The 141,798-nt window shown below is 42.8% G+C and overlaps 9 protein-coding genes across 18 annotated transcripts in view; 5 read left to right on the plus strand and 4 right to left on the minus strand.

Moving 5' to 3' along the window:
• The first annotated feature begins 960 nt into the window (after positions 1 to 960).
• On the plus strand, positions 961 to 23,277 carry LOC115187830 (glutathione S-transferase kappa 1). Of its 9 annotated transcripts, none has more exons than XM_029746875.1 (26): positions 961 to 1,093; positions 1,245 to 1,277; positions 1,443 to 1,536; positions 1,865 to 1,900; positions 2,014 to 2,061; positions 2,323 to 2,519; positions 2,642 to 2,739; positions 2,837 to 2,915; positions 3,031 to 3,084; positions 3,278 to 3,361; positions 3,454 to 3,554; positions 3,730 to 3,859; positions 3,962 to 4,084; positions 4,247 to 4,318; positions 4,404 to 4,490; positions 4,745 to 4,900; positions 4,990 to 5,076; positions 5,186 to 5,211; positions 19,834 to 19,858; positions 20,239 to 20,310; positions 20,601 to 20,682; positions 20,850 to 20,978; positions 21,468 to 21,613; positions 21,914 to 22,030; positions 22,203 to 22,296; positions 23,174 to 23,277. In XM_029746875.1, the coding sequence occupies exons 6-26, from the start codon at positions 2,469 to 2,471 to the stop codon at positions 23,215 to 23,217; spliced, it is 1,857 nt and encodes a 618-aa protein (XP_029602735.1). In that variant the 5' UTR covers positions 961 to 1,093; positions 1,245 to 1,277; positions 1,443 to 1,536; positions 1,865 to 1,900; positions 2,014 to 2,061; positions 2,323 to 2,468; the 3' UTR covers positions 23,218 to 23,277. The 9 variants fall into 9 exon arrangements, with proteins under 9 accessions (XP_029602735.1, XP_029602741.1, XP_029602742.1 ...); XM_029746881.1 differs by having other exon boundaries at positions 2,329 to 2,519; XM_029746882.1 differs by having other exon boundaries at positions 2,019 to 2,061.
• A 138-nt stretch (positions 23,278 to 23,415) lies between these two features.
• LOC115187929 (tyrosine-protein kinase STYK1) lies at positions 23,416 to 33,861 on the plus strand. Its single transcript, XM_029747002.1, has 10 exons — positions 23,416 to 23,930; positions 28,044 to 28,099; positions 28,220 to 28,405; positions 28,699 to 29,070; positions 29,632 to 29,813; positions 29,937 to 30,017; positions 31,460 to 31,668; positions 31,760 to 31,800; positions 31,974 to 32,070; positions 33,198 to 33,861. The coding sequence occupies exons 2-10, from the start codon at positions 28,045 to 28,047 to the stop codon at positions 33,388 to 33,390; spliced, it is 1,416 nt and encodes a 471-aa protein (XP_029602862.1). The 5' UTR covers positions 23,416 to 23,930; position 28,044; the 3' UTR covers positions 33,391 to 33,861.
• A 3,525-nt stretch (positions 33,862 to 37,386) lies between these two features.
• On the minus strand, positions 37,387 to 46,094 carry LOC115188300 (polyhomeotic-like protein 1). Its single transcript, XM_029747112.1, has 15 exons — positions 45,907 to 46,094; positions 45,181 to 45,302; positions 44,666 to 44,779; positions 43,686 to 43,751; positions 43,425 to 43,568; positions 43,178 to 43,339; positions 42,964 to 43,045; positions 42,119 to 42,828; positions 41,850 to 41,991; positions 41,274 to 41,452; positions 41,071 to 41,137; positions 40,447 to 40,534; positions 40,113 to 40,284; positions 38,720 to 38,960; positions 37,387 to 38,303 (listed from the first exon to the last, which is right to left on the minus strand). The coding sequence occupies exons 2-15, from the start codon at positions 45,295 to 45,297 to the stop codon at positions 38,152 to 38,154; spliced, it is 2,436 nt and encodes an 811-aa protein (XP_029602972.1). The 5' UTR covers positions 45,298 to 45,302; positions 45,907 to 46,094; the 3' UTR covers positions 37,387 to 38,151.
• Positions 46,095 to 52,775: 6,681 nt separating this feature from the next.
• Positions 52,776 to 59,999, minus strand: LOC115188316 (cation-dependent mannose-6-phosphate receptor). Its single transcript, XM_029747116.1, has 7 exons — positions 59,653 to 59,999; positions 58,095 to 58,273; positions 57,560 to 57,726; positions 57,260 to 57,369; positions 56,938 to 57,068; positions 56,199 to 56,325; positions 52,776 to 55,162 (listed from the first exon to the last, which is right to left on the minus strand). Exons 1-7 carry the CDS (start codon positions 59,656 to 59,658, stop codon positions 55,040 to 55,042), a joined length of 843 nt encoding a protein of 280 aa, XP_029602976.1. The 5' UTR covers positions 59,659 to 59,999; the 3' UTR covers positions 52,776 to 55,039.
• A 7,759-nt stretch (positions 60,000 to 67,758) lies between these two features.
• LOC115188328 (rho guanine nucleotide exchange factor 19) lies at positions 67,759 to 83,624 on the plus strand. The gene is made up of 14 exons (XM_029747120.1): positions 67,759 to 69,969; positions 72,703 to 72,745; positions 73,433 to 73,482; positions 78,702 to 79,111; positions 79,308 to 79,468; positions 79,613 to 79,765; positions 79,894 to 80,023; positions 80,285 to 80,359; positions 80,458 to 80,547; positions 80,691 to 80,833; positions 80,994 to 81,137; positions 81,264 to 81,334; positions 81,448 to 81,552; positions 81,759 to 83,624. The coding sequence occupies exons 1-14, from the start codon at positions 67,926 to 67,928 to the stop codon at positions 81,899 to 81,901; spliced, it is 3,762 nt and encodes a 1,253-aa protein (XP_029602980.1). The 5' UTR covers positions 67,759 to 67,925; the 3' UTR covers positions 81,902 to 83,624.
• Positions 83,625 to 84,055: 431 nt separating this feature from the next.
• LOC115188365 (gamma-aminobutyric acid receptor-associated protein-like 1) lies at positions 84,056 to 87,993 on the plus strand. Its single transcript, XM_029747134.1, has 5 exons — positions 84,056 to 84,278; positions 86,406 to 86,495; positions 86,830 to 86,908; positions 87,140 to 87,258; positions 87,525 to 87,993. The coding sequence occupies exons 2-5, from the start codon at positions 86,406 to 86,408 to the stop codon at positions 87,588 to 87,590; spliced, it is 354 nt and encodes a 117-aa protein (XP_029602994.1). The 5' UTR covers positions 84,056 to 84,278; the 3' UTR covers positions 87,591 to 87,993.
• Positions 87,994 to 88,272: 279 nt separating this feature from the next.
• si:dkey-26c10.5 (CD209 antigen-like protein A) lies at positions 88,273 to 96,876 on the plus strand. Of its 2 annotated transcripts, XM_029747121.1 has the most exons (8): positions 88,273 to 88,603; positions 88,814 to 88,915; positions 89,902 to 89,982; positions 94,757 to 94,861; positions 95,029 to 95,196; positions 95,413 to 95,564; positions 95,737 to 95,834; positions 95,964 to 96,876. In XM_029747121.1, the coding sequence occupies exons 1-8, from the start codon at positions 88,525 to 88,527 to the stop codon at positions 96,088 to 96,090; spliced, it is 912 nt and encodes a 303-aa protein (XP_029602981.1). In that variant the 5' UTR covers positions 88,273 to 88,524; the 3' UTR covers positions 96,091 to 96,876. The 2 variants fall into 2 exon arrangements, with proteins under 2 accessions (XP_029602981.1, XP_029602982.1); XM_029747122.1 differs by lacking the exon at positions 89,902 to 89,982.
• A 7,806-nt stretch (positions 96,877 to 104,682) lies between these two features.
• On the minus strand, positions 104,683 to 120,655 carry LOC115188371 (transient receptor potential cation channel subfamily V member 6-like). Its single transcript, XM_029747149.1, has 16 exons — positions 120,565 to 120,655; positions 118,841 to 119,001; positions 112,195 to 112,415; positions 111,941 to 112,081; positions 111,757 to 111,855; positions 107,290 to 107,465; positions 107,046 to 107,198; positions 106,892 to 106,971; positions 106,658 to 106,793; positions 106,461 to 106,547; positions 106,277 to 106,353; positions 106,010 to 106,175; positions 105,801 to 105,867; positions 105,418 to 105,686; positions 105,140 to 105,246; positions 104,683 to 105,010 (listed from the first exon to the last, which is right to left on the minus strand). Exons 2-16 carry the CDS (start codon positions 118,969 to 118,971, stop codon positions 104,734 to 104,736), a joined length of 2,187 nt encoding a protein of 728 aa, XP_029603009.1. The 5' UTR covers positions 118,972 to 119,001; positions 120,565 to 120,655; the 3' UTR covers positions 104,683 to 104,733.
• A 16,194-nt stretch (positions 120,656 to 136,849) lies between these two features.
• Positions 136,850 to 141,798, minus strand: part of LOC115188373 (ephrin type-B receptor 5) — a 4,961-nt gene continuing 12 nt past the window's right edge. Inside the window, exons 1-10 of the mRNA XM_029747164.1 lie at positions 141,696 to 141,798; positions 141,471 to 141,585; positions 141,297 to 141,352; positions 140,620 to 140,736; positions 140,218 to 140,465; positions 139,767 to 139,985; positions 139,460 to 139,609; positions 138,906 to 139,081; positions 138,579 to 138,734; positions 136,850 to 138,460 (exon numbers count right to left, since the gene is read on the minus strand). The exon at positions 141,696 to 141,798 is cut by the window's right edge and continues 12 nt beyond it. Coding sequence (XP_029603024.1) covers positions 138,355 to 138,460; positions 138,579 to 138,734; positions 138,906 to 139,081; positions 139,460 to 139,609; positions 139,767 to 139,985; positions 140,218 to 140,465; positions 140,620 to 140,736; positions 141,297 to 141,352; positions 141,471 to 141,532 — 1,290 coding nt within the window. The 5' untranslated portion in view covers positions 141,533 to 141,585; positions 141,696 to 141,798 and the 3' untranslated portion in view covers positions 136,850 to 138,354. The remainder of the gene's footprint in view (positions 138,461 to 138,578; positions 138,735 to 138,905; positions 139,082 to 139,459; positions 139,610 to 139,766; positions 139,986 to 140,217; positions 140,466 to 140,619; positions 140,737 to 141,296; positions 141,353 to 141,470; positions 141,586 to 141,695) is intronic.

Raw genomic sequence — 141,798 nt, forward strand, 5'->3', positions numbered from 1 at the left:
GTTGACATTGAGTGTGAGGTTTTTTTCCTGACACCACACTCCGAGGGCCCTCACCTCCTCCCTGTAGGCCGTCTCGTCGTTGTTTGTAATCAAGCCTACCACTGTAGTGTCGTCTGCAAACTTGATGATTGAGTTGGAGGCGTGCATGGCCACGCAGTCGTGGGTGAACAGGGAGTACAGGAGAGGGCTGAGAACTTACCCTTTTGGGGCCCCAGTGTTGAGGATCCGCGGAGTGGAGATGTTGTTTCCTACCCTCACCACCTGGGGGCGGCCCGTCAGGAAGTCCAGGACCCAGTTGCACAGGGCGGGGTCGAGACCCAGGGTCTCGAGCTTAATGACGAGTTTGGAGGGTACTATGGTGTTAAATGCTGAGCTGTAATCGATGAACAGTATTCTTACATAGGTATTCCTCTTGTCCAGATGGGTTAGGGCAGTGTGATTGCGATTGCATTGTCTGCGGACGATTCCCCCTTTAGCAGTGTGCCTCAACACCCCCCCCCCTCCACTACCACCCATCCCCATTCCCCTCCTCTCTCCTCTCCTCTCCCGCTGCCTTGCACCTCTCTCAGTATGTGCTGTCAATAATTGATGGTTCTACAGACTCAAAGGGTAACAGGTCCAATCTCTCATGCATTTATTTATTTACCATTCCTATCTTTACACACACCCAGTCAGTGAGACCACTACCAGTGTTTCTGAGAGCATGGTGATGGATACCCAGCGACTCCTCTGTCTCTGTGTCCATACATGTACTGTATGTCAGGGCAGGGCCATGGGGGTTTGTTATCCATCAGTGCCTGTCCCTGCGGCCAAGATGGGGTTAATATTGCTAGTCTGGCTGACAGCAGGATAGAGGGAAGGAAGTAGAGAGATTAAATGAGTGAGAGGCAGGGGGCAGAGAGGAGAGAGAGAGAGAGAGAGAGAGAGAGAGAGGGGGGAGTGATTTAGTTCATCCCTAAGCAGCACTGATTGACTATAGCTAGCACACTGGCACTCACAAGCACTAACACCCACATAGAACGATGGACAGAGACAGCAGAAATGAGAAGTTCTTCTCCAGAAAGAGAAGTTTCACTTTTGGGGCATATGGAGGGTGAGTAACAGCCACAGTATTGAGAACAAATTAAAATGCTTTGGTTCTAGTGTCAGAATCTGAATAAAATCTTGAAATAGTTGTTCATAGAAGTAGTCCTTAATGTCATGTGGCACATTGCCTAAGGAGTTACCACTTTCCCTATTCACAGTGTGGACAGGTTCATATGTGAAAATGAGACTAGGTGAGAAAAACTTAAAAATACCTTTATTTACCTTTATCCACATTAGATGTAGTTTATTTCTCGCTGGTCATTTTACACTGGATTTAGAGCTTGATACACTTGCAGTTGATGAATGGGAAAGGTGATGGGTTACATTGCTATGCTCTGTCATTCCACCTGTTGTAGCAGACCAGAACCTTTAGAACACAGCATTCTGGATATTTTGGACTCCCCTACCAGCGAGACCAAACCGTTACTCTCTGCTGGCAACAACCAGAAGGTAAAAGGACTTAATTGTGATAATGTGTCTTTCATCATATCCTTTTTGCATTTGTTGATCACATCATCACTAATTTAGTCTCCCTGCATTTCCCTGCATCTGTGTTTGTCTAACTGTTTCTCTTTCTCTTCCTGTTTCTCCCTGAACCTCCTTTCTGTCTGTCTGTCTGTCTGTCTGTCTGTCTGTCTGTCTGTCTGTCTGTCTGTCTGTCTGTCTGTCTGTCTGTCTGTCTGTCTGTCTGTCTGTCTGTCTGTCTGTCTGTCTGTCTGTCTGTCTGTCTGTCTGTCTGTCTGTCTGTCTGTCTGTCTGTCTGTGTTTTCCATGTAAGGTGACAGAGCTGTTTGAGATCATTGAGAAGTTGCAGGTGAGTGAACAGCACCATTCCCTCTCTGTTGTGTGTAGTCTCCGTGTGTACAACAGTTCTCTCTCCAGTTAGTCAATCAGTCAGTCACTGTTACCTTCACTCTCCTTCATCAGAGCAGCAGGCTAGATGAACAGCGCTGTGAATTCCCTCTGCCTTTGAGGGTGAGTCTTTCTCCTAAAATATAATGTCAAGATCTGTGTGCACACGTGTGTGTGTTGACATTTGACCTTTCAATATTATCAACGATACAGACATTTTTGTTCCTTAAAACACTGACGTCACAATAGTTGTAACACTCATACCAGCATACATAAAACTCATTATTAGGTATGCAGATGAAATCATCATCCTACGGATACTGCTAGATCTACATTTAATTGGATACACCAGACTTTTTAATTATCATCTTACCCTTTTGAAAGTCTCAGCTTTTGAAGATAGGTCGTGACCTTCCTCTGATCCTGCCTCCAAAGCTGGGTGGTTACTGGATAGACCCCCGCTACAGAAGTTTGCTGAGACCAGTCCGACATCCTTTCATTACGGACTTGACCCAGAGACCTATGACATCATGGAGAGAGACAGCGAGGCCATATACTACCAGGAGTTCTTCCGCTCACGAGTTAGTAGAGTACCGCCCATAGGACTACTCTTTCTCTGTTCCATTTGACGGTAGAGATGGACTATGATCCAAGATGATGAAATACATACATAGGAGCTGTGTGACTTTCTCTCCTATGTCAGTATCATCACTCGTTCACAGCAGTGGACCCCACCCTGGGACCCCTCCTCCTCTCTGTCTGTTTGGAGGAAGAAGAGAAGAGGCTGAGAGTAATACTGAGGTTGTATCAGAAAGAATGGAAATGATTCAGTTAATGTAATGAAACACCCTGGTGAATTCCATGAGCAACAGTTATTACGTCTGTCTTTCCTTTCCAGAATGAGGGAATGCTCTATGCATGGGGTCTTCTCTGTGTCTCTGTTCCCAAACATCCCATCTGCTGTGGAGCTGGCCAAGGTACCATTACTAGTCTCTCCAACAGACAAGTGTATTTTAGATGAACCTTTATTATACTTTTACTGAAAGCATTTACCATCATTGAAAAACAACAAACTGACCATGTCCTTTTCAGATGCTATGCGACAGTGTGACTGTGCACAGATTTGATGTGGTCAGTTACCTCAAGGTACTTATTTTTCACTGTACACATTCCCAAATGCTTTAGGCCTTCATGTTACACAGAATGTACTCTTCAAATGACCTCTAAACACTGAGACAATTTTGATACAAATGTGTGCCCTCTCCTTAACCTTTATCTCTCTCTATCCCTCCCTCTCTTTGCTACTTTCTTTCTTTCTCTCTTCCCCTCTGTCTTTCAGGCACCAGATCTTATAACAGCATTTGATGAACACAGAGTGTCTCCGAATTTCAAGTTTGGTGTCTTGTATCAGAGAGAGGGACAGGTAAATAACTGGAATGCAGGCAGAAGCTTGGAAGCATTAAATAGTAGCGCTAGTCTACAGTACCTCTCATATTTTCTCTGTATCTTTTACAGTTGACAGAGGAGGACATACTCTGTAACAATGAGGAAAGTGAAGAGTTTCAAGAATTCCTCTCTATTTTGGGAGATACAGTCACACTTCAAGGGTTCACTGGGTAATGTACAGTAATCAACATTTTGACATGGCCTTATGGAGAAATTACAGAAATATGACATTGTAACAGGAAGAGATGAATAAGAAGATACCAGCAGCTTACTGTCACTCCCTCTCCCCGACTGCCTCTTCCCTCTTTCTCTCCCCCATTCTCTCTCTCCCTCCCTCTCTTCCAGGTTTCGAGGAGGTTTGGATGTGTGTCACGGCCAGACAGGAAGTGATGCGGTCTTCACTTCCTTCCACAGCAGAGAGATCATGTTCCATGTGTCCACCAAACTGCCCTTCACAGAGGGCGATACACAACAGGTGTAGCCTGAATAACGACACCAAATCATCCTCATCCACGGTCAATCACTTCAACCCAGCTCCAGTGGCTCCCTCTTACCCTCTGCTCATTACTCCTTACAGCTACAGAGGAAGAGACACATAGGCAACGACATCGTTGCTGTTGTTTACCAGGAGGGCCACACCCCTTTTCTGTCTGATGTCATTGGCTCACACTTCCTGCACTGTTTCCTAGTGGTCATGAGGGTGAGGAAGGGAGTGGGGGGGGGGAGGGGGGGGAGGCAGGAGGAGGAGGTGTGTTCCAGGTAAGAAGATAAAACAAAAGCAGAGACACATTGATCTTATCACTGTAGGTATTTTTATTGGAATGGAAAGCCTTTTTCAAACCTGAAAGTGGTCTGTTTGCAGGTGTCAGTCACAGCCAGAGAGGATGTACCTCCCTTTGGTCCCTCCCTCCCTGATCCTCCCATATTCACAGAGGTGAGTAGAATTCACATCTGAACTTGGTGACATGGTAAAAGACCATGATGCATTCTCAGTGTGTCTCTGTTGGCCTATCTTCCAGAGCTCCCTGTTGAGAGAGTTCCTCCTGACCAAGCTTATCAATGCAGAGATCTCCTGTTATAAGGCTGAGAGGTTCAGTAGACTGGAGGTAACCACAGAAGAACAACACTAACACCATTATAAATGTATACAGTAATTCTTGAGGCATTACATGCACACATCCTAAGACTTTCTAGATGCAAATCTGGTATCTTTTTATGTGGAACAGAAACCAAAGAAACAAGTCTTTCCTCTTCTCTAATTCCTCTCTTCTGCTCCCTATTTCTTACTTAACTCCTCTATGCTGCCTCCTTCTCTCCTCCGTCTCTGCCGCCCTCTCTCCTCTCATCCTACCTTTTCAAGCTGCGCACTCGTTCGTCCCTCCTGGAGGGTCTGCAGGCGGAACTGTCCACCCGCTCCCAGTGCATGATCGGAGGTTCGCCTGTGTCCACCCTCTCGACTTCTGAGGGGATGAGGGGTGTAACTGAGGGGAGTGGAGGGTTCATCGAAAACTTTAAGGTGAGGTCAGAAATCCTTGACTTTTCACTCCGGTATGGGGAAAGGGTGGGTTTTGGACTTGGCATCCATATTTCCTGTCTTTGTTGCAGAGAGCCATTAGGGTGCGCAGTAATTCTTTTGACACTCTTGGGGGACCTAGAAAGATGGGCAGGGTGCCGCTCCCACAGAAGCCCAAGGTAACCCATACTGAAGATGGAAGCACTTTCTCTTTTTTCACTGAATATGTTATTGATATGTTTGTGGGAAATACTGACCCCCCCTGTTGGTTTGTGTCTAACTCTCCAGGCTGCTACAGAGAGAGATGGAGAGAGGTAAGACACTACAGAGAACGGACAAATCAGGCAGACGGACGGACGGAGGACGGACAGACAGACGGACAGACAGACAGACAGACAGACAGACAGACAGACAGACAGACAGACAGACAGACAGACAGACAGACAGACAGACAGACAGACAGACAGACAGATGTTGTTTTTTGTCTTTCAGTGAGTTGGCCTACAAGCCCCCTGAACCCAGCTTTCCGCCCACAGACAACCTGGGCTCCACAGAGGTCAAAGACCACTCCAGTCCCCAGGATAATACGTAGACAGACAGAATTATGTGTATATTTTAGTAATAACCGAGTGGATACTTTGTATGTACAGTGCATTCGGAAAGTATTCAGACCCCTTGTTTTCACGTTTTGTTACGTTACAGCCTTATTCTAAAATTGATTATTCTAAAATGGATGAAATAGTTTTTTCCTTCATCAATCTACACACAATACCCCAAAAATAGGTTTTTAGACATTTTTGCAATTTTATAACAAATATAACACTGAAATATCAAACCCTTCACTCAATACTTTGCCTTCAAATCAAATCAAATTGTATTAGTCACATGCGCCGAACAGGTGTAGACCTTACAGTGAAATACTTACTTAGGAGCCGCTAACCAACAAATGCAGTTTAAAAAAATACGGATAAGAATAAGAAATAAAAGTAACAAGTAATTAAAGAGCAGCAGTAAAATAACAATAGCGAGACTATATACATGGGTACAGGGTCAATGTGCGGGGCACCGGTTAGTTGAGGTAATGTACATGAACATGAAGGTAGAGTTATTAAAGTGACTATGCATAGATGATAATAACAGAGAGTAGCAGTGGTGTAAAAGAGGGGGGGGGGGCAATGCAAATAGTCTGGGTAGCAATTTCATTAGCTGTTCAGGAGTCTTATGGCTTGGAGGTAGAAGCTGTTTAGAAGCCTCTTGGACCTAGACTTGGTGCTCCTGCACTGCTTACCATGCGGTAGCAGAGAGAACAGTCTATGGCTAGGGTGGCTGGAGTCATTGACAATTTTTAGGGCCTTCCTGTGACACCGCCTTGTATAGAGGTCCTGAATGGCTGGAAGCTTGGCTCCAGTGATGTACTGGGCCGTTAGCACTACCCTCTGTAGTGCCTTGTGGTCGGAGGCCGAGCAGTTGCCATACCAGGCAGTGATGCAACCAGTCAGGATGCTCTCGATGGATCAGCTGTAGAACCTTTTGAGGATCTGAGGACCCATGCCAAATCTTTTCAGTCTCCTGAGGGGGAATAGTTTTTGTCATGCCCTCTTCACGACTGTCTTGGTGTGCTTGGACCATGTTAGTTTGTTGGTGATGTGGACACAAAGGAACTTGAAGCTCTCAACCTGTTCCACTGCAGCCCCGTCGATGAGAATGGAGGCATGCTCGGTCCTCTTTTTCCTGTAGTCCACAATCATCTCCTTTGTCTTCATCACATTGAGGGAGAGGTTGTTGTCCTGGCACCACACGGCCAAGGCTCTGACCTCCTCCCTACATGCTGTCTCTTTGTTGTCGGTGATCAGGCCTACCACTGTTGTGTCATTGACAAACTTAATGATGGTGTTGGAGTCGTGATTGGCCGTGCAGTCATGAGTGAACAGGGAGTACAGGAGGGGACTGAGCACGCACCCCCGAGGGGCCCCTGTGTCGAGGATCAGCGTGGCGGATGTGTTGTTTTGTTACCTACACTTACCACCTGGGGGCGGCCCGTCAGGAAGTCCAGGATCCAGTTGCAGAGGGAGGTGTTTAGTCCCAGTGTCCTTAGCTTAGTGATGAGCTTTGAGGGCACTATGGTGTTGAACGCTGAGATGTAGTCAATGAATAGCATTCTCACATAGGTGTTCATTTTGTCCAGGTGGGAAAGGGCAGTGTGGAGTGCAATAGAGATTGCATCATCTGTGGATCTGTTGGTGCGGTATGTAAATTGCAGTGGGTTTAGGGTTTTTGGGATGATGGTGTTGATGTGAGCCATGACCAGCCTTTCAAAGCACTTCATTGCTGCAGACGTGAGTGCTACGAGTTGGTAGTCATTTAGGCAGGTTACCTTGGTGTTCTTGGGCACAGGCACTATGGTGGTCTGCTTAAAATATGTTGGTATTACAGACTTGGACAGGGAGAGGTTGAAAATGTCAGTGAAGACACTTTTTTAATTTAATTACATTTATTTATTTCTAAGGGGTGGATCAGCTTAATATTGCGGAGAGATGGTTGCTTCCATCAATGTAATTGTCTGCATCATTTCCAATCCCCCATATATTTTGGGGGTATATATATATATATCCATATACATATATACATATACATACTTTTTTTTAGAATATTCCTTTATTATTCCCCGCAAACCCTACCACCCTTCCCCCAATTGGAATAAACTAATAAACAATAACATGTAGGCTTCTACCTTCAGTTTATACATATTATACACATTTTACAGACACAATCTATTTTACAATAGATATATTTTGTTTGTTTTTAGTCCTTTCTCTATTTCTGATGTCCATCCAGTTTGATTTCTATTTGTAACTGTGCTATTTCAGAAAATTTCTGGACCTATATACATTTTACAGACCCCGTATGTTTTCCATTGGTTATCTTGTTATTAGTCCCACCCTTCAGCTCCATTCAACCCCTCCCATCTATCTCTCAACATCAACCATTTTGGATTTATTTTTGCCATATATTTTTCAACTGTGCTGTGATGCTTGACAAAAGTACTGAACCTTTCTATTCTCTTAGCTTCTACAGATTGTAAATTAAAAATAAACATTTTTGCTAAAATAATTATTATATTATTGATTAATTGACTATGGCTTTTCAAATCACCCAGTATTGCTATCTGCAGCATTAGTTCTAGGCAAATGTTGCAATTCTTCAGCCATTCCTGGACCTATGACCAAAAACGAGCTACATATGGACAATACCAAAATAAATGGTCTTATGACTCTGCCTCATCACAGAAAGACCTTTGGTAATTTAAATATAAAAATTTGAAGTTTTGAATCCGGCATTGTTTTGCGTATCAATTCATAAACCATGTGCCGTGGAATGGGTACATAGAAAATCTTTTCCCAACTATTTTGCAATTTATATGACACAGCTGTCAGTTTTTTGGTCCTTAAATGAAATTGGTATATGTTTTTATTTATCACACTTTTCTTTAACCATTTATGTTCTTTAATACAGGGCCGACATACAAGTTCCTTACTTTTTCCCCCTTCTACTTGCCTCTTCCATTTTTGTGGTAATGCTGCAATAAGTTGGTTGTAATTTTGGGTAGAGCAGACATTTCCATGTGTCTGTGTTAGCTGCATGTGTGACATCACTACACCAGTCCTATTTATAATATCATCCACAAAAATTATACCTCTTTTAAACATTTCTTCGAAAAATATGTTTGTTTTTTTATCAATTAGTATATTTGAGTCTAACCACAATATTTGTTCTATTATTTGTTCTGTCTTTTCAGGTGGATTAAACTGAAATTGCAACCAACTTTATAAGGCTTGTTTAAAAAATAACGATATTTTGGAGATTTTTTCCTTTTCAAACAACCGAAAGTGAGGAGGTGTAATCTGAATAAAGGGGAAAAGGCCATTCTTGAACATAGGATGAGACATTCCTACCAATTTACTAAAGAACCAGTTTGGATTTAAGTATAACTTTTGTATGACTGATGCCTTTAGTGAGGGTCTAATGCTTTACTATTTAATCATTTCTGCCCTCCGAATTCATATTCGTTATATAAATAGGCCCTTTTAATTTTGTCTGGCTTGCCATTCCAAATAAGATTTTGTTCAAATAATTTAAAAAGCAGGTCACTAGTTGTAGGCAAAATCATAAGCAAATAGGTAAACTGTGATATGACTAAAGAGTTAATCAGGGTGATTTTCCCACAAATAGACAGGTATTTTCCTTTCCATGGTAACAAGATCTTATCTATTTTTGCTAACTTTCTATAAAAATGTAATGGAGTGAGATCATTTCTTTTGGGATTTGTATACCGAGTATGTCCACATCTCTGTCAGACCATTTAATTGGTAAACTACACGGTAATGTAAAATTTTCATTTTTTAGTGATCCAATACATAATATAGTTATACACTTATCATAATTTGGTTTTAATCCAGAGAGGATAGCAAAAGTATCTAGATCCTCTATCAGGCTGTGGAGAGATTCTAATTGTGGTTTTAAAAGAAAACATGAATCATCAGCGTACAATAACACCTTAGTTTTTAAGCCACGGATTTCTAATCCCTAAATATTATTGTTTGATCTAATTTTAACAGCTAACATTTTGATGGCAATAATAAATAGATATGCCAATAGTGGACAACCTTGTTTTACTCCTCTAGAAAATTTAAAACTTTCTGAGATGTAGCCATTATTTACTATTTTACACCTAGGGTTACTATACATAACTTTAACCCATTTTATAAGAGATTCCCCAAAATTGAAATATTCGAGGCATTTATATATAAACTCCAGTCTTACTTTATCAAAAGCCTTTTCAAAATCAGCTATGAAAACCAGGCCTGGTGTCCCCAATATTTCATAGTATTCTATTGTTACCAGTACTTGTCTTATATTATCTCCAATGTATCGTCCATGTAAAAAACCTGTCTGATTAGGATGAATAATATCTGACAATACTTTTTTAATTCTATGCGCCAACCATTTTGCTAGGATTTTTGCATCTCAACACTGAAGTGTAAGAGGTCTCCAATTTTTTAAATGGACTGGATCTTTATATATACCACTTGGGTCCTGTTTCAGTAATAATGATATCAGACCTTCTTGTTGCGTGTCTGATAATCTACTATTTATAAAGGAGTGGTTAAAACATGCTAATAATAGTCCTCTGAGTATATCAAAAAAGTTTTGTATACTTCCACTGGTATGCCATCCAGCCCTGGAGTTTTCCCAGCCTTAAAGGCTTTAATTGCATCCAGAAGTTCCTCCTCTGTAATTTGGCCTTCACATGAGTCTTTCTGTACAGATGTTAATTTTACATTATTAGGGAAAAAATCCATATAATCAGTTTCAGTTAGTGGAGATGGAGGAGACTGAAATGAAAACATATTCTTAAAGTACTTTACTTCCTCTTTCAAAATATCATTCGGTGAATCATCCGTGACTCCATCATTTGTAACAAGTTTCAATACATGTTTTTGGGTAGCATTTCTATATTGAAGATTGAAAATGAATTTGGTGCAATTTCCCTATATTCCATCCAGTTCGCTTTAGTTTTATAATATATTACACTGGATCTTTCTTGAATAAGTTCCTCCATTTCTTTTTGTTTTTCCTCTAACTTATTCTGTGCCTCTATGGTACAGTTTTTATTGCTATCTAACTGTACTGTTAGTCCTTTAATTTCCTCCTGTTAATATGGACTCTTTTGATCTAAATTGCTTTTGTTTTATAGATGAATACTGAATTGCATGGCCTCTAAAGGCACATTTTAAAAGTGTCCCATACAATAAGGTGATCTGCTGTACCTATGTTAAGTCGGAAAAAGTCAGTTATAAATTCTTCTGTCCTAGTTCTAAACAATTTATCATCTAGTAGGCTTTAATTACATTTCCAATATCCTTGGCCACGTGGAAATTCTGTAAGAGTAATATATATGTCAATTATGTGATGATCTGACTGCATTCTGTCCCCTATCAACACTTTTTAAACTTTTGGTGCCAGAGAGAATGGCATAAGAAAGTAGTCAAGACGACTAGCTTGATTAAGCCTCCGCCATATATATCTCACTAGGTCAGGGTATTTAAGTCTCCATATATCCACTAATTCCAATATATCCATGACATTCATGATTTCCTTAAGTGCCTGAGGGTGATAGTTTATAGTGTGATTTCCTTTCCGGTCCAGAGAGGTATTTAAGAGCATATTAAAATCTCCCACGGTAATAATAGAGTCTAGTGTTGCTTGTAGAGTTGATCAATTCTTATATGTATTTTCAAAGAAGCTTGGATCATCATTATTTGGACCCTATAGGTTAATAAGCCATATCTGTTTATTGTCCAATAACATATTTAAAATAATCCATCTACCTTGATGATCTGTTTGGACAATTTGCACATTTGGATCAAAATTACTGTTAATTAAAACCATCACCCCTTTTGAATTTCTTTGCCCATGGGAGAAATATATTTCCCCCCCAGTCCCTTTTCCAAAAAACTTAATCTAAAATTGTTGAATGAGTTTCCTGTAAATAATAGATATTATATTCCTTCTCTTTTAGCCAGGTAAATACTGATCGTCTTTTCTTATTATCTGCTAAGCCATTACAGTTGTAACTGGCTGTACTTATTTCACCACTTACCATAATGAGACACAACTTTGGTTGTGGTTTGCAAGCCCTGCCACATCCTACGAGCATCAGAGCCTGTGAAGTACGATTCGATCTTAGTCCTGTATTGATGCTTTGCTTGTTTGATGGTTTGTCGGAGGGCATAGCGGGATTTCTTATAAGCTTCTGGGTTAGAATCCCGCTCCTTGAAAGCGGCGGCTCTAGCCTTTAGCTCAGTGCGGATGTTGCCTGTAATCCATGGCTTCTGGTATGTATGTACAGCCTCAAGTCTTCTTGGGTATGACGCTACAAGCTTGGTGCACCTGTATTTGGGGAGTTTCTCCCATTCTTCTCTGTAGATCCTCTCAAGTTCTGTCAGGTTGGATGGACAGCTTCGCTGCACAGCTATTTTCGGGTCTCTTCAGAGATGTTCGATTGGGTTCAAGTCCTGGCTCTGGCTGGGCAACTCAAAGACATTCAGAGACTTGTCCCGAAGCCACTCCCGCATTGTCTTGGCTGTGTGCTTAGGGTTGTTGTCCTGTTGGAAGGTGTACTTTCACCCCAGTCTTAAGTCCTGAGCGCTCTGGAGCAGGTTTTCATCAAGGATCTCTCTGTACTTTGCTCCGTTCATCTTTCCCTCGATCCTGACTAGTCTCCTCGTACCTGCCCCTAAAAAACATCCCCACAGCATGATGCTGGCACCACCATGCTTCACCGTAGGGAGTGTGCCAGGTTTCCTCCAGATGTGACGCTTGGCATTCAGGCCAAATGGTTCAATCTTGGTTTCATCAGACCAGAGAATCTTGTTTCTTCATGGTCTGAGAATCCTTTATGTGCCTTTTGGCAAACTCCAAGTGGGCTGTCATGTGGTTTTTACTGAGGAGTAGCTTCTATCTGGCCACTCTACCACAAAGGCCTGATTGGTGGAGTGCTGCAGAGATGGTTGTCCTTCTGGAAGGTTCTCCCATCTCCACAGAGGAACTCTGGAGGTCTGTCAGAGTGGCCATCGGGTTCTTGGTCATCTCCATGACCAAAGCCCTTCTCCACTGATTGCTCAGTTTGGCCAGGCGGCCAGCTCTTGGAAGAGTCTTAGTGGTTCCAACTTTACTACTTTGTTACTTTGGAGTATGATATGTAAAGTATGCTAAAATGTTTTTAAAGTTTTTTTTTAGGTGGTTTGACACTTTATTCAGACAGTAATGAAATGAGAAAGGGAGACAGGCAAGTGTTATAAACAGTGGGAAGGTTGTAAGCCGGGATTGATCCCTGTTCTCAGGTGGAAAGTTGTATGAAACATGTGCCAGGAAGTGTTAGCACTACAACAAGGCTCTGCACAGGAAATGTTACTATTAATGGTTGATGGCAGTGGGTAACCAAATCAGAGATTGGAGTCTGCTTGTCCATAGACTACTTTGAAGGTAAGGACACAAACCTTTTATATTTTGTCATTTGGAATCTATCTCTTTAAAATAGGGATGGAAGAAAATCCTCTCCAGGAGGGTTGGCCACCCAGATCTATGTTCACCAAGTGCTGGGTGTTTGAAAATGTTCTTGTACTGCATTTTTGAAGATGACCTGCATTTTTGAAGATGACCCAACCTTCAAGAAAAATCGAATGAAGCTCAATATTCAGGGGGTTTATGTCTACTAGTTGTAGATCAATATTCAGGTGGTTTATGACTACTAGATGAAGATCAATATTCAGGTGGTTTATGACTACTAGTTGAAGATCAATATTCAGGTGGTTTATGACTACTAGATGAAGATCAATATTCAGGTGGTTTATGACTACTAGAGGATCAATATTCAGGTGGTTTATGACTACTAGATGATCAATATTCAGTTGGTTTATGTCTACTAGTTGTAGATCAATATTCAGGTGGTTTATGACTACTAGTTGAAGATCAATATTCAGGTGGTTTATGACTACTAGATGAAGATCAATATTCAGGTGGTTTATGACTACTAGTTGTAGATCAATATTCAGGTGGTTTATGACTACTAGTTGAAGATCAATATTCAGGTGGTTTATGACTACTAGATGATCAATATTCAGGTGGTTTATGACTTCTAGATGATCAATACTCAGGTGGTTTATGACTACTAGATGATCAATATTCAGGTGGTTTATGACTACTAGATGATCAATACTCAGGTGGTTTATGACTACTAGATGAAGATCAATATTCAGGTGGTTTATGACTACTAGTTGTAGATCAATATTCAGGTGGTTTATGACTACTAGATGAAGATCAATATTCAGGTGGTTTATGACTACAAGATGATCAATATTCAGGTGGTTTATGACTTCTAGTTGAAGATCAATATTCAGGTGGTTTATGACTACTAGTTGAAGATCAATATTCAGGTGGTTTATGTCTACTAGTTGTAGATCAATATTCAGGTGGTTTATGACTACTAGTTGAAGATCAATATTCAGGTGGTTTATGACTACTAGTTGAAGATCAATATTCAGGTGGTTTATGTCTACTAGATGAAGATCAATATTCAGGTGGTTTATGACTGCTAGATGATCAATATTCAGGTGGTTTATGACTACTAGATGAAGATCAATATTCAGGTGGTTTATGACTACTAGTTGAAGATCAATATTCAGGTGGTTTATGACTACTAGATGAAGATCAATATTCAGGTGGTTTATGACTACTAGTTGAAGATCAATATTCAGGTGGTTTATGACTACTAGTTGAAGATCAATATTCAGGTGGTTTATGACTACTAGTTGTAGATCAATATTCAGGTGGTTTATGACTACTAGATGAAGATCAATATTCAGGTGGTTTATGACTTCTAGATGATCAATACTCAGGTGGTTTATGACTACTAGATGATCAATATTCAGGTGGTTTATGACTACTAGATGATCAATACTCAGGTGGTTTATGACTACTAGATGAAGATCAATATTCAGGTGGTTTATGACTACTAGTTGTAGATCAATATTCAGGTGGTTTATGACTACTAGATGAAGATCAATATTCAGGTGGTTTATGACTACAAGATGATCAATATTCAGGTGGTTTATGACTTCTAGTTGAAGATCAATATTCAGGTGGTTTATGACTACTAGTTGAAGATCAATATTCAGGTGGTTTATGTCTACTAGTTGTAGATCAATATTCAGGTGGTTTATGACTACTAGTTGAAGATCAATATTCAGGTGGTTTATGACTACTAGTTGAAGATCAATATTCAGGTGGTTTATGTCTACTAGATGAAGATCAATATTCAGGTGGTTTATGACTACTAGATGTAGATCAATATTCAGGTGGTTTATGACTGCTAGATGATCAATATTCAGGTGGTTTATGACTACTAGATGAAGATCAATATTCAGGTGGTTTATGACTACTAGTTGAAGATCAATATTCAGGTGGTTTATGACTACTAGATGAAGATCAATATTCAGGTGGTTTATGACTACTAGTTGAAGATCAATATTCAGGTGGTTTATGACTACTAGTTGAAGATCAATATTCAGGTGGTTTATGACTACTAGTTGTAGATCAATATTCAGGTGGTTTATGACTACTAGATGAAGATCAATATTCAGGTGGTTTATGACTACTAGTTGAAGATCAATATTCAGGTGGTTTATGACTACTAGATGATCAATATTCAGGTGGTTTATGACTGCTCGTTGTAGATCAATATTCAGGTGATTTATGACTACTAGATGATCAATATTCAGGTGGTTTATGACTACTAGATGAAGATCAATATTCAGGTGGTTTATGACTACTAGATGAAAATCAATATTCAGGTGGTTTATGACTACTAGTTGAAGATCAATATTCAGGTGGTTTATGACTACTAGTTGAAGATCAATATTCAGGTGGTTTATGTCTACTAGATGAAGATCAATATTCAGTTGGTTTATGACTACTAGATGTAGATCAATATTCAGGTGGTTTATGACTGCTAGATGATCAATATTCAGGTGGTTTATGACTACTAGATGAAGATCAATATTCAGGTGGTTTATGACTACTAGTTGAAGATCAATATTCAGGTGGTTTATGACTACTAGATGAAGATCAATATTCAGGTGGTTTATGACTACTAGTTGAAGATCAATATTCAGGTGGTTTATGACTACTAGATGATCAATATTCAGGTGGTTTATGACTTCTAGATGATCAATACTCAGGTGGTTTATGACTACTAGATGATCAATATTCAGGTGGTTTATGACTACTAGATGATCAATACTCAGGTGGTTTATGACTACTAGATGAAGATCAATATTCAGGTGGTTTATGACTACTAGTTGTAGATCAATATTCAGGTGGTTTATGACTACTAGATGAAGATCAATATTCAGGTGGTTTATGACTACAAGATGATCAATATTCAGGTGGTTTATGACTTCTAGTTGAAGATCAATATTCAGGTGGTTTATGACTACTAGTTGAAGATCAATATTCAGGTGGTTTATGTCTACTAGTTGTAGATCAATATTCAGGTGGTTTATGACTACTAGTTGAAGATCAATATTCAGGTGGTTTATGACTACTAGTTGAAGATCAATATTCAGGTGGTTTATGTCTACTAGATGAAGATCAATATTCAGGTGGTTTATGACTGCTAGATGATCAATATTCAGGTGGTTTATGACTTCTAGATGAAGATCAATATTCAGGTGGTTTATGACTACTAGTTGAAGATCAATATTCAGGTGGTTTATGACTACTAGATGAAGATCAATATTCAGGTGGTTTATGACTACTAGTTGAAGATCAATATTCAGGTGGTTTATGACTACTAGTTGAAGATCAATATTCAGGTGGTTTATGACTACTAGTTGTAGATCAATACTCAGGTGGTTTATGACTACTAGATGAAGATCAATATTCAGGTGGTTTATGACTACTAGTTGAAGATCAATATTCAGGTGGTTTATGACTACTAGTTGAAGATCAATATTCAGGTGGTTTATGACTACTAGTTGTAGATCAATATTCAGGTGGTTTATGTCTACTAGATGAAGATCAATATTCAGGTGGTTTATGACTACTAGATGTAGATCAATATTCAGGTGGTTTATGACTGCTAGATGATCAATATTCAGGTGGTTTATGACTACTAGATGAAGATCAATATTCAGGTGGTTTATGACTACTAGTTGAAGATCAATATTCAGGTGGTTTATGACTACTAGATGAAGATCAATATTCAGGTGGTTTATGACTACTAGTTGAAGATCAATATTCAGGTGGTTTATGACTACTAGTTGAAGATCAATATTCAGGTGGTTTATGACTACTAGTTGTAGATCAATATTCAGGTGGTTTATGACTACTAGATGAAGATCAATATTCAGGTGGTTTATGACTACTAGTTGAAGATCAATATTCAGGTGGTTTATGACTACTAGATGATCAATATTCAGGTGGTTTATGACTGCTCGTTGTAGATCAATATTCAGGTGATTTATGACTACTAGATGATCAATATTCAGGTGGTTTATGACTACTAGATGAAGATCAATATTTAGGTGGTTTATGACTACTAGATGAAGATCAATATTCAGGTGGTTTATGACTACTAGTTGAAGATCAATATTCAGGTGGTTTATGACTACTAGTTGAAGATCAATATTCAGGTGGTTTATGTCTACTAGATGAAGATCAATATTCAGGTGGTTTATGACTACTAGATGTAGATCAATATTCAGGTGGTTTATGACTGCTAGATGATCAATATTCAGGTGGTTTATGACTACTAGATGAAGATCAATATTCAGGTGGTTTATGACTACTAGTTGAAGATCAATATTCAGGTGGTTTATGACTACTAGATGAAGATCAATATTCAGGTGGTTTATGACTACTAGTTGAAGATCAATATTCAGGTGGTTTATGACTACTAGTTGAAGATCAATATTCAGGTGGTTTATGACTACTAGTTGTAGATCAATATTCAGGTGGTTTATGACTACTAGATGAAGATCAATATTCAGGTGGTTTATGACTACTAGTTGAAGATCAATATTCAGGTGGTTTATGACTACTAGATGATCAATATTCAGGTGGTTTATGACTGCTCGTTGTAGATCAATATTCAGGTGATTTATGACTACTAGATGATCAATATTCAGGTGGTTTATGACTACTAGATGAAGATCAATATTTAGGTGGTTTATGACTACTAGATGAAGATCAATATTCAGGTGGTTTATGACTACTAGTTGTAGATCAATATTCAGGTGGTTTATGACTACTAGTTGAAGATCAATATTCAGGTGATTTATGACTACTAGATGAAGATCAATATTCAGTTGGTTTATGACTACTAGTTGAAGATCAATATTCAGGTGGTTTATGTCTACTAGTTGAAGATCAATATTCAGGTGGTTTATGACTACTAGTTGAAGATCAATATTCAGGTGGTTTATGACTACTAGATGATCAATATTCAGGTGGTTTATGACTACTAGATGATCAATATTCAGGTGGTTTATGACTACTAGATGATCAATACTCAGGTGGTTTATGACTTCTAGTTGAAGATCAATATTCAGGTGGTTTATGACTACTAGATGATCAATATTCAGGTGGTTTATGACTACTAGATGATCAATACTCAGGTGGTTTATGACTTCTAGTTGAAGATCAATATTCAGGTGGTTTATGACTACTAGATGATCAATATTCAGGTGGTTTATGACTACTAGATGATCAATATTCAGGTGGTTTATGACTACTAGATGATCAATACTCAGGTGGTTTATGACTACTAGATGATCAATACTCAGGTGGTTTATGACTACTAGATGATCAATATTCAGGTGGTTTATGACTTCTAGATGATCAATACTCAGGTGGTTTATGACTACTAGATGATCAATATTCAGGTGGTTTATGACTACTAGATGATCAATTCTCAGGTGGTTTATGACTTCTAGTTAAAGATCAATATTCAGGTGGTTTATGACTACTAGATGATCAATATTCAGCAGCCATGGGTGGGCTTGGGAGGGCATAGGCCCACCCACTTGGGAGCCAGGCCCAGTCAATCAGAATGAGTTTTTCAGACAGAAATACTGTCTTCTCCCCAATTTCGTGGTATCCAATTGATAGTTCCAGTCTTGTCGCATCATTGCAACTCCTGTGAGAGGCAAAGGTCGAGAGCCATGCGTCCTCCAAAACACGACCCAACCAAGTTGCAGTGCTTCTTGACACAATGACCGCTTAACCCAGAGCCAGCCACACCAATGTGTCGGAGGAAACACCGTGCACCCGGCGACCGTGTCAGCGTGCATGCGCCCGCCCCGCCACAGAGGTCGCTAGAGCGCGATGGGACAAGTACATCCCAGCCGGCCAAACGCTCCCCTAACCCGGATGATGCTGGGCCAATTGTGCGCCGCCCCATGGGTCTCCCAGTCGCAGACGGCTGCGACAGAGCCTGGAGTCGAACCAGGATCTCTACTGGCATAGCTAGCAACTGCGATAAGTGGATGGATTATCTTGACAAAGGATAAAATGCTCACTAACACAGATCTAAACAAATTTGTGCACAACAGTTTAGAGAAATAAGCTTTTTTTGTTTGAAACATTTCTGCGATCTTTTATTTCAGCTCATGAAACATGGGACCAGCACTTTACATGTTGAGCTTTATATTTTTTGTGGATGGCTGCAAACTATTATTAGGTCAGTGTTTTTGTATCAAAACGAGCAGAGCGGTAGAAGAATGTCTAGTGGTACAGGTACTGTAGGTCGTGACCGGCATCACACTCCAGGGCAGTAGGTGGCAGTGTATGCACATATCAGTTGGTTGCGATTCGCCAATAAAATTTGAAGAAGAAGAATGTATAAAGTAAACAAACACGGTTTTGACTAGAAGGAGTACAGTATATGTCACAATTGACTATAATTTACTTTTCGTAGCAGGTTATTATAATTAACGTAACAGGTTATGATAATTAGTTTAAGGTTAGGCAAAGGATTATAGGATTAGCTATGAAAGTAAAACTACTTTAAATGTATTTTAACACAATATATCCCATCTACCAATGACCCAGAAGCACTGCGCGATAGACTGCACCTAATTCTATCCGCGTTATTTAAAGCGGCCCCAGTTTAGTGTGCTTATTGGTAGTTTACATGTATGCTTGAAATACAAAACGAAAGAACTATGTTAACAGCTTGTTTGACTTTTGCACGGGTAATTTGAATGATCCCTTGGTGCATATGTGCACATTTCTAAACTTGAAAACATTCAGAGTTCAAAGTGCGTTTGATTGTTTTCAATGGTTGAACTTTGACACAGTTTTTTCTTTGACAGACGGACATCTAGCTGGTGGTCAAAGGTAACGTGCACATAATTTACAATGACGTAAGATATACGTTTTAATTTACCCCACAAAATAACGTTATAACTAAGTGTTTGTGGCTACAGAAACGTTTTTACTTGCAGTGCAATGACAACGCTACACGGATGTTACAACTAGATAAATCGTTTGGCTACAGGAACGTTTTTACTTGCAGTGCAATGTCAATGTTACACGGATGTTACAACTAGCTAACTGTATCCACACATTAATGATTAATGATGTCCTGAATTAATCTTTTTTTCGGGGGGGTGTTCGCCTGGTGTTCTATTATTTCATTGTATTCACAAGAATGTCCCTGTATTGATGTCTAATATTGTTATTATTGTTGCAATAATACAAAAAAAAATATCCTTCAGATGGAAAGTTCTAGGAAAGTGATTGAACTGTTTTATGACGTGGTCTCTCCCTACTCATGGCTTGGCTTTGAGGTTAGTGTCTTTAGATCAGGGCTGCCCAACCCTCTTCCTGGAGATCTACCATCCTGTTGGTTTTCAGTCCAACCCTAATTTAACACACCTTATTCTACTAATTAGCTGCTCAACAAGATCTTAAATGGCTGAATCGGTATGCTAAATTAGGGTTGGACTGAAAACCTACAGGACAGTAGATCTCCAGGAAGAGGGATGGGTAGCCCTGCTTTAGATTGTACATTTTTAAATGTCAGAGGTAGAGTTATATGCTTGACTAATCATTGTGCATGCATGTATCGGATCTTTAGGTCATGTGCCGTTACAGAAATGTGTGGAACATTGACCTTAAACTACGTCCTGCATTCTTGGGTGGCATCATGCAAGGGTCAGGTAAGTAGCTAAGATCAACATTACACAAACCAGGCTTCACAATAGGCTATGGATGGATTGTTATGTTTACATTGCACATGTTGTCAGTCAGCCATTTAAAAAGTCATTATGATGAGTCATCTGTATTGTGATGTAAAGTCTGATTGTACTTTTATCCTGTATTCCAGGTAATAAGCCCCCAGGTCTGGTCCCAAACAAGTTCCTGTATATGACCACAGACCTGCACCGTCTAGCCCAGTACTTCCAGGTCCCCATCAGTCCCCCTGCTGACCCCTTTGAGGCCATGTTTGAAAAAGGTGCATCTCCTTTATGTAAATATGCCAGTAGCCTATTTTGCCAAGCTTATGACAACGCTATTGGATATATATTCAGGATACACATGGGTGGGAACAGCATTAATATGCCAGTACTGTTTCTTATATAGAATGTATCTTAAAGCTCAATGAAGGTTTCCTAATATCGATCGAACAGCATCTTTAACTGGTTTAGGGCTCAATGCAGTAGGCCAAGATTTGGTAGCTGGTGCTGACAGGTAACATTCCAGGTAACTCTCCCTGTAACATTCCATTGAGTACTGCTGTTTGTTGGGGACACTCAAGGAGAAAAATGTCTGTGCTGTCAACATGCCTGTTCTATATTATCAATGAGCTTTATTCTTCTGAACCTAATACACTGCTCTGTATGGTCTCTTATCCTTTTTGTGTCTCGCTGTCAAGCAAAATAAACTCCTTGCTGACCTCAGTCACCACATTTTTCTTTTCTAACCATGTATTTGTCTGTCCCAGGCTCGCTGTCTGCCATGCGCTTTGTGGCGGCGGTACAGGAGAGGGAGGTGGGAGGAGATAAGCAGGTAGAGCAGGTGTCCCGGGAGCTGTGGCTGAGGATCTGGAGCCAAGACAAAGACATTACCCAGCCTGCATCACTCTCTGAGGTACCAGGATGTACTCAGTCGCTGTAGCTTCAATTCAAGGCTTCTCTCCATTCATCATCTGTCTAGTGTTATTCACATGTGCCGTTCACATAATATCTGAAAAATGTGCTTTTTTTTTAAAGTGTTAAATAAGTGTTATCTCCCAACACTAATGCAATTGCACTCAAGATCACAATCCTTGAGTGCTGGAGGGCATAATCCTCCAAGAGCATTTTGAGATTGGGTCTGGATAGATAGTGGCGTCATGGATTTGAACATTGCAGGTTGTTTGTTTTTAATGTGATTCATGTTTTTTTCCAGGCAGCCATGAAGGCGGGGCTCTCAGCCAGTGAGGTGGAAGAGCTGCTGAAACTGTCCACCTCTAAGGAAATCAAAGACAAGCTGAAAAGATCCACCCAGGAAGCACTGGACCATAGGGTCAGTGTCTCCTCTTTCTCTCCCAACCAACCCCACCCCATACATTTAGATGGCTGTTAATGACAATAGCAGCCATCAGTGTGGGAGTGGACATCAGTATCAGTACATTCACTAGTATGAGTGCAGTCACTACTTTTGCTATCTCACCTTGTCTCTGTTCTCTCTCTCTCAGGCCTTTGGTTTTCCTCTGGCTGTGTGCCATGTGAATGGAAAGGCGGAGGTGTTCTTTGGCTCTGACCGGTTTGAGCTCATTGCCCACTGCATAGGTGAGCCCACACTTCCTCTGGCGTCATAAGATGTCATGTTCCTGCATAAACTCCCACTTTGGATGCATCAGAATATTCACAAATGGCATATTATAGAATTGACTTTAACCAATATGACTTATCAATGAACCATTATACCAGGGCATGTAATGCTTAAAAACAAATACAATTTGAATGAATTCAATATTTGGCTACAGAAGTGCCATTTCTTACCGATCTCTATAGCTTCTGTCCAAAAACGAATCCTGTGATATTACGTCAACACATACTGGAGGAGTTACTGGCTAGCTACAGTGGCTAGCTTAGCTAACGAACTAGCTACGTCGGTCGCAGGGCGCGCATGACCAGAATGACACATCGACGAACCACCAAAGTCACACCCCAAATTGAGAAAGGGGCGGAGTTCGACCGTTTTATGTCCAAAGTTAACCTTTAAGATAGCAATTACTGTAGGCTATATACTTACAGCAATTTGGCTTTTTACGTCATTTAGCAGACGCTCTTATCCAGAGCGAGTGCATACATTTTAATTTTTTTGAGCTGGTCCCCGTGGGAATGGAACCCACAACCCTGTCGCCATGCTCTACCAACTGCTCTACACGGGACTGCAATCAATACTGTACATCTTATTGTAATACGTCACATGTCATTGTACACATTATGTCATGCACCCCACAAATCTTTTGATAGATAAATCTATCAAAAGCTATGTAATCACACAACTCAAGACAGTTATCATTATTGCGTCCTGGTTGCTAAATATGGTAGATTCTATTGTTTTGAATTTTGGTTCCTATATCATTACTATCATCTCTTTGAGCCCATCAAGATTCACCTCAGTGCAGACCTTATCCAATCATATCCTTCTGTCTTCTAGGAGAGAAGTGGATGGGACCCCAGCCTGCTGCTTCCAAACTGTGACTTGAAACTGGGACTGTCATGTATGGAATTCTTTAAGATTAATAAATACTATAGATATGATTTGAAATGGTCTTTTTTCTAAATCTGACTGAAAATTATTCTTTGAAATAGATGACTGTCTTTTCACTAATCATTTTTACTGCCACAGAAAGAAACCTGACATTTACATGTAAGGACAAGCAAGGCTTTAGGAAGATTGGATGCCAGATAGGGCGAGTGAAAATGCCAGATATGCAAAACAAAGAAGTGGAAGGACCTGTTTCCCCAGACAAAAGAGAGCTGACAAAGGGCTAGCAAACACAATGAGAGTTTGACAGAATAAGGAGGGAAATAACTTCTACAGAGGGAGAGAAAGAAGTCCACTAAACTGGTTTAACATTACGATAGACTCCCTGGATGAGGGAGGAAATGGGGTGAGAAACGGTGGGAGAGAAAGATGGATGTAGTGCAGGTGACAAGGGCGGGGTTGAGACAACACTGAACGTGTGACTTAGACAAACACAGAGCCACACAACAGTAATCCCTGGAGCCTCACAAACCCCCTGAGAGGAGAGAGAATGGGAGAGAAACCACGACACTAACCCTGGACCACACACAACAGGGAAAATGTATGAAATGTGTTGGTTTCTGTGACGGAAAGGGCAAAGGATTATATCACTGGATTGTTAAGGTTTCTTTCTCAAGGTCTGAGGCGCGCACACACACAGGGAGAGGTAAGATGACTACACTGTGTGTTTACTTTGTCTATGTGATTGTTTTATAATTTGTCTGAACTAGATGTTGGTTCCATTACTGTATATACGCAATAGAGAGCAATTGTGTGTTCCTCTGCTGAGTGTGTGTCATTGTGCTTTACCTGGTTGAAAAAATGCAGCCGGACAAGTTAAGTAATCACTGCACTGACATACAGGTGGTTAGGGAGACTTAGTTTCCTTGTGTAACTGGGAGACACATTTTCATAGTTGGCCTGCAGTAAAACGGTAGTAATGTGTTAATGCCAAACCAGGCAGAAGCCCCAAATGCTGTGCCACATAGGTGTACAGATGTGCATTGGTGCTGCAATGTGATGCTTCATAGCAGGTTGTGCCCTTTTGTTGTGAAGCTTGGGCATGTCATTTTGCATTCACAGCTACAATGAGCTGTGTATGTGAGAGTGAAACGGGGAGGGGAAGTTGAGAGAGCAGAATAGAAAGACTTGACAGGACAAAGAGAGAGAATTGGTTTCCTTTAAGTTAGTACAATTGGTTTCCTTTAAGTTAGTAGAATTTCTTAATAAATTGGAGGTGACTGTGTGTGTGTCTATGATAATCACAAGTTGTATTAGTGTCTAGGCACACCTCAGATTGATTGTGAGAATCTCTGAGGTTCCTTGCTGGGTTCCTGCAAGGTGAAACATCTGTCTCGTGTGTCTTTCGGAGGAGGGGTTGGGATTAAACAGAAGTCCAATTTCAGTTGGACTTTGTGTACACCTGACAAATAAAGTGATCTCAATCTTAATTCACATCACACGATCTGATCTAGGTAGTCCACTATAAACAGAGGATCTGAAACTCACTATTACTGGTCATAATGTGAGGATGATGTTGTTCATCATTCATGTGATTCATCCGTTCTTGTGTTTAAGCAGGTTATGTGTGTAAGTGTGACCTTTCCTCATGGGAAAAAAAGAAACAGAAGATGTGTTATGTGAATATTCTTCCCCTAGGCACTGAGCTGTCTGACACTTGTTTTAAACCTGATTGAATGTCGTCTCTTGACATACAGTACCAGTCAAAATTTTGGGCACACCTACTCATTCAAGGGTTTTTCTTTATTTTTACTATTTTCTACTTTAGAGAATAAAAGCGAAGACACCAAACTATGAAATAACACATATGGAATCATGTAGTAACCAAAAAACTGTTAAACAAATCAAAATATATTTTATATTTGAGACTCTTCTAAGTAGCCTCCCTTTGCCTTGATGACAGCTTTGCACATTCTAGGCATTCTCTCAACCAGCTTCATGAGGAATGCTTTTCCAACAGTCTTGTAGGGGTTCCCACATGCTGAGCACTTGTTGGCTGCTTTTCCTTCACTCTGCGCTCCAACTCATCCCAAACCACCTCAATTGGGTTTAGGTTGGGTGATTGTGGAGGCCAGGTTTTCTGATGCAGCACTCCATCACTCTCTTTCTTGGTCAAATAGCCCTTACACAGCCTGGAGGTGTGTTGGGTCATTGTCCTGTTGAAAACCAAATGATAGCCCCTCTAAGCGCAAACCAGAATGGATGATGTATTGCTGCAGAATGCTGTGGTAGCCATGCTGGTTAAGTGTGCCTTGTATTCTAAATAAATCACTGACAGTGTCACCAGCAAAGCACCATCACATCTCCTCCTCCATGCTTCATGGTGGGAACCACACATGCGGAGATCATCCGTTCACCTACTCTGCATCTCACAGAAACACAGCGGTTGGAACCAAAAATCTCAGACCGATTTCCACCGGTCTAATGTCCATTGCTCGCGTTTCTTGGCCCAAGCAAGTCTCTTCTTCTTTTTGGTGTCCTTTAGTAGTGGTTTCTTTGCAGCAATTCAACCATGAAGACCTGATTCACGCAGTCTCCTCTGAATAGTTGATGTTGAGATGTGTCTGTTACATTTATTTGGAGCTACAATCTGAGGTGCAGTTAACTCTAATGAACTTCTCCTCTGCAGCAGAGGTAACTCTGGGTCTTCCTTTCCTGTGGCGGTCCTCATGAGAGACAGTTTCTTCATAGTGCTAGATGGTTTTTGCCGACTGCACTTTTAATTTTAATTTGTAATTTTTTTAATTCACCTTTATTTAACCAGGTAGGCTAGTTGAGAACATGTTCTCATTTGCAACTGCGACCTGGCCAAGATAAAGCAAAGCAGTTCGACACATACAACAACACAGAGTTACACATGAAATAAACAAACATACAATCAATAATACAGTAGAAAAATCTATATACAGCATGCGCAAATGAGGTAGGATAAGAGAGGTAAGGCAATTAATAGGCCATGGTGGCAAAGTAATTACAATATAGCAATTAACCTGTCTGGGCTAGGTGGGACGTCACCGTCCCACTCTATTCAACAGCCAGTGGAACCGTGTGGCGCGAAATACAAAACCTCAAAAATGCAATAATTTCAATTTTTCAAACATATGACTGTTTTACACCATTGAAAGATAAGACTCTCATTAATCTAACCACATTGTCCGATTTCAAAAAGGCTTTACAGCGAAAGCAAAGCATTAGATTATGTTAGGAGAGTACATAGCCACAAATAATCACACAGCCATTTTCAAAGCAAGCATATATGTCACAGAAACCCAAAACACAGCTAAATGAAGCACTAACCTTTGATGATCTTCATCAGATGACACTCCTAGGACATTATGTTATACAATACATGCATGTTTTGTTCAATCAAGTTCATATTTATATCAAAAAACAGCTTTTTACATTGGTGTGTGAACATCACATGTCCAAATACCTCCGTTTTGTTCGTGCGTTTAGGTCACTATACAAAGGGTAACGCGCGAGCGCATATCGAGACAAAACAAATCAAAATGTTCCATTACCGTACTTAGAAGCATGTCAAACGCTGTTTAAAATCAATTTTTATGGTATTTTTCTCGTAAAATAGCGATAATATTCAAAAAAAATAAAAGAAAAAACAGCGTGGTCTCGTGAACGCGCATCTCCAATCTCTTAGTCACCAGGCAGACCACTGACAAACTGAGCTACCATACTCTGCCCAGAGACAGGAGACACCTCAATCCTCTTTCTGAACGCTTTAGAGAGCCAATGGAAGCCTTAGAAAGTGCAACGTAACCCCACAGATACTGTAGTTTCGATAGAGATCCAAAAGAAGAACTACAAATTCGCAGACAGGCCACTTCCTGCTTGGAATTTTCTCAAGTTTTTGCCTGCCATATGAGTTATGTTATACTCACAGACACCATTCAAACAGTTTTAGAAACTTCAGAGTGTTTTCTATCCAAATCTACTAATAATATGCAAATATTTGACTCTGGGCCCGAGTATTAGGCCGTTTACTCTGGGCACGCTTTACATCCGAAATCGAAAATACTGCCCCCTATACCTTGACAGGTTAAACACTGGAATGGTAGGATGTGCAGAAGATGAATGTGCAAGTTGAGATACTGGGGTGCAAAGGAGCAAGATAAATAAATATATACAGTATGGGGATGAGGTAGATTGGATGGGCTTTTTACAGAGGAGCTATGTACAGGTGCAGTGATCTGTGAGCTGCTCTGACAGCTGGTGCTTAAAGCTAGTGAGGGAGGTAGGAGTCTCCAGCTTCAGAGATTTTTGCAGTTCGTTCCAGTCTTTGGCAGCAGAGAACTGGAAGGAGAGGCGGCCAAAGGAAGAATTGGCTTTGGGGGTGACCAGTGAGATATACCTGCTGGAGTGCGTGCTGCTATGGTGACCAGGGAGCTTGAAGAAACTTTCAAAGTTCTTGATCTTTTCTGGATTGACTGACCTTCATGTCTTAAAGTGATGATGGACTGTTGTTCTTGAAGCTGGTTGAGAGAATGCCAAGGGTGTGCAAAGCTGTCATCAAGGCAAAGGGTGGCTACTTTGAAGAATCTCACATATAAAATATATTTTTATTTGTTTAACACTTTTTGTGTTATTTCATATTTTGATGTCTTCACTATTATTCTACAATGTAGAAAATAGTAAAATAAAGAAAACCCCTTGAATGACTAGGTGTCCAAACTTTTGACTGGTACTGTACAATGTAACCTACAAGGCCTCATGTTTTACCCACTTTGCCTTGCTTTGTTGTTAGAATGTCTTCAATGTCAGAAGCAGACTCCCTCTGTAAACCGGGAGACACCATCTGTAGTAAGTGTTACACACCACACACACACACACACACACACACACACACACACACACACACACACACACACACACACACAGTTATCTCTTTTCGTTGTCTTAATGCTCACGTCTGTTCCTCAGATATCAGTGTGTACGAGCAAGAAGTGATCATCGTGCCCATCCTTCTATTGGCTAGCTTCCTGGTCATGCTGGTCTTCATCATCCTGCTACGGTACTGTCCTGAGAAGGTGGACCGTATCCGACCACAGAACACTGTGGCCACGTCCAGATCACAGCGCTCCAGGAGACAACTGCACGGCATTGATGGTGAGTGTGTGTGTATGTGTGTATATTTGTGCTCAAGGATGTGACTTTGAAAGACTGTTTTCATAGTGAAATACTGTAGGTAATTTGAGGTAATGAGTGTGTATGTTTCTATCTATGTCAACAACATAGGCGCTTATTCTATTTGCACAGGCTAGTAATGAACAGAATCAAAGCTGTTATTATAATGTAGCTATCTACTTCTAAACTTCAGGCAATAACCTCTTCCTCTCTCTCTTCTCTCTCTGTCCTCCCCCTCCTTCTCTCTCTATTTATCCTTCTCTCCCACTCCACAGCTCCCCTGGGTATCAACCCCCTGGAACATGAGACTATTGCTCTCGATGCCCCCTCCTACTCTACCTTCTCCCCAACTCACTCCCACCCCTCCTCCAACCGTCTCTCCTTCTCTGTGAGAACTCCCTCTCTCCCCCCTATCCCCCCACCCAAGACCTTTACCCCATCCTCCCCATCCAGACCCCCACCCCAGTCCTTCACACCTTCCTTCACCCCTATGGTCCAGCCCAGGGAGCTGCCTCGCCAGAGGCTGCCAGAGTCCTTCAACCTAGTGGCCTCGCTGCCCGCAGCCTTCTCCCTGCGCTCTGACAAGGCTGTCTCCCTCTACAGGGCCCGCATGGAAAACAGGAACGCTGTGCTCCGAGTGCTCAACGGTGAGAGGAGTGGGAGGAGATGAAAAACAGCTATTACTGAAACAAGCTATTTAATAATGGCTTATAAGCAGTGTATTAGCATACCAAAGTGGTGATATAGTCAGAACTACTTAGGGTTAGGGTTAAAGTTAGGTTTGACATTAGTGTAAAGTTGAATTTTTGGTCAAAGCATGTTACAATATTTTCCAACAGGGTCAAAAAGTGAGGAAACAGCCACTGTAAAGAGCCTTTCCCCTGCCATTGAATGGGGGCACAGCGTCATTAGGCAGTTTCTTCCCTAGTTTCAATAGGTGTGACTGGTGCTTGTGGATTGTTAGACAATCACCACCATAATTACAGCAACTGTTTACTTTGTAAAACTGGTCTGTCTACAACCTGTTTCTCTGACCTCCCTTTCAGAAATGTAATTACCAACTGGTACAGCAAATCTGCTTCAAGGCTTTGAGATACAGACAAAATATGTTCAGCCATAGCAGTTGTTTATCAAAGGCTTTGAAAGGCCGTTTTCGCACAGCATGTTGGCAGGTAATTTAATCTTCCTCTCCTCCTACTCTCCCTCAGACTCTGCGAGCGCCACAGAGAGGCACAACTTCCTGGGCTTTGCTTCCTTCTTGTCCCAGCTGGGGCCACACCCCTTCCTGCCCGAGCTCCTGGGCGTGGTCTCTCTGCGTATGCCCCTAGTTACCGTTGTTGAGGAGCTAGAGAACAGAGATCTGCTCAGCTTCCTGTGGCGGTGCAGACAGGTAGGAACCACATTACCCATGAGACATTGTCTCTACTAGCCCATTATTTATAGTAAAATTAGGAGCTGTTTGTGATAAGGATGTTTTAGGGTATAAATTGATTCTCTTTGTGTGTTATGTCAGGATGGTGTGGGCGGGGACCCTCCATGTGAGATCACAGAGAGACGTATATTTACCATGGCCAAACAGGTAGCTTCTGCTCTGGTGAGTAGACGATGGTAATATGTTGGCTTAATGTGTTTCTGCCACATGTTTCTGCCACAGAAATCAACATGTTTAAACCATGAACCTGCCCCATGTTCAAACCAAACCATGAACATCCCCATCATCAAACCATGAACATGCCCCATGTTCAAACCAAACCATGAACATCCCCATCATCAAACCATGAACATGCCCCATGTTCAAACCAAACCATGAACCTACCCCATGTTCAAACCATCAAACCATGAACATGTCCCATGTTCAAACCATGAACATGTCCCATGTTCAAACCATGAACCTGCCCCATGTTCAAACTATGAACCTGCCCCATGTTCAAACCATGAACATGTCCCATGTTCAAACCATGAACCTGCCCCATGTTCAAACCATGAACATGTCCCATGTTCAAACCATGAACCTGCCCCATGTTCAAACCATGAACATGTCCCATGTTCAAACCATCAAACCATGAACCTGCCCCATGTTCAAACCATAAACCTGTCCCATGTTCAAACCATGAACCTGCCCCATCCTGACCTCCTCATTGTCTACTACTAACATTATCTCTTTACCTTGTTTGCTTTTCCATAATTAGGATCTGAAAGGATCTTGTGCTGTGTCTCAAAAGTCTATAGTGGCTTCCTGTGCTTATGTATTTTCCACAGTGGCTTCCTGTGCTTATGTATTTTCCACAGAGGCATCCTGTGCTTATGTATTTTCCACAGTGGCTTCCTGTGCTTAAGTATTTTCCACAGTGGCTTCCTGTATGTCAGTGTACTGCACCTGTCCTGTGCTTATGTACCATGGTAGGTTTCCTGTATGTCAGTGTACTGCACCTGTCCTGTGTATTATGTACCATGGTAGGATTCCTGTATGTCAGTGTACTGCACCTGTTCTGTGTATTCTGTACCATGGTAGGTTTCCTGTATGTCAGTGTACTCCACCTGTCCTGTGTATTATGTACCATGGTAGGTTTCCTGTATGTCAGTGTACTGCACCTGTCCTGTGTATTATGTACCATGGTAGGTTTCCTGTATGTCAGTGTACTGCACCTGTCCTGTGTATTATGTACCATGGTAGGTTTCCTGAATGTCAGTGTACTGCACCTGTCCTGTGTATTATGTACCATGGTAGGTTTCCTGTATGTCAGTGTCCTGTACCTGTCCTGTGTATTCTGTACCATGGTAGGTTTCCTGTATGTCAGTGTACTGCACCTGTTCTGTGTATTATGTACCATGGTAGGTTTCCTGTATGTCAGTGTACTGCACCTGTCCTGTGTATTCTGTACAGAAGAGGGAAAGGAAACAAGAGGACGAAGTCACTGTGGACTTTAGAGACTAATTGAATGAAAGGGAATAATTTACAAATGCTGAGATATGACACTGTCCCACAGCTTTAACCTCTGACATTTGGCCTCACGTTATCCCCTGTCATCCAATCAGGAGTTCCTCCACAGCCGAGACCTTCTTCATGGCAACGTCCGTGCTCACAGCGTATTGGTCAGCCGGGAGCTGACGGCCAAGCTGTGGGGACTGGGTGGGGTCTACACCAGGAATACCCAGGGAGCTACTCAGACTGAAGTTCCTGGCATGAAGAAATGGCAGGCCCCCGAGCTATTGGCTAGGAGGCCTGCCAATCATAGCAGTGACGTGTGAGTTACCCTACTTAGTCTATGCTGACATTTCAATCAATTTTCAAGATATGTAAAATACACTGATGCATGTTTGTCTTTCTCTCACTAGCTGGTCGTTTGGTATCTTGTTGTTTGAAATGGCGACCTTGGGTGAGTTACATGAAATCTTTTCTTCTCACTTTGAGTGCCCCTTTTGGCCAATGATACACATAACAACCACTCTCATTCATTCTGATATAATCTCTTTCTCTGAGCTACAATCTCTAATTTGTGTCATTAACCTTTCCTTCTCACCCCTCTTTCTCTCTTTCTCCCTCTCTCAGGTGATGCTCCATTTTCAAATATCTCTGTCAACGAGCTTCTACAGTTTCACCAGAGAGGGAAAACACTGAGAAAGCCAGCCAACTGCTCCAACTCACTGTAACTATCCATTATACATCACTATTATTACTGGTTATTGCCAGGAGAGGGAGCTTCCTTAGACTGAGATCAAAGAGATAGATAGAGGACTCTAGTTCCTAAAAGCCTGTTTTAGTATGGGCAGCACCATTGAGGAATTTCACAATTTTGAAGTAGTCAACTGGGTGGGACTTCCTATGGGTTAAGGAAGGGTCAAATAATTCCATCCAGGTGATCAGGAGGGATCGGCCAATGAAATATACTTATGAGCAGGGGTAAGGCGGTACAGCGTCCCTGCAAAATAAATAGTTGGGATACACCGTACCGGTAAAACACAAATGAGCATATCGCAATAATTAAAACAAAATGTAAGAAAAATGTAGGCTCTTCCACCTCTTTTTATCATTACCGAATGTCAGAGGCATGAAAAATTAGCGAACTGACTTGAAAATGGGTGGTATAGCCAAAATGTGATGTGGTTTGATGAGAACACAAAAATTTGGCAAGGCAGAGATGAGTGTCCGACACCGAGACGAGAGCAGACAGCAGTGGACGCATAAGTTCTTGCCTTATGTCATTACACTTAGTGGGGTTTGGTGTAACAGATTCACGTGCCTGGGTAGCCTAGTAAAGGAGCCCTTTGAAGTGATTGTTTGACAATCAGATGAAAACATCATGACTGGTTGTGTTTATGCCACAATAAAAGGTAATACATTGTAAAAGTTAATTGACAAATATTTACGACTAGGCCCACTGAGATCCTATTAAATTAATAGGGATTCTATATGTAAGTAATGATTAAGCACATAAAATGATTTATGCACGCGCTTATAGGAGGTCCCGTACCAGGAAGAAACGAATTCTACTTTCATCTGTGCTTGTGAGCAAACATTCCATAACTGCAGGTGGCAGTAAATCCCAAACCTTGGCTTTATACCTGTTCAAACAACATACACCAGGTGGCAGTGTGCACCCTTTCAGTTTGTTTACCGACACATAGAAGTAGTAGAAGAAGAAAATTGACTAGTTCATGCCCATGCTCTCACAGACACCATAATGGGACAGACAGATACAATGTTCTCTATCCTCTGACTTTATGACTGAGATATACCTCTATTCCCCCTTAACCACGCCCACCCTTCTCACAGGTACTCCATCATCAAGGCCTGCTGCCAATGGAAGGAGCAGGATCGCGCCACATTGGCTGAGGTCGACCGCAAGCTCCAGTCAGGAGAGAAGAGTGCCAACGACAAAGTCCTCAAGGTGCCTGAGCCAATCAACATCGAGCAGTACCTGCAAGAGGCTGGATATGGGGAGTCCAACAGCTACACTGTTTTCTGAGTGGCGGCTGTGCCGGCCAACGAAATGCACTATGCTGAGGGACGACGGTGGATGTTTATATATGTATGCCTCCATTCATTCCAGAAAGATATTCACTTCTTTCTGCCCTTTTTCAGTCCCCTTCATGGGGGACTGAATGTCTTTGTACCATAGACTTAAGATAGGTATAGTTGAACAGACACAATCGTTGAGTCAACTTCAGTTTGTAGTTGATTGTGTATACCAGTAGAGGCTGCTGAGGGGAGGACGGCTCATAATAATGGACAGAATGTAGTGAATGGAATGCTATCAATTTCATGTGTTTGATACCATTCCATTCACTCAATTCCAGCCCTTCCACTTCCACAGCCATTATTATGAGCCTTCCTCTCCTCAGCAGGCTACACTGATGTACACTACTGTTCAAAAGTTTGGGGTCACGAAGAAACGTCCTTGTTTTCCATGAAAACATACATAAAATGAGTTGCAAAATTAATAAGAATTATGGTCAAGACGTTGACAAGGTTATAAATAATATTCTTTAATGATTTTTACATTTATTTATAAAGCCCTTCTTACATCAGCATATGTCACAAAGTGCTGTACAGAAAACCAGCCTAAAACCCCAAACAGCAAGAAATGCAGGTTTAGAAGCATGGTGGCTAGGAAAAACTCCCCAGAAAGGCCAGAACCTAGGAAGAAACCTAGAGAGGAACCAGGCTATGAGGGGTGGCCAGTCCTCTTCTGGCTGTGCCGGGCGGAGATTATTACAGAACATGGCCAAGATGTTCAAATGTTCGTAGATGACTAGCAGGGTCAGATAATAATAATTACAGTGGTTGTAGAGGGTGCAACAGGTCAGCACCTCAGGAGTAGATGTCAGTTGGCTTTTCATATCCAATCATTCAGAGTATCTCTACTGCACCTGCTGTCTCTAGAGACAGGTCTGGGACAAGGTAGCAGGTCCGGTGTACAGGTCAGGGTTTCATAGCCGCAGGCAGAACAGTTGAAACTGGAGCAGCAGCATGACCAGGTGGACTGGGGACAGCAAGGAGTCATCAGGCCAGGTAGTTGTGTCCTTCAAACTTTGCTTCGTTTGCAGCAATTACAGCCTTGCAAACCTTTGACATTCTAGTTGGCAATTTGTTGAGGCAATCTGAAGAGATTTTACCCCATGTTCCCTGAAGCACCTCCCACAAGTTGGATTGGCTTGATGGGCACTTCTTATGTACCATACGGTCAAGCTGCTCCCACAACAGCTCAATAGGGTTGAGATCCGGTGACTATGCTGGCCACTCCATTATAGACAAAATACCAGCTGACTGCTTCCCCCCTAAATAGTTATTGCATAGTTTGGAGGTTCTTTGGGTCATTGTCCTGTTGTAGGAGGAAATTGGCTCCAATTCACCGCCGTCCATAGGGTATGGCATGGCGTTGCAAAATGGAGTGATACTCTTCCTTCTTCAAGATCCATTTTACCCTGGAATAGCCTTCATTTCTCAGAACAATAATAGACTGATGAGTTTCAGAAGAAAGTTATTTTTTTCTGGCCATTTTGAGCCTGTAATCGAACCCACAAATGCTGATGCTCCAGATACTCAACTAGTCTAAAGAAGGCCAGTTGTATTTTTTCTTTAATCAGAACAACAGTTTTCAGCTGTGCTAACATAATTGCAAAAGGGTTTTCTAATGATCAATTAGCCTTTTAAAATGATAAACTTGGATTAGCTAACACAACGTGCCACAGGAGGGATGCTTGCTGGTAATGGGCCTCTGTATGCCTATATAGATATTCCATTAGAAATCAGACGTTTCCATGCTACAATATTCCTTTACAACATTAACAATGTCTACACTGTATTTCTGATCAATTTGATGTTATTTTAATGGACAAAAAAAATAAATCTTTAAAAAACAAGGACATTTCTAAGTGACCCCAAACTTTTGAACGGTAGTGTATATACTGTATATCAGGGATGGGCAACTCCAGTCCTCAGGGGCCTGATTGGTGCCACACTTGTGCCCTAGCCCCAGCTAACATACCTGACTCCAATAATCAACTAATCATGATCTTCAGTTCAGTTGCATTTAGTTTAATCACCTGTGTTTGCTAGGGATGGGGAAAAGTGTGACACCACTCCGGCTCCCGAGGACTGGAGTTGCCCATCCCTGCTGTTTATGAAGGTTTACAAATCTTGTCTTCAAAATGATTGTGTAATAGGAGTAATAATATATGACTAATAATCATTATTTTTGTTGTGATTTGAGGGACTGAAAGAACACAAGGGTGGAGACACCAGGCTTCATAAGAGATTTATAAGGTGTTTATAAGTTGTTTTGTTACACTTCATTTATCATTTTAAGTCCAAAAATGTATGTAGCAACTAATGATTCTAGCTTTAAATACGTCTGTCTCATAAGTAGGGCCGGAGTTTAATTCTCCTGACCACATAAGGTGAACAGGAAAAACTCGGGACCCTGGTTGCGCCTCCAGTTTGTTCTGGTCAGGTCATGTGATCATGAAACCTCCCGGAAGAGGAAGCAAAATCTCACTCACTCCTTTTTTCTGGTTCATAGACAGTCAATGAAATTAAGAAGACCAGACCCAGCTGCTAATGCCATGTTGCCACCCCTTAAGCAGACCGGAACTGTGACAATTTTTGTTCTATGGTAAATGGCCTGAGTGGGATATTTGGTACAAGCTATATGGAAGGTCAGAGTTCAGCGGTTGATGTTCTACTGTAAATGAGCACATCTGAAGTCACGTCATTTGCACACTCTCCACAATGTGAATTAATATAGAAGTTTACCAAAGTCAAAACCGTTCACAGTGATGCTTTTTCTCATCTGAATTGGTCAGGAGTACTCTGTGTCAGTGGCTCCCAAATGTTTGTCTTTTGAATTCTCTTGTAATTTGTTTCTACTTCTACTTTTCTACAAGCCAGGTGTTATAGGAGTTTGGCCTTGAATGATTGTATCATTACGCAGTGAGAACCCTACAAGTCATTCAAATGCCGCTATAGAGTCAGGGCTAATTATACTGAACAAAAACAGTTCATATGAGGAAATCAGTCAATTTAAATACATTCATTAGGCCCTAATTTATGGATGTCAATTGATGGGGAATACAGATATGCATTTATTGGTTACAGATACCTTTAAAAAAATGGGCATCACAATGGGCCTCAGGATCTCATCGCTGTATTTTTGTGCATTCAAATTGCCAATCGATAAAATGCAATTGTGTTCGTTGTCCATAGTTTATGCCTGCTCATACCATAACCCCACCGCCACCATGGAACACTGTTCACAATGTTGACATTAGCAAACTGCTTGCCCACACAATGCCATTACACATGGACTATGGTTGTGAGGCCGGTTGGACGTACTGCCAAATTCTCTAAAGCGATATTGGAGGCTGTTTATGGCAGAGCAATTAATATAACATTATTTGCTAACAGCTCTGGTGGACATTCCTGCAGTCAGCATGTCAATTGCACACTCCCTCAAAACTTGAGATGTCTGTGGCATTCTGTTGTGTGACAAAACTGCACTTTTTAGAGTTGCCAGCACAAGGCAAACCTGTGTAATGATCATGCTGTTTAATCAGCTTCTTGATATGTCACACCTGTCAGGTGGATGGATTATCTTGGCAAAGGAGAAATGCTCACTAACAGAGATGTAAACAAATTTGTATACAAAATTTGAGAGAAATTATATTTTTGTGCATACAAAACATTTCTGGGATCTTTTATTTCAGCTCATGAAACCAAGACTTTACTTGTTGCGATTTTATTGTATGTATTTTTGTTCAGAGTAATTCCAGTCCCGGAGGGCTGAAATATTTCTAGTTTTCATCCTCTCCTAATAAGGGACTGGTTCAGACCTGGGACACCAGGTGAGTGCAATTAACTACCAAGTAGAAACAAAAACAGAAGTGTTTCAGCCCTCCAGGACCGGAGTTAAATAGTCCTGAGAGTCTGTAGCAGCCATATACAAACAACACTCAGAGCATAGTTCCAGTAACAGGTGTTTATTGGTAGTACTGCATACACAGAGTATCTCCCCTCTCAGGACAAATACCCATTTTCAGGTAGTTCAGTCAGTTACTAATACTCACTACATCCTCTCCATGAAAAATGTCCTTCCACACCAAAATAATAACTTCGATTGTAGTACAAAAGATCAAAGCTATAAAACAGAGTCGTATCTGGTGATATAAAAAAAACGATTTGTTAAAGCTCTTTAATGTCCTTTCATACACTTGATTAGAGCCTGGCATCTACATTAACATTACAAATCCACTTTGTAAAAAGAAAAGTAAAGTGAAATGGACCATTTTCAATAATAACACTATGGTTATAGCACCGTTGAAATGTAGAAAAAGGCAACTTGAACTGTCCTAGCTAGCCAGCCACGGTTACTGTAGGTGAGCACGTTTGCGGTGTCACATGAGTATATGTTTCTACTGACAAACACACATACACATACAAGAACTCACCCATGCTTTGTCAGTTTACCTCGCTCATAACTAACAGAGTTTTTGCACATTCAATGTCCAGGAAAGTCAAAGCATATTCTAATTATATCCCCTCTTACCTATATTTAACCCCCTTCTCTTCATCTAGTCTCTAAAATGATTGATGTTTATGATAAAAATCAACCCCCATTTTCCCGTCCCTTTCAGTCTTGGTCTCAGGCTTGAATGTCACTAATACAAGTCTTTAGTGTGGGTCCCAGTTTGAAGTTCATTGAAACCCCTCTTCCTCCTCCTTCCCTCCGTCAGTCTCGTAGGCTGTTGATGAAGGCACAGATCTTGAGGGCGGGTCCTAGTTTGATGTTCATGGTGGAGATTAGGTGTTCTTCTCTGAGTAGCAGCAGGGCCTGTCCGTCAATCTCCTGTGACAGGAACTGGGCAGCCAGGTCCTCACAACCTGGGAGGGGAGAGAGAGAGTGAATACGCTATGAAAAGGGACTGCTCACTAGCAATGAATATCAACCTAAAATACACTTTGGCATGGGCTATGGGCAAACCAGAACTCTTGGTTTCTTTGATCTAATTCAGGGTTACCTAAACTGGGTCCTGGGGCCCCCCTGGATGCACATTTCGGTTTTTGCCCAAGCACTACGAAGCTGATTCAAATAAGCAACTCATCATCATCAAGCTTTGATTATTTGAATCAGCTGTGTAGTGCTAGGGCAAAACCCAAAACGTGCACCCAGGACCCAGTTTGGGAAACCCTGATCTAATTGACCAGTTGGCCATGGGTTCCATTATTACAGATTCCCCTACTATGAAGACTCTTTATTCATTGTTTACTTCACTGACTGTTAATGAATGAGTACTGACCTTGTAGTGAAGAGATGAACCTGCAGACCTCCTCCACACCCCAATGGGCGGGGCTCCCAGACAGGAAGTTGGCCTCGTCCAATGGGAGGCTGCCTTGAGCTGCGTCGTCCAAATGGGGGTCACAGTGGGCGGGCCTAGGGCAGGAGAGGGAGGAGCTAGGGGAGAGTGATGGGGAATCTTCCTCCTCCTCCTCTCCGTCACAGCTGGACACATCCTCTGAGCGACTGGACTCAGAACGACACTACAGCCAATCATAGAGAGAAGAGCGTCATACATGTAGGCCTGCACAGTTTAAATATGGTACTGGAACTGACCCTGTATGTATGTATGTATGTATGTATGTATGTATGTACGTATGTATGTATATTATACATACACACGGAAGAAAACTATAAACGCAACAATTTCATTGATTTTACTGAGTTACAGTTCATATGAGGAAATCACTCAACTGAAATAACTTAATTAGGCCCTAATCTATGGATTTCCCTACTGGGAGTACAGATACCCATCTTTTGGTCAAAGATAGCAAAAAAAAATTAAATGGGCCTCAGGATCTCGTCACTGTATTTTTGTGAATTCAAATTGCCATCGATAAAATGCAATTGTGTTTATTGTCCGTAGCTTATGCCTGCCCATACCATAACCCCACCATGGGGCACTCTGTTCACAATGTTGACATCAGCTAACCGCTCGCCCACACGACACCATATGGTCTGCGGTTGTGAGGCCGGTTGGACGTACTGCCAAATTCTCTAAAACAAAGTTGGAGGCGGTTTATGGTAGAGAAATTAATATTACATTCTCTGGAAACAGTTCTGGTGGACATTTCTGCAATCAGCATGCCAATTGCACGCTCACTCAAAACTTGTGACATCTATTGTGTTGTGTGACAAAACTGAACATTTTAGAGTGGCCTTTTTTTGTCCCCAGCACAAAGTGCACCTGTGTAATGATCATGCTGTTTAATCAGCTTCTTGACATCCCACACCTGTCAAGTGGATGGATTTTCTTGGCAAAGGAGAAATGCTCACTAACAGGAATATAAACAAATGTGTGCACAAAATTTGAGGGTATGGAAAGTTTCTGGGATCTTTTATTTCAGCTCATGAAACATGGGACCAACACTTTACATGTTGCATTTATATTTTTGTTCAGTATAGTACGCTTACTTACTTTATGTTCTACTTATTTTTCTATCTGGTGTGTTTCAGTTGTACCTTGTTATTTTTAGTATTATATTGTTATTGATTACTGCAGTGTTGGGGTTAGAGCTGGTTAGAAACTCATTTCACTGTACTTGTGTATGTGACATTCAAACTTGAAACAGGAGGAAAGTAAACAACATTTCTATTGCATTGACTCTTTCATGGATCAGAAACATCCCCTTTACCTCCTTGACAGGCAAATGTCTGCCGGCTATTTTAGCGCAGGCGATCTCCGAGCTACTCCTGCGAGGACCCCTGCGTCTGACTATGCTGTCTGGGGGAACGGGAGGACCAGGCGGCCGTGCAGAAGCTCGCCCCCTACTGACCTGGAAGTGGTGACTGCAGCTCACATTGTATCTGGAGGAGAGTGGACAAAGCAAGTAATAACAAGGAGTCAATAGTGTTGGCTGCACCCAGGACAAAAATATGATATCAACAGTGCTGACTTTAAAGTGTAGACCTGTTCTGGTCAGAGAGGTGTGTGATATAGTGAGAAGACAGGTGAGATGGCTAGGGTACCTCTTAGCGCAGGTCTTGGAGCAGAACCTCTTGGAGCCCCTGAACTGGCTGGCTGGAGCCAAGCTCTCACAGTACTCACACTTCAACACTGGTGAGGAGAGAGTCAGACTGTTAGTACAGAGATGACTAGGGGTCAGAGGAGGCTGGTGGGAGGAGCTATAGGAGGACGGGCTCATTGTAATGGCTGGAATGCAATAAATGGAACGTTGTCAAACATTACAATGAGTCCGTCCTCGTATAGCTCCTCCCACCAGCCTCCTATGCTAGGGATGACAACTACTGTACAGCATCAAGCTATAATACTGCAACATCTCCCAGACAACTGGATCAGAGGCAGAATCAAGCTATAGTACTGTAACATCTCACAGACAACTGGATCAGAGGCAGAATCAAGCTATAGTACTGCAACATCTCACAGACAACTGGATCAGAGGCAGAATCAAGCTATAGTACTGCAACATCTCACAGACAACTGGATCAGAGGCAGAATCAAGCTATAGTACTGCAACATCTCACAGACAACTGGATCAGAGGCAGAATCAAATCAAAATAAAGGCTAGTGCATTAGTCAGCTGTTATGGAGTGTATTCTTTAAGGAAGGTAGAAAATATACCACCCACTAACCTGCAGGGCCTCCATTGTCAGCCTGTTGAACACCCATGGCTAGAGGCTCTTTCACTGGCCCAGTCACCTGTCAATCGATGTCAAGTTTGGGTGTTAGAGAAGGATATGTACTGGCCCGAAAGAAAAGTTCTGTGCAGACAAAACCAAATCTCCTGATCCATGGTAAGCAGGTAGCTAGGTGCTAGCCAGGTATGTGAACTCACAGGGAAAGGCTCAGCTCCCTCCTGGATGACAAAACCCTCTATGAGGTGGGTGAGGACCTGAGGTTTGACCACCGCCTGGGGCAGAGGGGCTCTGTCTCCCTGACCCCCCACCCCCCGAGACAGGGGCAGAGGCAGAGACAGGGTGGGGGGAGAGGAGAAGGCTGGCACCGCTTTAGGAGCTGGAGAAAGAGAGCGAGAGGAAGTGAGGGAACCAGAGTAGAAAAGAGTGTGGGTGAAATGTCAGAGTTTGGGAATTTACACTATTCATTCAAAAAACAAATATGAATTTACACTATTCATTCAAAAAACAAACATGAATTTACACTATTCATTCAAAAAACAAACATGAATTTACACTATTCATTCAAAAAACAAACATGAATTTACACTATTCATTCAAAAAACAAACATGAATTTACACTATTCATTCAAAAAACAAACATGAATTTACCAATTATGAATCATGCTGTGTTTTACAACTTAACCTTAAACCTTAAATCCTTGTATCAAGCAATCGCCAACCTTAGATAGGATTCAACTAAACAAGAACATACAGTATATCTTCAGACATCTTACCTGAGTCCAACGTGGGGGCGGGAGATAGAGGAGGGGCAGAATCTCTCATTGGTGGACAGCAAAGTTGGGAAGGTTCGACTGCCATCTCATTGGTTGCATCAGTTTCCGACTTCCTCTTCAATGAGCCAATTGCAGGCTTTGCCTGACACAACAGGAAGAGACAAATTTTGATTAACACACACACACACACACACACACACACACACACACACACACACACACACACACACACACACACAACCAACTCTTTTAGTTTCTAAGAGGGTTACCGTGGTGTTCCCTCCAGTAGAGGCAATAGCGGTGCCGTTGTCCTGGGGGCAGCAGCTTCGGGCCTGTGCCAAAGCCTGGGAGTTTCCTACTGAGCCCTGCCTGGCTCCCACCAGCTGGACTGGGACATGGGGTGGGTGGTGGCCCCCCGTGTTGGGCGGAGCCGGGAGGATAGGTGGAGGGTGGCGTGGGGGCAGCTGGACAGGTAAGCGGTGACCCTGTGAGGTTTTGGGCTGTATATGCACAGGGCCAGAGCTGTGGCTCACCTTGTCCATGTTAGTGTTGGACTGCTGCAGTGGCTGCACCACCAAGGTCTGGGTGTTGACGTTAGTTTTGGGGGCGACTGAACCTATGGGGTAGCCCTGAGAGGAAGTAGGAACGTTGGAGGTGGGGACTAGGATGTGTGTTACCGTGGCAGCAGGGGTAACCGTGGTTACCGCCCGGGCCTGACAAAGGCCTGAGGGGGAGAGGAGGAGCTGGGAGAGAGGGAGCGTGGGAGAAGGGGAGGTGGGAACTGAGGTGGCAGAGGTTGGGGCCATATTCAGCTGGTTTCCAGTCTTGACATTTATACTGGGGAGAGCAGTGGGATGAGTGTAGCTAGTCAGTTTGTTGGCCATTTGTTGCTGCTGGGGTTGTATCTGCTGCTGGGTGTTCTGAGAGAACTGCTGCTGTTGCTGCTGAGGATGCTGTTGTTGACTAAAAGAATAGTTGGCTGATAGAGGGAGAGAGAGAGTTTAAAGTATGTTTAAAGTTGGAATGAGAGACAGACAGTTCTTTGCATCTTAGTGGCACACAAATTGGTAAAGAATTGTGTCTGCATATTGGAGGCAAAGATAAGTCCTTTCACCTGCATCTCTCCTGTCTGGAAACTCAGTTTTCACTGCGGCCACTCTGGGAGTGGAGATACAGTGGAGAGCCAGGTTCTGCACCTGAGAGAGTAAGTAGAGGGAGAGAGAAAATAAGGCAAACAATTAGAAACAATATTATCTGTGCAAAATCTTGATTGCAGACAAATGTTGACTGAAAAAAAATTGCTTCTCACAACAGGAAGTGGTTACTACCTGGTCATTGTCGGATTGGGCATTGGAGTTGGGATGGACTTCCTGTTGCTGCTGTTGTTGCTGCTGCTGCTGTGCAACTGTCGCTACAGCAGCCGTTGCTGTGCCACCAGGCATGAAGATGAGCTGGGAGGCTGCGAGGGGTGCCCTGAGGGAGCGGTTGACCTGTGGGCTCATAGGTCAGAGGTTATTGAATATAAAGAGGCTCCTTCTCAATTGACAAAAAAAGTATTCTCCTCGTTCAACTCACTCTCAGGTACATCTGGCCCTGTCCGGCTGAGTTCCCACCCAGCAGCACTGATTGGCTGAGAGCTGATGATGTCACTGATGTGGCAGGGCCGAGGGGGCGGGTATTGGTCATGGTCCCTCCCCCAGAGGCGGTGCTCAGATTGACCTGTGACAAAAGGGAAAATGTTGACGCTGTCAAGAATCTCAAAGAAAGCTAAGAAACTGCAATTAAGGATAACAATGCTTTCCATGTTTTATTTGAAATATTGACTGTGAAACTTACAGTTGTGGTTGCTTGGGACACACTGTGGTTGGGAGTGTTGGACTGGCGACTAGCAGCGAGGGTGGCCTGAGAGAGAAACACAAAATGAAAGAGGTCAAGAGAAAGTAAAAACTTTGAACGTTGTGACAGTGCAGTGCATTCCTCTGCTTAGTGTTATTACCTGTTATTGTGTTATTACCTGTTATTGTGTTATTACCTGTTATTGTGTTATTACCTGTTATGTAAGGGATAACTAACGAGGGGTGATGTGTTCTATGGAAAATAATGAATGGCGTGGAAGGTGTGTTCCGCGACGCGCTAGCGAAGTGGAACTGACCTTCCACGGGGTTGGATTATTTTCCAGAGAACGCAAAGTCCTGAGATGATTATCCCTTTTATACCATGGCTATAATTTAACACATTTGCTGCTAGACATGTGTTCATTTGCCGGTAGAAATGTGTTCAACATCCACTGAAGTAGCTAGCAAGTTTACTAGATAGCTACAGTTGTCTTAGTAAACAAACAGACTTGCTAGTTTAGCTAACCAAAAGATCATACCTAGCTTGCTACTATGAACATCGAATTCAACAATACCAATGTTTTCAATTCAACTTTTGCTTTCAAAAGCAGCTCAAACAGAACATGCAACAATATACTATAGCCATTGAATTCTACCGTGTGTTATAGGGAGATAATGCATGCTCTAGAATGCCATTCAAGCCAATCAGAAACAAGTATTCAACAATGCCATGGTATAATAGTGTTATTACCTGTTACTGTGTTATTAGCTGTTACCCATTAGTCTTATTAGCTGTTGTGCTACCTGTTATTGTGTTATTACCTGTTAGTGTTATTACCTGTTCTGTTACCTTTCTATTGTGTTATTAGCTGTTGTGCTACCTGTTATTGTGTTATTACCTGTTAGTGTTATTACCTGTTCTGTTACCTTTCATTGTGTCATTAGCTGTTGTGCTACCTGTTATTATTGTGTTATTATTACCTGTTGAACGGCAGCCAGATTGTGAAGCTGCTGGGCACTGTTGATTTGCTGCTGCAGCATGAGCTGCTGGAAGTACTGGGCTGCGTTCGGCTGTCTTTGCAGCGCCTGAAGGGCCTAGAGTGTACAAATCACCACCATCATCCTTAACATCATATTCATTAAGATTAACATCACTTTATTGTTCAAATACACACAAGGTCCAAGCGAAATTTGACTTCCGCTTTTAACCCAACCACTACGAAAGACACACATACAGGTATTTTTTGGAGAGGTGCGGGGGGCTGCGACACAGGGCGCCCGGGGAGCTGTTGTTGTGGGGGGGTAAAGTGCCTTGCTCCAGGGCACAACTGCAGGCAATGGCATCTAGGATTTGATAACAGCAACCCTCCAATATGCACATGGTCTTCTTGACTGGTCATTCCTAGGCAAGGCTAGTCGTTCAACATTCAGTGCAGACAGTCACCCTATTATCAAAGATAATGATTCATGCAGCAGGCTTTTTAAAATAAAATCACCTGCACAGCTTGCCTCTCATACAGAGACATGTGGGCTATCTGGGGAGGGCGGGTGTTCCCAGCAGACGGAGCATTCCCATTGGTAGAGCCCGTGTTCTGGTCATCACCTGCATCCATGCTCTCTGCACAAAACACAAATGTCAATCAAATCATGCACTAATTTCTTACAGTACTGTCAAATCATAATTTTTCTTTCTCATATGAAAATATATACAATAACAATCGCAAAGTAATTGTATTACCTAGAAATCTATATTCTCAGTATCACACATTTGACCTCAATAGACCCTTACCTAGTTATCACGTTCTAATCTAGTCTATAAATTAACTGGCCATAACTGCTAAAACGATATATTGCTGTATGTTTTTGCAGTTGCTATTCTTAGCTAGCGAATGCAATGGGTGAAATTGTCATTAGCGGTAGGAGGCCGGCTGGCTGTCAACAACATGATCGATGACCGAGAGGGATGCAGCCAGAAGGGAACAAGGACGGACAAGTGTGCTCTTCCAAACGTTCACAGACATTCAAAATTAAGGACAGCCAATTGCGTTTTGATATTAGCTAGCTATATAATTTCCTTTCAATGACTGGCAATATTGAATTAGAACAAAACTAGGCGAGATCATTGCAGCAACAGTGCATATGGCCAACATTAGCTTAGCTAGCTATTAAACTAGAGCTAGATAATAAGTTAACCGCAAGACTTTGTGAAATCTTTCTCTTACCTCAATCTCCTGGACCTTTATTTTTACCTTTTTAATATAAAATCCAGCTTTTATCCGTAAACGTTTTACGCATTTGCTTTTGGAAGGAATCTTTGGTGCTGTTTTTCAGATTATTGTGTGAAGCAAACAACGATGAGGCAGATGAGAAAAATCCCGCCCCCTCTCTTTCTTTACCATTCCTTTCCGGCGCCAAAAATTACGTCATTGAGATGCATCAGAGACAGAACAGTAGGCCAATCCAATTATTGCGAGAACTGCGAGCTCTTTAAATTTTACGTGTGCAAATACCTTAGAAAATATGGTAGTAATCTTGCAAAGACCAGAAGAGCCGAGGAGGAAAAGGTGATCATTAAGATAACTTCCCTTTCTCAGAGGTCCTCAGCCGGCCTCTCGGGGAGGAGAAGATGGAACTGATTGAGTTACAAAATAAACTGGATAATATATATAGTATAAAAGCAGAAGGTGCCTTTATTAGATCTAGGAAAAAATGGATGGAGGAGGGAGAACAGAATTCATCCTATTTCTTTAAACTTGAGAAATTTCACTCTACAAATAACACTTTTTGATGGTGTTATTACAGATAACCAAAAATGTATCACTAAATACTGTAGCAATTGTATAGCTACCTACTGTCAGGAATCCACATATATGTTTTTTGACTCACTGAATAATGTTCACTCTATCAGTGATATAGAATCTAAACAGTGATGAACCCATCAAAGTTGAAGAGATTATAGAGTCTATCAAACATTTAAAGAACAATAAATCACCAGGTGTTGATGGAATTACATCAGACTTTTACTAATTATTTTCTGAACAAGTAGCTCCCTTCCTATTTTAAGTCTTTTTAGAGAGTATTAAAAACAATGTTCTCCCTCCTACAATGAGTCAGGGGTTAATAACACTGATACCTAAGCCTAAAAAAGAAGTGCTGCTGATCGATAACTGGCATCCAATTTGTCTTCTTAATAATGACTATAAGATATTAGGCTTACCACTTGCAAAAATAATTAAAGAAGTCCTGGATGCAATCATTGATGAAACACAGTCTGGCATTATGAGGAACAGACATATTTCTAACAATATCAGACTAGTATTAGACATACATGACTACTCAGACCTAATAACCGAGGATAGCTCATATTATTTTTAGATTTTTATAAAGCATTTGACATAGTAGAGCATCAGTTCCTCTTCCACTCCCTTGACTTGGCTTTGGGGATTGTTTCTGTAAGGCTATTAAGACTCTCCATACAAATGGTAACAGCTCTATCAAATTGAAATATGGCACCTCACCTAGATTTGTTTTAAAGAGAGGAATTAGGCAAGGTTGTCCTATCTCTCCGCACCTGTTTTTATTAATCACCCAACTTCTTACAAATTCTTTAAATAATAGTCCTGTACAAGGTATTTCCATAGCTGGTAAATAAATAATTATAAGCCAACAGGCTGACGATACTACACTTTTTCTGAACGACGCTAACCAAATTCCCATATCGATCAATGTGATACAATCCTTTTCCAAAGCGTCTTGTCTATATCTTAACATGAATAAATGTGAACTCATGTCTGTCAAAGATTGTGTGACACCTTCATATTATGGTATTCCAGTAAAAAAAATAACTTAGGCATAACCATTACAAAGGATCAGATGTCTAGAGGCTTACTAAATTTTAACCCTCTAATTAAAAAACCCAGAAGAAGCTAAATCAATGGCTACAGGAAGAGTCCTAATAACCAAGGCTGAAGGTATCTCTAGACTAACATATGGCGCTCCATCTTCATATCTTGACGGTAAAATAAGCAAGGAGATAGACCAGATGCTTTTCAACTTTCTGTGGAGAAACCATACCCATTACATTAGGAAAACGGTTGTAATGAACACTTATGAGAATGGTGGGCTGAATTTTCTGGACTTTACTACCTTAAATAATACTTTTAAGATCAATTGGATAAAACAATTCCTATGAAGACCCACTTCTATGTGGAATTTTTTTCCTCATTATGTCTTCTCTACTTTTGGTGGCCTTAACTTCATGTTGGTTTGCAATTATAATATTGACAAAGTTCCAGTGGAACTTTCTGATTTTCATCGGCAGGTTTTCTTGTCATGGTCCTTAATTTATAAGCATAATTTTTCTCCACACAGATATTATATATGGAATAATCGGGACATATTGTATAAAAATAGTTCTTTGTTTTTAGAATATTGGTTCCAAAATAATATCCTATTGGTGAGGCAACTGGTAAATGCAGAGGGTCTTTTAAACAGTTATAAGGAATTCTTATCACTTTACAAGGTCCCTGTAAAACCTAAAGATTGCAATTGTTTTAGATGCCATTCCCTCAGGTGTTTCTTTATTATTCAGGAACATGTCAAGACCTGACCCTCAGAGCCTACCTTCCATTGACCCTGTTGACTCATCAGTAGGAAAGAGTTGTTTCTCTTTCGGTCCATTCAACAACAGAGCGATACGAACCTTGTTTCAGCAGGACGTGTTGTATGTTGACCTTATGTCATGCCTTATTGGAGTGGATTTATTGATATCTGTTGGAAAAAAGTTTGGATGTTGCCACACACATACCTACTTGTTAATAAAATGAAGGAAGTTTCCTTTAAAATTATTCATAAATATTATGCTGCCAACCACTATATGAAGAGGTTTAAGGAAAACATCAACTCAAATTGTTCCTTTTGTAATGACCACCCAGAAACAGTGTTGCATCTTTTTTGGCAATGTATTCATGTAAGAAAACTGTGGCAAGACATCAGTAGATTTATAATTGAACACATTTATGAAGATCTTACACTATTGTGGAGAGATGTACTGCTTGGATTCTTTACCTATGATATAAATAAGCTGAAACATTGTCATTAATTTCATTATTCTTTTGGCCAAATTTCATATTCACAAATGTACATTTACAAACAAACACCACATTTTCTTACCTTACAAAAATAAATTGAACTGTATTTTAAGACAATTAAATACTCCACTAACAAAAAAGCTGTTAGAATAATAAGTGTCTGTATGTCCCTTAAGGTCCTTGTGAAATGTGATATTGTACACCCTAGCCCCGCCCCTAGCCCAATTGAACTTAGTATACTATTTATATATACTTCTGTTCCCACATGTACTTCCTGTATTGACTTGTTGTTACTAAAAAAATAAAGAAAAAAACAGTAGGCCAATCCAAAATCAACTCCTAGGCCCTACAACCCACGTACTTGTGGAGCTCTAAGACGATTTGACAGGTGTTTGTAATATGGGGTTGATATTTGTGCGTCTGTAACTTTCTAAATCGTCATTATTCACGATTCATTCAGGACTATCCATAATCATGGTAGTAGCCACATTAATGTAGAAGTATTTAGAGACATATTCTATTATTATTTACAATAAAAGTGACTCCAAAATGACACAATACATTATTTATCATTCATTTCTATTGGACATAAAATGATAAGAAACACAACCAGAACAAACAGCAAATGCATCCAACAAGTTTGTAGAGTCACAAGCTTGATGTAATCATTGCGTGCTAGGAATATGAGACCAAATAAACTTGACTACTTTAATACACATAAGTGAATTTGTCCCAATACTTTAGGTCTCCTAAAAGGGGGGACTATGTACAAAAAGTGTGGTAATTTCTAAACGGTTCACCGATATGGATGAAAATCCCCTCAAATTAAACCTGACAGTCTGCACTTTATTGTATCATTTCAAATCCAAAGTGCTGGAGTGACGAGCCAAACCAAAAAATTATCACTGTCCCAATATTTTTGAAACTCACTCTTTATACTTGTGTTTAAGTAAAGTTTGTTTTGCCTACCTATTTCAGTGACTAAGAAGGTCTACTTTGCTATTTTATACAACATAAAGGGAAAAATGTGAAATCTTTATAATTTCAGCCAGTAGTTTTGAAAGTAGAGCTCACGAGCCAAAACAGGTCCCTGAGAATTGTGTTTAACGTCATCCATTTCGTATGATATTTTACGTCCTGCAAAAATATTTTTTCCTGCAATTCATGTGATGTTACAAATTCCAATTACTACGATATGTTACGAATTTGTAACTGCTTTGGGGCCCATTCAATAGCTTTAACTGCTCTGGAAAAAGATTGATGTATGTTTTGTGTTTCTTTTATTTGTAGTCATTGTTGTTGATATTAGAGGCATTTTTATCAGAAAGGATGAAATTTGATGTCATTTCTTTTTTGTATCAGTAGGTCCACACCCCTTTACATTTGGAGTTGCCTCTTTTAGGCATATGTCAATGATTACACCACTGTCATGGAGAAAAGAAACTGACAAGAGTGAGAGAGGATATTGTGAAATAGTGGGCTGGCAGATCCCAGTCTTCTCTACTTTGAGGTTTATCTGATTGTGAGTCACTTCATCAAACCAAACTGGTCTTTCTTGTTATTTTCCATTTCCATCCACTACAGAGGCTAGAGTTTCTGACCGCAACTCTGGCCAACATGACAGGCTTCCACATGAGATCGTAGCTTTGGCAGAGGAGGAAGAATGGGAAACAGAGGAGTGAAGGAGCAACAGACAAGGGGGAAAGGAGGTAGTGGCGAATGAGGTGAGGAATTAAGATCTCCAGTTAAGGGAAAGAAAAGAGAAGGGAGGGGGAATAAGGGAGAAAAATGTGCTCTAGGACAGGAAAATATTGGAGGAAATGGTGCAAAGACCGGTGTTGGAAAGGGAGGAGGCAAAGTAGGAGCAGCATGGAGTAAATACAGAGAGCGGGAAGATGCAGGCGGAAGAACAGAGCTAGTAATCAAATCAGTTATAAGTGTCACAAATGGAACAAATGGAAAAGAAAATGTTAGAGAGAATGGAAAGGTCAAAGGGATAGGAAATGGAGGAGAAGAACTCAAAGTAAGGGACAGAGGTCCAGGGAGACGAGGAAGGAGAGGAAGACTGCAAATAGAGACGGTCTAGGCCGTGGAGATGTAGAACCAGTAGAACTGAAGATAGAGAAGAGAAGAAGAGTGAACAGAGGGGTGGGTGGGAGAGGTAATGGAGGTTTGGGTGTAAGAGGTGGAGGGAGAGATGGATTGGGAGGAGGGGGTGAGGATGAGGTAGGACAGAGAGGAGATAGCGCTGTGGTTGGTGGAAGACCAGGAGAAGACTCACATCTAACCCAGCAGGACTACCTCCAGCTGATGAAGTCACTGAGCGTCAGGCTCCCTGAAGGTGTCCTAACCCCACAGATGATTGAGCTGGCTAACATGGAGAGCAGCATCCAGGATGCCCAGGCCAACATCCAGTTCAAAGCCGTTCCTCGACTGGGCTGCCGGGAGGTTAAAAACTTTCTGGCTATGAAAAGGTACAGCCAGGTCCTTCAAATCACAAAACTCCTCTTCTTTGACCAAGAGGATGATGAAGAACAGAGTAGGAAACACTGGAGGGAGAATAAGACCAACACAGGCCGAGGGTTCAGGCTGAGGAATAGGTACATGGGTGATACGGCTGTCTCAACACCGGCTATGTACACCAGTGCTGCCACCAGGAGTTAGGCTAGGTTGGAAGGTTGGAGGTGGGTCTTCGATAGTGACTAAAGGAGCCAGAGTGAATGTGAAAGACATTGAGAGCAAAGAGTATTGTGACGAGTCAGTGTTTTGGAGGAACGGAGTGTCACCCGGGCCTCGGAGGTTTGGTATGTTCTTCCATGAGCTGGGAGAGGGCGGGTCAGGTGGAACCAGGACAGCATCATACACAAAAGGCAACAAGGTGGAGTATGGATTCCTCAGCGGAAGGTTGGACTTCCTGGCCTAAATCGAGACGGACAATTCTGGAAAAAACAGAAAAGCCGCTGAAAGGAAGAAACGTGAACAGCTCGTGATCAAATGCAAAAGCACTACCGGCAACATGGTTGGGAAACTGGTCACTAAAATCCCCAACAGTAACCAGTACAGCTACCAGGTCCAGACCTACATGTACATTCTGAATAGAGAGGGGGAGGTAGAAAAGTGTTCTCAGATGAAGAGAGCAGTGATAATTGTGAGACACTACCACCAGGGAGGGGACCCTCCCAGGGACTTCCACTGGAGTTACTTGCAGATAGAGCCCTCTGTCCAGGCTGAGATAGACAAGCTTGAGGGCCCTACTCCAGGTGTGTTGGCTTGCTACCTAGCCCTCCTCAACCTCATCTTCCAGAGGGAAACAAAACCTCAATAACTGCGATTTTTATTCTTCATTAGGTAGTATGATTATGTCTAGTCTATAACTTATTAAACTGGAAAGAAAATAATCAATTAAGATTATCTATATCATGTTTATATACTGGGTGGTTCGAGCCCTGAATGCTGATTGGCTGAAAGATGTGGTATATTTACATTTACATTTAAGTCATTTAGCAGACGCTCTTATCCAGAGCGACTTACAAATTGGTGCATTCACCTTATGATATCCAGTGGAACAACCACTTTACAATAGTGCATCTAAATCTTTGGGGGGGGGGGGGGGGGGGGGGGGGTTAGACGGATTACTTTATCCTATCCCAGGTATTCCTTAAAGAGGTGGGGTTTCAGGTGTCTCCGGAAGGTGGTGATTGACTCCGCTGTCCTGGCGTCGCGAGGGAGTATATCAGACCGTATACTACTGGTATGACAAAATTACTTTTTACTGTTCTAATTACATTGGTAACTAGTTTATAATAGCAATAAGGCACCTTGGGGTTTTTGTGGTACAGTATTTGACCAATATACCACAGCTAAGGTCTGTATTCAGGCACTCTGTGTTGTGCTGTGCATTAGAACAGCCCTTAGCAGTGGTATATTGGACATATATCACACCCCCTCAGGCCTTATTGCTTAAATATAAATCATATTTTATCAGTACATACAGAGAGCAGTTGTTTTAAAAATATATTTATGTTTTACATTGTGTTGCTTAGGGAGTTAATTGCCCCTGCAAACACACCAGCACACTAAAACTTGTCATACATGAGATTCAGAACTGTAATAAAACACAACATATTTAATTTGATGCAAAAGCGCAACACAAACTAAGCAAATTCTCTTTTACTCTTCCCCTCTTCTGCAAGTACAAATAGCATCACAAACTAAAGCCAAAGTCAGAACTGACCAAAGCCATTGAACCCAGACCTGGTTTAGTTCTGATCCATTTCGCCACATCTCATCGGGGCCTGTTCTCCTGGGTTGGGTCTAACTAATGCCATCTTTCAGGTCTTGATTGAACTAAGCGAGTGCCATGGGCTAAGTTTTTTTGTTTTAAAAACACCACAAAGCAAAAACAAAATAAAAAAAACATTCACCCACATGTCACAGATAATACATGTGTATTTTTCATGATTATATAAATTACTTAAGTTCCTCCATTTTACTGTTGAACACAAAGTGTTTTCTGAAGGACCTGTTCAATCACAGCATTATATTTCAAAATACTCATCATAATCAATGTCCTCAGTATCATTAATGCTGCGTTCATAACCAAGTGAGGAGCTGGCATTTACCACATACGACTGGGAAAAACCCACTTGAACACCCTTCCAACTGGTAATTACTAGTGGGAAACTTGTCTATCATCCCTGAGCTCCGACTTCTCCCTCATGGTGACCTCTGACATCACCTATTAGAAAATTACCTCGATAACAGCATTTTTGTCTGTTACTTGCAACAAAGCATTATTTATAAAAAGCAATCTATTAATATGGTTTTTGAACACTATAATTTGTTTACAAGCATGAAAGCTGTACTTTTAATTTACAGTTGACGCCGCTTGTTGGCCATTAGCCAATCAGCGTTTCCCAACGAATTCAAAGAACGTAAAATGCATCCAACTGGTATTTACGACTTCACAACTGGTAATTACCACCTTCCCACTTGGTTACGAACACAGCATAATAGTAGACTACTACTTAGTACCATGGTTTGTGGTCAATGCCATTTAAATTTTGTCAACATAGGAACTGAACTAATGGGAACAGAATTAAAATGGAATTGGTTCCAACCCTACTCTTCAAATAGCTAAGGAAAAGGTATAACGTGTCAGAAGTACATTTTGGTCAAGGCCCAGTCAGCATCCTACTCTAAAATAGCAACAGAGTAAATGTGTATGTCTAGCAGTGCATTGGTTGAAATGGCTCTGTACTGTAGTGTAGTCCAACTTAATTTGAAAGTCGTTATTCAATATTTTTACCCATTCGTAAAATTTAGGCTAAGTAATATTGTATGTTCATTTATTTCTTAACAATAGTAAACATATCTAACCGTTTTAAATGTAAACCATTTATTACAATGACCTGTAAGCATATAAATCGTGAACAAAAGCCTGCTTTTTCACTTACTGTGATATTACTATGCAAAAATGATTCTAAGCAATGTATAAGCAGACCTTCAAATAAAGTGTGACCTACGAGTCAGTACACAGCCATCAGCTACTGAAACAAACTGGATGGGACTGTTAGAAACTGTTCCTATGGTTGCATTGTGTCAGCACTAACACATCAGTCATGTAAAGGCCTTACGGTTTCCACTAGATAACACAGTCACAAAGTCAAAATTTGCTCTATAGTGTAAATTCATGAAAACAAAATTGTGCTTTTGGTCTCAATTTAAAGGTCAGGGCTAGGAATCAGGTTATCAGTTTGGTTAGGGTTAGTTAGGTTTAAAAGATAAATTGTAGAAATAGGCGGGGTTCATGACTTTGTGGCTGCGTTAACTAGTAACGACACCTTGTATTGTGCCAGCTGAACCAGATGTAACAGAGTCCGTTTGAGACGTCACTCTCCATCCAGAGGTGGCCACTCCAGTTCATGAAAGGGGAAAAAAAAGTGTATCCAGTTTTTTTTTGCCACCTCCAAATAATGACGCCTGGGCCATGCAAACCAGGGCAGGTGACTTGCCATCTAATATAATGAACTAAGTGTTTAGGAATCATAGATGTCACAAATCCTCCAGCCTTCCATAAACTGGTGTGCCCACCTCTAAACTCATCCCTGAAACTGTCAAAATGAACTAGGATGAAGTTGCGCCTAGACACTGAACTGAGGTCAGTTTTATGGAGAGAGTAAGTGATGATCCTAGATCTGTGCCTAAGGGCAATATCTATCCGAAGCGTCACGCGGGATAGATCCCTCCCACTACTGACATCAGATCACATGGGAAGCAAGTGGTCATCCCTCTCTTCTGGCTGCTCCTCTGGCTCTGTGGACACACCCCTGTATGTGGGAGGTTCCTCTTCAGGGCCCTGTGTCCTACACACAAAGTTACATCCATCCTGAGGGTGAGGGAGAGAGAGAGTGAGAGTTATGACTGACTAGCCAATCCCAGCCCTCAAAAGAACAGCTAAGTGCCCTCAAGTAATGCATAATTGTGGCCTTCAACATAGACCCTGAATCCCAAAATCAACCCATATACCCTCCAACATAGACCCTGAATCCCAAAGTCAACCCATATACCCTCCAACAGACACAATCCCAAATCAACCCATATAACCTCTTCCAACCTAAACACTCGTAGGGGATAGGGTTTGGTTTGGGATTGTACCAGAGAGATATGTGACGTCCATAGTCTCACGTCAGATAGCGCAACGGCCGCCTGCACTGAACTATCTGATAACTCGCAAACACTCATGGCATAGCTAGAAAGAAGCTTGAAAATGTTACCAAGTTGACATCGTCCACTAAACCCCTTTTCATCCTCAAAAGAGTCAGAGTTAATCTTACCAAAAACAATAAACCTGTAGCTAATATTGATGTTTTTTCATGAGCAAGTCTTCACTACCTAATTCTCTAGCTAGCTAGCGTAGTGAAGTTCCAGCTAACGGACAAATTAGTTTTCATGATATCTGTTCTGCCGTGATTAGCGCGCAGAGTTCTACAGCCCAGATGACTGCTCTCTGGGACATTATCGCGTTGGCTAAATGTTCCAAAGAAGCGAAGGAACAGTGCCGTCTGTCCGAATCAGATACATGCTGATTTCTGAGAACAGTCCCAGAACTTTGCTGCCGTACTTCATCAACAAGCTGGCAAACTAGATACTGTATAGCCATTCAAACAAGCTTGCACTAGGCTGCTAGCTGGAGCAAGTTTGCTCAGCTGACCGAGCAGGATTTGCCATATTAGCCAGCACATCATAGCTACCAAGAGAGGAGTGATTTTCAGAATTAGCAATTAGTGTTAGGTGGATGAGCAAAATGTAGATTTTTTTTATTAGGTCCTCATCCTAGAAGACAGATCGGTTGAGGGACGAGCTTCACGTAGTAGTGACGCCGCCTGACGTGAGACAGTGATGTGACTTCTACAAACACTCACCGCTGCCAGGTTGCCAACCTGCGTCCAGAAGACATAGTTGGGGAACTGCTGCAACCCTTTGGCCCCGACAATCAACCGCTGGTAGAGGAATCCACAAATGAGGTACACTGACAAGAGGACGAACCCACTGGGACAGAGGAATGAATAAAAAAAAATTAAAAAGCGGTCAAATCCCCAGTTGGAAACCCATCCCATTAATTGGGGCGGCAGGGCAGCCTAGTGGTTAGAGCGTTGGACTAGTAACCCGAAAGGTTGCAAGTTCAAATCCCCGAGCTGACAAGGTACAAATCAGTCGTTCTGCCCCTGAACAGGCTGTTAACCCACTGTTCCTAGGCCGTCATTGAAAATAAGAATTTGTTCTTAACTGACTTGTAAGTCGCTCTGGATAAGAGCGTCTGCTAAATGACGTAAATGTCTAGTTAAATAAAGGTAAAATAAAAAATAAAATGTACATATGAACAAACATCACAGTGATAATTGTTCTGTTGTGTTAAGCGTTGAGGAAATAAGAGACCATTATTATAATGAATACAATCAGTTTTGCTTGGTCTTGCAGCTTTGTTTGTTGTGAGCCAATGGCAAGTCCATTTCATAGGGTATTGAGTATTTGTTGGAGAGAGAAATGGAGAGCTTTGGTTGCTACCCTGCGTGCCAGCCAGCAGGTTAGGGATAAGTCTGAGTATTTTTGTAGTCACATGAGTGTGTGTAATCAGGAAGGGTGCATAATCTTAGTACTAACATTATGAGTATTATGGAGCCTGCACTGAGCTGGGATGGCAGAGCTGGACAGACTGCACTGGAGTCCAGTTCAAACAGATAGAAACAGTCCGTCTCCCTCTCCCTCTCCTCCAACACCACTTCCAGCTTCCCCTAAGAGATAAATGGGGAGCGTGAGAGAAAGAGAGGAAGACAGAGGTTTGAGCAAGAGGGAGGACAATAGGAGGGGATGTAGAGAGGTGTGCGTCAGTGTGTGACAGGGAGAGAGGCAAGTCAAATCATCACACCACAGTGATCTATAGACATTGAAGAATATGGACCAAACCCCCCCTTCCCTCTCTCACCATTTCCACTCCTCTGTTACAGGAGATCATGACGATGGCTTTCCTCATCTCCTTGGAACAGTGGGTGTCATACTTGGTGCCGTTGCTGTAGATCAACATCACCCAGTCACCTGTAGGGGGTGATGGGTAGCAGAGAGTGAGAGAAAGAGCGAGTGAGAGAGAAAGAGCGAGTGAGAGAGATGGAAGGGGAGAGAGAAAGGGCATCACTATATCTGGTCATGCTAGAGCTGATTTACAGAGATACTACGACCGCCACATTACTTTTTCAAAAGAAAAGATATAGAACCTGGACATTCTTACTTCCTCCGATAGCCCGTGTTGCAGTGTACAGGCCAAGCACTGTCTCACTTTTTTCCTCGTTATGTTCGATCTGAACGAGTCCCGCTCCTACCGTTTTCCCAGCATCCCCACACACCTGGAACTGGTACGTGTAGCTGTCCTTGCCGCTTGTCTTCACCTCAGAGAAACTGTAACCAAGGGAACCGTGAAAAAAAACGGAGGTAACGTTACCATGTATAAGTGTTACATGGGATGTTACATGAGTGATGTAGACTAAAATTAACACTCTGGAAAATGAAAACTAAGGGAGTTTCCAAGCTTAATGTGGTCTCCTGACTGCTGAACAATAACCTTTTTATACCATCATGCAAAGCTAATTCCTGTGACAGCTGACAAAGTATAATTTCATCTCCACAAGCAATGGACGTCAGTGTGTGTAGAGTATTACTTTTTTGCTGATAAACACTTGCTTTGATACCCCTCACCTGGTAAAGCAATAGGATATACCACAGATATTTCTATGTTTTCTTCCATTTCTAAAACGGTCATTCCTTACGTCTTGTTAGTGAGCGGTTCTAGAAGACTGAGGACCTTCCGTTCTGCCGGGGACTCAGAGAACAGCTTACACCTCTTGGTGTCGTCACTGGCCTGGCTTCCACACACCAACAGGACCAGCTGAACAGCCAGAACTAACAGCCGCACAGACGTCACTGTGGGTGGGGGGAACATGGACACCTGGGGGAAATATATAATAGTACACGATTAAAATAATATACTTAGTAAGGCTTATTTGGTCTGTTTCACTGCATGACTGATTCATTGCCTAACCAATTCATTGTTGACACAGTGACACTGATAAAAGCAGTAAACAAGTGCTGCACTTTTAACATTGTAGTAGGACTACTGAGAAAAAACACCTGCCTTGTGATATTTACAATGATTGTACAAAACATTAGGAACATGTGCTCTTTCCATTACATACTGACCAGGTGAAAGCTATGATCCCTTATTGATGTCACCTGTTAAATCCACTTCAAATCAATATAGATGGAGGGGATAAGACAAGTTAATGAAGGATTTTTAAGCACATGGATTGTGCCATTCAGAGAGTGAATGGGCAAGATAAAAGATTTAAGTGCCTTTGAAGGGGTATGGTAGTAGGTGCCAGGCACACTGGTTTGAGTGTGTCAACAACTGCAACGCTGCTGGGTTTTTCCACACTCAACAGTTTCCTGTGTGTATCATGAATGGTCCATCACCCAAAAGGACATCCAGCCAACTTGACACAACTGCAGGAAGCACTGGAGTGAACATGGGCCAGCATCCCTGTGGAACGCTTTCGACATCTTGTAGAGTCCATGCCCCCAATTAATTGAGGCTGTTCTGAGAAGGGGGGTGCAACTCAATATTTGGAAGGTGTCCTATTGTTTTGTACACTCTGTCACTTTCTGTGATTCCTAAGACAGAAACACATCTCATGAGCAAGTAGGCCTACCAAGACAAAACTCTACTACAACAGCGAGTCAGACCATATGAACTCTGACAAGTACAATGACGCAGCAAAGCTGCTTTCAAAAATGGTGCGTTCAAGCGAACTGGGAACTCGGAAAAATACCAAGTCAGAACATGACGTCAGTAATCTACAACTCGGAAAGTCGGAGTTCTAGAAAAGGCCCTAGTTATAGTTCCCGAGTTGGAATTCGGAGGACAGTTTAAAAAAAATAACGATCGGAGCTCGTTTCTTCCCCTGAGTTCCCAGTTGTCTCGAACGCTCGGAAGTTGGAGATTTCCGAGTTCACAGTTGTTTTAAACGCTGCATAACGTCTCTGTTTGCAGGAGGAAATGAAACTATCCCGCCATCTTGACTTGCACACCCCTGACCTAACGTGCATTCAGGATGGTTGCTGCAACGTTCCGGTGAGCGCTCAAGGCAAAACTGTCGAAGATAAACTGAACACCGTGGTAGATGCCGTAAATCAATGCGAAATAGATGATAAAGCCGTAATTAACAAAGCAGCTGTCATGCAACTTTTGAAACGTTTTAGAACGTTACGCATCCTGAATCCACCCCTAGCCGCGGCTGATACTGTAACACAAACAACTTTTAGACATACCTTCATTCCGAAAAGATGTAGCCAGCTATTCCGAAGTGTAGGTTGAAATGGCTACAACCTAGCTGATGAAGTAGCTAGCAAAAGCAAGCGAAGCTAACTAAATTGGACACTGTATCCCCTGTTTGTCTTGCAAATGCAACAGACTAACACCTGGTAATCAATTTCGATCACACACAACTACGAAGTCATGTTCGTTAAGAGTCCGCTATAAAATATACTTGAAAATAAACGATTTATGCTATAAAATCATTATCCAGCGTTACTTTATGTGAGATGCGGAAGTGGAACTAAACAAGGAAACGCATGTGACTGTAGCAAAGATTTAACTAAACCAAGATAGACCAAAGCTTGTCGTATCAAATGAGTCGTAATGGGCAGAGCCAAACACGCGCTAGCGATATCCTATTGGTGCGTGATAGTATATATCTGCATATTTACGTTAGGGAACGCCTACTCTGTGAAGCGTGTGTGCAATAACTCAATTGCCTTTGCACCCCTAAACAGGGCGATTTTTTTTTAACTTAAGGAAAATGATGAAGTCTACAACACTTAGTCCGTTCTGTTCATAACAGATTCTAATTTTGGGAACAGAAAACTGTGTTGAGATCAAATGTTTAATTGTTGAGATTTGCAGGATATCGGACAAAATTCCATCTCGTTCTCCCACTACCCGCTAGTGGGCTTCCTCTCATTGAGAGGAAGCAGGAATCTTCACATTTATATATCCATTTAAATATCTGTCTCATTGTTCGATCTGTGATTGTAACATTGTATTTGTAACAAGCGGAAGTAGTTTATTCTTAACAACCCTGTTCTTCTTCGATTAAGTTTAACAGCTGTTGGCATCCAATAAATGTTGCATTACCGCCACCTACTAGACTGGAGTATAACTCCCTTATACTTTGCTTGGGAAAAAGCAAACAAAAACTAACAAATACCCTACCATCTAACACTAAACTCACCAAAAAAAAAACATTCTCCACTATTTAAATATATTTAGTCCTACTTTAAGCCAACAGCCTGAAAGGATGGGACACCACCACTTAACACACCCTGTAACTCTTCCTACATCAAATCTCGCACACCCAAATACCTCTCTGCAGCTGCCACCACAACCTCTATTTTCTCAGACTTACACAACAGTACAGTTGATAACCAATGCTATAAATGCCAAAAATCCAATCTTACTGAGACATATATCACTTGTTGGTTTATCCCTCTGTACTGGTACAGATCTACTACTCTACTACTCTCAGGATCTCTCTCCCTTGACTCATCTTCCTCTGCTTTCTTCCCTGCCTCAGCATATGATAACTTCTGCACTACTCTGACCCTGGAAACCTCAACCTGCCTCTCTCGCACGGGACATTTGTAATCCCCAGCCCCATGGGCACCCCTACAATGAACACATACCACTACTTTCCCCAATGCTACACATTCCTTTGTCTCATGCCCTTCTGCACACTTTTCACACCTAGTAACCTCCCTCCTACACACTGCTGACACATGCCCATAAGCTTGCCACCTGTAACAACGGAATGTATTCTACACAAAAGCTCATACAGGATAACTTATATATCCTCAAGCCACATTGTCGTGCAAAGACTCAACATCAAAAGAAAAAGACTGTCACAGTCTCACCTTTATCCTGACCCTCAGTGCAATCCTCAGGCTCTGAGAACTTCACCACACATACCACCTCTGATACTTCGCCCTCATTCACTTCCATTTCTCCTCTTGTCTTTAGCTCACTCTGCTTACACTTCCTACCATTCTTCTTTAACAAACAATCTCCATTTTCTGCCATTTTCAACCGACTCAAGCTCACCATCTTCCTCCCTCCCTCTCTTAGACCTCCTCTGCCTCTCTTTTTCCCTCCATTCCTCCTCCGGATTCCAAGTATAAGTCTCCTTACGATGACACAATCTCAAATCACACTTTACACTGCCCTTTGTCACCTGGATAACAGGAACACCTGCAGTTGAAGTGGGAAGTTTACATACACTTAGGTTACATACACTTAGTTTACATACACTTAGGTTACATACACTTAGTTTACATACACTTAGGTTACATACACTTAGGTTACATACACTCAGGTTGGAGTCATTAAAACTCGCTTTTCAACCACTCCACAAATTTCTTGTTAACAAACTATAGTTTTGGAAAGTCAGTTAGGACATCTACTTTGTGCATGACACAAGTAATTGTTTACAGACAGATTATTTCACTTATAATTCACTGTATCACAATTCCAGTGGGTCAGAAGTTTACATACACTAAGTTGACTGTGCCTTTAATCCGCTTGGAAAATTCCAGAAAATGATGTCATGGCTTTAGAAGCTTCTGATAGGCTAATTGACATAATTTGAGTAAATTGGGGTGTACCTGTGGATGTATTTCAAGGCCTACCTTCAAACTCAGTGCCTCTTTGCTTGACATCATGGGAAAATCAAAAGAAATCAGCCAAGACCTCAGAAGTCTGGTTCATCCTTGGGAGCAAGGTACCACGTTCATCTGTACAAACAACAGTACGCAAGTATAAAAACCATGGGACCACGCAGCCGTCATACCGCTCTGGAAGGAGACACGTTCTGTCTCCTTGAGATTAACGTACTTTGGTGCGAAAAGTGCAAATCAATCCCAGAACAACAGCAAAGGACCTTGTGAAGATGCTGGAGGAAACAGGTGCAAAAGTATCTATATCTACAGTCAAACGAATCCTATATTGACATAACCTGAAAAGCTGCTCAGCAAGGAAGAAGCCACTGCTCCAAAACCGGCATAAAAAAGACAGACTGGTTTGCAACTGCACATGGGGACAAAGATCATACTTTTTAGAGAAATGTCCTCTGGTCTGATGAAACAAAATAGAACTGTTTGGCCATAATGACCATCGTTATGTTTGGAGGAAAAAGGGGGAGGCTTGCAAGCCGAAGAACACCGTCCCAACCGTGAAGCACGGGGGTGGCAGCATCATGTTGTGGAGGTGCTTTGCTGCAGGAGGGACTGGTGCACTTCACAAAATAGATGGCATCATGAGGAAAGGAAAATTATGTAGATATATTGAAGCAACATCTCAAGACATCAGTTACTGGCTGTCACAATCTCTGTACAATCAGCACAAACCCCTCTGGATGTAACACTCAACAGTGCATCCCACTTGTAAAGCAGCTGTTTTGTCTTGATGTTCTTCTTTATCAATAGCTACCGCAACGTTTTTCAATTTCAAACAAACGCGCTCTCTCTCTCCCGGATTCCTCCATTTCGCTTGCTGTGAAGCAGCACAATAGTGGTCATGTTCCTCCCTCGACGGCTTCACAATCCTGTCAGCTGATTTGGAAATTTGTAGTTGGGAAGTTCTTGGTAAGGGTGGCAAGAACGAACAAACATCACACAGCAAGTGATGTTTTGAATTTAAACCCTCGCCATTCTCTTGTGTTTTCCCATTACTTTAGCCAGTGTAAATCTGTGAAACGACATTGATGGCTTCAGCAATGCACAGCTTCAAATCAAATCAAATTTTATTTGTCAAATGTGCCGAATACAACAGGTGTAGACCTTACAGTGAAATACTTACAAGCCCTTAACCAACAATGCAGTTTTTAGAAAAATAAGTGTTAAGTAAAAAATTGCTAAGTAAAAAATTTAAGTAACAAATAATTAAAGAGCAGCAGTAAAATAACAATAGCGAGGCTATATACGGGGGTATCTGTACAGAGTCAATGTGCGGGGCACCGGTTAGTCGAGGTAATATGTACATGTAGGTAGAGTTAAAGTGACTATGCATAGATAATAAACAGAGAGTAGCAGAAGCTTAAAAGAGTGTGTGGGTGTATAGGATGATATAGTTTATATAGGATATAAAATACAATAATTTTGTCTGTCTTTATTTACTTACAAGTCATTAGGCAATTTATAAACAATATGTTTAAGGCCTGAATGGACCAGTCATGTGCGTCATCACACAGATCAGAGGTCTGATAGCATACACACAGTTTAAACAAGAGAGATGTTTGATGTAGGGGGAAGTCACATGGATGTCTACCATGGCTGAATGTGTCACTAAATTCAAGATGATGACCATTCTTTCCACTCTTCAGAGGAAACTCAGCTGACAGTGAAATAACTACATCAAGCTCACAATGGAATAGACAAAAAGTATGCTCCAGGATCTGTCATAGGCGTCGAAAGGGACAGAACAAGGCGCAGCGGGGATAGTGATCATCTTCTTTCTTTCTTATCAATAAAGTGAACACTTAAACAAAAATACTAACAAATGACAAAACGACAGTTCCGTAAGGTACAAGACTATAACGGAAAACAACCACCCACAACTCACAGGAAAAAACAGGCTACCTAAGTATGGCTTCCAAGCAGAGACAACTAACGACACCTGCCTCTGATTGGAAACCATACTCGGCCACACAAAGAAAAACGAACATAGAAAATGAAAACTAGAACATATCCCCTGGAAACAAACAAACCCCAAAACACACAAAAACAACACCCCCTGCCACGCCCTGACCAACTACAATGACAAATGACCCTTTTTACTGGTCAGGACGTGACAGGATCAACAATGTTTCTTCACTGATCACTGTGTGGAGGGGTGATGGTGATATAACCCAAACCTTTTTTCTCTGTCTGATTGTCGCTGTAACCTAATTAGCATCCTCCTTCATGCATTTACATGAAAGGATTAGAGGTAGCCCACCACTTCATTTATTGGTTTAAACAGAGTGCATGCACTCCAGGTATGTTTGATCTTGGGATGAGGGTACAATAGGGTTATCTAGAGGTGGAACAGACAGATGTGAAAATACAGTTTCTTCTCCACAAATATTTTGCAACAGACTTGATGAATAATTTCTTTCCCCCAAAAATTATTTTTCCTCATTCAATTGCCATTGATTGCTGTGTCCCATCCTGAGGGGGTGTAGCTTCCCTCCACTCTGACACCCCACCCTCATCGAACCCAAGCCCAGAAAATACCAGCGGAAAGGATACATCTATCTGACACGTTATCTTATGGATTTACATTAGGTAAAAGATATTTGTAATGACTCGGGCCCCAAGGTTTCCTAATCATGCCACGTGGTCTGGGTAAACTCCTGGCCCTAGCAGCACTGACAGTACAGCTGACCGATATATGTTCCTCTTCCTTTTCTGTCATTGCCCAATCCTGTTACTGTGATCTGAAGAACTAGCTTTCCTTTTCTGTGGAACTTGGAGTTCTTTCCCAATTTACTACTTCTCCAGGGAATGTTAGGGAAGTTTTTATAAGCTTGCTGTAGGCTGTGTTGGTGGTTTGTTTGCTGAGTCGCAGTGTGAGTGTGTTCTCATTCCTTTTTGCCTCCCATCCCCCTTCCTTGATTCTAGAATCTACAACCCTTACCTACCTTAAGTGTGCTATGCAGACACACCCGGCTATCCTACATCAACCAATCACAGACAAGGGAGAGACACCCAGGAGGTGTACTTCCTGTATTTGGTGAGAGAGGAATGGAGCAGGAGAGAGAGAGAGATAGTGAGTCAGCGAGCTTCATCTTGGGATCAACAGTAACTGATCACGTCAGTGTTGGAGGAAGGAGAACAGATTGATTTGTGGGATAAAGTCCGCGGGCTTTCGTTTAGTTTGTCCAGATTCTTCTGTTCATTAACAGAGGCTGTGAAGACAAGACAGAGAGAAAAAGAGGAAGGGGAAGATAAGTGTCAATCTGTTCAGACTTGTTTGGGAATTTGAGCAAGGAAGGAGGGAGGAGGAGGGGTAAAACAACAAGAGAGAGAAGGAGAGAGAGAAGAACAGAGGGGAGAGGTTGACAGACAGATTGAGAAGAAAACAGATGCTGAGAGAGACAGAGGGTCAGGATTGGATTAAAGTTGAAATAGAACTCCCCCCCAGCAGATCTGGAGAGGAAGGATTGCTTGTGTTGTGCAATCCTTGTTAGTTCACACTACTGAACTAACTGACAGCTGCAGAGAGAAGGGAGACTAGACCTCCCTAGCGTACTAAACTCAGGTGAGTCCCTCAGATCTCTTTACTGTGTTTCTCTACTGATCTACCAGTCATTCTACAGTTCTAACATTGATTCATGGCTAATTTGTCTAGTGGTTTATGTGTTACATGTGTTTTCATTGTGTGTAAGAGAGTCCTGTTTTAGGGTTAGTTGGTGTGCTGAGCGATGTTATGTGGACTGTGCTATGCAGATGTGTGCTGTGCTGCGTTCAATAAATCAGTGTTCCCAGGTGTCACATAATCTGCTGGGCTGTTTCTGTCATTATCTACAACACTTTGCTGTTGGCTCTGTTGTTGTATAGATACTTGGTGCTCCAAGCTTAAAGGGAAAATGTAGTTTTTGAGTAGATTTTCCCTTTAAATGAACTCAAGCAGTTAGCAGTAGAACCCATTGAGTTAAAGTGTATTGAATTACAGAGTTGGCTATTAACTGTTGTCTGACTAAAGGTTGTAATGCTGTGGTCTCAAACTGATCGCATAAACACATTGTTGCCTGTGATTCTTATCATCATAACACCCACAGTTATAACACATTGGACTTGTGTTGTATTATAGTTACAGTATTTTCACCTTTTTGTAATTTACATTTTTTTTTACTTCCAATTTAAATTAATGAATAGTGAAGCATTGGTCAGGGCTGGTAAAGACACTAGGCCACTATTCAGCTTCAGTGTTCAGGGGCCACAATAGGCCTAATGCTGTTGTTAACCTTCCATTTTCAGTGATCTCAATATTCCTTTATCTCCATTTCGTGATTGAAAGTGTTGCTACTTCAAGTGATTCTATTGGTTGTGGCAGTATCCTTGCAGAATGTCCAGATTGTGATGAATTATAAGTTAATGAGAGAATATTACCATCTTTCAGGTTCTGAAAAAAGTATGTTACCATGGGGACCAAACGCCCCAGTCTGACTCCCTTTGACACATTTGATCCATCCAATCAAAGCGCTTCCTACTTGAACCCTCAGCCAATCAGCCAGATCTGCCGCGAAACAAGTCCCAGACCTGGAACTATGGCCCGGACAGACAGAGAGAGGGAGAGGATCCGAGAGGAGGAATGGAGGAGAGAAAGAGAAATGGAGAGATTGAAGGACAAAACAAGAAATAGAAGAAAAGAGATGGAACCCGGACCAAGAGAGAGGAACAGAGAGAAGGACTGTTCCCCCATATCCAGAGGGAGGGAGGAGGAAAGGGAATGGAGAGAGAGAGAAAGGGGGAGAGCGGGAGAGAGACGTGCCAATGGAAGACCTACTTCAAATCTGGACATCAGGAACGACAGAGAAAAGGAGAGAAAGAAAGGAGACACGTTTCCTACAATTATAAAAAATAGCAAAGAGAGAGACAGAAGAATGAGTGCATTTGTGGAGGAAGATGTGGGGAAAGAAGGAACGAGACAATTGGAGAGACAGAAGGGAACAGAGATGGATGACTGGGAGAGAGAACGAGAGACAGCAGCAAAGATTCAGCGGTATCGAGATGCAGAGAGGGACTTCCAAAGGTACAGAGAGAGGGAGAGGGAGAAGGAGAGAATCAGGGCAAAGGAGGACAGAGAGAAAAATGGAGGGAGGCCCATGGAGGATAAGACACTGACACGGAGGGAGAGAGCAAAGGAAGCGGAGCCAGATTTCAGAGAGAGGAGAAGAGAGAGGTTCTCAAAGGGCAATGACATATGGAGCAAACAAGAAAGTTATATAGATGGAGAGCGAGAGAGGCCAAAACTCTGGCAGGGAGAAAGGGAGGTTAGAGGAAGAGAGGGAGATTCACAGAACTATTCGGATAGGGAGGGCAGGGATGGAAGGAGGGAAGGAAATACAGAAGGACAGAGGGACACCAGGAGTGAGGGAGACAGTGATGGAGAGAAGTGGAAAGAGAGAGTGAGAGATGACAACAGAAGAGAACTGAAACATCTGCACAGTAAAAGTGAGGGGGACACTGAGGGGAACGCATCATGGGATAGAGTGAGAGAGAAAGAAAAGGAGAGACAGAAATGGAGAGGGGGGGAGATGTACAGAGAGAGGGATGGAAGGAAAGATGCTTATAGACAGAGAGTGAGGGACGGGGGCAGGGACATTGATGGAGAGAGGGACATGGACAGATACAGAGAGAGAGACAGGAGAAAAGTGAGGGAAGTGGAGAGAGAGAGGGATGGGGTGAGAGAAGGGGGCAGGCAAGAGAACGGACCAAGGGAAAGGAGGGATCCGGAGAAAGATAGGGAGAAAACACAGCCCAATGTAACAGGAGAGAGAGGGAAGCGGATGGACGGAGAGAGATTCAGAGAGAGGGAGAGATATTCCAAGGGGGAGGATGAAGAGAGGAGGCGCAGGGAGAAGAGGGACAGAGAGACAGATCCCAAAAGGGAGGGAGGAGCAGACGGAGCTAGTCAATTGCCGAATGAGACAGCCCCAAGGGTGCCACCACGAGTCCAGAGCAGCGGAGAATGGAGCAGTGAAATAGAGAGGGAAAGAAAATGGAGAAGAGGAAGAGAAAGTCATGAAGAGAAGGAGTCAGAGGGAGAGAAGGATGTGGATAGGGGGCAGCGAGAGTGTAAGGAAAGAGAGAGACCAGATAGAGTGAGGGGGAGAGAAGAAGGAGAGGAGGAGACGATACCAAAGCGCCCTGAGCAGAGGAAGATGTGGCTAGAACCACAGAAGGTCAGATATAACAAAGACTCCTCTTTAGAGGATGAGGTTATAGAGCGAGAAAGAGATAGGGACACTAACAGATGGAGAGATAGAAGTGAAGAAGAGGACAGATCCATGGAACAATGGACAGGCAGAGAAAAAGAGAGGAAGACAGAGGGAGAAGGACAAGAGGATAGGTCGGTGGAACAAAGAAAGTCCATAGACGAAGAGAGAGAAACTGAGAGGGAGGGAGGGAGGGAGAGGTATTTGGAGAGAGGGTTAAATGTAGATGAAGACGATGAGACAGAAGCCTGGAGGAGTTATAGCAGAGGAGAGGAACACCAGACTGATAGCGATGGAGAGAGAGAGGAACGCTGGCAAAGGGGCAGGGAGACGGAGAGAGAGAATGTGACAGATAACACAGAGGGTGACAGAGAGGAAGAAGAAGGAAGTGATAGATATGCAGAGTGGGAAGGAGAGAGGGATAGAATCCATTCCTCTGAGGACGGCTTTATCACTGTGTCCAGTGGTGGAGAAGAGGAGTTTGAGGACTGCAAGGAATTCTTGGAAGTTGGGTTCACTAATCATATCAGGCAACCTGTTAGCTTTCAGGGGAGCGAGGAAGAGATGGAGAGAGGTAGAGGGAGAAGACATGAAAGAGAGCGAGAAAGAACAGAAGAGCGGACAGAGCAAAAAGATGATGCAGTGGAGGGAGAGGTGAATGACGGAAAGGGGAAGAAGCAACCCACCTATGTATTCTGTGTGATTGGACAAACACTGCCCAGGTCAAAACCCAATCAGACAGCAGTGCTGGGTGACATGGAATCAGAGCGGACCAATCAAAATCCTGGATATGGTCATAGGGACAGTGATGACATCACACACCTCCCTCATGAAAACCCTTCCAGAGATGGAGACCAAGGGGCTGAGGATGAGAGAAAAATAGTGAGGGATGAGATCCACGTGCCAAAGGAGGAGAGAACAGACACAGAAGAGAGCTCCATAGTGGATGTCAGTCACACCACCCTAGAACGAGAGAGCGGAGAACGACTGAAGGTCATGGAGGAGAACCCATACGCTGAGATAGAGCGAAGGAGGAGCTCTGAGACTGAAAAACTCCTCAAAGAGTGGAGAGAAAGACATAAAGAGTACACAGAAACAAGAGAGAGTGACCCAACAGACAGGAGGAGGACAGACCCAGAGATAGGTACATCTTCACATCCCAGTGGAGAGTACCACCACCATGGGGTTCCTGTAGTTGACCAAGCCCCCTCTGACCAGAATAACCCTGGAGTGATGAGCCCAGAGGAAGCTGTGGCCATCCAAATCCGTATAAGTGGAGCCTGGAGCACAGAAGAGGAGGCCAAGCGCCACTCCCAGGCCTCACACATGAAGTGGGCCAAGAACGTATTGAGTGAGATCCTTGGCAGCTCGGAGGAACACGCCCTCGGCAACCCCCAGGCAGGGTCACAGGGAGGTCAAGAGGTCAGCCAGACAGCGAGAGGGACCGAGAGGGTAGAAGAGGAGCTAGAGGAAGAAAAGGATGAGACGCCAGAGGGGGGAGGAGCCTCAACCGTCTACGCCACGGTTCAGAAGAGGACGAAGCGTGGGAGGAAGTCGGTGGAGGCGAGGCTGGCTGAACGGGAGGCAGAGCCAGGGAAAGTGGAGGATGAGAGAGGTACAGGGGAGAAACTAACAGACATGCATGCTGAGGCTCTCACAGCTATGCTTGGTGATGGCAAACCCATAGACATGCATGCTGCCCTGACCCTACACAATACTCATGGTGACACACCTACAGACAGACAGGGAGAGGAGGTGGAGGGTAACAATGTGTGTACGGTCAGACAAACAGACAGTCATATACATATCCAGGTAGAGATGGTGACTGAGGTTGAGGGTGAGATAGAGAAAGGGGTCGAAGTTGGGGACGAGGTTCATATACTGGATGCAGAGAAAGAAGCGAATGCCCAGAAAGAGGAAGATCTGTTTCTCTCTGTGAGCAACACCCTGTACAAACCAACCAGCTGCCCCAGCCTTATATACAACCCTGATTCAGAACAACCTATCATCCCCATAGAGGAAAAGACGGAGGAAGAAGGGGAGAAAGAGAGGCCTGTGGGAGAGGGGGAGGAGAATAGTGTGGTAGAGGGGGAAGAGAATAGTGTGGTAGAGGGGGGAGAGAATAGTGTGGTAGAGGGGGGAGAGAATAGTGTGGTAGAGGGGGAGGAGAATAGTGTGTTAGAGGGGGAAGAGAATAGTGTGTTAGAGGGGGAAGAGAATAGTGTGTTAGAGGGGGGAGAGAATAGTGTGTTAGAGGGGGAAGAGAATAATGTGTTAGAGGGGGGAGAGAATAGTGTGGTAGAGGGGGGAGAGAATAGTGTGTTAGAGGGGGGAGAGAATAGTGTGTTAGAGGGGGAAGAGAATAGTGTGTTAGAGGGGGGAGAGAATAGTGTGTTAGAGGGGGAAGAGAATAGTGTGTTAGAGGGGGAAGAGAATAGTGTGTTAGAGGGGGGAGAGAATAGTGTGTTAGAGGGGGAAGAGAATAGTGTGTTAGAGGGGGGAGAGAATAGTGTGGTAGAGGGGGGAGAGAATAGTGTAGTAGAGGGGGAAGAGAATAGTGTAGTAGAGGGGGAAGAGAATAGTGTGTTAGAGGGGGGAGAGAATAGTGTAGTAGAGGGGGAAGAGAATAGTGTGTTAGAGGGGAAGCAGGAAAAGAGGATAGAAGATGGGACCGACGACAGGGGGAAAGTGGGAGAGGCGACTGAGGAGAGGAAAGTGGACAGGGAGGAGGAGAAGAGGGTAGGAGGGGAAGAGGAGAGGATGAGGGAGGGCAAGGAAGAGAGTAAAAAAACGGGAGGAGGGGGGGTGAAGAGCACTTGTAGTTTCCAAGATTCTGGCACCGATGTTCGGTATAGGAGGCTGTGGTTCCACAAGACAACAGAAAGAAGAAACGAGGAAGAAGAAGGAAGAGGAGATGCGAGGGATCGCAGAACAAGAATATTCCAGGCGTCAGGTGAGACAGACAGAAAGTGAAGGAGGAATAAATCAAGAGAAAAGCAGCTCAACACCTAACACAGATTAACATTAGAATATCCTAATTATGAACTCATTTCCTGATCATCTCAATCATCTCATTTTGTCAACCTAACCAAACCTTTTAGAACGCCAGACAGAAGAGTTCAAACTTTTTCATTTGAAGACAGTTATACAAATGTTCATTCTTAGTTATTGATACTCACATGAAAAAATACTATAGTATACTATGGTATAAATACTATATTATAAACCAGGTAGTTCGAGCCCTGAATGCTGATTGTCTGAAAGATGTGGTATACCAGACTGTCTCACACTGGTATGACAAAAACATACTTTTTACTGTTCTAATTACATTGGTAAGCAGTTTATAATAGCAATAAGGTACCTCAGGGGTTTGTGGTATATGGCCAATATACCACAGCTAAGGGCTGTATCCAGGCACTCCTCGATGCGTCCTGCATAAGAACAGCCCTTAGCTATGGTATATTAGCCATATACCACACCCCATTGGGCCTTTTTGCTTAAGTATTCACTATAGGGTTTTTGCAGACTTTACTGTAGTATTTGCTGTAGTGTTTTTGCAGAATACTGGAATATTTACTGTAGTATACTGTAGTATTTACAGTTAACTATAGTATAAGTACTGTAGTAAAATAACTGTAGTATATACAAAAGTAATTAATGTAGTGTTTTTGTGAATTGTAATATACTGTAGAATTTACTGGAGTGTTTTTGCTGACTGTAGTGTTTTTGTGGACATTACTGTACTATTTAACATAGTATTCTACAGTATACTACAACATTCTATAGTAAGTATTGTAATATTCTATAGTAAACTAGTATTTTTTCATGTGGGATCTTAATGAGAGCCAACCTCTGATGCTAACTAACCCAACCTTACCACAACTGTGGACTTCTGTTCTGCTGTTGAAATTTCCTTATAATCTTGGTGTGAATTTCATCATCAGTTCATTGAAGTGATTTTATGCGGAGACTTACAACAAACTGCCATCAGCTGAGTCACTGAAATGGGGGAAGGGGGCGGGGGAAAGGGAGGAGGACAGTGTAGGTGGGGACAGTGTGGCAATCCCAGAATCTCGCAATAAATAGGCAGGGTTAAACTGTCTGGAACCAGAACTCATTCCTCCTCCATGACTCTTCTAGCCATTCTATCCCAGCTCTGTCTTCAGTTAAATTTAGAGCACACCACCTAGAGTGGAGCACAGCCAGGGGAGTTTTGCAAACAACCCAACCCAAAACAGCTCTGCCTGTTCTGTAGACCATATTGGGCTGAGCTGTTCCCAGCCACATTATTGGGTTATGTTGCTCTACCTCTCTGGACTACACTGGAATCAATATGTTCTACTTCCAGATGAGGAGGAGGTGAGCGTCAACTGGGGAGACGCGGACCTGAGGTGAGTAGAAGATAGCAGGGGGAGGGAGGGGGCAGATGTAATGTTAGTGCTCTGGGCTACCACAGTGACTGTTTTATTACATGGTCATATTTTATTATATGTATAGAGTCAGTCTTTTTATGTCATGCATGCAATAAGTACAGTTAGATTTGTTGCCTGCCATTTAACCCTAACACTAGGCTGTGTTAGTTAGTGCCTGAGTTAAAATTGTCACGAACCGGCTCAAAGTCCGTGAACAAAAAGGGAGACAAGATGGGGATTAGGGATAACAAAAATATATTTATTAACTGAGGTAACGTAAATACAATTAACAATGGTGTGTGTAGTCAGTAGTGTAAGTGAGTGGTTGCGCGCATAAATGTGATAATGAGGGGTGTTGAAAGGTGCCAAAGCAAACAAACAAAACGGCCACAACCAAAATCTAACAGTGTGTCTGTATGGAGAGAGTCTCCTCAATGAATGAGGAAGAGGTGTATTTATCCCAGGACACACCGGGGCCCAGGTGTGTCCCATGTCGCTGACGACCCTCCCAGCTCTGCCCGCCGACATCCTAATAAGGAAAACAAGAGCAAAGAGAAAGAATACGGCAGACAGAGTGGGAGGGTCGTCACAAAATGTACCACACTACTTCTGTAGAGGAAGTGTGGACGATTCCCTGTCCTGACTCCTGTCTCTCCCTCTGTCCAGGAATGTCACGGATACCATCAGAATTGATAGGAGGAACTCCAAATTTTACAGTGAGTATCTCTGCTCTACCTCTACTGGTCTACCTCTACCTCTACTGCGCTACGTCTACTGCTCTACCTCTACTGGTCTACCTCTACTGCTCTACCTCTACTGCTCTACCTCTACCTCTACTGCGCTACGTCTACTGCTCTACCTCTACTGCTCTACCTCTACCTCTACTGCGCTACGTCTACTGCTCTACCTCTACTGCGCTATGTCTACTGCTCTACCTCTACTGCTCTACCTCTACTGCGCTACGTCTACTGCTCTACCTCTACTGCTCTATCTCTACTGCTCTACCTCTACCTCTTCTGCGCTACGTCTACTGCTCTACCTCTACTGCGCTACGTCTACTGCTCTACCTCTACTGCGCTACGTCTACTGCTCTACCTCTACTGCTCTACCTCTACCTCTACTGCGCTACGTCTACTGCTCTACCTCTACTGCTCTACCCCTACCTCTTCTGCGCTACGTCTACTGCTCTACCTCTACTGCTCTACCTCTACCTCTACTGCGCTACGTCTACTGCTCTACCTCTACTGCTCTACCTCTACTGGTCTACCTCTACCGCTACAGCGCTACGTCTACTGCTCTACCTCTACTGCTCTACCTCTACCTCTACTGCGCTACGTCTACTGCTCTACCTCTACCTCTACTGCGCTACGTCTACTGCTCTACCTCTACTGCGCTATGTCTACTGCTCTACCTCTACTGCTCTACCTCTACTGCGCTACGTCTACTGCTCTACCTCTACTGCTCTACCTCTACCTCTACTGCGCTACGTCTACTGCTCTACCTCTACTGCTCTACCTCTACTGGTCTACCTCTACCTCTACAGCGCTACGTCTACTGCTCTACCTCTACTGCTCTACCTCTACCTCTACTGCGCTACGTCTACTGCTCTACCTCTACTGGTCTACCTCTACCTCTTCTGCGCTACGTCTACTGCTCTACCTCTACTGCGCTACGTCTACTGCTCTACCTCTACTGCGCTACGTCTACTGCTCTACCTCTACTGCTCTACCTCTACCTCTACTGCGCTACGTCTACTGCTCTACCTCTAATGCTCTACCTCTACCTCTTCTGCGCTACGTCTACTGCTCTACCTCTACCTCTACTGCGCTACGTCTACTGCTCTACCTCTACTGCTCTACCTCTACTGGTCTACCTCTACCTCTACAGCGCTACGTCTACTGCTCTACCTCTACTGCTCTACCTCTACCTCTACTGCGCTACGTCTACTGCTCTACCTCTACTGGTCTACCTCTACCTCTTCTGCGCTACGTCTACTGCTCTACCTCTACAGCGCTACGTCTACTGCTCTACCTCTACTGCTCTACCTCTACCTCTACTGCGCTACGTCTACTGCTCTACCTCTACTGCTCTACCTCTACTGCGCTACGTCTACTGCTCTACCTCTACTGCGCTACGTCTACTGCTCTACCTCTACAGCGCTACTTCTACTGCTCTACCTCTACTGCTCTACCTCTACCTCTACAGCGCTACGTCTACTGCTCTACCTCTACTGCTCTACCTCTACCTCTACTGCGCTACGTCTACTGCTCTACCTCTACTGCTCTACCTCTACTGCGCTACGTCTACTGCTCTACCTCTACTGGTCTACCTCTACCTCTTCTGCACTACGTCTACTGCTCTACCTCTACTGCGCTACGTCTACTGCTCTACCTCTTCTGGTCTACCTCTACCTCTTCTGCGCTACGTCTACTGCTCTACCTCTACTGGTCTACCTCTACCTCTTCTGCGCTACGTCTACTGCTCTACCTCTACTGGTCTACCTCTACCTCTTCTGCGCTACGTCTACTGCTCTACCTCTACTGGTCTACCTCTACTGCGCTACGTCTACTGCTCTACCTCTACTGCTCTACCTCTACCTCTACTGCGCTACGTCTACTGCTCTACCTCTACCTCTACTGCTCTACCTCTACTGCTCTACCTCTATTGCTCTACCTCTATTGCTCTCCCTCTACTGCTCTACCTCTACTGCTCTGCCTCTACTGCTCTGCCTCTACTGCTCTACCTCTACTGCTCTACCTCTACTGCTCTGCTTCTACTGCTCTACCTCTACTGCGCTACGTCTACTGCTCTACCTCTACTGCTCTACCTCTACCTCTACTGCGCTACGTCTACTGCTCTACCTCTACTGGTCTACCTCTACCTCTTCTGCGCTACGTCTACTGCTCTACCTCTACTGCGCTACGTCTACTGCTCTACCTCTACTGCTCTACCTCTACCTCTACTGCGCTACGTCTACTGCTCTACCTCTACTGCTCTACCTCTACCTCTACTGCGCTACGTCTACTGCTCTACCTCTACTGGTCTACCTCTACCTCTACAGCGCTACGTCTACTGCTCTACCTTTACTGCGCTACGTCTACTGCTCTACCTCTACTGCTCTACCTCTACCTCTACTGCGCTACGTCTACTGCTCTACCTCTACTGCTCTACCTCTACCTCTACTGCGCTACGTCTACTGCTCTACCTCTACTGCTCTACCTCTACTGGTCTACCTCTACCTCTACAGCGCTACGTCTACTGCTCTACCTCTACTGCTCTACCTCTACCTCTACTGCGCTACGTCTACTGCTCTACCTCTACTGGTCTACCTCTACCTCTTCTGCGCTACGTCTACTGCTCTACCTCTACAGCGCTACGTCTACTGCTCTACCTCTACTGCTCTACCTCTACCTCTACTGCGCTACGTCTACTGCTCTACCTCTACTGCTCTACCTCTACTGCGCTACGTCTACTGCTCTACCTCTACTGGTCTACCTCTTCTGCGCTACGTCTACTGCTCTACCTCTACTGCGCTACGTCTACTGCTCTACCTCTACTGGTCTACCTCTACCTCTTCTGCGCTACGTCTACTGCTCTACCTCTACTGCTCTACCTCTACCTCTACTGCGCTACGTCTACTGCTCTACCTCTACTGCTCTACCTCTACTGCGCTACGTCTACTGCTCTACCTCTACTGGTCTACCTCTTCTGCGCTACGTCTACTGCTCTACCTCTACTGCGCTACGTCTACTGCTCTACCTCTACTGGTCTACCTCTACCTCTTCTGCGCTACGTCTACTGCTCTACCTCTACTGGTCTACCTCTACTGCGCTACGTCTACTGCTCTACCTCTACTGCTCTACCTCTACCTCTACTGCGCTACGTCTACTGCTCTACCTCTACCTCTACTGCTCTACCTCTACTGCTCTACCTCTATTGCTCTACCTCTATTGCTCTCCCTCTACTGCTCTACCTCTACTGCTCTGCCTCTACTGCTCTGCCTCTACTGCTCTACCTCTACTGCTCTACCTCTACTGCTCTGCCTCTACTGCTCTGCCTCTACTGCTCTACCTCTACTGCTCTACCTCTACTGCTCTGCTTCTACTGCTCTACCTCTACTGCGCTACGTCTACTGCTCTACCTCTACTGCTCTACCTCTACCTCTACTGCGCTACGTCTACTGCTCTACCTCTAATGCTCTACCTCTACCTCTTCTGCGCTACGTCTACTGCTCTACCTCTACTGCTCTACCTCTACCTCTACTGCGCTACGTCTACTGCTCTACCTCTACTGCTCTACCTCTACTGGTCTACCTCTACCTCTACAGCGCTACGTCTACTGCTCTACCTCTACTGCTCTACCTCTACCTCTACTGCGCTACGTCTACTGCTCTACCTCTACTGGTCTACCTCTACCTCTTCTGCGCTACGTCTACTGCTCTACCTCTACAGCGCTACGTCTACTGCTCTACCTCTACTGCTCTACCTCTACCTCTACTGCTCTACCTCTACTGCTCTACCTCTATTGCTCTACCTCTACTGCTCTGCCTCTACTGCTCTGCCTCTACTGCTCTGCCTCTACTGCTCTGCCTCTACTGCTCTGCCTCTACTGCTCTACCTCTACTGCTCTACCTCTACTGCTCTGCCTCTACTGCTCTACCTCTACTGCTCTACCTCTACTGCTCTGCTTCTACTGCTCTACCTCTACTGCTTTGCCTCTACTGCTCTGCCTCTACTGCTCTACCTCTACCTCTACTGCTCTGCCTCTGCTGCTCTGCCTCTGCTGCTCTGCCTCTACTGCTCTGCCTCTACTGCTCTACCTCTACCTCTACTGCTCTGCCTCTGCTGCTATACCTCTACTGCTCTGCCTCTCGTTTCTCTCCTTCATCCCTGAGGCACTCCACTTTCACACATCCACTTCTCTGAAATGTATTTTATATGTAATAATATGATAATAATGTTAGTTCAATAGCACATTTTATGCTACAATGAGCAGAGAGAGCTAGTCTGTGTTTATGGCTATGTAGGTATGGAATCTGTGAAGGCACATGTATTTCTAGGTTAACCATGCTCCTTGTAATTTGAAATGAAAAAGTCAGTAAAATCAAACAAGATACTTCCATAGACAGATATCATCTGCCAGTAAGGGTGCTGTTAAACAAACGTGTCCACAGACAGATTGAAACTGGGACAAGATATGACTGTATAGCAGTGTACTGTGAGTCCCAAGACAGACTTCTTCCTGTGAATGGCATACTCATGTATACAGTGTGTGCTTGATCCCTTTCTGTATTTTCCCAGATTGTTTTCCAGCTCAAACATGTTGTAGGTTTCTTTCATGGAACCTATAAACTGTGGGATTTCATTTTCAGTTCTGCTTTCCGACCCAATCATTTAAACATACCAAAATGGCAGCAGGTTTGCAGGCCTATGAGTCATGGTGAAATTGTATGAAATGGAGCAGTTGTGTGTGTGTGTGTGTGTGTGTGTGTGTGTGTGTGTGTGTGTGTGTGTGTGTGTGTGTGTGTGTGTGTGTGTGTGTGTGTGTGTGTGTGTGTGTGTGTGCTTGCGCTCCAGGGCCACAGGCACGTTTGTGCAGGTATTCATATCTCTTAACGCCAATTAAAACCAACTGTTGCTGCTACAGCATAGCATTCCAAGAAGTGTAAAATGCAAACCATACACTCTGGATAACCCACTTCTCTGTCTCTCTATACCTCTACCTTTTCTTCCACCTTCTCATTTGCTCTCTTTCTCTGCCACTCTTTCACTCATCCTCTTCATCTATACCCATTCTGTCCCTGTCTAACTTCTCTCTCTCTTACTCTACTCATCTCTCTCGTCACCTCTCTTTGCCTCTCTTCCACCTCTACTCCTTTCCCTATCTTCCCTCTCTCTCCTTTCCTCCCTTCCTCCACTCCCCCACCCCCTCTCAGATTCCCAGCTCTACCAGCAGTACAGTGAGACGGCTCAGAACAGGGAGATCCTCAGTCAGTCTTGCTCTGACGCCCTCTCCATCTACGAGGAGCTCCCTGTCCCCCTGTCCCCCGTACCCTCCTCCCTGGCCCCCTCGCTCCCTCTGGCCCGCAGGCCCTTACCCCGTCTCCCCCCAGTCATCCACCCCCACTCTCTGTCCCACTCTGGCTCTACCTCCAGTGGCACCAGTGCCAAGTTCCTGCCCATACCACAGCCACCCCAGGCACCCCAGGCACCCCCGGCCAGGCCTTCCTCTCCCCGCCTCTCCATCTCCCTCACCCAGTCCCCCAGACTGTGGCAGGAGATCCCTGAGGTCAGGAACAGTGCTGAGTTCGGGGAGCTGACTGACAACCAGAGACGCCTGCAGGAGGTAAACAATAACAAAAAATTGACCCTTCAACCAGCGATGTCGATGATGACATTTGCCAGGGGCCTAGTAGCTAATGTAGATTTTTTGGAGCCTGGGTCTATGGGTCCTCTGGGTATTTGGAACAGTGCCTGTAATCTCCCCCTCTCCCACCTCTCCCCCTCTCCCCCCTCTCCTCTTCCTTTCTTCTTCCTGTCAGGTGCAGTTTGAGGTTGTAACTTCGGAAGCGTCGTACTGTCGTAGTCTGGATATTGTGGTGGACCACTTTGTCAAGTCTAAGCAGCTCGGGGAGCTGTTGACTACTCAGGACAGGAGCTGGCTGTTCTCCAGGCTGGCTGATGTCCGAGCCATCAGCCACAGGTGAGAGGACTGGGACTTATTTGTTTGTTCCTCAATCTAGAAAACCCACAGGCTGAATGTCATGGGGCCTCTCTATGCCCCTGTTTATCTTTTTTCTGTCAACGTTTACCTCATAGTCTTTCTCTGTATTTGTTGTTCTCGTAGTTTTCTGTTGAAGCTGGAAGAGAGGGTAGAATCTGATATGATGCACTTTACCGTGTGTGACATCATCGCTCGCCACTGTCAACGCTTCAAGAAGGTCTACGTGCCCTACCTTACCAACCAATCATATCAGGATGCCACTTACCAGAGACTCATGTGAGTCCTCCCCCAATGTTCACTGATTGGACAGACACTTTCGACAGACTCTTTGTATTACTGTACGTTTATGTGTTTACGTTGACTTACAAACAGCACCTTGTTTCTCTCTCTCTGTCTGCCCGCAGGGATGAGAACCAAGGGTTCAGGCGGGTAGTGGAGAAGTTGGAACGCAGTCCAGTGTGTCAGCGTCTTCCTCTTCGCTCCTTCCTCATCCTCCCCTTCCAGAGGATCACACGAATCAAACTCCTTGTTCAGGTGTGTTTGTGTGTTTGTGTGACTGTGTGTGTGTGTGTGTGTGTGTGTGTGTGTGTGTGTGTGTGTGTGTGTGTGTGTGTGTGTGTGTGTGTGTGTGTGTGTGTGTGTGTGTGTGTGTGTGTGTGTGTGTGTGTGTATGTGTATGTTTTAAGTGCACAATATAAGTATGCTAGTCCTTATAATCATCTCTTCGACTCGGTCTCACTCTCCCCTTCTCAATCTCTCTCATTCTCCCCATTTGTCTCTGTATTTTTGCCTCAGAACATTGTGAAGAGAACAGCCCAAGGCACAGAGGAGGAGGTCCAGGCCATCAAAGCTATGAAGCTACTGGAGAGAGTATGTTATACCCCCATCCCCTCCTGGTGGTGCACTGTTACATGATGTAGCCAAGAGATAACTGTTAACCATCTCTCTTCTCTCCCTCTGTCCTTCAGTTGATCCAGGAGAGCAATGACAGTATTACTCAGATGAAGAGCATTGAGTCGCTGGTCTCTCTCAGTGCCAGAGTGGGCTTTGAATGCAGGGTGTGTAATAAACTACCTCTCCCATGATCCCCTGCTTTACATGCTGTCCCTTGAACATGTGTTGAATTGATCACAATAACAAGTTACAATAAAAGTACAGCAGCAAACTTTAACCGAGTTTAACCTATGTGTGTGTGTTGTAGACTCTCCCCCTGGTCAGTCAGTCTCGTAGGCTGGTGAGAGAGGGACCGGTGACTGAGATGATGGATTTCTCTCTGAAGGAGACAGAGAGGAGTGTCTACCTTCACCTCTTCAATGACTACCTGCTGCTGTCGCTGAACAAAGAGTGAGTCCCTTCAGACAAACACACTCACACAACAACCAAAGCAAACCTAGCATTAGGAAATCTAGACTGATATCACTTTTTATTGAAAAGTTTTTCAATGTTCTCATCATTGGTCCTTATTAACTCTCCACTCCTCTCCTCTTCTCCTCCCTCGTTCTAGAGGGGGCAGGTTCACGGTGATAGACCATGCTCCAGTGTCAGAACTGCGAGCTGAGAACTGTCGGGTCAAACTGCACTCTCTAGAGAAGAACCTTTTCCGCCTCCACCTTAACAAGAAAGCCCTGCTACTTAGCACCGACACACAGTAAGACAGAGAGGGTTGTGTGTGTGCCTGTGTGCCTGTGTGTGTGTGTTACAAAGAATGAGAGTAGTTTTATCCACAGGTGTGTGTGATTGTGTGTAAAAAGTGTGTTTTCTTGTGATCTTTCAGAGGTGATAAACTGCGATGGATCTCAGCTGTCTCCAGGCCCCATCCTGTTATTGACTATTCTACAGCACAAGGTGGGTTGAGAATTACTATATTGCCATCCAGCCTAGCATGGCCAGACAATGGGAACATCTTGACCCTCATGACCCTGCTGTATTTGACCTCTGACCCGCTCTCCCACTCACAGACTTCACACAGATGCAGTGTGTCCGAGCCTTCGTTGCCCACCAACCAGACGAGCTGTCCCTGGAGAAGGCTGAGGTCATTCTCGTCCACCAGCAGAGCAGCGACGGTAAGGAGGACAGAACCACCCACTTCCTGATTGGTTGTGGGAATACACAACATCTCCATACCTCAGTGTTTTTGAGTGCTAAAAATGTGTTGCTTTTTTAGTTGCTTTTTGTTAAAACTCTTTCCCTTTTCTCCCTCCTCTTTCCTCTCCCCCTCCCTGATTCCCTCTCTCGCTCTCTCCCTCTACCTCTATCTGTCATTCCTCAGGTTGGGTGGAGGGGACCAGGCTGTCAGACAGACACAGAGGATGGACTCGTGAGTCCCACTTGGAAACCATAGCCAGCCTCAGGGTCCGACAGCGCAACCTGCTGGACGCTCTAAAAATTACCACAGCCACGGTTGCAGTTTGACAAACCAACCACTGCCTGACTGCGCTGGTGGAATCCTAGTCACTGTGTATCAATGGAGTGTACTGGGGACATGTGGATTTGGACAGTGGATGAAACATAGTGTTTCAGACTGGAGTTGTCCCTCCCGGCCTCACCCTGCTTATTGGGGATGAATGGCAAGGGGATGAACGGCTTTAGAGGGGGTGCCTTAGATGGGGGTGCCTTAGAGAGAGGCACTGGACTGACATGAATACCTTTAACACTTACAGGAGTGTCAACGTAAATTATTGGAAGGCTTTTGGAGGTGCCTGGGAGTGTCTAGGGTAGCCTTGTAAATCAAACCCTGGCAATGAATGTCGATGGACTGTTACAGGCTGTATTGGAAATCAGCCATCTAAGAACATCAGTGGATTGAGGTTCTGTGGCCTCGGAAAAGGACAGCAGTTTCTCCATACCTACTTTACTTCGGGACTTTAAAGACATGGTATGGGGCCTCCCGAGTGGCGCAGCGGTCTAAGACACTGCATCGCAGTGCTAGAGGCTTCACGACAGACCTGGGTTCGATCCCAGGTTGTGTTGCAGCTGGCCGCGACCGGGAGACCCATGAGGCGGCACACAATTGGCCTAGCTCCATCTGGGTTAGGGGAGGGTTTGGCTGGCCGGGATGTCCTTGTCCCATCGCGCTCTAGCGCCTCCTTGTGGCAGGTCGGGCGCATGCACGCTGACCTTGGTTGCCAATTGTACGGGGATTCCTCCGACACATTGGTGTGGCTGGCTTCTGGGTTAAGCGAGCAGTGTGTCAAGAAGCAGTTTCAGAAGACGCATGGCTCTCGACCTTCGCCTCTCCCGAGTCCGTACAGGAGTTGCAGCGATAGGACAAGACTGTAACTACCAATTAGATATCATGAAAAAGGGATAAAAAATACAACAACAAGAAAAAGACATGGTATGATACACCATGGCAGTGTTTTGCAATAGAGGTTATTGTCTTTGAACAAAATGTTTCTATATATTCAGGGCAATGTGTTATTTGTGTATATTACAAAGATTTTATAAATTACTTTTATGGTGGGTACTTATTGGCTGACGGCTCAAATTGAATACTTCTGCTGCTCTATGTTCACTACATACTTCAGTCTAAGACTGCCATCGTTGAAGTCGTTTGTGGTGACATCTAAATGAATGGTGTTGTACAAAACAAAGTAATCAGCGATTTGATCATCTTTAACCAATCAGAGTATCAAAGCCAATGACAAATGTTTTAAACTCCCCTTTACCGACATGTGCTCTGGATCTGGCCCAACCCATCGGTTTCTGGGACCAATCAGAACGGTTAGAATGTGTTTGCTTTCTAGAGATCGTCAGGGAGGTACTCAGATCCAGAGCCGTAGAGGAAATTAATGTCTGTGGGCATGGCGTAGCGTTTGGCTGGAACAAAGAGTTTGAGTAGCCAGGCAAGGATACTTAATCCCCTTTGATACAGAAGACTATGAGATAAAGAGAGGGGTTGCATGCACATTGTTAAGAATGTTGAAAGGGCTGTAAGTGCAATACATTTCCAGGACTGTGCATGTAGCCTACACAATATGGTTTTATGGCAAAATAGGTGCAATTAGATGTTCTGTCTGTGTTGAGTAGACTGAGAAGTATGCTTTGGAAATACATTTACATTTTAGTCATTTAGCAGACGCTCTTATCCAGAGCGACTTACAAATTGGTATAAATAAATGTCCTATGTGAAATACTTTTTCATTTTCTGACTTTTTTTGTTTTTGATAACAAACAGTGAACAGCAGGAGAACTTGACTACGCCATGGACTTTAGGCCAAAATCAGTAGTAGACCCTGGTCAAAGGACTTAGATGAACTGAACATAACTATGTTTACAGCCCTGACTTAAAGCGTACTTTTTACAGGACAAATGGTATGCAACGTCTGGCACGTATGCAACGTCTGGCACGTAGAAGAAACAGCTCCTGGCCCAGTTTTCTAACAATTGAATTGGTTGACTAAAACGTAATTCAAGCAAAATCCGAGTCAGGGGGCGGGAAAGAGCACAATTACTCCAATGGGAGCATTGTAAACAAACATAAACACCGCCCCCAACTCTGCCCGAGTGGTTAAAAACTTTGTCCATCCGCGCAAAGGACGTTCATTGGTCTAAATAACTCAATTTGGGCGTTACTATATTTGTTGTTGTATCTAGTGCAAGAAGAAGAAGTAGCTAGCTAGTTAGAACAGTCGGCTATTTAAGAATATATTTCGTTTAAATAATTTCATCCAAAATAACTGTCCGTCGTGCTCATTATATGATAGCGTTGGTTACGTGAAGAGTCGGTGGGAAAGATCGGTGTGGAATTTTCAATTGTATTTGTTTTTATTACGTTTTTCCAAAGAAGGTGAGTGTCTGACTGTTTATTCATTGTCTTCGCTTCGAGATCGTGCAGCATATTCCTTAATCTGGCACAATATCAGAAATAGCTTTGATCGATTTGTTGGCTGGTATTGGCTCTCTTTTGGATGTCATATGAATACGTTTTTCATTCAGCTATAAGGATTCGCCATAACATCCGCTTGCAACGTAAACTAGCTACTGGAGGTAGCTAACGTTAACCTTCGCCTACTCAGCTGACCAAGCCCAAAAATGTAAATAATGACGTGGCCACCTTGCCATTGTCTGAAAAACCACAACAGTAGGCTACTGTAGTTGGCTGTGATAGAAACAGGGCGATGCAGAATTCAATCTGCAGCTTTTATGATTTATCCATTTTAGCTAACGTTACCGTGGCTATCACACGATGTTTGTAAATAAACTGTGTAGCTAATTAATGTATCCATTAGAAAGCAAGCCAGTGTGCTCACGCAATGTAAGCTATGTTGTACATTTTCATATCTAATCTCAATATTTAGTTTACCAACAAGTGCAAATCTGACTATATATGCATATCACATTGATAAAGTTTAAAGAAATGTAAAAAAAAAAAACGTATTAACATTGTAGGCCCCTCTACATACAATACATGATTTCAAATAGAAAGAGGAGGAAGGGAAGCGCTACTAAGGTACACAATAGTAAATGTTGGTAGACAGAAGGTGCTCTTTGGTAAAAGGGTTGAGTTGGTCTGTAGTTTGTAAATCCAAAAACTTTCCATTTGGTTTAACTGTTTAAGGCGGTCCCCTTTTCTAATAGAGGCCGGGATATGATCAATACCCATAGCTTGTAGGGAGGCAGGGTTGCCATGGTGTAAGGACTTGTAGTGCCTTGCCATGGGGTAGTCTTCATTGCCTACCCGTATGGCGTACTTGTGTTCCGCTAGGCGATCTTGAAGGCGTCTCTTTGTCCGTCCAATATAGAACACCTTGCACTGTGGACATTCCAATCTATAGATGACATGAGTGGTTTTGCAGTTAATGAAATGCTTGACGTAATACTCCATTTTGGAAGCTGTATCAACGAAATACTTTTTATGTGCAATATTTCTGCAATGGTTGCACTGGTTACATTTACATTGATCATATCCCGGCCTCTATTAGAAAAGGGGACCGCCTTAAACAGTTAAACCAAATGGAAAGTTTTTGGATTTACAAACTACAGGCCACTAAATACCCGGGTTTGAATGAAGATATGGATTTCTCACCCTTCCTGTAGGGTTGTGATGGGTACATTTGCTGTCATCTAGTGGATATCTTTGCTCAATTGCCCTCAGCTATGTTTAGACTCTTGTTGTTCATGTTTTGCTGTGTTCTAGTGTACTATGGAATGTATTGCTTTCTTATTCTTGACACTTCGCCCAGACATATTTAAGGTTAGAACTACCTTTCTAAGTGTTCTGATACTTCTAGTTTGGAGTTACATTTTTATGATAACATAGCTACAGCATTTCACTTTAAAGTGTGTATACTATTGCTTACTAGGTGTGTCCAATCAATTTTAACCACTCCCCCTTCTAATTAGGGTTAATTGGAAAAGCTGTTAAACAGAGAACATTGTATTATTTCTTTGTACACCCTGATGAAGGCCATGCAGCCGAAACGCGTCGGTTTTTAAAAAAAACATTGTTTCTATTGAACATGCCATACTAATAAAGGCATTTTAATCAATTATATGAAGAGTGCCTTGGTCCTCCTTTCTTTTTGAAGACATGATTTCAAATGATTTGAGTTCTCAAGACAGCATACAATAGCCTATCTGACTCTCCTTGACAAGTTTTATTTTGTGTACCTGATCCATTATGTCATCATGGTCTTGGTACCTTGATATCAAGGTACAGCTGAGAAGTGGCTCCAGGCTTCACACATAGCCAGCTGGTTAGGCTATATTTTACTTTTTAAATTAACTATACACATAAGAATAGATGTTGTTTGAAGAATATCACTTAACATATTTTATCCCGCATTATTATATGCACAACTGCAAGTAACAGCAATAAACAGATACAGTGGTGTTGCAATGATAGCGGTGCATCCATATATGATGTTTTATCAAATGTTAACCACTGTTGGCCCGTCCCTGTGTGTCTGTGTAGATGGACAGTCAGTACCAGCGCTCTGTACCACTGGAGGTGAGGAGGGCAGAGGGTGAGAGGGTGCGAGCCAAGCATCCCGACAAGATACCGGTGAGTGTGAACAGAATAAATGCCAGTGTTGGATAGCTTCCTTTCCTTAACTCCTTTCTCTTATGACCATTGCCACTGATCTGAAAGGACATCAGACTCATGATTGTGAATTCATTTTCAGGGCCTAAAAACCCTATCCATCCCTTTTATCAGCAGATAAGTGATCCTGGCAAGGGATGAAAGGAAAGGAAGCTAGTAAGGTGTTATTAAGATCAGATAGGGTTCAATACATGGATCTTAGCCTTGCATGCCAAGTTTCTTGGCTCCAGTTGAATGAGACATGATGGTGCAGTGTGTAATTACTGATCAAGTACTGTGTTACCTCCTAAACCAGATAATTGTGGAGAGGGCTACCAGGTCGAGAGCTCCTGACCTGGACAAGAAGAAGTACCTCGTGCCCTCTGACCTCACAGGTGAAACTGACGAGATGTCTGTCTTTCTCACAATTATTTCCTCTCTTCCAACTCATGACCTTGTTCTTATCCTCTTCCCTCTCCCAGTCCCTCTCTTCCTTCTCTCCTCCTTCCTTATTTTCTCCACTATTGTGCCACTCTTCCTCTTCTTTTGAAATGAAAGTCTAGGTAATGTGTTTATTTTCGTTCTGTAAGTCTCTGCCTGAGCATTTCTCTATTTTTCTCTCTCAGTGGGTCAACTGTGCTTCCTGATCCGACAGCGTGTGTCTATGAGACCTGAGGAGGCTCTCTTCTTTTTCGTCAACAACTCCCTTCCCCCATCCAGTTCTCCTCTCTCTGCAGTCTATGAGGTAAACACACACGCACACTGACACAACTTTTTATCCTACCCCCATGACCCCCTGACACGAGATCCAGATGCCGGGCATTCCCTCACGGTCAGTGACACAACTCCATTACATTGAGATTGTGTTGCGTGGGTTTTGCCTATGTTATAAACAATTGCAATTAAAATATCATGTTTTATTCCGTGTACATACTTCAGTTATTATCAGCAGTTCTGCTTTTGCCATTTTAAATCCTTATTTCCCTCCCTGTCCTCCCCCGTCCCTCACAGGAGCACCATGAAGAGGACCTGTTCCTATACATGACCTACAGTAACGAGAGCGTCTACGGTGCCTGAGACGGGACAAAAAGGAGGAAAGAGAGAGAGAGAGACTGGAGATGGGAGAGAGCTCTTTGTAATGTTTCACCACTATTCTTTAAGAATTTAGGAGATGGTGGGGAGGAGAGTTTGGTGGGTAGGGTTTGTATAAGTTTTGTCAGTATTTTTGGAGTGATCATATTCTGTGTCAGTATGCTCTCAACCATGCTAAGGCATTCTAAATTTGAAAAATAACGGGGTAATTGGAAATAGGGGGAGTGAAAAAGAGATTTCAATAAAAGAAGAGTGTTAAGGGGAAAGCTCTTTTATTCCTATCTTTCTTTCTCAGCCAGCCATCTGTATTTAATGCAAATAGTATTTTTTTGTGTAAATTAATATCATGGACTTTTGTGGAAAATAAAATCCAAAATGCATGGTTTGCTAGTTCTGTATTTTGTCATTTAAAAAAAAAAAGTTTTATTCAAGCAAGACTGTGTGCGAGTGTGTATTGTCACATCACAAACTGTCCCCATCTCATCCTCTATTTTAAAAAGTTGTGAATGTAAGACATTTGTCTTTTGCAGAAGTTCTAAGATGATTCATTTGGATATACTATATGATTCATTTTCAATCACATTTCTCATAAATATCCCAATTAAAATAAATTGCTGACACAGGAATGGCGAGAGGGAATGACGAAACGTCTTTAATAAAAAAGAGTGAGTGAGCCAAAGAGAAATCAGTGAGGAAGTGTAACTTGTAACTGAAAGGAGGGATAACTTTAGTGCATTATTTATTTTGCATTCAGGTGACACTAGCTACAGAGACTAAGGGAGATAATTTAAATAGACATATTAGGTTTGTGTGTGGGAGACTTGCTACACAAGTAACTTTCTGGAGTTTTTGCTGAATAGGCTTATAGGCTTTCCAGGGAAATAGAAAGTTCGAGACCCAGACAGAAAACGGGAGAATCATGGAGATGCAAGAAATCCCCCAAGAGGAGGAAAGAGTGGTGGAAGTGGACGAGAGTCAGAGAATGCTGGAGACCTCAGGTAAAGAAAGAGACCATCTTCATCACCAAACTTGAGCTACTGGGGTAAATTTGCACCGCTTTCCTCGGAATACATCAGCATATTTTAATTTCTCTTACTGTAGGTTCAATCCTTTTAAAAAGCGTCTTAGGCTATATGCTATTTTTTGTTGTGTTCTGAGAAGATTCATTTGGTCCTCACATAACCTATCTGTGTCTGCATGTCTATCAGTCGAGGAAGCTGAATCTACAATCTATTCCAAACTGAAGAGTCCATCGGAGGACATTTATGCTGAAGCTTCTCCTGGCCAGCCCTGTGCCAGAGACAGACCAGGTACAACTGGCTATAACACTGTTATTATATTATTCATCAAATTTAATCAATGAAGTATATTTTATAAATCCATTTTTACATAAGCAGATGTCACAAAGTGATTTACAGACACCCGGTCTAAACCCCAAATATTATAATTATAAGATGATTACATTATTATTACATATGTCTGAACTAATCCTAAATAAACAGAGGTCTAAAAATGTCCTATTAAAGTAATAAACATAATTTCTACTTTTAATACGCAAGAGTGGAAAAAGAGGAATCGAGAAAGACTGAATGAGTGAGAGAGAGAAAAATAGTCAGTGCAACTGTGAAAGTAGTTTTCCCAGTTCCGAATTTTGATTACCGACACATTTCCTTGGTCTAGCCTACTATTAATGTTGTGTGTGGTATACAGTTTGCATCTGCATGTCTAGACTGTTGTGGTCATTCATTGCCAACCCTTATATGGCACATGTTACAGGTGAGGTGAAGTTGTTATAACAAAACCAGAATGTCAATGTTCCAAAATGTCCATATAACAGGATTTCTATATTTCTGACATGGAAACATGAAATAAGGGGAGAATATTATCTAGCTTGTAACATATTGAAACCCATCTGGAGAGAAAGGACCTGTTTGTCTGTCTCACAATCAAGGCTGAGACATGATAATAGCAGACCTCCAGGCAGATCTATCGTTGAAAAACACAGCCAGGCTGAATGGACATCTCTCCAAAGACTTGATATCTCTCCAGACAGTTATTCAGAACGCTGTCTCTATACACGCAGAGATAGAGAGACAGAAAGTAGCAGTAGCAGCCAAAGGATTTTGGGACAGACATAGTATTACATGTATTACAGGAATTAATTATAAATCTGAAAAGGGCACGTTGCTATAGAGACGGAGAGGGATTATTTTTTAAATCACAGTGCATTTAGCCTTCACAGTCGCAGTCTGTGGGTCAGGAACGACAGTCATGTATATACAATTTTGCCGTATAGGAGGAAGTGGAGTGAATGCCAAATTACCAGATGAGGCAAATACAAAGTTATCGGTTGAAGTGAATGAACAGCAAGAGAAAGGTAAGCAGGATTTCAATTGTTACTCGTAGTGATTGCTTATAAAATGTCTGATGGTGCCGGCCACATAACAAAGCCAGGGCCGTCCAAGAACGATACCTATAACGAACTATAACATCAAACAATTGAACTCGTTCAAATTCAAGTGAACAGGAGCGTTCACATTACAACTATAACTACAAAAGTAGTGGATAACGAGATCTATCTATCGTTTGGGTCACTTTCAGAGCGATGTTTACCCAGTCCCTAACAACCAATCAAAAAGGCGCTCTTGGCTCTAGCTGCGAGAGGAGGGCACAGTAAACTTGCCTAAAGAAAATAATGTACTTTTTTACTTCATACATTTTCCCTGACACCCAAAAGTACTCTTTACATTTTGACAGGAAAATTGTCAAATTCATGCACTTATCAAGGGAACATCCCTGGTCATCCCTACTGCCTCTGATCTGTCGGACTACCTAAACACAAATGCTTCATTTGTAAATGAATGTCGGAGTGTTGGTGTGCCTCTGGCTATCCGTAAATAAAAAATGTAATAAAAATGATGCCGTCTGATTTGCATAATATAAGGGATTAGAAATTATGAATACTTTTACTTTTGATACTTAAGTATATTTTAGCAATTCCATTTACTTTTGATACTTAAGTATATTTAAAACCAAATACTTTTAGACTTTTACTCAAGTAGTATTTTACTGGGTGACTTTCACTTTTACTTTAGTTATTTTCTATTAAGGCATCTTTACTTTTACTCAAGTATGACGATTGAGTACTTTTTTCACCACAGCTGATATAGAACGACTTGGGAGAATGATGATACATGACAAACAGCGCATATCAGTATAAGGCCATATTTTCCGATGGTACAGTACCAGTCAAAAGCTTGGACACACCTACTATTTCAAGGGGTTTTCTTTATTTTTACTATTTTCTACATTGTAGAAGACATCAACTATGAAATAACACATGGAATCATGTAGTAACCAAGAAAGGGTTAAAAAAAACGAAATATATTTGAGATTCTTCAAAGTAGCCACCCTTTGCCTTGATGACAGCTTTGCACACTCTTGGCATTCTCTCAACCAGCTTCATGTGGTAGTCACCTGGAATGCATTTCAATGAACAGGTGTGCCTTGTTAAAAGTTAATTTGTGGAATTTCTTTACTTCTGAATGTGTTTGAACCAATCAGTTGTGTTGTGACAAGGTAACGCTTCGAACACACCGACTGTATTATTGCGTTTTGATACACCAGAAGTACATACATTTCCAATTTAACGCTGCGTTTGCCTTGCAGCATTGCGTTGCAGAGGCAGTTGCAGTGCGTTCTGTGTTCTGGATTTTTTTGTTGTTATTCTGTCTCTCACTGTTCAAATAAATCTACCATTAAAATTATAGACTGATCATTTCTTTGTCAGTGGGCAAACGTACAAAATCAGCAGGGGATCAAATACTTTTTTCCCTCACTGTACACTCTTAGAGAAAAAGGTTCCAAAAGTGTCCTTCTGCTTTCCCCATAGGATAACCATTTTTGGTTCCAGGTATAACCCTTTGGTGAAAATGTTATACATGGAACCCAATAGGGTTCTACTTGGAACCAAAAGGGGTACTACCTGGAACCAAAAAGGGATCTCCTATGGGGACAGCCGGAGAACCCTTTTAAGTAGATAGTACCATTCTTTCTAATAGTAGAGTTGGCCTGGGCTACAGTTTATTGATATAGTCATAGACTGAATTGTACTGTTTCAAGACATTGTTAATGATGGTTGATGAGTATTACAATATAATTAGTAGAGCATAATAAACAGTAAGGAGGTAGCTATATGAGTAGATATAATATGTGGGCGGAATTCAATTTAAACACAATATTGATAATTATTTGGAATTATATTTTACATTCTTGGCGACAGGGGACTCCTACAGGACCATTGAATTCAGCTTCCGAGTTGGACGGTCCACGGTGGCTGGCATTGTCCCCTCTGTGGCACAAGCCATTTGGGACTGTCTGGTTGGTGAATACATGCCTGTCCCCAAGGAGGAAGACTGGAGGGCCATCCCTGCTGAGTTCCTGGAGAGGTGGAATTTCCCCAACTGTCTTGGCTCCATTGACGGGAAACATGTAGTAATCCAGGCTCCACCGTGCTCAGGCTCGCAATTCTACAACAAGGGTACATATTAAGTTGTACTCTTGGCTGTAGTAGATGCCATCTACTATTTCTGTGTTGTCGATGTTGGTGCTTATGGCAAGTGAAGTGATGGCTGGACCCTCCGGGACTCTGCCTTCGGCCAGGCACTTCAGGATGGCACCTTGGAGATTCCACCACCTGCATCACTCCCTGGGGCTGAAGACCTGGGACCTGTTCCCCACGTCTACATCGGCAATGAGGGCTTCCCTTTGAGACCCAACCTCATGAGGCCCTACGCTGGACGACAGCTGCCATTGCCAAAGCCTGTGAGGATCTTTAACAAACGACTGTCCAGGGCAAGGTTAGTTGTTGAATGTGCCTTTGGGATTCTGGCAGCTCGGTGGAGAATGTATTGGAGAGTGCTTGGTCTCAGCCCCTCAAATGTCGATGCCTGCGTGAAGGCCACATGTGTTCTCTATAACTACCTGCGGAGGTCATTCCAGGAGCCGCTCTGGATGGAAATGGGCACGCCAAATGGTCACCTACCTGATGTCAACAGGGCAGGTGCCAACAACGCCCCCAGACAGGCACTCCAGGTGAGGGAGAAACTTACCACCTACTTCTCATCGCCAGCAGGTGAAGTCCCATGGCAGTATGCCGTGGAGTGAAACTGCTCTTTTAAGAGCCCCCTAACACAAAGGTTATTTTAAGAACCATCCACCGTTGTCCATAAAATTGCATTTTTTCCCCAGATTACTTTATGTATCATTGTCTCTCTTCATTTGGAAGTTATATTTAAGTGAAATTTGGGAGTAAAGACCACACCTTAAGCCCAAATAAATGCTTCAGAGTTCAACAGACACATCTCAACATCAACTGTTCAGAGGAGACTGCATGAATCAGGCCTTCATGGGAACTCCTTCAAGACTGTTGGAAAAGCATTCCTCATGAAGTTCGTTGAGAGAATGCCAAGAGTGTGCAAAGCTGTCATCAAGGCAAAGGGTGGCTATTTTTTATTTTTTTTAGTTACTACATGATTCCATATGTGTTATTTTATCGTTTTGATGTCTTCACTATTATTCTACAATGTAACAAATACAGAAAAACCCTTGAATGAATAGGTGTGTCCAAACTTTTGACTGGTACAGTATATGTTAATGCCAATACATCTTGACAAAATACACACTCTGACTGTCCTGCTAATGTGCCTTTCGGAACCTTGGAAACTGTTGAGAAAAGACGCGTTACTGATCAAAATGGTTGTCTAATCAGGCCTTGGCTAGATTATTATTATTTCAGAATGAAACAGGCATTCAAAACGCAAGGCTTTTTCCAAATTGGGCACTAGAATTACTTTAAAAATATGAATGTTTACATTACTTATTTTATTGATTTCCCACCATTTTATAAGTCAGAAGACAGCCATCCAGAGCTTCCTAGGACTACGTCAACATCCTTTGTCGAATAAACTTGTATTTGCCTCCCTTTGGTGGTTGGCTGCATCATTACATCTATTTATATCACTTTACTGCAGCGTTAGGTCAAAGGGGCGGTCCTTAGAAAAACATTTATCCGTCTTGACTGCTTCATGGCACAGACATGGCAAAGCAATTGCTGAATTTGTCTCGAGCAGGCGGATCTAAATACATAACTTTCATAGCTCTACGATAAAGATTGCGACCTACACACTCACAAGTTTGTGAGGAAGTCAAACATTTTATATCGGAGGCAGATACATTGCATGTGTTCATAATGACACAATCGAGCCCTTTACATGGCCCTTCTCCACTTGTCTATAGGAGGGATGCAAGCTGTTTAAATGGCCCAAATGTTGATTTAGACGTTCACACATTTAACAGATTTTGACTATCATTAATGTAATAAAGAAGGTGAAATATTTTGGGTAGTTGTTCCTACAGCAGATTATAACTATATATGGGCATATTATAAAGTTTAAAAAGGCTTATTCATTCATAAAAAATAAATAAATCATATTATCATATTTGTATTAGACTTGTATTGTGTATTAGATCATATGGGTTGAAAAGTGTTATTATCTCAGACATAAATAAATAATTCCAGGTGACAGCCATAGGTCATAGCTTTCTAGGGGGGAAACACTACTACATTAATAAAATATTGATCTCTTGCTAGATTGATGACTAAGACCACAGTGAAACAGTGAAAAACGTCTGTCAGCTTTTAAACCTTGAGACAATTGAGACATGGATTGTGTGTGTGCCATTCAGAGGGTGAATGGGAAAGACAAAAGATTTAAGTGCCTTTGAACGGGGTATGGTAGTAGGTGCCAGGCGCCCCGGTTTGAGTGTGTCAAGAACTGCAACGCTGCTGGATTTTTCACACTTAACCGTTTCCTGTGTGTATCATGAATGGTCCATCACCCAAAAGGACATCCAGCCAACTTGACACAACTGTGGGAAGCGTTGGAGTCAACATGGGCCAGCATCCCTGTGGAACGCTTTCAACACCTAGTAGAGTCCACGTCTCGACAAATTCAGGCTGTTCTAAGGGGAAAAGGGGGTCCAAATCAATATTAGGAAGGTGTTCCTAATGCTTTGTACACTCAGTGTATAATGTTATTGTTTTCGTCTTTGGTGTGGATGGCCCTTAAGACTATTCTTTCCTTGTCTAGACCTGCAGGTCCTGGGGAACGTTGGTCTGTACCGCGCAGTGTGTTTACTACTGTCTGCCATCTGTCTGGTTCTACTGCTCGTCATCATCATCCTCTGTGTCAAATGTGAGTATCATAGACTTTCTATTCTAGAATAGTGATTTAGAAACAGGCAAGACTCATTATTTTGATAGAATATCTAGTATGTTATTTTAGATAGCCTTCTATGCAAGAAAGAACTAAACAAATGTGTAATAGGATTCCATTCTCTTTTTTTCTTCATTATTCTCTAGTTCCATCCCAGCCTCAGGTCTGTCATGGAACTGAAAAGGGGATTGAGGCTAAAGAGAAGGGGAGTGTGACTGAAAAAGGGATTGAGGCTAAAGAGGAGAGGTTCCAGTCCACTGAGGTGTGCAGCCTGCAGACATGCCAAGCACAATACTTCCAACAACAGAGCCAGGGTGAGTCCACCACTGTAGTGTGTTAGTCTAATGCAACCTATTCAACTATATCGCTCTACATATTGTCAATGTATCGATCTAATGCTTTGAGATGTATTGTACCACTACAGTGTTTTCTCTTTGACTTCATACCACGCTAATAATAATTATTAAACCTACATGTATTAATTGAACTACATGTTGTACTTGAAGAGTAATTTCCCTCCTTTTCTCCAGTACCTGCGTGCCACAAGTGTGATGAAGGCTGGCTGCACTTTGAGAGCTCCTGCTACTTCCTCTCCAGAGACAGAATGAACTGGGACGAGAGCAGGGACGAGTGTAAGAAGACAGGGGCAGATCTGGCCGTCATAACAAACAAAACAGTGCAGGTGGTTCTACTACAATTGTTACTCCTCTCTTGTTACCTCTTGTTTCTCTTCTTTGTATAACAGTGACCATGCAATGATGATAGCAAAGTATGACAATCATACATAAAATTTGGATTGACTAAGGTTACTAATAGTCCAATAAAAACAGTGTAAAAACAAATAATTCTCCCAGACCTTTCTAACGAAGAAGGGAAACCTGATGTACTGGATCGGCCTGAGACAGAGAACCAGGAACTGGGTTTGGGTCAACAACACTGCACTGGGACAGAGGTGAGACAACCGATGATGATGTTTATTGGCCTTCAAGACGACAAACAGACTATGTTATCCAGAAATGAAAATAATTGTAATGTTTTAGTATGGACAGTACTGAGCTGTTCCCTTTCCTCTCATTGATAGTTACTGGTCAGGATCCAACAGACAAGGGGATTGTGGGTTACTGACAGGAAGGGGTCCTCCTGAGAGAAGCTGGAGCTCCACATCATGTGACGATTACAGCTTCTACATCTGCCAGAGGGGGCACTAAAGGACAGACTTCACCATCTGCCAGCAGTCACCAACCCTGGTCCTGGAGATCTATACGATGTACAGGCTTTTGTTACAGCCCAGCAGTAAGACACATGATTTAGCTAGTCAATGAATCACCTTGATTAGCTGAATCATTTAAGTGTTGTACACCATGTTGGTCAGCAGGGTTGGTGGCCACTGCCATATTCCAACTAAGAAACCTGTCAATACTCCTATTCCATAGCCTTTTAAACCACGATTACGCATCTCTATCAATAGCCTTTTAAACCACGATTACGCATCTCTATCAATAGCCTTTTAAACCACGATTACGCATCTCTATCAATAGCCTTTTAAACCACGATTACGCATCTCTATCAATAGCCTTTTAAACCACGATTACGCATATCTATCAATAGCCTTTTAAACCTTGATTATACACTTTATGACATACGTCTATGTTATAATTCATTCATTAGACATCCAGGTTTGACCAATGATGGTAAATATAATCACATTACAGTTAGTTATGCCTTGTGAAGAACAATCAAGTCGGCCTACCAGTTTCAGTTAGAATTTGCACTAGATTAACACTCTATATTGCACTTATTTGCTTGTTATACTGAGATGTTTCTATATGTTTTCTTAATGCCTTTGAATGTGATAATGACCTACATGATTACGTGCATTAACCAATCATTAGGTTTTAAGTATTGATTCACAATCCTAAAAGAAACAAAAGTTTAATATAATTTGTCCCTGTAATAAAGAATCAGTTATTATACTGTCTCATCAAATCTTTCATAAAAAGTGTTCATGTGCTTTACTTGGAATGATAAAGTAACATACATGGTCCAAGAAAATTGAAATAGAATCTAGTCTACATTTCAACCCAGTCATACCCATGTACAAATATTTTGTTTTTGACATGTAATACTGCATATACAGTTGAAGTCGGAAGTTTACATACACCTTAGCCAAATACATTTAAACTCAGTTTTTCACAATTCCTGACATTTACTCCTAGTAAAAATTCCCTGTCTTAGGTCAGTTAGAATCACCACTTTATTTTAAGAATGTGAAATGTCAGAATAATAGTAGAGAATGATTTATTTCAGCTTTTATTTCCTTCATCACATTCCCAGTGGGTCAGAAGTTTACATACACTCAATTAGTATTTGGTAGCATTGCCTTTAAATTGTTTAACTTCCCTGGGCTAGCGTCCCACCCTAGTCAACAGCCAGTGGAATCGCGTGGCGCGAAATACAAATACCTCAAAAATGCTATAACTTAAATTTCTCAAACATATGACTATTTTACACCATTTTAAAGATAAGACTCTCGTTAATCTAACCACATTGTCCGATTTCAAAAAGGATTTACAGCGAAAGCAAAACATTAGATTATGTCAGGAGAGTACCCTGCCAAAAATAATCACACAGCCATTTTCAAAGCAAGCATATATGTCACATAAACCCAAACCGCAGCTAAATGCAGCACTAACGTTTGATGATCTTCATCAGATGACACTCCTAGGACATTATGTTATACAATACATGCATGTTTTGTTCAATCAAGTTCATATTTATATCAAAAACCAGCTTTTTACATTAGCATGTGATGTTCAGAACTAGCATTCCCACCGAAAACTTCCGGTGAATTTACTAAATTACTCATGATAAACGTTCACAAAATACATAACAATTATTTAAAGAATTATAGATACAGAACTCCTTTATGCAATCGCGGTGTCAGATTTTAAAATAGCTTTTCGGCGAAAGCACATTTTGCAATATTCTGAGTACATAACTCGGCCATCACGGCTAGCTATTTTGACACCCACCAAGTTTGGGACTCACTAAACTCAGAATTACTATTAGAAAAATTGGATTACCTTTGCTGTTCTTCGTCAGAATGCACTTCCAAGACTTCTACTTCAACGACAAATGTTGTTTTGGTTCCAAATAATCCATAGTTATATTCAAATAGCTCCGTTTTGTTCGTGCGTTCAGGTCACTATCCGAAGGGTGATGCGCGAGCGCATTTCGTGACAAAAGATTTCAAAATATTCCATTACCGTACTTAGAAGCATGTCAAACGCTGTATAAAATCAATTTTTATGCAATTTTTCTCGTAAAATAGCGATAATATTCCAACCGGGCAACATTGTATTCATTCAAAGGCTGAAAGAAAAAAATGGAGAATTCTCGTGAACGTGCATCTCAGTCTCACTGTCCTCAGGCTGACCACTCACAAACAGAGCTGTTGTACTTTGCCCAGAGACAGCAGACACCCCATTCCACTTTCTGGTGGCTTTAGAGAGCCAATGGGAGCCTTAGAAAGTGTCACGTTACAGCACAGATGCTGTATTTTCGATAGAGATGCAACAGAAGGACAACAAATTGTCAGACAGGGCACTTCCTGTATGGAATCTTCTCAGGTTTAGGCCTGCCATATGAGTTCTGTTATACTCACAGACACCATTCAAACAGTTTTAGAAACTTTAGAGTGTTTTCTATCCAAATCTCCTAATTGTATGCATATTCTCGTTTCTGGGCAAGAGTAGTAACCAGTTTAAATCGGGTACGTTTTTTATCAAGCCGTGCAAATACTGCCCCCTAGCCCCAACAGGTTTTAACTTGGGTCAAACGTTTGTAGGCCTCCTTGCTCACACACGCTTTTTCAGTTCTGCCCACACATTTTCTATTAAATTGACGTTAGGGCTTTGTGATGGCCACTCCAATACCTTGACTTTGTTGTCCTTAAGCCATTTTGCCACAACTTTGGAAGTATGCTTGGTGTCATTGTCCATTTGGAAGACCCATTTGTGACCAAGCTCTAACTTCCTGACTGATGTCTTGAGATGTTACTTCAATGTATCCACATAATTTTCCCACCTCATAATGCCATCTATTTTGTGAAGTGCACCAGTCCCTCTTGCAGCAAAGCACCCCCACAACATGATGCTGCCACCCTGTGCTTCACGGTTGGGATGGTGTTTTTCGGCTTGCAAGCCTCCCCCTTTTTCCTCCAAACATAACGATGGTCATTATGGCCAAACGGTATTATTTTTGTTTCATCAGACCAGAGGACATTTCTCCAAAAAGTACGATCTTTGTCCCCATGTGCAGTTGCAAACCGTAGTCTGGCTTCTTTATGGCAGTTTTGGAGCAGTGGCTTCTTCCTTGCTGAGCGGCCTTTCAGGTTATGTCGATATAGGACTCATTTTACTGTGGATATGGATACATTTGAACCTGTTTCCTCCAGCATCTTCACAAGGTCCTTTGCTGTTGTTCTGGGATTGATTTGCACTTTTCGCACCAAAGTACGTTCATCTCTAGGAGACAGAACGCGTCTCCTTCCTGAGCAGTATGACGGCTGCGTGGTCCCATGGCGTTTATACTTGCGGACTATTGTTTGTACAGATGAACGTGATACCTTCAGGCGTTTGGAAATTGCTCCCAAGGATGAACCGTACTTGTGGAGGTTTACCATTTTCTTCTGAGGTCTTGGCTGATTTCTTTTGATTTTCCCATGATGTCAAGCAAAGAGACACTGAGTTTGAAGGTAGGCCTTGTAATACATCCACAGGTACACCTCCAATTGACTGAAATGATATCAATTAGCCTGTTAGAAGCTTCTAAAGCCATTACATTTTCTGGAATTTTCCAAGCTGTTTAAAGGCCCAGTCAATTTAGTGTATGTAAACTTCTGACCCACTGGAATTGTGATACAGTGGATTATAAATTAAATAATCTGTCTGTAAACAATTGTTGGAAAAATTACTTGTGTCATGCACAAAGTAGATGTCCTAAACGACTTGCCAAAACTATAGTTTGTTAACAAGAAATGTGTGGTGGTTGAAAAACGAGTTTTAATGACACCAACCTAAGTGTTTGTAAACTTCCGACTTCAACTGTATATAGTACCAGTCACAAGTTTGGACACAACTACTCATTCAAGGGTTTTTCTTTATTTTGACTATTTTCTACATTGTAGAATAGTAGAGAAGACATCAACACTATGAAATAACACATATGGAATCATGTAGTAACCTAAAAAGTGTTAAACGAATCAAAATATATTTTAGATTCTTCAGAGTAGCCACCCTTTGCCTTGATGACAGCTTTGCACACTATTGGCATTCTCTCAACCAGATTCACTTGGAATGCTTTTCCAACTGTCTTGAAGGAGTTCCCACATATGCTGAGCACTTGTTGGGTACTGTTCCTTCACTCTGCAGTCCAACTTATCCCAAACCATCTCAATTGGGTTGAGGCCGGGTGATTGTGGAGGCCAGGTCATCTGATGCAGCACTCCATCACTCTCCTTTATGGTCAAATATCCCTTACACAGCCTGGAGGTGTGTTGGGTCATTGTCCTGTTGAAAAACAAATGATAGTCCCACTAAGCGCAAACCAGATGGAATGGCATATCGCTGTAGAATGCTGTGGTAGCCATGCTGGTTAAGTGTTCCTTGAATTCTAAATAAATCACAGACAGTGTCACCAGCAAAGCATCCCCACACCATCACACTTCCTCCTCCATGCTTCACGGTGGGAACCACGCATGCGGAGTTCATCCATTTACCTACTCTGCGTTTCACAAAGACACGGCGGTTGAAACCAATAATCTCAAATTTGGACTCATCAGATCAAGGACAGATTTCTTCCGGTCTATTGTCCATTGTTCGTGTTTCTTGGCCCAAGCAAGTCTCTTCTTCTTATTGGTGTCCTTTGGTAGTGATTTCTTGGCAGCAATTTGACCGTGAAGGCCTGATTCAAGCAGTCTCCTCTGAACAGTTGATGCTGAGATATGTCTGTTACTTGAACTCTGTGAAGCATTTATTTGGGCTGCAATTTCTGAGGCTGGTAACTCTAATTAACTTATTCCCTGCAGCAGAGGTAACTCTTGGTCTTCCTTTCTTGTGGCGGTCCTCATGAGAGGCAGTTTCATCATAGTGCTTGATGGTTTTTGCGATTGCATTTGAAGAAGCTTTCAAAGTTCTTGAAATTTTCTGGATTGACTAACCTTGATGTCTTAAAGTAATGATGGATCGTCATTTCTCTTTGCTTTTTTGAGCTGTTCTTGCCATAATATGGACTCTGTCTTTTACCAAATATGTCTATCTTCTGTAAACCACCCCTACCTTGTCACAACACAACTGATAGGCTCATACACATTAAGAAGGAAAGAAATTCCACATTTTTAACAAGGCACACCTGTTAATTGAAATGCATTCCAGGTGACTACCACATGAAGCTGGTTGAGAGAATGCCAAGAGTGTTCAAAGCTGTCATCAAGGCAAAGGGTGAATACTTTGAAGAATCTCAAATAACAGATATTTTGATTTGTTTAACACTTTTTTGTTTACTATGTGATTCCATATGTGTTATTTAATATTTTTGATGTCTTCACTATTATTATACAGTGTAGAAAATAGTAAAAATAAAGAAAAACCCTTGAATGAGTAGGTGTGTCCAAACCTTTGACTGGTACTGTCCATGCAGGGGCGCCATGCACCCATTATTTTAGAAGGGGCAAGAAGTACGTGAGGATACAGGAGGGGGGGGGGTCAGCCCCCTCTGGAAGTTGGAGAATGTAGTTTTTTTTACACGTGAATCAGCTCTTTCCTGCAATCTGGAGCTGTAATTATTATGCCTCTTTACCTGTTCAATTGTCATTTTAATTAATGATGCACATTGATTCTTTAAGAACTTTTATGCTTTAGGAGTTTAGCACAACTGCTATACTGGTACACTACATGACCAAAAATATGTGGACACCTGCTCGTCGAACATCTCATTCCAAAATCAGGGGCATTAATATAGAGTTGGTCCCCCCTTTGCTGCTTTAACAGTCTCCACTCTTCTGGGAAGGTTTTCCACTAGCCGTTGGAACATTGCTGCAGGGACTTGCTTCCATTCAGCCACAAGAGCTTTAGTGAGGTCGTGCACTGATGTTGGACAATTAGGCCTGGCTCGCAGTCGGCGTTCCAATTCATCCCAAAGGTTTTCGATGGGGTTGAGGTCAGGGTTCTGTGCAGATCTTCCACACCAATCTCGACAAACCATTTCTGTATGAACCTCACTTTGTGCCTAGGGGCATTGTCATGCATAAACAGGAAAGGGCCTTCCACAAACTGTTGCCACAAAGTTGGAAGCACAGAATCGTCTAGAATGTCATTGTATGCTGTAGTGTTAAGATTTCCCTTCACTGGAACTAAGGGGCCTAGCCCGAACCATGAAAAACAGCCCCAGACCATTATTCGTCCTCCACAGTTGGCACTATGCATTTGAGCAAGTAGCGTTCTCCTGGCATCCGCTAAACCCAGATTTGTCCGCTGGACTGCCAGATGGTGACACATGATTCATCACTCCAGAGAATGCGTTTCCACTTCTCCAGAGTCCAATGGCAGCAAGTTTTACACCAGTCCAGCTGATGTTTGTCATTGTGCATGGTGATCTTAGGCTTGTGTGTGGCTGCTTGGCCATGGAAACCCATTTCATGATGCTCCCAACGAACAGTTATTGTGATGATGTTGCTTCCAGAAGCCGTTTGGAACTCGGTAGTGAGTGTTGCAACCGAGGACAGATGATTTTTACACTCTACGCGCTTCAGCACTCAGCGGTCCTGTTCTGTGAGCTTATGTGGCCTACCACTTCGCAGCTGAGCCATTGTTCCCACTTCACAATAACACCACTTGCAATTGACCGGGCAGCTCTAGCAGGGCAGACATTTGATGAACTGACTTGTTGGAAAATGTGGCATCCTCTGATGGTGCCACGTTGAATGTCACTGAGCTCTTAAGTACGGTCTCTTCTACTGCTAATTTGTGTCTATGGAGATTGTATGGCTGTGTGCTCGATTTTATAAACCTGTCAGCAACGAGTGTGGCTGAAAATAGCCAAATCCACTCATTTGAAGGGGTGCCATATACTTTTGGCCATGTGGTGTGTATTGTATCATAAGACAAGAATTAAAGCAATTTTTGTATTTTCTAAAGTCTAGCAACCTTGCCAGCTGGCATGCCTGCTAAGCTAGTTAGACTAGCCATTCTAACTTAATTGATAGCCTGAAATGACAAGGTAGCTAGTTACGAGGTTGTGAGATTGGGAACCCATCTAGCTGGCTAGCTAAAACAAACTTTATAAAATTGCTAGGTGGCTAGTATGACAGAGAAACTTATTGTGACCACTGCACTCAGAACAGGTTCTGGTAGGAAAATGTAATAGAATTCCTAAATTGTTTAGCTGGTCCGCACTCAAAAAAGAGATTCAAGGTTCATTTTTAGTATTTATTTCATTCAAGGGTGGGTAGATAGACAAACGTTTCAGCCTTCGTCAGTGTCATCAGCATCCTCTCTGAAGGTGCACTTCTTTACTTCTTGCTTTATATATTCATCAAGAAGGAATCAACATAGCTTGATCAAATTAATTTACAAACAGTCCTGCCCATCACCGGCAGCTAAAATCAGATGAAACGTTGTGTGTCACTCGACCCTCTTTCTCCTCCACTCATGATACTGTCTTCACACATATCTTTGCTCAGTGGTTCACCTAGGAAGGAACCACTTACTAGAAGAATATGGGGGAGGGGGCACTGATTGGGATGCTGTATACACTTTCATCATGGTTTTAAGCTATTTTTATGGAGTATGTAGGAGAGACTATATGTGTGTGCCTGAGTGTGTGTTTGCATGTGTGTGTCAAAATGTGTGTGTGCCCCGTATGGGTATGACGCCTCTGCATTCATGCTTGCATCACACGTATACTATATAATAACAATAAAACTATCTGTTTTGCTGTCTTAAACCACAGATCTATTTTACTTCCTGGCATGGGTGGAAATCCCGGGGTGGGACGGAGGGGGACACGACCCCCCCATCCTGGGAAAAATATGATTTGTCCCCCCCAATATATCACTGAAACATAACTATGTAATTTAAATAATATTAATAATACGCAATGAAAGCAATTGTGCTGATTATAGAAACTTAATAGCGCGTTTTTAAGTTTCAAAAGATTGCGACCCCCCCACCCTTTCCCTCACAATGGTTTGATCCACTGGCAAGGTAACAGAGGGGTCGTGTTTACTGTCTGAAAGGCACTCAATGAACGTAACTGACGTGAGGTTAATCCAGTCAATCGCGCACACACACTAGCTGAATATGCAGAGCTAGCGCGCAAATATTAACTATTAAGCTAGCTAGTACCTATTCCATTTATGTGGCCTCGTCAAAGATGGAATCTTTGCTATCGTCAATTTATTCCGAGATCAGCATGCAGAAGATGTAAGTTAGTGCTTCAAAGTCCCTGTGATAAGGTTAGAGTCTTTGTTTGGCAACATTATGAAAGGTTCTCAATTTTTTTTACTTGTAAAATAGGAACATAATTGGAAAATGCCATGGATACCCCCATTCTCAACTTAAACTGGTGTCTGAACTAAGATTTATTAAAGGCAATGGTATTGCTGTTGTGAGTAGTTGTGTAGTTTTGGGTACCGGTAGTTAGGAGTACGGCAAACACCTTATTTCTTTGGTTCCTCAATATACATTTACCATATTACAATGTAGGCTATGTGTTACAGCACTATTTTTGGTGTCCCCCTCAGGAATTGCTCTTGAGAAAATTTCATGTAATTGTCCCCTCCAAAGTTGATATCAGATTTTCGCCCCTGCTTCCTGGTCATCCTCAGGCTCTTCCTGTTCCATATCTAAACCCAGAGCACTGTGGCGAATCATCTGCCAGCATGCCAGGGACTTCCTGTTTCCATCTATCCCACCCCTGTGTTTGGGTCTGATCAGAGGGCTTCCAGGTCCTTTTGACATGTCAGTGTTCTCCGTCTCCTCCCGCTCCTTGCTCTGGTCCTCATCCTTTGAGAAGGCTTGGATGTAGCGACGCATCTTTTGCACCAGTGGGTCGTTGCGATCCTCAACCCTGCAATGGAGACATTAAGAGAGTCATTATAATATAAAGCCTGTATATGACGGGGATGGGGAAACACTGTTAACACCTAAGACAGAGAGTACAGTAATAGGTCAGTTAGATGAAGTGTTGTTGTCTTACCGGAGGTACCACCGCTCCCCCAGGCCGTAGAGCAGACCACACACTCCCAGCCGGGGCCACAGGCAGCGGGGCAACCTCCTCTCCAACATCAGGGTAGTGGCCACCACCTACACACAGTGAGCAGGGACAAAGGACATTAGGATCATTAGAATGGCACTGATTGGGATGCTGTATACACTTTCATCATGGTTTTAAGCTATTTTTATGAAGTATGTAGGAGAGACTATGTGTGTGTGCCTGAGTGTGTGTGTGTGTATGTCTGTGTATGTGTGGCACACCTGTGTCCTCCAGAGCTCGTCCCTCTCCTGGGCAACTCTCCATTGTGTATCACTCATCATGGCTGTGAGCAGGTTGAGCAGCAGTATGTAGGAGACCACAGAGAAGGTGCAGTGCAGCACATGGACAATAGGGGGTGTTGTGATGGTGTGGTCCACTGGCAGGTCTATCAGACCCACACTCAGCTCAAACTGGGAGAACAGAGTGATGGGGAAGGAGCGGTACGCAGGTAGAGAGTCTGGGTCCTGAGTCATGTACACCACCCACAGGGCTGGGAGGGAGGGAGGGAGGGTAACCGGCAAATAAAAATAGGAATTATATTTGGTTTAATACATTTGTACTATTAATATGCTTTTTGAGTTTCTCTTTAACAGAATGTACTTACAGGTGGAAAACCCTATGAGCACGATGAAGCTCAGCCACATAAACTTGGTCAGGTCGCCAAATATAATCTAGGAGGAAATGACAAAAAACACCACAACAGTTTAATATGGGAATCAAAACAGCAAAACCATACGTTCTACAGTAACGTCACACCAATGCTTGTGTGTGTGTGTGTGCATGCACATGTGTGTGTCTGCTTCCCTTACATACCTTCTGTATCATGATGACGTAAGGCCCCAGCATCTGAAAGCCTCGGGCGAAGAACATGACGTTGCTCCAGCCCAGCACCAGACACACAGCCATGACAACTGTCTCCCCCTGCACCCCACTGACCCTGAACACACACAGCAGCACCACCAGGAACCCATAGGCAATACTGGGGAGGAAACAGATTATAAATACTACATAGACATGACAAAACACAACAACATCACTAGGTAGGTAATAAATCCTACATAGGAACCAAGGTTGACTTACAGAATGACATGGAAGGGTCCCCCCAGGGCCGTCTGTCCAAAGTAATGCTTGGCCCCCACTCTCAGCATATCTGGGATCTTAGGGATTGGGAATAACACAGATTATATTGACAGCCAATAATGTGATCTAATCTACAGTGTAAATATAAGTGACATGTAAAACTATTGGATGATGTATGTTTTACCTCCAGTAGCAGAATAACCAGGGCACCCAGGACACTGATCATCTCTCCTGCCAGACGCAAGTTGTCTCCATAGGTCACATAACTCTCCTACAGGGACAGAAAACAGGGCACGTGGATCACAAAGGGTTCATATGAACACCTCTGATTGAGGTTTGCACACAGGCTGTCATATGAAGATGCCTTCATGTCTCCCCCACCTTCAGAGTTTTCTGCACGCGGATGGTTTTGTCCATGTCAGATACAGTGTAATTCTCTGGAGCGTCCTTTAGGGGGCGATACACACAACACAGTGTGAAGGTCCCAATGTACAGGAGGTACAGCAGCAGCAACAACCTGTACACAACACAACAATAACATCACAACATTAGACATAAACAAATGACAGCATCTCAAACACAACATCAGAACATGACCACTGTATGTGTTGTTACCTAAAGTAGTGTTTTCCATAGAGGTTCCACTTGAGACTGACCAACTGCCTAACAGGAGTCACTTCCAGTATCCTCCTTGCCTGAAGTAGGAGATCATCATCAGTTTCCCTGTACTGTATATTACAATGTATCATGTTTGTGTACTGTACTGTACCTCTCTCCTCTGGCTGCCCACGATGAGCTCAAGCACAGAGCGGTCGTCGTCGGCAACCAAGGAGTCGATCTCTGTGAGGTCATAGAGGTTAGAGGTCAAGGGTCCCAGGTTCCACTGGTTGATTCGCCTCCGATTGACCAGGTGCTGGAAGGCCTGGGAGGGACAGATGTTGTTTTATTAAAATATTTTACTGTTCCCATGTCTCCCACTGTCCCTCTCTTTCTATCCCTCTATTCGTCCTCACCACAAGGTTGCCCTCCTGGGCAGCCAGTTTGAAGGGCGTTAAGCCATTGTAGTTGGGCACCATGTCCAGTGGCACAGCCTGGTCCTGCTCAACGTCACGTGCCAACAGCAGATCCAAAGCCAGGCATGCTATAGTTTTATTGGGCTGCAGGACCAGGATGTGGAGCACTGTGTTACCTAGGAGGGAGAGGGAGATTTGGTGAGGGAAAAAAGTATTTGATCCCCTGCTGATTTTGTACGTTTGCCCACTGACAAAGATATGATCAGTCTATACTTTTAATGCTAGGTTTATTTGAACAGTGAGAGACAGAATAACAACAAAAAAATCCAGAAAAACGCATGTCAAAAATGTTATAAAATGATTTGCATTTTAATGAGGGTATAACGGGTGTCGTAAGGATCAGACCAAGACGCAGCGAGAACGTGTATACTCATCTTCTTTTTAATGTTGAAGAAGGAAAACAAACAAATCACGTATACAAAAACAATAAACGACACTAAACAGTCCTGTCAGGTGTACAGACACAAAACAGGAGACAACTACCCACAAATACTATAGAACAAACACCCCTCTTAAATAAGACCTTCAATTAGAAGCAACGAGGAGCAGCTGCTTCCAATTGAAGGTCAACCCCATTAACTGAACATAGACATAGAACGACTAGAACTAACATAGAAATAAACTAACAAGAACATAGCCCAAAAACCCCGAAACACTCTAAACAAACACCCCTCTTACATAATAACATAACCCAACAAACCCCGAACCACATAAAACAAACACCCCCTGCCACGTCCTGACCAAACTACAATAACAAATAACCCCTTACTGGTCAGAACGTGACAGTACCCCCCCCCCCCCCAAAGGTGCAGACCTAAACAAAAAAAAACACAAAACTAACCCCAAAACACAAAAATAACCCCAAAACAAAAATAATCCCAAACTAAAGGGAGGGAAGGGAGGGTGGCCACCGTCCCCGACGGTTCTTGTGCTACACCCCCCCCTCCCCAACCCACCGACTATGGAGGTGGCTCAGGCTCCGGCCTTACTCCCCAACCTAACCTGTCCACCCCCGCTAAATACTTATTAAATGTTACCCCTCCCGAAGTCTCTGGGCTATGGCGCATCGCTGAAGACCTCGGGCTGATGTGCGTTGCTGGAGACCTCAGGCTGATGCGCGTCGCTGGAGACCTCGGACTCAAGGGTGACTTTGGCTGCGCTGATTCCGGACTGTAGGGTGACTCTGGCTGCGCCGATTCCGGACTGTAGGGCGACTCTGGCTGTGCCGATTCTGGACTGTAGGGCGACTCTGGCTGCGCCGATTCCGGACTGTAGGGCGACTCTCGCTGCGCCGATTAAGGACTGTAGGGCGACTCTCTCAGCGCCGATCTGTGGGCCGTCTCTCTCGGCTCCGGACTGTGGGCCGTCTCTCCCGGCTCCGGACTGTGGGCCGTCTCTCCCGGCTCCGGACTGTGGGCCGTCTCTCTCGGCTCCGGACTGTGGGCCGTCTCTGCTGGCTCCGGACTGTGGGCCGTCTCTGCTGGCTCCGGACTGTGGGCCGTCTCTGCTGGCTCCGGACTGTGGGCCGTCTCTGCTGGCTCCGGACTGTGGGCCGTCTCTGCTGGCTCCGGACTGTGGGCCGTCTCTCTACGGGGCACTGTCGTCGGAAGCTCTGTACGGGGACTGCACACTGAAGGCCTGATGCGTGGGGCTGGCTTAGGACGCGCCAGACTAAGGACACGCACCACAGGGCTAGTGCGAGGAGCAGGAGCAGGACGAGCTGGACTGGGCTGACGCACTGGAGGCCTGGTGCGTGGGGCTGGTAGTGGAGGCGCCAGACTGGAGACACGCACCTCAGGGCTAGTGCGGGAAGCGGGAACAGGATACACTGGGCCGTGGAGGCGCACTGGCAGTCTCGAGTGCACCTCCTGGACAACCCGTCCTGGTTGGATGGTAACAGTAGCCCTGTACGAGCGGAGTGCTGGCACAGGGCGAACTGGGCTGTGCAGAGGCCTGATGGTTGCCGTGCGTAGAGCAGGCGTAGGGTAGCCTGGGCCTAGGAGGCGCACTGGTGGCCAGATGTGCTGCGCAGGCATCCTCCTTCCAGGCTGGATGCCCACTCTAGCACAGCACTTGCGAGGGGCTGGGATCGCTCGTACCGGACTGTGCGTGCGCATGGGCGAGATCGTGCGCACTTCCACATACTCCGGCGCTCTCCACTCCATACGCCCCCCATAATAAGCACGGGGAGTTGGCTTAGGTCTACGACCTGACTTAGCCACACTCTCCGTGTGCCCCCTCTCCGGCTTCCTTGCCAGCCGTGTTCCCCTGTAGCGTTCCCGGTCCTCTTCAGCCTCTCGTATCTCCGCTCTCCTGGCTGCCTCCACCTGTTCCGATGGGCGACGGTGTTCACCAGCCTGGTGCCATGGTCCAGCCCCGTCCAGAATTTCCTCCCATGTCCACGACTCCCTGTAGTCCACCTGCTGCTCCTTCCTCCGCTGCTTGGTCCTTTGGTGGTGGGTAGTTCTGTAAGGGGTGTCGTAAGGATCAGACCAAGTAGCAGCGGGAACGTGTATACTCATCTTCTTTTTAATGTTGAAGAAGGAAAACAAACAAATCACGTATACAAAAACAATAATCGACACTAAACAGTCCTGTCAGGTGTACAGACACAAAACAGGAGACAACTACCCACAAATACCATAGAACAAACACCCCTCTTAAATAAGACCTTCAATTAGAAGCAACGAGGAGCAGCTGCTTCCAATTGAAGGTCAACCCCATTAACTAAACATAGACATAGAACGACTAGAACTAACATAGAAATAAACTAACAAGAACATAGCCCAAAAACCCCGAAACACTCTAAACAAACACCCCTCTTACATAATAACATAACCCAACAAACCCGAACCACATAAAATACGTCCCGACCAAACTACAATAACAAATAACCCCTTACTGGTCAGAACGTGACAGAGGGAAATAAATATTTGACCCCCTCTCAATCAGAAAGATTTCTGGCTCCCAGGTGTCTTTTATACAGGTAACGAGCTGAGATTAGGAGCACACTCTTAAAGGGACTGCTCCTAATCTCAGCTTGTTACCTGTATAAAAGACACCTGTCCACAGAAGCAATCAATCAATCAGATTCCAAACTCTCCACCATGGCCAAGACCTAAGAGCTCTCCAAGGATGTCAGGGACAAGATTGTAGACGTACACAAGGCTGGAATGGGCTACAAAACCATCGCCAAGCAGCTTGTTGAGAAGGTGACAACAGTTGGTGCGATTATTCGCAAATGGAAGAAACACAAAAGAACTGTCAATCGCCCTCGGCCTGGGGCTCCATGCAAGATCTCACCTCATGGAGTTGCAATGATCATGAGAACGGTGAGGAATCAGCCCAGAACTACACGGGAGGATCTTGTCAATGGTCTCAAGGCAGCTGGGACCATAGTCACCAAGAAAACAATTGGTAACACACTACGCCGTGAAGGACTGAAATCCTGCAGTGCCCGCAAGGTCCCCCTGCTCAAGAAAGCACATATACATATCCGTCTGAAGTTTGCCAATGATTCAGAGGACAACTGGGTGAAAGTGTTATGGTCAGATGAGACCAACATGGAGCGCTTTGTCATCAACTCAACTCGCTGTGTTTGGAGGAGTAGGAATGCTGCCTATGACCCCAAGAACACCATCCCCACCGTCAAACATGGAGGTGGAAACATTATGCTTTGGGGGTGTTTTTCTGCTAAGGGGACAGGACAACTTCACCGCATCAAAGGGATGATGTACGGGGCCATGTACCGTCAAATCTTGGGTGAGAACCTCCTTCCCTCAGCCAGGGCATTGAAAATGGGTCGTGGATGGGTATTCCAGTATGACAATGACCCAAAACACACGGCCAAGGCAACAAAGGAGTGGCTCAAGAAGAAGCACATTAAGGTCCTGGAGTGGCCTAGCCAGTCTCCAGACCTTAATCCCATAGAAAATCTGTGGAGGGAGCTGAAGGTTTCGAGTTGCCAAACGTCAGCCTCGAAACCTTAATGACTTGGAGAAGATCTGCAAAGAGGAGTGGGACAAAATCCCTCTTGAGATGTGTGCAAACCTGGTGGCCAACTACAAGAAATGTCTGACCTCTGTGATTGCCAACAAGGGTTTTGCCACCAAGTACTAAGTCATGTTTTGCAGAGGGGGTCAAATACTTATTTCCCTCATTAAAATGCAAATCAATTTATAACATTTTTTACATGTTTTTTCTGGATTTTTTTGTTGTTATTCTGTCTCTCACTGTTCAAATAAACCTACCATTACAATTATAGACTGATCATTTCTTTATCAGTGGGCAAACGTACAAAATCAGCAAGGGATCTAATACTTTTTTCCCTCACTGTATTAAACTGCTGAAAAAGGGAGAAGAGAGGAGAGGGGCAGGACGAGGAGAAGAAAGAGGAATGTTTCATACCAATGGAGTCCTGGGCCCTGGTGCTGGCTCCTGCGTTGATTACCATGGAGATGATGTCCTGATTCCCCACACAGGCCGCAAATGCCAGGATGTGCTCACCTAAAGTAAAGCAAACGGAATCAAATAACCACATTTCCCAAAATACATTGCTATACTCCTTACAGGCCACAAACAATAATCTTACCATAGTAGAGCAGCCCTCCTCTTCTCTTCCTGAAGTACAGGCCTGTGACTCTGGGCGTGACCACATCCGCCCCTCGACCAATCAGACTGTGGACCAGGTTAAAGTTCTGATTCACCACGGCAATGTGGAGAGGTGTCATGCCTGATTGAGAGCGAGTAAGAGAGAGAGAATATATGATTGTGTGATTAAATATCTGTGTGAGTTTTATGATATTATAGTGTGTGTTTGTTCATTGTGTGTGAGAGTATATGTACCAAGGAAGAGGTCAGAGGTCATGGGCTCATTCATGAGTTCAGGTGCTCCGTCCATCAGAGCTAAAGCAGCTTCCATGTTATCATTCATAACTGCCACATGCAGCGCGGTCTCCCCCAGAGCACCTCTCTCAAAGATGTTAGTGGATGCACTGTCCAGAAGTTTCTTAATGCAACCTGCACTGTTCTCTTTGGCGGCAGAAAAGAGAGGGACGCCATTTGTCCTATGGGAGAGAGAGTGTGTTTGCAAGTTAGAATTCAAATGCTGCATTCATAACATGTCGTAATTATCAGCATATGACTGGGAAAAATCCACTTGAATGCTCCTCTAGCTGGTAATTACTAGTGGGAAACTGTCTATCATCTCTGAGCTCAGACTTCTCCCACATGCTGAGCTCTGATGTCACATTCCAGTTCGCACAGACATCAGTTCAACGTCTAATTTTGATTTACATTTGGTTGAGTTGTCAGCTATTGTGAATTCAACAGGAAATAAACAAAAAATGTGGTCTTGTCATTGGATTTAGGTTAAAAGACGAAATGCCCTTATGTTGATGACTTTTTCCAAATCCAATACATTTTCCATGTTGATTCAAAATAGATCACATAGATTTATTGGGTTGAAATGAAGTGGAAACAACATTGATTTGCCAAGTGGGATACTAAGGAAATGGCATCGATAGCAGTATTTTTGGCAGTTAAGTGCAACAACAAAACATAATAAAAAAATACAAACGATTAATAACCTCTTTGGGCTAGGGTGCAGTATTTTGACGTCTGGATGACAACAAGCGTACTCAGGCCCAGAAGCTAGGATATGCATATAATTGGTCGATTTGGATAGAAAACACTCTAAACTTTCTAAAATTGTTAAAATAATGTCTGTGAGTATAACAGAACTGATATGGCAGGCGAAAACCCGAGGAACATTGATTCCTATGGCTGTCATTTTTAATATGAAGGGAATACCTCTCAGATTGCAGTTCCTAGGGCTTCCACTAGATGTCAACAGTCTTTAGAAAGAGTTTCAGGCTTGTTTTTGGAAAAATTAGCTAGAATTTCTAGTTTTTCTAAGTGGGTCCCATTTTGTCTGTAGTGTTTGTTACGCGTTATGGTGAATGCGCGTACTTTGTTGTTTATCTCCGGTAATGACAATAACGATTCTCCGTCTTAAATTTTATAGTTTATTTACGTCTTAGGGTACCTGAGGTTTGATTCTAAACGTTGTTTGACTTGTTTGGAAAAGTTTATTGGTAACGTTTGGGATTTATTTTGTATGCATTTTGAAGGAGGGAAACCGGTGGATTATTGATTGAAGCGTGCCAGCTAAACTGAGTTGTTGGGGATATAAAGAAGGACTTTATCGAACAAAACAACCATTTGTGATGTAGCTGGGACCTTTTGGAGTGCCAGCAGAAGAAGATCTTCAAAGCTAAGTGATTTATTTTATCGCTATCGTCACGTCCTGACCATGGTAAGCTGTTATTTTCTATGGTAGAGTAGGTCAGGGCGTGACAGGGGGGTTTTCTAGTTTAGTTTTTCTATGTTGTTATGTTCTAGTTTTGTATTTCTATGTTGGGTTGTTTTAGTGTTTTTTATTTCTATGTTGGGCTTTGTTTGAGATGATCTCCAATTAGAGGCAGATGGTCATCGTTGTTTCTAATTGGAGGTCATATTTAAGTTGGTGTTTGTCCCACCTGGGTTTGTGGGAGATTAATTTTGAGGAGTATATGTTTCACCTCTGCGTCACGGTTTGTTGTTTTTTTGTCATTCAGTTTATTTATGTATTGCATAGTTTCACAGTATAAATAAAATGTGGAACAACACACACGCTGCACTTTGGTCCGCTCATTCCTACGACAACCGTGACAGAATCTCCCACCACCAAAGGACCAAGCAGCGTGGTCAGGAGGACTGGATTAAGCGCTGGAGGAGTTGGAGGAAAGGATAGACTGGACTTGGGAGCAGGTATTGGAGAGATACAACAGCCTGCCAGGGAAGCAGGTGGAGGCAGCGAGGGAGTCACGGCAACGACGGAAGCCCGAGAGCCAGCCCCCAAATTATTTTGAGGCAGCCCCCAAATTTGTGCTTACCGTGGGGAGCGAGTGACGAAGCAAGCACCGTGTTATGCGGTGATACGCACTGTGTCGCCAGTGTGCATTCACAGCCCGGTGCGATCTGTGCCCGCGCCCCGCATTTGCCGAGCTAGGTTGAGCATTCAGCCAGGAAGGGTGGTGCCAGCTCAGCGCTCCTGGTCTCCAGTTCACATTCTCGGTCCAGGATATCCTGCACCGGCGCTGCGCACTGTGTCGCCAGTGCGTATTCACAGCCCAGTTCGTCCTGTGCCAGCTCCCCGCGTTTGCTGGGTGAAAGTAAGCATCCAGCCAGGACGGGTTGTGCCAGCTATACGCTCGAGATCTCCGGTGCGCCTCCGCGGTCCAGTATATCCTGTGCCTGCCCCACGTACCCGGCCTCCAGTGAGTCTATCCAGCCTGGTATGCCCTGTTCCTGCTCCCCGTACTTGCCCTGAGGTGCGTGTTACCAGTCTGGCGCCACCTATGCCAGCCCCACGCATCAGGCCTCCAGTGCACCTGCTCAGTCTGGGGTGTCCTGTTCCTGTTCCTGCTCCCCGCACTCGCCCTGAGGTGTGTGTTACTAGTCTGGCGCCACCTATGCCAGCCCCACGCATCAGGCCTCCAGTGCCCATTCCCAGTCCAGCGCTTCCGGCGACAGTTCCCAGTCCGGAGCTTCCGGCGACAGTTCCCATTCCGGAGCTTCCGGCGACAGTTCCCAGTCCGGAGCTTCCGGCGACAGTTCCCAGTCCGGAGCCTTCAGCGACGGTCCGCAGTCCGGAGCCTTCAGCGACGGTCCGCAATCCGGAGCCTTCAGCGGCGGTCTGCAGTCCGGAACCTCCAGCGGCGGTCTGCAGTCCGGAACCTCCAGCGGGGGTCTGTAGTCCGGAACCTCCAGCGGCGGTCTGTAGTCCAGAACCTCCAGCGGCGGTCTGCAGTCCAGAATCTCAAGCGGCGGTCTGCAGTCCAGAACCTCCAGCGGCGGTCTGCAGTCCAGAACCTCCAGCGGCGGTCTGCAGTCCAGAACCTCCAGCGGCGGTCTGCAGTCCAGAACCTCCAGCGGCGGTCTGTAGTCCAGAACCTCCAGCGGCGGTCTGCAGTCCAGAACCTCCAGCGGCGGTCTGCAGTCCAGAACCTCCAGCGGCGGTCTGCAGTCCAGAACCTCCAGCGGCGGTCTGCAGTCCAGAACCTCCAGCGGCGGTCTGCAGTCTAGAACCTCCGGTGATGATCCACAGTCTGGTGATGCAAAAGCAGAAGGATCAGCGGGCGGAGCGGGGGTTACGCCCCGAACCAAAGCCTCCTCCTCTACTGGAGGATTCCCTGGATGATAAGGTTCTGTGTACTGCACCAGAGCCGTCATAGACACTTGTTACCCTCCCTACCCTCCCTTTTGTTTTTGTTTTTTAGTTGCATTCGGAGTCTGCACCTTTGGGGGGGGGGGGGGGTATTGTCACGTCCTGACCATGGTAAGCTGTTATTTTCTATGGTAGAGTAGGGCAGGGCGTGACAGGGGGGTTTTCTAGTTTAGTTTTTCTATGTTGTTATGTTCTAGTTTTGTATTTCTATGTTGGGTTGTTTTAGTGTTTTGTAATTCTATGTTGGGCTTTGTTTGAGATGATCTCCAATTAGAGGCAGCTGGTCATCGTTGTCTCTAATTGGAGGTCATATTTAAGTTGGTGTTTTTCCCACCTGGGTTTGTGGGAGATTCATTTTGAGTAGTATATGTTTCACCTCTGCGGCACGGTTTGTTGTTTTTTTGTCATTCAGTTTATTTATGTATTGCATAGTTTCACAGTATAAATAAAATGTGGAACGACACACACGCTGCACTTTGGTCCACTCATTCCTACGACAACCGAGACAGCTATTTCTGACTTTAGTGGAGCATCTGCCTGGTTGAAAAATGTTTTTAATGCTTTTGTGTGCTGGGCGCTGTCCTCTTATAATCGCATGGTGTGCTTTCGCCATAAAGCCTTTTTGAAATCTGACACAGTGGCTGGATTAACAAGACGTTAAGCTTTTAACTGATGTATGACACTTGTATTTTCATGAATGTTAAATATTACTATTTCTGTAATTTGAATTTCGCGCTCTGCAATTTCACCGGAAGTTGTCGAGATGGGACACTAGCGTCCCACTGATCCGCAATAATTAATATGATTTTGGATCACTACAATTTGTTTATGAGCATGATAGCTGTACTTTTAGTTTATGGTTGACGCAGCTTGTTTGCCATTACAGGCTGACTACACCGCTCGCATCGCGTGCGCGAGCGTTGCAAAATAAATTTTGAAATCTATATTATTCAATTATTGCACCCACACTGCTCTCGCGCGCCAACGAGCGTTTGCGTTGCCATGGGCTAAAATAGAAGTCAGTTCTATTTGTGACGCAGATCGCGCTGCAAGTCCTGCCTCTCCCATCTCCTCATTGGTTTATAGAAGCAGGTACCCAAGTGCCATCTCCTCATTGGTTATACCCACGTGAGTGACTGAAAGACGAAATAGGTTGGTGGCGGTAATGCACATCATTTATGAAAGTTGCCAATCGCAATACAGTTGTGGCCAAAAGTTTTGAGAATGACACAAATATTAATTTTCACAAAGTCTGCTGCCTCAGTTTGTATGATGGCAATTTGCATATACTCCAGAATGTTATGCAGAGTGATCAGATAAATTGCAATTAATTGCAAAGTCCCTCTTTGCCATGCAAATGAACTGAATCCCCCAAAAACATGTCCACTGCATTTCAGCCCTGCCACAAAAGGACCAGCTGACATCATGTCAGCGATTCTCTCATTAACACAGGTGTGAGTGTTGACGAGGACAAGGCTGGAGATCACTCTGTTATGCTGATTGAGTTCGAATACTAGACTGGAAGCTTCAAAAGGAGGGTGGTGCTTGGAATCATTGTTCTTCCTCTGTCAATCATGGTTACCTGCAAGGAAACACGTGCCGTCATAATTTCTTTGCAAAAAAGGGCTTCACAGGCAAGGATATTGCTGCCAGTAAGATTGCACCTAAATCAACCATTTATTGCATTATCAACAACTTCAAGGAGAGTGGTTCAATTGTTGTGAAGAAGGCTTCAGGGCGCCCAAGAAAGTTGATTTAGCTGCGGGATCGGGGCACCATCAGTACAGAGCTTGCTCAGGAATGGCAGCAGGCAGGTGTGAGTGCATCTGCACGCACAGTGAGGCGAAGACTTTTGGAGGATGGCCTGGTGTCAAGAAGGGCAGCAAAGAAGCCACTTCTCTCCAGGAAAAACATCAGGGGCAGACTGATATTCTGCAAAAGGTACAGGGATTGGACTTCTGAGGACTGGGGTAAAGTCATAATCTCTGATGAATCCCCTTTCCGATTGTTTAGGGCATCTGGAAAAAAGCTTTTCCGGAGAAGACAAGGTGAGCGCTACCATCAGTCCTGTGTCATGCCAACAGTAATGCATCCTGAGACCATTCATGTGTGGGGTTGCTTCTCAGCCAAGGGAGTGGGCTCACTCACAATTTTGCCTAAGAATTCAGCCATGAATAAAGAATGGTACCAACACATCCTCCGAGAGCAACTTCTCCCAACCATACAGGAACAGTTTGGTGACGAACAATGCCTTTTCCAGCATGATGGAGCATGAGGCAAAAGTGATAACTAAGTGGTTCGGGGAACAAAACATTGATATTTTGGGTCCGTGTCCAGGAAACTCCCCAGACCTTAATCCCATTGAGAACTTGTGGTCAATCCTCAAGAGGCGGGTGAACAAACAAAAACCCACAAATTCTGACAAACTCCAAGCATTGATTATGCAAGAATGGGCTGCCATCAGTCAGGATGTGGCTCAGAAGTTAATAGACAGCATGCCAGTACGGATTGCAGACGTCCTGAAAAAGAAGGGTCAACACTGCAAATATTGACTCTTTGCATCAACTTCATGTAATTGTCAATAAAAGCCTTTGACACTTATGAAATGCTTGTAATTATACTTTAGTATTCCATAGTAACATTTGACAAAAATATCTAAAGACACTGAAGCAGCAAACTTTGTGAAAATTAATATTTTTGTCATTCTCAAAACTTTTGGCCACGACTGTATAAAGTCAAGAGAAGAAAAAGCCTGGAAGGAGGAGAGATGACTAGGAACGATTCGGTTGACCATTTTATGTGTGGATTAATTGGTGGAGTAGATTGCATTTCAGATAAAATAACAACTCAATGTTTATATCCCAGGACAAATTAGCTAGCAACAACAAGCTAGCTAAATAGGACAAATTAATACATTTGTTTAATGCTATTTGACCTGTCCCCAAATTAATATAATTGGTTCAGAGTTTGTTTTGATATTTTAACCTGCGTGTCGTGATTGCGTTTGTTGTGGGAGGATAATACAAATGTATGCACGATGGCGCTCGCGCGCAGCGTTTGGGTTTAGCCAATCAGCGTTCTAAGTGAGTTGAAAGCATGTGAACACACACAACTCATTGCTTCCAGGTTACAATTAGTATTTTCAGAGTTTCCCACTTGTAATAATATAATATCAACCAATACCTGACAGTCGCTGTTATTTTTTACCAATAGGAAAGTCACCTTTTGTTCTGCAGCAAAAACGTTTCATCCAGCATCTCTTTCCACCCCTTCCTGTTCTGGAGGCGGAACCTAAGCTGGCTCCACCAATGGTTGAGCTCACCTGGAGCAGATCTTGCCAAGGGCGGGGCCATCCTCTCATATGGTGAGTCTATTTGAAATGGCTGGGAGGAGAGAGAGGTGCATGTGTGTGAGAGAAATTGAGTGTCAGAAACAGAGATGTTCTACCATCAGACTTAACTCAGAAAGAAATACATCCTTCTCCTTATGTACTAGGGACTCAAATCAAATCTAGAATGTGTGAGCTGTCAGCAAACTAATTGACAGATCATTCAGGTCTGCACCATTCCACAGACCAGAGCTGAACCTGAAACACAGGTTCATATTTCCCCATTAATCCATGCAAAGGAAGATGTCCACAATAACGTATTTTTTCTCAATTCTATCCTATTCTAAACAGTTCTGTAAAATGTAAAAGGTAAACACTTATTGTTCCACAAGAAGAGTGCCTTTTGCGTCCCTTCGATATTTCAAGTAGAAATTGTGCACCAATATTGCATTTTAAGAGCCTGTTATATTAAATGAAGTGCCCTTGACATTTAAAAAATATTTGTAACATTTTTTTTTTTTTTGCAGACACTCTTATCCAGAGCGAATTAAAGTAGTCAGTGCGACATTTTGTACTGAATTCCCCCCATGGGAATCAAACCCACAGCAACCCTGACGTTGCAAGGCTACCATGTACTACCAACTGAGCAACACACAAAATGAACTGATACACTTCCAGAAAACAACCGCTCACATATCCAAGATTGTGTCCCAAATGTCACCCCGTAGCCTATATAGTACACGACTCCTGACCAGAGCCCTATTGCCCTTGGTCTAAAGTGGTGCCCTTTAACAGGTAATAGGGTGCCATCTGGGACACAGCCTTAGAAAGCCATTCTCTCCTTCACTTATCACTTTAATACATACCACATGGAGAATTCAATATATCAGATTTTTTATATGAATAAAGACTTGCTAAAGTGCCCAAATTCAGTATTTTGACATGTCCCTCTGTGCACCCTATGTGACTTCTAGGAAATTGCTACCCACTTAACCCAAACATTTCTCTTAAGTTTTCACCAGTCATTTTTGAAAATTATTATTTATTTCATGTCTGTCCCTCATTTTAAGGTCAACCCTGTTATGTGAACTGAACTCTCAATTCAAAATGGGTAAACTGTTCCTTTTAAAATATTTTTTTCTAAAGAAGCATTTAACATCTAATAGTCAAATCATAGTGTAAAAGCAAGTGAGCTGGTTCTACTCTTTTTGGCCATTTTATGTTGTTTTGTGGTGGAAAACTAAGCGGGTCAAGCTCAACACGCCAACACTATTACCCATAGGTAGACAGGCTAGAAATGTTTTAACAATTACACTTTTATTGTGAAGCTTGTATTCAATTGCCACTCCTTGTTGCAAACAACAAGCTTCAATTCTGCCTGTCACAAAGGGATTCATGGCTGATTTAAGATGAAATCATCAACCCTGTTACTTTGTTAACCCTGTTACTTTACTTGGCACTTATTATAGTATTTTTTATTTTATTTTACCACTTAAGATGGCAAAAAAAATTATTATGACAGAATGTTAACATTTTGTGAAATCACTTAAAAATTATTATTATTTTAATCAAGTTATACTTCTCAAAAGGCACTGAATTGGTGGAGTGACCCACTTACCTATTACGGAAGAAAACAGTTAGTCCTTTCTCCTAATTGACAGTCAGTTACTATGGAAACATGCAACATCAAGCTGATTTGAGAAAGAGAAGGGGGATTCACAGTTGGGGATCTTTATAAATGGATAGGAGGTCAAGTGGAGGGGAGGAGGTCAAGAGGAGGATAGATGTCAGAGAGAAGAGGGAGGAGAGAGGGAGGGGCCAAATGGTGGAAAGGAGTAGTAGTCATAACTTGAGCATTATCTTTTGGGAAGATCCATACTTTTATTGGAATCATTTACTGCAGTAAACCAAGGCTGCTTGACATTTTGCTAAAACGTCTTGAACGCTAAAGACTGCTCTGGCCTTGCGCTTGACCGCCACACTCAGTTTACCTGGCAGATGTCCTGAGACTGGTCCACGGTCCATAGATTTCCCCCATGGCTCATTTTCAGCCCCTGCATCACCCCCATGTCAAAAATGTCAACATCATGACAGTCAACACTTTTTGGTCTTCATTCTCAGTGAAACGTTCAGATAACTGGTTCGAAAGTCGTCTACCTTTCAATTGTCTCAATGCTGGTGTGTAATCAAAAACCACATATTGAGGTGAGCTTGTCTACCTGGACATATATCTGCTGTTTCAGCTGTATGATCGTATGGACACCTTACCTGTCAGGTCTATAGAAACTAGTTTTGACTGGTTGTGATCTAGTTCAATCTACACTGAAAAAAATAAATGTTCTTAAATGGTTCTTCTTTAGCTCTTAAGGTTCCTTGGAGAACTCTGCCCGATAAATAACCTTTGAGTTAAGTGTGGGGTTCTTGACATGGCATCTACAGTTCTTAAGAATTCTAAAAGGTTCTTGAAATGTATGGAAACCTGCAGATGTGTCCCTTTCATAGCACACAGCAAATTGGCCAGTGTTAACTAGTGTTGATTTTTCAGTGTAACATTTCTAGGGTTGATTCAAAAGTTAAATTAACACTGTAGAGAGTTACATTAACACTCAGTGGTGTAAAATAACCCCAGTGTTGGTGTTAATAACCAGAATTATAACCACGCCCATCATTATCATATTTTCCAACATGCTCTATTGAAGGCAGATTTATTTCAATAGTTTTTTTCAAAATGTATGTTTTTTATGTACATTGATTGATTAATTAATGTTATGCTACTCAAATAAAAATAACATACATTTTTCTAAACTATTCCAATCTGTTACTTGGACTTATTGCACCTGTTACTGAAAGGGTTGTTTCAGTTTAGATGTTTAAGGTGGTCTCATATCTTAGTTTTCCCAACCCTAGCACTGTCAGTCATTCTGAATGCAGGTTGTGGGTGACTAAAATATTCCAGTTGTTGTATATCCCCACTCTGGCTGGATTTCAATAGGAATTGCACATCATTTTGCAAGCCAGCATAATGTGAGTTTCAGGCCACTGTATTAGGGTAAAACTAGGCCCTCAAAATAAGGCCTTATGAAATAGGTTATGTATTTTCTTCAACAATGACAACATATTCACTTAGAATCTCACTTGGTGAAGGCCACAGAACTGATAATGATTGAATGCAACAACCACGTCTCGGTCACTAGCAAACGCAGTCATGGGTGGTACTGGTAAGTAGTGATGTTACGTTTAAAACTGGAGCTCTGAGGCATGCATCACAATTGCTAGGCAGCTTTGAAGGTTCAAAGCGGTGTGCCGATGCTTGTATCACTTTATCAGAAGTACTTCAAAGACGCCACGAAGCTTTGTTTGGTCACGTGCTTTTTCAAACCGTGTGTTGCAAAATGCGAGATCCCACTGATTTCTCGGTGGTTTGGGCGCTTTCTTTGATTACAAGCTGTTTTCAAACACTGACCTCTTCTGGACACCGTACTGGCAAATATAGTTAGGATTTTGTACTAAAATGTTCACCTGATTGGTAGCTTAGCAAGTTGAGTAGGGAACTATGGAACATTCATGGATGTGAGGGTATGAGGTTGAACCCTGTTGTAGGCACACTACTTAGAAAATAGTTTTATTTGAAACTATTTGAATCTGCTGTTGTTCAAATAATTTGTTTTGTTTAATATAGTATAAGCTTCTGTCTTAAAACCTCTTACATCTAGACGTTCCGCTAGCGGAACACCGCTCCAATATCCAATGATAGGGCGTGGCGCGAAATACAAACTCCTCGAAAATCCTCATTGTTCTCAGATCGACCACTATCCAAATGCGCTACTGTTTTTCAGTCATCATTCAACGTTCTGGCGCCTTCTGAGAGCCTATGGGAGCCTTAGAAAGTGTCACGTTACAGCAGAGATCCTCTGTTTTGGATAGCGATGACAAAGAAGGCCAAGAAATGGTCAGACAGGGTACTTCCTGTACAGAATCTTCTCAGGTTTTGGCCTGCCATTTGAGTTCTGTTATACTCACAGACAACATTCAAACAGTTTTAGAAACTTTGGAGTGTTTTCTATCCAAAGCTACTAATGATATGCATATTATAGTTTCTGGGCAGGAGTAATAACCAGATTAATTCGGGTACGTTTTTTATCCGGCCGTGAAAATACTGCCCCCTATCCATAACAAGTTAAGCATCCTAAATAAAGCAGATTCAGTTTTTGAAAACAGGGAAGCATGATGTAAGATGCGGACCTCGTATTCCAACTGATTATAGGCTACTAACGGCAAGGACTTACCGCTAGGGTGGCTACTTTGAAGAGAATGCCATGAGTGTGCAAAGCTGTCACCCAGGCTACTTTGAAGAATCTCAAATTTAAAATATATTTTGATATTGTCGTAAGGAGTGGACCAAAACGCAGCGGGAAAATGTATACTCATCTTTTTTTTATTTTGAAGGAAAAACTAAATAAACACGTATACAAAACAAACGACTCCAAACAGTCCCGTCAGGTGCAACAAACACTAAACAGGAAACAACTACCCACAAACCCCCATAGAACAAACACCCCTATAAATAGGACCTTCAATCAGAGGCAACGAGAAGCAGCTGCCTCCAATTGAAGGTCAACCCAACAAACACCACATAGAAATAGACCAACTAGAAATAACATAGAAATACACTAACATAGAACATAACCCAAACAACCCCGAAACACCCTAAACAAACACCCCCTGCCACGCCCTGACCAAACTACAATAACAAACAGCCCCTTTACTGGTCAGGACGTGACAGATATGTTTAACAGTATATTGGTTACTACATGATTCCACATGTGTTATTTCATAGTTTTGATGTCTTCACTACTATCTACAATGTAGAAAATAGAAAATACAATGTTGAAAATAGTAAAAATAAATAAAAACACGAACGAGTACGTGTGTCCAAACTTTTGACTGGTACTGTAAATTATGGCGACATTTTGTGATGTTTTTGGTCGTTTTGGACTTCGGTGAGTTTTTTTTTCAGCAGTTCGGGCACACCAAAAAATGTCTGAAGGCAAGCTGAAGTTCGGAGCTGACGTTTACGCCCTTTCATTGGTGATTGGTCAACAGTAGGGATTCTTCAATAAAGTCTTTGTTGTCGTTCAACATGAACCTTTAGCTCCCACTTCCTTATTGTGTGATAGTTATTTGTAATGGCTGTCAATGGTTTTACATTTGTTCTTAACTGACTTGCCTTGTTAAATAAAGGTTAAATAAAAATATTAAAAATTAAATGAAACATGCCTACATGCCAAAATATATTTTTTATTCTAAAATACTTTGAATGATAAATAAACATTTTAATAGTAAAAAATAGTTTAGTGGGGGAGTGTAGGTAGGTAAAAAAATAAATCAGCCAAACATAGGTCACAGGATGGAAATCACCACAAATTAACCATAGGGAACCAAGAATATGACAGAATCGAGAAAACATAAATATACTGTAAAGTGAAACAACCTTATCTGAGGGCTGAGAGCATTTGATGTAAAATAGGAATTAGAACAAGTAGTGAATAATCGAGAATACACCGTTACAATCAGTGGTGTTAAGTCAAAATACGTTAAAGTACTACTTAAGTCATTCTTGGGGGTGTCTGTACTTTACTTAACTATTTATATTTTTGACAACTTTTACTTTTACTTAACTACATTCCTAAAGAAAATAATGTACTTTTTACTCCATACATTTTCCCTGACACCCAAAAGTACTCGTTACATTTTGAATGCTTAGCAGGACAGAAGAATTGTCCAATTCACTCACTTATCAAGAGAACATCCCTGCCTCTGATCTGGCGGACTCACTAAAAACACATGCTTTGTTTGTAAATTATGTCTGAGTGTTGGAGTGTGCCCCTAGCTATCTGTAATTTTTGTTAATTTTTAAATGATGTCGTCTGGTTTGCTTAATATAAGGAATTTGAAATGATTTATACTTTAAATTTTGATACTTAAGTATATTTAAAACAAAATACTTGTAGGCTTTTTCTCAAGTACTGTTTTACTAGGTGACTTTCACTTTTACTTGAGTAATTTTCTATTAAGGTATTTAGACTTTTACTCAAGTATGACGATTGGGTACTTTTTCCACTACTGGTTACAATGCAGAATAGAATGGGACAAAGACAGCAAGAGTTGCATGGCTTGAGTTATTGCAGTGGCTATTTTAGCATGTAAATCTTGGTGGGATAAAACAAATGTAAAGTGGGATGCATGCCAGAAAAGCTCCCAACATCTTACCACTGCTACACCTGGCTATCAGCGGAGCCTTGTCTGGCAGCGAAACAGTTCATTCAGCCTCATTTACTGCCTTTTTAAAAAACATAGCTGATATGGCTGACTGGCTTAAACAAATGTGGTTTCTAATGACAAATGAGATGTACAAACTATGGCATAAGAGGACAACAAGCGGATAAGAGGCAATCTGTAATTTCTATTAAGAGATTAATGAGCGAGCTAGGACGAGGTAGTTAATATAGCTATTTGTTTAGCACTTTTGAAATGTACAGCGACAGATTTCAGAACATGGGCCGTTCATATAGTGTTCTCCCTGTACACCAAGTCAGAACCGTAGGAATAAATACATGGGGCATATAAGCAGACAATGAAAGCTCTTTCAAATTCGATGAATACATTTCTATAAAACAGGTTATAGGCTACGTGCACCACCAAGTCAGAACAGCAGGCAAAATTAAGAGGGGTAAATTGACCAAATTGTTAGGGTGAGGCACATGAGCTACTAACAGCTCATTACACAACATACACTTAGTATTACTTTCATAGCTACAGTATACATATCTCCCTGGAATATTACATAATTTATGGGCCAACAAGAATCAATTTAGAATATCTAAGACTAGCGAATTAGATCGAGATGACCTTCTCTCGCTAGCCAGACAGCTAACATCAGCTAACCAGCGAAAAAGCTATGGGTGAACAAACAGTTATCTAAGTATAATAAGACAGCATAATCAAAATGACACTGAATCAAGGTTGAGACAAGCAGTTTCTTAACTTTAATGTTAAAATATCTAGTGTTACGATATAAATATTTCAATTTGTCATTGTTGCTAGCTATCTGGCCATCCAGAATCACAACAAAACAGCGACTTCTGCCCCATTTGAAGCGTGCACATTGTTTTCGTGACATTGCTAACCCATCTATAACAGAGTATGTTTTTCCTTTTAACAAAAAGATGGTACATTTGGTTTCTTACCAACCAAACCTCTTATATAGTAAAGCACATATTCTAAACTGAATGTCATACAGTATTTTTATGTCCACATATTTGATGACCATCTATTATACATAACAACCCAGACACCCAAAACACTTTCCAAATGCCATGTTTTGGTGTGTGTATTCAGGTGTTTGTGTGTACCATGTATAGGTCATGAGTAACATGTTGGCTACCCACAGCGTGTTAAAGGGTTTCAATGAAGGTTTATATCAGACAGGCCTGGTTAATGGTTCTGACTGAGCCAGTCATCTTGTGAATGTCTTGGTAATAGCTATTTACAGCGCCTTGCAGGGAGACACCAGAGTGCTGCCATATAGACCAGTGGTTTCAAATGTCATAAAGCCTTTATTTAGGCACGATAACAAGGTTCCATTGCTCTCTCTCTCTCTCTGTGTGTGTGTGTGTGTGTGTGTGTGTGTGTGTGTGTGTGTGTGTGTGTGTGTGTGTGTGTCTGTGTGTCTGTGTGTGTGTGTGTGTGTGTGTGTGTGTGTGTGTGTGTGTGTGTGTGTGTGTGTGTGTGTGTGTGTGTGTGTGTGTGTGTGTGTGTGTGTGTGTGCTTTCGGACTGGCTCAGTAGGGGAGACCAGGGGTTGGTTGTCTCACGGGTTGGTTGTCACAACTGGCCAATTCATGTTAGCATGACAAAACATTGAGGTGAGGGGAATGTATGTATTTTTCATAGATGAAAGTACAAAAATTATATATATTGTTATTTTCTTTGTAAATGTTTGAATTATGGGAGTATCCATAAATAATTATGTTTGTTGAACAGAGAAAAGGGAGAGCTATGTTTCAAACCAATTTCTGAGTTCCTAGGTCAAGCCATGTGGTAAGTAATATCTTAACTAGCATTAGTGTTGCCTCTCTCTGACACACATATTTTTCCTGTCACGCACCCACACAAGCACATACACGCATACACACACATGCACGCATACATACACAAATTTACTAAAAATGTCATATGTTATTCTCAAGGCATAAAATGCTGGATTTTGTTCAATCAAAAAAAGGCTTAGCTTTTCTAAGACTGTTTGTTATTTTTCTTCATTTCCTGACACAGAAGGAATAAGTTACTTGCAAACATTGTGACAACCAACCCCGCTATTGGGCTGGTTGTCACAAGTGGACAGTGTGTTTGATGATTTATAACTCCATGTTGGAGTTAAAAAGGGGAAGAAACAGTCCTCATTTTAACCCAAGATCTTAGTCTTTATCCTAATATTGAAAAGAGTCTTGAAAGATATACTGGTGCTGAGAAATAGACATGAGATTAAAAAGTGTGACAACCAACTCCGGTCTCCCCTACACATGATAACCTTGGGAATATTTTGCAGAACAAGAACAAGGGGTTGAGACTGAGAGGAGTTTTTCTTTTTTACTTTAAGTCTCTAGTTTAGTCATTTATATAATTTGATGATCAGGTGAAATGGACATGTGTTGGTGGTTGTGTAAGAGGCCCTCAGGTCAGATCCTATCTGATGCCACCATGAGATCTGGGAGACAGGTGTCTTGTCCTCTCTCTAATGCTGAAGGCAACAGATCTCCAACTGATTCAGGTGAAATGCGCTGATCTGTCTATTCCTATCAGACATGGGGGAACATGAAGTTCATTCTGTTTGATGGAAAGGTTATAATGTGGACACTTTTCTGTTTTATGTCAAATAGGTTTACGGTTAGGGTTAGAGTTAGGATTTCAACTTTTTTTTAATAATCTTTTTTAACTAGGCAAGTCAGTTAAGAACGCATTCTTATTTTCAATGACGGCCTAGGAACGGTGGGTTAACTGCCTTGTTCAGGGGCAGACTGTCACACTCGACGTAGTGATGGGACCAAACTGCAGCGGGTATGTGAATCATCTTCTTGTTTTATTGAAAGAAAATGAACACTGAACAAAAGAATGACGAAAACAGTCCTGTAAGGTACACAGACTATACACGGAGACAACCACCCACAAAACACAAGCTGAAAACCCCTACTTAAATATGACCTCCAATTAGAGGCAACTAAGAACAGCTGTCTCCAATTGAAGGCCAAACCAAAACCCTGAACATAGAAATAGAATAACTAGATAACCACATAGAAATAGATGACATAGAACAGTACCAAAAAAAAAAAACCACAAAACAAACACACCCCTGCCACGTCCTGACCAACTACAATAACAAAATGACCCCTTTACTGGTCAGGACGTGACACAGAATGACAGATTTTTACCTTGTCAGCTTGGGGATTCAATCTTGCAACCTTACGGTTAACTAGTCCAACGCTCTAACCACCTGCTTTACATTGCACTCCACGAGGAGCCTGCCTGTTATGCGAATGCAGTAAGAAGCCAAGGTAAGTTGCTAGCTAGCATTAAACTTATCTCATAAAAAACAATCAATCAATCAATCATAATCACTAGTTAACTCCACATGGTTGAGGATATTACTAGTTTATCTAGCCTGTCCTGCGTTGCATATAATCGATGCGGTGCGCATTCGCGAAAAAGGACTGTCGTTGCTCCAACGTGTACCTAACCATAAACATCAATGTGTCACGTCCTGGCCAGTATAAGGGTTAATTGTTATTGTAGTTTGGTCAGGACGTGGCAGAGGGTATTTGGTTTATGTGGTTCGGGGTGGGGTTTTTTCTAAAAAGGGCATTTGATTTGTGTATTCCGGGGTTTTTGGGCACTGTTCCTTGTTTATGTAATTCTATGTTTTAGTCTAGGTAATCTGTTTCTATGTTGAGTTAATTGGGGTGGACTTCCAATTGAAGGCAGCTGTTTGGTGTTGCCTTTGATTGGAAGTCCTATATTAGTTGGGTGTGTTTGTCTGTGTATTTGTGGGAGATTGTTCTTTGTCTAGCATGTATGAGCCTGAGAAGACTGTCAGTATTTCGTGAGTTTGTTTTGTTGATTTGGTAATCATTTTGAGTTAATAAATGTTCAGAATGAACAAAACCAGTCCTGCTGCATATTGGTCCTCCTTCACCAGCGATAACCGTGACACAATGTCTTTCTTAAAATCAATACACAAGTATATATTTTTAAACCTGCATATTTAGTTAATATTGCCTGCTAACATGAATTTCTTTTAACTAGGGAAAATGTGTCACCTCTGCAACAGAGTCAGGGTATATGCAGCCGTTTGGGCCGCCTGGCTCGTTGCGAACTGTGTGAATACTATTTCTTCCTAACAAAGACAGCCAACTTCGCCAAACGGGGGATGATTTAGCAAAAGCGCATTTGCGAATAAAGCACAATCGTTGCACGACTGTACCTAACCATAAACATCAATGCCTTTCTTAAAATCAATACACAGAAGTATATATTTTTAAACCTGCATATTTAGCTAAAAGAAATCCAGGTTAACAGGCAATATTAACCAGGTGAAATTGTGTCATTTCTCTTGCGTTCATTGCACGCAGAGTTGGGTATATGCAACAGTTTGGGCCGCCTGGCTCGTTGCGAACTAATTTGCCAGAATTTTACGTAATTATGACATAACATTGAAGGTTGTGCAATGTAACAGGAATATTTAGACTTAGGGATGCCACCCGTTAGATAAAATACGGAACGGTTCTGTATTTCACTGTAAAAATAAACGTTTTGTTTTCGAGATGATAGTTTTCGGATTCGACCATATTAATGACCTAAGGCTCGTATTTCTGTGTGTTTATTATATTATAATTAAGTCTATGATTTGATATTTGATAGAGCAGTCTGACTGAGTGGTGGTAGGCACCAGCAGGCTCGTAAGCATTCATTCAAACAGCACTTTCATGCGTTTTGCCAGCAGCCCTTCGCAATTCTTCAAGCATTGCACTGTTTATGACTTCAAGCCTATCAACTCCCGAAATTAGGCTGGTGTAACCGATGTGAAATGGCTAGCTAGTTAGCCGGGTGCGCGCTAATAGCGTTTCAAACGTCACTCGCTCTGAGACTTGGAGTAGTTGTTCCCCTTGCTCTGCATGGGTAACGCTGCTTCGAGGGTGGCTGTTGTCGATGTGTTTCTGATTTGAGCCCAGGTAGGAGCGAGGAGAGGGATGGAAGCTATACTGTTACACTGGCAATACTAAAGTGCCTATAAGAACATCCAATAGTCAAAGGTATATGAAATACAAATCGTATAGAGAGAAATAGTCCTATAATTCCTATAATAACTACAACCTAAAACTTCTTACCTGGGAATATTGAAGACTCATGTTAAAAGGAACCACCAGCTTTCATATGTTCTCATGTTCTGAGCAAGGAACTTAAACGTTAGCTTTTTTACATGGCACATATTGCACTTTTACTTTCTTCTCCAACACTTTGTTTTTGCATTATTTAAACCAAATTGAACATGTTTCATTATTTATTTGAGGCTAAATAGATAATATTTATGTATTATATTAAGTTAAAATAAGTGTTCATTCAGTATTGTTGTAATTGTCATTATTACAAATAAACAAAAAATCGGCCGATTAATCGGTACCAGCATTTCTGGGCCTCCAATAATCGGTATCGGTGTTGAAAAAATCATAATCGGTCGACCTCTATTGCCAACATCCCGAAGTATTTCTTTATCTACTTCCTCAGAGTCAGATGAGCTCATTTTTGTCTTTGCATCCAGTATGAAGGAAGTTAGAGGTAGTTTCGCGAGCCCGATGCTAACTAGTGTTAGCGCTACAAGCATGATAGCTGTTACCACAGACTTCCAGTCATGTCGCTGATGCTAATTAGCAATTGTGCTTATGCTAGTTAGTCTGACTGGGGAAGTAGATAAAGGACTTTGTTGCCAAAATCCAGAAGTATTCTTTTAAGGCCAGGCACCACAGGCTAAAATTGTATTTTTGCATCTACTTATCAATTATGAGATATTGGGGTATTTTGGTTAAAATGAGTATAAAAAAAGGTTAAAAAAGGTAAAAAAGTTAATGAAAATGTATATTTGCTTTAGTTTATCATGCTACCATCATCAACATTTCATGAATTGTAATCCCTTTTAAATGTACATACATTACCAGTAAAAAGTTTGGACACCTATTTACTCAAGGGTTCTTCTTTGTTTTTTACTATTTTCTACATAATAGTGAAGACATCAAAACTATGAAATAACACATGTGGAATTATGTAGTAGCCAAAAAAGTGTTAAACAAATCAAAATATATTTTTGATTCTTTAAAGTAGCCACCCTTTGCTTTGATGACAGCTTTGCACACGCTTGAAATTCTCAACCAGCTTCACCTGGAATGCTTTTCCAACAGTCTTGAAGAAGTTCCCACATATGCTGAGCACTTGTTGGCTGCTTTTCCTTCACTCTGCGGTCCAACTCATCCCAAACCATCTCAATTGGGTTGAGGTTGGGTGATTGTGGAGGGGAGGTAATCTGATGCAGCCCTCCATCACTTTCCTCCTTGGTCAAATAGCCCTTACACAGCCTGGAGGTGTGTTTGGTCATTGTCCTGTTGAAAAACAAATGATAGTCCCACTAAGCGTAAACCAGATGGGATGGCGTATTGCTGCAGAATGCTGTGGTAATCTGCTGGTTAAGTGTGCCTTGAATTCTAAATAAATCACTGGCAGTGTCACCAGCAAAGCACCCCTACACCATCACACCTCCTCCTCCATGCTTCATGGTGGGAACCACACATGCGGAGATCATCAGTTCGCCTACTCTGCGTCTCACAACGACATGGCGGTTGGAACCAAAAATCTCAAATTTGGACTCATCAGACCAATGGACAGATTTCCACTGCTCTAATGTCCATTGCTCGTGTTTCTTGGCCCAAGCAAGTCTCTTCTTCTTACTGTTGTCCTTTACTAGTGGTTTCTTTGCAGCAATTCGACCATGAAGGCCTGATTTATGCAGTCTCCTCTGAACAGTTGATGTTGTGATGTGTCTGTTGAACTCTGTGAAGCAGTTATTTGGGTTGCAATCTGAGGTGCAGTTAACTCTAATGAACTTATCCTCTGCAGCAGAGGTAACTCTTGGTTGACTGATTGACTCAAACACACTAAGAAGGAAAGAAATTCCACAAATTAACTTTTAACAAGGCACACCTGTTAATTGAAATGCGTTCCAGGTGACTACCTCATGAAGCTGGTTGAGAGAATGCCAAGAATGTGCAAAGCTGACATCAAGGCAAAGGGCCTTGAAGAATCTCAAATATAAAATATATTTTGATTTGTTTAACACGGTTTCAGTTACTACATGATTCCATATGTGTTATTTCATAGTTGATGTCTTCACTATTATTCTACAATGTAAAAATAGTACAAATAAAGAAAAACCTTTGAATGAGTGGTTTGACTGGTACTGTACATCCATCATTTCAAACCTCACTACATTAAACCACACGTCATTTAAAAAATGTACAGATAGAGATTTATAAACTTGGTGCACACCATACATAGCATGTTTCCCGTTATTAATTAGACCCATCCTAAAACTGTGTGCGCATGAACAAGCATTTAAAATGTCCTTATTTGCTGTATACTTTGAAATTATTGGAATTAGGCCAAGGCACTGTATAAAGGAAATAGCAAGGGCAAACTTGACCAACTGTCTCTGGAAGTGTTGGCAGAATGTTTTCTTTTGCAGTGATATTTGCTGTAGGCCAATCTGACCATTTCTGAAAGACAAAAACAATTACAAATTGTTGTGGACCTGTAAACAGATCGTATAGAATTCAATATTGTTTTACATTTACCCGACCTAAATATGCTGCACTGTCCGCGAATTCTGTAACATTGCCTACTCATTAAAAAAAATCAACTACAGTAGGCCTACTTACAGTGGTAGCCTACACACTTAAATTAAAAAGATCAACTGTCTGTTCTCCAGGTCAATTCTACTATACGTTATTCACCTTGCTCCCTTTCAGATATACAGTTGAAGTCGGAAGTTGACATACACTTAGGTTGAAGTCATTAAAACTCGTTTTTCAACAACTCCACAAATTTCTTGTTAACAAACTATAGTTTTGACAAGTCAGTTAGGACATTTACTTTGTGCATGACACAAGTAATTTTTCCAACAATTGTTTACAGACAGATGATTTCACTTATAATTCACTGTATCACAATTCCAGTGGGTCAGAAGTTTACATACACTAAGTTGACTTTAAAAAGCTTGGGGGGAAAAAAAATGACATCATGGTTTTAGAAGCTTCTGATAGGCTAATTGACATAATTTGAGTCAATTGGAGGTGTACCTGTGGATGTATTACAAGGCCTACCTTCAAACACAGTGCCTCTTTGCTTGACATCATGGGAAAATCAAAAGAAATCAGCCAAGACCTCAGAAAAAAAAGTTGTAGACCTCCACAAATTTTGTTCATCCTTGGAAGCAATTTCCAAACGCCTGAAGGTACCACGCTCATCTGTACAAACAATAGTGCGCAAGTATGAACACCATCGGACCACGCAGCCGTCATACCGCTCAGGAAGGAGACGCGTTCTGTCTCCTAGAGATGAACGTACTTTGGTGCGAGAAGTGCAAATCGATCCCAGAACAACAGAAAAGGACCTTGTGAAGATGCTGGAGGAAACAAGTACAAAAGTATCTGTATCCAAAGTAAAATAGGTCCTATATTGACATAACGTGAAAGGCCACTCAGCAAGGAATTAGCCACTGCTCCAAAACCGCCCAAAAAAGCCAGACTATGGTTTGCAACTGCACATGGGGACAAAGAACGTACTTTTTGGAGAAATGTCCTCTGGTCTGATGAAACAAAAATAGAATTGTTTGGCCATAATGACCATCGTTATGTTTGGAGGAAAAAGAGGGAGGCTTGCAAGCCGAAGAACCCCATCCCAACCGTGAAGCACGGGGGTGGCAGCATCATGTTGTGGGGGTGCTTTGCTGCATGAGAGATTGGTGCACTTCATAAAATAGATGGCATCATGAGGGAGGAAAATTATGTGGATATATTGAAGCAACATCTCAAGACATCAGTCAGGAAGTTAAAGCTTGGTCGCAAATAGGTTTTCCAAATGGACAATGACCCCAAGCATACTTCCAAAGTTGTGGCAAAATGGCTTAAGGACAACAAAGTCAATGTATTGGAGTGGCCATCACAAAGCCCTGACCTCAATCCTATAGAACATTTGTGGGCAGAACTGGAAAAGCGTGTGCGAGCAAGGAGGCCTACAAATCTGACTCAGTTACACCAGATCTGTCTGGAGGAATGGGACAAAATTCACCCAACTTATTGTGGGAAGCTTGTGGAAGGCTATCCGAAACATTTGACTCAAGTTATACAATTGAAAGGCAACGCTACCAAATACTAATTGAGTGTATGTAAACTTCTGACCCACTGGGAATGTGATGAAAGAAATAAAATCTGAAATCAATCTTTCTCTCTACAATTATTCTGACATTTCACATTCTTAAAATAAATTGGTGATCCTAACTGACATAAGACAGGGCGTTTTTTACAAGGATTAAATCTCAGGAATTGTGAAAAACTGAGTTTAAATGTATTTGGCTTAGGTGTATGTAAACTTCCGACTTCAACTGTAATAGCCTATCTAATTGGCCCAATTAATGATGCGCATGGGAATTTGTTGTATGGCTTCGGGAATATGAACTCATCATGGCCAGAAAAGGTGAGGAATTTATTCTGCAATGGCATGATATATGTATAATGTATTATGTTTATAAATGAAATAGTCTACTGGAGAAATGTGACATTTCAGTATTCAGACCGCTCGGGAACACCCTTCCTTGCTAGGCCACTGGGCTCTCGCCCTTCGAGTGCTCCGTGCATTCAAACATGGTCTCTTTTTTGCTTTCTTGAGTAAGGCAGCTCCAAAACACAGGTGTTTCAGCCAAGCTCAGTGCTTTCTGTGGCGGAGGGGCAGCTAGCGGAAAATTCAGAGCGTAGGGGTAGGTAATCTTCTCTAGTTGCACCGTGATGGGCTCAGTGTTCTGTCACTCATGGGGACACTGCGAAATCTACAGGGAGAGTTAGAAATGTCAAGCCCCTTGGGTGCTGCCATAAATTTACATTAGAAGTGCCCATCCAAGAAGGCTCAAGGTCATTGGCCACAGATAAAATTGTCAAATCACGTTATATCTACAGTAGCTTTGATTGGACTGATCATGTCAACATCATACTTTCAAAATCTTAGGTAGCAAGCTAGACAAGCAGTCATCATCATGAAACGTGTCGACAATCTACTGGCAAATCCTTTTCAATCCTTGTCATATGAAGAGAAATTATAGATAAAACGTATCGGTGCTCATTGGCCATTGGACATAAACATTACACAACAAGTTGGAAATCTCAAATTCAACAATGAGTGGTTTGGAAGGAATCAGTGGCTAACTGCAAGTGTTGCAAAGCAATCACTATTTTGCTTCCCTGCCTGCTATTCGGTGGAGAGGGTGTGTGGTCCAAGTCTGGGTTTAAGGGTATCTTTACCAAGCTTAAACATTCACACGCAACACCATGGCCCAGAAAAGATCGAATACATTGACCATGTTGTCAATCCAGCATGACTTCTGCCACGTTCAAAACAACTGGAAACTCGGAACTGGGAAATATCAGACTTCAGTGAGTTCAACACAACTGGGAACTCAAAAACTACATGTTGAGCGGTCATCTAACTGGGAATTCCAAGTTGGGAACTCTGGCCTCTTTCTAGAGCTCCGACCTGAAGATCACTGACGTCATGATTCGACCTTGTTTTTTCCGAATTCCAAGTTGTCTTGAAAGCATCCAAAGAATGCCAGACTTTGATGACAAAACTTAATGAAAAAATTTCCCCACAAGAAGGACCGCCATGCCACCTTCCTGTTCAAGTGAGCACAGCACAACAGAGTCCAAAAATGTATTGTATGCTGCTGCATAAATTACGTAATATGCCAGGGAGATATGTATACTGTAGCTAAGAAAGTAATACTAAGTTTATGTTGTGTAGTGAGTTGTTAGTAGCCCATGTGACTCACCCTAATAATGGGGCCCCTTTTCCCCTCATAACTTAGCCTACTGTTCTGTTGGTGGTGCACATGTAGCCTATAGCCTGTTTTAGAGAAATGTCTTCATCAAATATTGTAAGAGCTTTCATTGTCTTCTTATATGCCCCATTTATTTATCCTAAGGTTCTGACTTGGTATACAGGGAGAATACTGTAAGAATGGCCCATGTTCTGAATTCTGTCGCTGTACATTTTAAAAGTGCTAAAAAAATGGTTATATTGACTACGTCCGTCTTAGCTCGCTCATGAATGTCTTAATCGAAATTACGGATAGCCCCTTATCCGCTCACCGTTCCCTTATGCCATATTTCTACATCTCAATTGTCAGTAGAAACCTCATTTGTTTAAGCAAGTCAGCCATAACAGCCATGTTTTTTAAAAAGGCAGTAAATGAGGCTGAATGAACTGTTTCGCTGCCAGACAAGGCTCCGCTGATAGCCAGGTGTAACAAACGTAAGGATTCCCTGCATGGTGCTGAAAAGAAACAGTGCCCCAACAGTTTGTGGGCACAGTTTTCACCGTTATAGTGCAATTCATGTATTGCTTAGTGTTGTGTAGTGGCTTTGCTGGCAATTTGTTTTTGAGTTTGCCCCACCAAGATTGACATGCTAAAATCGCTACTGCCCCCTGGTGATTAAACTGTTTTTATGTGTCAGACACATAACAGGCTTAATGCAGTGATTTAAATAAAATCATATTCTTTATTTTACAAATTTGCACAATAGTGGAATAGTGGTGAACACATAAAAATAAACACACTTACTCAAGTGCACACACACACACACACACACACACACACACACACACACACACACACACACACACACACACACACACACACACACACACACACACACACACACACACACACACACACACACACACACAAACAAACAAACAATCGAAGAATGAGAGAAGGTGAAGCTCACGACTGGAGACTTGTAGGTGGCGAGGTCCAGAGTGATGACAAAATCCCGATTTATGACACTGTTCTGGATGGCTGACAATCTGTGGGCTATCAAAGGGGTCAAACACACCTCATCTGAGGCTTTCTCCAGGGAGAGACAGAACACAGAACCCTGGGAGCGTGGAAACCATTGGAGATGTGAAGACGGATGAAATTAATATTACTGTGTGAATTAAACTGTCATGTTACAAATGTTGATATGTTTTATTGTACTGTAAGTGCTATGGATTTATTGTTACAGGGAAACTGTGTGATTTTGTTACCCGGACGGCGCATAGTTCAAGGAGGAGCGACACAGAATGGTGACCCTCCTCAGTTGTTGGGGATTTCATCACGCACGCGCGTACTCACACACGCACATACTCACACGCACGTACTCACACACACACACACACACACACACACACACACACACACACACACACACGAACATTAACACAAACAGACCCAGAATACTTACAATGCATAACATCGCCTTCCTTACTTCGATGGGCAATCAGATCACATAGTCCAGTTAAACCATTTCACATTCACAATGCTCAAATGACCCAGTGACTTTATCTATAAAAAAAGGAATGTGAACTGTGAAATATAAACAGAGGGGGGTGCTGCTCAATGGTGGGTGACTCCATTCTGCCACGACATAAACTACAACCCCATTTCTTGAGTCTAATGGAATAATCCTCATAAAAGTGACCAGGCTAGTGACTGATGGGAAAAACCATTGGCTAATGTTTAGTCAACAAGGGTTGCCATTTTATGATTTCAGTACAGATGATGTGATGTAGCTTAACAAATAATCATGAACAGTGTTCATGATATCAACATTAATCAGTAAAATCAGTTTTGATTGTCTATGCAATTGCTTGTGACTGGAGATCCCTATGTTTGGGTAAAAAATACATTTTCACTGTTTTCATTTATTGAGGGTGGTGACACTTACGAGTGAAAGAGGGAGGGACAGTAGTGAGACAACGTGGGAGGAGTGAGAGAAAAGAGAGGAGGAAGAGAGAGGTAAAGACTGGCAAAGAGAGAGTTAGAATGGTAACAACAGCAAACAAGTGAAATAAAACACATTTTTTAAGACTTTTCCCCTTCAAATCTTCCTGTTCCTCCTCAGCAACTCTCCTCCCAGATCTTGCTTTGCCTTGGACTACAGCTCCAATAGTGCATCTCTCTGTTACTTCCTGTGAAGCTCTCAGGTGATAGGTGGGTTCTAGACCTCCACCTGGCCCTGGGTGAGGTGAGTTCTGAGCTGCTGGGCTGCATTGGTGATCTTCCTCTGGTGTCCCAACAGGTTCACCCCCAGGTTCTGCACATCCCTGAGGGAAGGAGAGAACGAGAGAGAGAGTTCAGAAAAGTATCAATTGCTTATAATAGCATGATTAGCATTTTATGAAAATAACTTTATTGATATTGAAATGGAAGCCCAGGACTCACTCCATGGTTACCCTGCTGACTCGGTCCAGTGTGTCCAGATGTGCCCTCTCAAACTGGTCCTTATATCTGTCCATCCTCAACGCTGTCAGCCACTCACTGACCGTCGCCACCGACGACAGGTCTGTGGGGGTGGGGCTCAGCAGTGGCTGGGTGGAGCTTGAGTTGGAGAGGGAAAGATCGAGATCGAAAATGATTGGCCTAACATAGCAATGATTCAATACATTTACATGATAACGTAATACATGCTCTCCTAAGATCACTGTTTGTGAATGTGATCCGTTACGTCTGCTGTGTAAAATATGGAAGAAAAGGCAGATGTAGTCTCACCGGGGATGCTCTGCCTTGAGGGAGGCAGGGTGTCGTATGAGCCTGTCCAGGGAGGAGAGGAGGGAGTCGAAGCCTAGCCGGTCGCCCCTCTCAGCCTGCCAACACTGCAGCATCAGGGAGTGGAGCGCTGGAGGACAGTTATGAGGGGCTGGGAGACGGTACTGGTCTGCTACCACCTTCATTACCTGTATTATAGAGAGGGAAGAGAGAGGAGGTAGGGGAGGGGAGAAAGAAGGGGGACAGGGCCAGGGAGAGGGAGACAGAGAGGCAAAGGGAGAGAGAGAGTGGCGAAGGGAGGAAGAGCAAGAAGAGCAAGAAGAGAGAGAGCGAGAGGGGGAGAGAGAGAGAGGCAGAGAGAGAGCGAGAGGCAGAGAGAGAGAGGGGGAGAGAGAAAGAAGGAGGAAGGGTATTAGTAACCATCTGGATGTTAACAAGCTGCCCTATATAGAGAGGTCCCAGCAGTACAGAGGGACTTAGAGATGATTAACCATTCTGTTCAGCTGTCAGTGTGTTTAGTCTCTGTTTGGCTCTCACTTAACCCTCCCACAACTCACTTCCTGATTGCTCATGTCCCAGTATGGCCGCTCGCCATATGACATCACTTCCCACATGAGCACTCCGAAGCTCCAGACATCACTAGCTGAGCTGAATTTCCGATGCTGGAAGGCCTCCGGGGCTGTCCACCTGACCGGAATCTTACTGCCCTGAGAGGAGAGAGAAGGGTGAGTGGTTGAGGACTGTGAATGTTGTGATATTCTAATAACATAAGTAGTCTTTTAGAGTGGAAATACAAAACTAAACATCATTAAACAAACACAAAAGCATAACAACAGGAAAACTCAATTTCCCAGCAGCATGTACCAGTGAGGCAGTGTAGGTGGGCATGTTGTGGTCCAGGCTGCTCATGAGGCGCGACAGGCCAAAGTCAGACACCTTACACACCAGGTTAGAGTTGACCAACACGTTCCTGGCAGACAGGTCCCGGTGGACAAAGTTCCTCTCAGAGAGGTACCTCATCCCAGCCCCAACACCCCTCACCATCCCTACCAGCTGGAGAACACTGAACTGGTCCTCATTCTCCTGGGGGGTGAGAGAGATGGAGAGATAGAGAGAGAGATAGATTATGGTCAGTTATTGTAATATAATGTACTGTTTTTTCAGTCTCACCCTGAGGAGTTCGTTACTGTGTAGATGGGAGTTGTAGTTCTTAGTCTAACATGGTGTAGATGGGAGTTGTAGTTCTTGGTCGAACATGGTGTAGGTGGGAGTTGTAGTTCTTGGTCGAACATGATGTAGATGTTGTAGCTCTCACCCTGAGGAAGGCATCCAGTGGTCCATTCTCCATGAACTCAGTGATGATCCTCTCTGGTGGGTTGTGTGTGACCACCCCCTCCAGCTTCAGCACGTTGGGGTGGTCAAACTGTCCCAGCACCCCCGCCTCGGTCATAAACACTGCCTTTTCTCTGTCTGTCACGCCCCAGCGCAGCATCTTCACCGCCACCAGCACCTCCCTACGACCCAGGGGCCGGTAGCGCCCCCGAGACACCTCCCCAAACTGGGCTGGTGGGGGAAAGGGTGGGAGAGAGAGAGAGAGATATTATGAGTTGAGTTTGGACCCAGCTTGACTCCTGGCCCAACTTATGAGCTATGAAAACACCTGACAAGCTTTTTACAGAACTATCCCTGTAAGCATGGATCAAACCAGGACCCCTACCTGCACCAATCACCTCTTCTATCTTGAGGTGAGAGGGGTCGATCTCACGGGCAAACTCCTTGACCGCCTCACTGGGGTCCTCATAGGTGGAAGGGTCCACGTAGTACTTCACCCCCCCTGCCAGAGGGAACACACAGAGCAGGGTTGGCTGTAGTGAACCAGTACAATAACAAAATAGGGCCTGTACAGTGTGTTGATGCACAGTATTTGGCCCTAGACTTTGACATGTCTGGGTCAAGCCATGCTGCGTGACATGCTGCATGATGGCAGAACACTGAGCCCAGAGGGATAATGTCACCCTCAATAAAAACATGCTGCATTTGGACAAGCAGAACATGTATTTCTTCCTCTCCTCATCTTTCTCCCTCCTTATCCCTCTCCCTTTCATTGCCCATGTCTTTTTCTCTCTGTCTCTCTACAGATGTCTCATGCTGTCACTCTCTCTTCTTCTCTGTCTTTCCCTCCCCTCACCCCCTCTTTCTCCCACAAGCCCTTGGGGTTATGATGGTAATGGGAATTAGACACGGTCACTACTTCCATTGTCCTCTATAACACAGTGCGGCGGCATCCTCTGCACCAACATGTCAACAACACCATAGAAGTAGCATATACTGTATGTGCAGCTGAGAATATTACAGACAGAATGATAATAGTAGTCATCCTACACGCTGACTCACCTTTGTGGCTGATGTACCTCTGGAGTCTGTCACTGTAGGGGCTCTCCCTCCTCTTACTGAGTAGAGACACATCAAACCAGTGTTTCAGAACATTGCACTGTGTGTGTGTGTGTGTGTGTGACATGAGTGTGACATGATCATGTATGTGTGGATAGGAGTTAAGGACCCACTCACCTGCGGAACACAAAAACAACCACTATCGCCACAACGACCAGGAGGAAGGCTGCCCCGCCCATCACAGAACCGACCAATAGAGGGAGCCGATTCTGGATCTGCTTAGAACTCCCCTCTGAGAAAGAAAAAGTGAGAAACAGAGAAAGATTTAGAGGGTGTGTTTGACTGTGTGTGTATGTGAGTGTGTGTGTGGCGTGTGCATTTGTGTGTTTGTGTGTGAGTTACCTAGGGCCAATGTAGTGAAGTAGATAGTATGACTGTAGGGGCCATAGCCCCTCTCGTTGCGGGCCCTGATCTGGAAGGCGTAGATGGAGCCAGGAGCCAGAGA

This window comes from Salmo trutta, chromosome 3 (assembly GCF_901001165.1).
Source record: "Salmo trutta chromosome 3, fSalTru1.1, whole genome shotgun sequence".
NCBI classification, from domain to species: domain Eukaryota; kingdom Metazoa; phylum Chordata; class Actinopteri; order Salmoniformes; family Salmonidae; genus Salmo; species Salmo trutta.

What these genes read in the sequence shown, in the direction of transcription:
- LOC115188316 (XM_029747116.1), bottom strand. An exon ending in GAACCGCTCACTAACAAGAC is followed by an intron (nt 57,727 to 58,094) that starts GTAAGGAATGAC and finishes CCTTGGTTACAG; the next exon opens with TTTCTCTGAGGTGAAGACAA. An exon ending in AGGTTGGCAACCTGGCAGCG is followed by an intron (nt 55,163 to 56,198) that starts GTGAGTGTTTGT and finishes CCTCACCCTCAG; the next exon opens with GATGGATGTAACTTTGTGTG.
- LOC115188371 (XM_029747149.1), bottom strand. Translation starts at nt 118,971, where the DNA reads ATGGCCCCGCCCTTGGCAAGATCTGCTCCAGGTGAGCTCAACCATTGG. An exon ending in TATGGAAAACACTACTTTAG is followed by an intron (nt 106,794 to 106,891) that starts GTAACAACACAT and finishes TGTTGTGTACAG; the next exon opens with GTTGTTGCTGCTGCTGTACC. An exon ending in TGGTTATTCTGCTACTGGAG is followed by an intron (nt 106,354 to 106,460) that starts GTAAAACATACA and finishes CCAATCCCTAAG; the next exon opens with ATCCCAGATATGCTGAGAGT.
- LOC115188300 (XM_029747112.1), bottom strand. Translation starts at nt 45,297, where the DNA reads ATGGATGCAGGTGATGACCAGAACACGGGCTCTACCAATGGGAATGCT. An exon ending in TCCAGACAGGAGAGATGCAG is followed by an intron (nt 42,829 to 42,963) that starts GTGAAAGGACTT and finishes TCCCTCTATCAG; the next exon opens with CCAACTATTCTTTTAGTCAA. An exon ending in TGACAATGGAGGCCCTGCAG is followed by an intron (nt 40,535 to 41,070) that starts GTTAGTGGGTGG and finishes TCTCCTCACCAG; the next exon opens with TGTTGAAGTGTGAGTACTGT.
- LOC115187929 (XM_029747002.1), top strand. Translation starts at nt 28,045, where the DNA reads ATGTCTTCAATGTCAGAAGCAGACTCCCTCTGTAAACCGGGAGACACC. An exon ending in AACAGGTAGCTTCTGCTCTG is followed by an intron (nt 30,018 to 31,459) that starts GTGAGTAGACGA and finishes TCATCCAATCAG; the next exon opens with GAGTTCCTCCACAGCCGAGA. An exon ending in GCCAATCATAGCAGTGACGT is followed by an intron (nt 31,669 to 31,759) that starts GTGAGTTACCCT and finishes TTCTCTCACTAG; the next exon opens with CTGGTCGTTTGGTATCTTGT.
- si:dkey-26c10.5 (XM_029747121.1), top strand. Translation starts at nt 88,525, where the DNA reads ATGGAGATGCAAGAAATCCCCCAAGAGGAGGAAAGAGTGGTGGAAGTG. An exon ending in GAATGAACAGCAAGAGAAAG is followed by an intron (nt 89,983 to 94,756) that starts GTAAGCAGGATT and finishes TTCCTTGTCTAG; the next exon opens with ACCTGCAGGTCCTGGGGAAC. An exon ending in CATCATCCTCTGTGTCAAAT is followed by an intron (nt 94,862 to 95,028) that starts GTGAGTATCATA and finishes ATTATTCTCTAG; the next exon opens with TTCCATCCCAGCCTCAGGTC.
- LOC115187830 (XM_029746875.1), top strand. Translation starts at nt 2,469, where the DNA reads ATGGAGAGAGACAGCGAGGCCATATACTACCAGGAGTTCTTCCGCTCA. An exon ending in AGGAGTTCTTCCGCTCACGA is followed by an intron (nt 2,520 to 2,641) that starts GTTAGTAGAGTA and finishes CTCCTATGTCAG; the next exon opens with TATCATCACTCGTTCACAGC. An exon ending in ACAGAGAGAGATGGAGAGAG is followed by an intron (nt 5,212 to 19,833) that starts GTAAGACACTAC and finishes TTTCTTTGACAG; the next exon opens with ACGGACATCTAGCTGGTGGT.
- LOC115188328 (XM_029747120.1), top strand. Translation starts at nt 67,926, where the DNA reads ATGGACGGAGAGAGATTCAGAGAGAGGGAGAGATATTCCAAGGGGGAG. An exon ending in TGGGGAGACGCGGACCTGAG is followed by an intron (nt 72,746 to 73,432) that starts GTGAGTAGAAGA and finishes CCCTCTGTCCAG; the next exon opens with GAATGTCACGGATACCATCA. An exon ending in ACCAGAGACGCCTGCAGGAG is followed by an intron (nt 79,112 to 79,307) that starts GTAAACAATAAC and finishes TCTTCCTGTCAG; the next exon opens with GTGCAGTTTGAGGTTGTAAC.
- LOC115188365 (XM_029747134.1), top strand. Translation starts at nt 86,406, where the DNA reads ATGGACAGTCAGTACCAGCGCTCTGTACCACTGGAGGTGAGGAGGGCA. An exon ending in AGCATCCCGACAAGATACCG is followed by an intron (nt 86,496 to 86,829) that starts GTGAGTGTGAAC and finishes CTCCTAAACCAG; the next exon opens with ATAATTGTGGAGAGGGCTAC. An exon ending in CGTGCCCTCTGACCTCACAG is followed by an intron (nt 86,909 to 87,139) that starts GTGAAACTGACG and finishes TTTCTCTCTCAG; the next exon opens with TGGGTCAACTGTGCTTCCTG.